General features: G+C 38.1%; 2 protein-coding genes and 1 pseudogene across 8 annotated transcripts; 1 reads left to right on the top strand and 2 right to left on the bottom strand.

Annotated features, from left to right (window-relative positions):
* Window positions 1–40,187: 40,187 nt before the first annotated feature.
* On the top strand, window positions 40,188–79,291 carry LOC104093959 (uncharacterized). 4 transcript variants are annotated; one of them, XM_070181629.1, is made up of 22 exons: window positions 40,188–40,371; window positions 40,450–40,522; window positions 40,811–40,933; window positions 41,693–41,862; window positions 43,016–43,165; window positions 44,942–45,091; window positions 46,120–46,177; window positions 50,298–50,617; window positions 54,728–54,859; window positions 57,235–57,381; window positions 57,692–57,778; window positions 58,054–58,176; window positions 58,289–58,406; window positions 58,511–58,636; window positions 73,541–73,675; window positions 75,935–76,083; window positions 76,189–76,329; window positions 76,700–77,023; window positions 77,864–77,982; window positions 78,276–78,384; window positions 78,461–78,558; window positions 78,809–79,291. In XM_070181629.1, exons 1-19 carry the CDS (start codon window positions 40,312–40,314, stop codon window positions 77,960–77,962), a joined length of 2,685 nt encoding a protein of 894 aa, XP_070037730.1. In that variant the 5' UTR covers window positions 40,188–40,311; the 3' UTR covers window positions 77,963–77,982; window positions 78,276–78,384; window positions 78,461–78,558; window positions 78,809–79,291. The 4 variants fall into 4 exon arrangements, with proteins under 4 accessions (XP_070037730.1, XP_070037729.1, XP_070037731.1 ...); XM_070181628.1 differs by lacking the exon at window positions 78,276–78,384; XM_070181630.1 differs by lacking the exons at window positions 40,188–40,371; window positions 40,450–40,522; window positions 40,811–40,933; ... (14 more) ...; window positions 78,461–78,558; window positions 78,809–79,291 and adding exons at window positions 68,624–70,356; window positions 70,445–70,563; window positions 70,662–71,134.
* Window positions 59,227–59,975, bottom strand: LOC138895053 (ethylene-responsive transcription factor RAP2-7-like; annotated as a pseudogene).
* An 18,238-nt stretch (window positions 79,292–97,529) lies between the features above and the next one.
* Window positions 97,530–107,018, bottom strand: LOC104091545 (coatomer subunit beta-1). 4 transcript variants are annotated; one of them, XM_009596911.4, is made up of 7 exons: window positions 106,807–107,018; window positions 103,842–105,952; window positions 101,945–102,454; window positions 101,382–101,467; window positions 100,279–100,371; window positions 99,182–99,425; window positions 97,530–97,894 (listed from the first exon to the last, which is right to left on the bottom strand). In XM_009596911.4, the coding sequence occupies exons 2-6, from the start codon at window positions 105,888–105,890 to the stop codon at window positions 99,221–99,223; spliced, it is 2,943 nt and encodes a 980-aa protein (XP_009595206.1). In that variant the 5' UTR covers window positions 105,891–105,952; window positions 106,807–107,018; the 3' UTR covers window positions 97,530–97,894; window positions 99,182–99,220. The 4 variants fall into 4 exon arrangements, with proteins under 4 accessions (XP_009595206.1, XP_009595204.1, XP_009595205.1 ...); XM_009596909.4 differs by having other exon boundaries at window positions 103,842–105,942; XM_009596910.4 differs by having other exon boundaries at window positions 103,842–105,909.
* Between the last annotated feature and the right edge of the window lie 37,161 nt (window positions 107,019–144,179).

The following is a 144,179-nucleotide window of genomic DNA, read 5'->3' as shown; positions in this document are numbered from 1 at the left end:
TTCAAAACATCATTGGAGGTAAGCACTTTATACTTGTATTTGACTTTATATCATGATTTTTCATGGATTTCTACACCTAAAAGCTTGGATTTTAAAGTAAAATTTGGGAGTTTTGGGCAAAAGTTTTGGAAAGTGAATAATTAAGATTTGAACCCCGATTTGGAGTCGCTTTTGGATGAAACCTATCTATTTGGACTCGTATTGGAATGGGTGTTCGGAATTTGTAAAAAATTTCGGGGTTCGGGAGGTGAGCCCGGGTTGACTTTATGGTTGACTTTGTTATTTAATTAAAGAATGTTTATTATTTTGGTTAGATTTCTATGGCTTTGTTTCACGTTATTGGATTGTACTTGACCAGATTCGAGCAGTTTGGAGTTGGATTTTTTAGGATTTGGCATTTTTGGTGATTTTAGGCCACCCAGTGGAGGTAAGTCTCTTGGATAACCTTGTTAAGAAAGAAACTCCTAGGACTTGACTTGATTGCTATGTGCTTAAGGTATCGGGTGGTGTATATACGTGGTGGCGAGCATATATGCAATTACCGAGTTTATAACATGACCATGATAGAATTTGAATATTGTATGTATTGTTTTTGGTTATGTGCTCGTTTAATTTATGATATTTTTGGCTTATGTGACTACGTTTGCTCTATATTCATGTTAGCAATCATGCCTAGGATTATAATTATTTACGAAGGCATGAGAACTTATCCTTGATATGTTGAATTGCTTAAATTGTTCATAGTCACATAGAGATTTCATGAGCACATATCTGTATGATTTTTACTAAGTCCTTATGCGCATTTTATCTGTAATTCTTGGGCATATTCATACATTTGGTATAAGGATACTCAATTTGGACTAAGGATTCTGGCACGAAAGGTAAAACAAGCAGATAAGATACAGTTATGGTACGCATGACATGATTATCGGATATTGATTTATGAATGATGCTATTATGCTCCTCTTTGCGCTTGAATTTGGATTCATCCCTTCGGAGTCAGGTGATAACCATATTACTTTGGGACTTATGAGCGTGGTCGGTACATGGATTTTGTACTTGGTCGATACATGGATTTTGTATCGGGTTATGTTGATACATGGATTATATGTCGGGATACATGGATCTTGTATCGGTTTGAGTATGTCTTCATATTATTGACTCATTTAGAAGTATTCTTTCAACTGTTAATTGATACTTGACATCATTATATGCTAGTCGGGAGTCTCGGTTTCGTTAATTGAGCATGCTATCTTTCATTACTATATCTAAGCAGTGTTATGTTTATTCATGTACTGGAAAAGCATGCTTAATACCTTTCAATTGTTGGTATTTGTGCTTCTCGCTATTCATGACATTATCTACTATTTCAGTTCTTAATTCTGTTATTATACCTGTGTGGTAAGTATTCGGAAGCATTTAGCCTCTCCACTACTTTTTCGAGGTTAGAATTGATACTTACTAGGTACCGATTGTGGTGTACTCATACTACACTTCTGCACATCTTTTTGTGTAGATCCTCAGGTGGGTCCTAGTAGAGCTTCCTGATTGAGCTTGGGCGACAACACGGAGACTTGGGTGTGCTGCACTTCATGGATCTACTTTGCATTTCCCGATTTCCTGTTCCTTTATTATTCCTGTCTATTTGTATTTCAGACAGCTTGTCATGTATATAGACTTGTTCTTATTTTCATAGTTTGCTCGTTTACTTGTACCACCTAGTCTTGGGGATCGTACTATATTGGTCGTGTTTAGGCTGTGGTTTGGTTATATCATATATTGTTACTGTTTGTGACTATTTCTATCTTTACTTGTTATATAACTTTGTTAATTAAAGGAAATGGACTTTATTTTGTATATTGTGAGTTGGCTTGCTTAGCAAGTTCAGCTCGGCACCATCATGGTCTTAGTTGAGAATTTGGGTTCATGACATGTCTTCAACACTCTAGAATGTAGTACCAACTTTTGTAATTTATCTGGGTAAATCCAATATGAATTAAGCCTTTATCTTTGGGATAGCTATAGTCATGAATTTTGGGTCCGTAAGAATCAAGTTTTTCTCTTTCGAAAGTTTTGATCTCTAGACGTGAATTTTTTAACGAGACTCTACTGAACTGAAAATTCAGTACAGGTGGATCAACATCAAGAAATAATTGTGGCCAACCTGCTCTGAGGTCAACACACCAGGCTTCTATGACAGATTCAAAAAATTAATTTTAGACGATCTAGAAAGAATTTTGCTTTGAAAATTTGATATGTTCTTACCTTCAAAATCTAATTCTTTGAAAACAAGCAGCTTACAATTTCGATGCTCCTAACTCAAGGTTTTTTCGGCTAGAATGCTCAAAGCTGAAAAGAAAGTGTGACTGACGTTAGAAGCAACTTCAAAATATTATTACATCCTTACAAGAATTCTTATGCAATATTTTCAAGTGTTGTAGGTCCGAATTTTTCTTTCTAATGGCACAGACGGCTCGTGATTTAGGCACGCATAACTCGAGAACTCAATCGTTTGGCAAGGTAGTGCAGTGTTGTAAAGTCGAAACGCCAAACATGTGTATCAGTTTCAAAAGATTATTGCAGCAAATCCCTTAAGAATTTGGCTTTCAATTTTTTGTATGTAATAAATAATAAAGGCTTTTTTGGCAGCCTCCGCGAATAATGCGGGCTCACCTCAACAACTGGATCAATCTTAGCTATCTCGTCAGCTACTAGCTTCGTCGTCGGCAATAGTATATGTATGGGAATGCAGGTAAGGAGTGAATTGTACATAAATATAACCCAATAAGATCCTAGACCCGCCACTTTGAATACCCTTAGAACAAGTGTTAGAAAATATAAACACACAACAAGCACAAAGATAACATGCATAGAAGTATTTAATAAAATAATACTCAATAAGATCCAAACAAACATTCAACAGGAATATATCTTACACATTCTACACTAAGGACTTGTCATAAAATGGCAGTGAAGGAAATTAACCCAACACCCCGACGAGTCCTTGACAGCATACACAATGCCCCAAAAGGATACTACAACAGTATGTATAAGCCCTAATATTTATGGCATCATATGTATTCCCCTAACATATTATAGCAGCATATGAATGCCCCTAGTATATATATCACAGCAGCGAAGGAATGATACCCAATGCCCCAACATGGCACGAGGCCACGTCACATCACACCAAAATATATTATTAAATAAGTTCAGCTATTTTATAAAATAATATATTTACGGCTAGTCAAAAACTACCGATTCTGCCAAACACACGCTTGTCCGAATACGTTAATCAGGCACACGAAATACATTTTCAAAATAAATTTTGGAAAAGCAAGCATCAAAGCGTAAAGTCTTACTCACCTCGATAGCGGCAAGTCCCCCAACCTTGTGAACGGCAGAACACTAATCAAATGGCCTCCAATGGCCTCAATCTATGTAAAATATTAATTAATGATGTCAATTATGGTAGTCGAGGTTATTTAACAATTTTTGGAATAATTAAATTAAAGTCAATTAAAAAGTCAATTTCCCATTAACACGATCAAACCCCTGAACCAATCAATATTTTTTGCGTTACATGTAAGTAGTAGAGTCCAAATCTATAAATTAAGTTTTAATCTTGAAGCCGATAGATGGGTCAAATCTCACTTAACCTATATTTTAATTTTAGGCCTAAGTCTTAATATTTTGCACCTCAAACATAAATTTAAAAGTTAAAATATGTCACAATTACATAATCTAACTTAGTTTTTAGTTTTTATTTCTTATGTATGAACATCTATGATCCAAGAATAATAATCACAAAAAGAAAAAGGAAAAGTCTCCATATTTTAATGTAACGACCCGATTGGTTATTTTATGTATTTGAGCTTTGTTTCCTCATTTGATGCTTCTTGTATTCGTAATTGTTATTTTATGACTTGTGGGGATGGTTGGTTTAGTTCCAATAAGGTTTTGGAATGAATGGGAAACTTAGTTCCTTTGTTGGAAGCTTAAGTTATAAGAGTTGACTAAGGTTTGACTTTTGTGTAAACGACTTCCGACTAGTAATTTGATGATTCCCATAAGTTCATACGATGATTTAGACTTAGGTGTACATTCAGATTTGGATTTGAAGGTTCATAGAGTGTTCTGATGTTATTTGACGAAAGTTGGTAATTTGAAGATTTGGAGAGTTCCTAAGTTTAACTGGGGATTGACTTTGGTGATATCGGATTCGCATTTTAGTTTCAAAAGATAGAAGAGCTTCATTTTGTCATTTAAAACTTGTGTGCCAAGTTTGGTTATGATCCGGATTTGTTAGGCTTGAATCGAATGATTAGTTTGAAGTTTGAAGGTTCTTAAACTTAAGAGAAGTTTAATTTGCATTTTGGCCTTTGATTCGTTGTTGTTATGTCATCGTATGCATTTGGAGGCTTTTGGATAGGTCTGTGTAGTATTTATGCACTTGTTGGTTTTATTGGATAGGATCCCGAGTGGCTCGGGTGAATTTCGAACCATCCCGAGCATTGTTGGAAATTGCAGATTTTGCTGGTATGATGTTTTTCTCTGCGATCACGGAGGGCATTTTGGTGTTGGGCAGGTTTTGTACTTTGCGTTGGCGACTGGGCTGTCGAAAACGTGATGTGTTGTGCCTGAGTGGTCTTTGCGTTTGCTATAGGGGGTCACGTTCGAGTAGAGAAGAGGCAGCTGGGGGATTGGTCAGGGCTTGGACTTGGCGTTCATGTGAGTGGGCCTGCATTTGCATAGGCCAGTGGAGCTTGTACATCTCGTTTGCGAACTGGAGGCCGCATTCGCGAATGGTTAATATGAGGCAGTGTATTTTTGTGCTTTCACGAACGCCAGGCAGTGGGCGCGTTCGCGAAGTGTATCGCTTGGTAGACCTATAATTGATATAATTGTGGGATTTTGCATTGAAGAATGGGCAATAGTGAAAATGCTCTCTAGAGGTATTAAACAATTTTCACTTGGATTTGGTTTTATATCTTGAATCCCTATGAATTTCTTCACCTAAAACTTGAAATTTCAGAAGAAAATTTGGGCATTTTGTCTACAACTTAAGAGAGTAAAAATTAGAAATTTGGAGTCGATTTGGACTCAGTTTTGGAATCTAGTCATATATTTGGACTCATGGGGTTATGGGTAATCGGGATCTACCCCTTGACTCGGATTTTGACGGTGTAGGCCCGAGTTAACTTTTATTGAATTTTGGAGATTTGATTAAAGATCGAAGCTTTATTGTTTGGGATTGTTTCCTATGGCTTTGTTTGATGTTATTGAGTTGATTTTGGCTAAATTCGAGCTGGTTGGAGGTGGTTTATAAAGAAAAGGCGATATAGGAAGGTTGATTTGGCCCGTTTGAGATAAGTATCTTACCTTATCTTGTGAGAGGGAATAACCCTTAGGCTTGAACTTTATTCGTCTAATTGTAATGTATGTGATGTGACGTATACGTGAGGTGACAAGTGTATATGCGGGGTGCTATTTGTGACAAATGACCAGATTAGACTCTAGGCTTCTATTACGCCTAGATTTGGTTGTGTGCTCTCTATGATACATGTGTAATTCTTTGTATGACTACGCAAGCTTATCCTTTCATGCTAGAGATTATGTTTTAGGAATATTATTTTTTAATTAGCCAAGATGAGCATTTGTGGAATCATTGCTTAATTGATTTAGCCATTGTGGAATCATGGAGTCATGCTTTATATGTTGAATACGCATCCGCATTTTACTATTATCATGTCCTTGTGCACCTTGTTGACAAATTATGCGCATATGTCTTTTGATGACAATTTGGAATATTACATTGTTATGAATATGGCACATGTGCACATGCTGGGCAGACTGATTGTGTGTTGGCACGAAGTTTTGTCGTGCTATATATTGTGATTATTATTATGCACATATGGTGGAATAAGGGTGCATTCTTGATTTTGCACATACGGTGAAATAAGGGTGGTATACTTGATTATGAAAAGTGGAATAAAGGTGGAATTTTTGTTGATGAAATGTGCAATAAGGGTGACATTTCCCGATTAAGCAAGTGAATTCTTTATGCTTGTTATGCACTTTAATGATTTCACATTTCTTTTAATATGCTATTCTATGACTCAGTTATTGACTGATAATTCTTTTATCGAACGTGATTTACCTGTGATGAATTGATAACTCTTGTTTCATTGTGTTGATAGTGCTTCATCTCGTTATATTCTTGTTGCCAGTTATTTGAGATACTGCACATGTTATCTGATTAGTGAGTATCACATGACTTGAACCTCATCACTACTTCACCGGGGTTAGTCTTGATACTTAATGGGTACATGATGTCACATACTCATACTATACTTTTGTATATTTTTTTGCAGATCCGGGTGCCAGAGGTAGAGGACCTCGTAAGTGAGCTTGTGACTGTTCGAGAGGATTCGAGATAGTGTTGCATGGACGTCGTAGACCTTTGGAGTTCCATTTACCTTATTTTTATACCATTGTATTACTTTCAGATAGTATTGTACCTTTTTTAGACTTGTTGTATATTCAGTTAGAGCTCATGACTCTGTATTATATAGTTTTGGAAAGTTTGGCTTGTGTACCTATATTTTGGCTTTATTGAGGCTCTATTCCGCATTTTATGTTATATTTAGACTTATTATATCTTATTTTGATGTTTTGAGAGGTAGAGGCCAAGGTGGGGCAGGCACCGCAGCTAGAGCCCCTGCTATAGCAGCAATGGTAGAGCCACCAAGCTCCAGTTCAGGAGAAGGAGCTTGATCATGTTGAGCGGGTGGGACCTGTTCGGGCACCTAAAGGGCATGTTGTTATCCCTGGACTTTAGGAGACCTTGGCTCATTTTAGGAGTATGTTTGAGAACTTGGCCTAGGCAGGTTTGATTCTGATTGCACTAGCTACTTCACAGGCTGGGCAAGGCACCCAAACTTCGGCCGCACGTACACCAAAGCAGCAGGCTCATATTTATCAGACACCGTGTTTTATGCCGGTACAGCCAGTAGTTGCAGTTCAGCCTGAGGTAGGACTTATTGTGTTTGCTGAGGAGCGAAAGTGGTTGGAGAGGTTTCAGTGACTTCATCCTCCCCAATTCAATGGAGAGGCTTCTGAGGATGCACAAGATTTCTTGGATCAGTGTTATCGGATTCTACATACTTTGGGTTTGGTAGAGTTGAACCGGGTCGACTTTACCAACCTTCAATTAATGGGGTAGGCATATAGATGGTGGAAGACTTATGAGATAAGTAGTCCAGTTAGTGCACTTATATGGTCCCGGTTCTTAGATCTTTTCTTGGGGGAGTTTATCCCACAAACCCGCAGGGATGATTTGTGCAGTGAGTTTGAGCATTTGTGCTAGGAAGGTATGATTGTGACCCAGTATGCTATGAGGTTTATAGATTTATCCCGCCATGTAGATACTTTGGTTTATACTAAGTGAGAGAAAGTTTGTAGATTTGTAGAGGGACTCACCTACAGCCTTAGATTTGGGATGCATGGGATATGGAGAATGAGACTGCAGTGCATTAGGCTATGGAGATTTCTCGAATGTTAAATCATATCCGCAGGCAGTAGAAGGAGGATAGGGAGGCTAAGAAGCCTCGCGGTTTTGGAGGATTTAGTGGCTCCTACTCTGGGGAAAGGTCCGTCATAGGAGAAGCTTTGTCAGTCGACCAGTTCAGTCTGCACTTCAGGTTTCACGTAGTGCTCCAACTATCCATGGATTTCAGAGCACTCGTATCGGACAGTCATCCTTCAGTGCACCTTCTGTATGTGGTTCCTACAACGGTTATTCCAATCGCCCAAGGCAAACTCAGTTCCAGTAGCCACGTCAATAAATAGGTTATAAGTGTGGTGTTACTAAGCACATAGTGAGAGATTGTTCCAGACTTCGGATGAGTGAACCTCAGTAGGGTACTCAGGCTATGATGTTCGCTCTAGATGTTACGACATCTGCACAGCCAGCTAGAGCTTGGGGATAGGCGGCTAGGGGCTGTCCTATAAGGGAGGCCAATCCCGTTGTTATGCTTTTCCTGGTAGGATTGAGGCAATCGCATCAGATGCAGTCATTACAGGTATTGTTTGGTTTGTTATAGAGATGCTTGAGTTTTATTTAATTCGGGTTCTACTTATCATTACAGGTATTGTTCTAGTTCGTTATAGAGATGCTTCAGTTTTATTTAATTTAGGTTCTACTTATCCGTATGTGTCATCCTACTTTGCTTTATATCGGATATGTCTAGTGATTCTTTGGCTACTCCTCTTTATGTGTCTACACCGGTTTAGGGATTCTATTATGGTGGATCGTGTTTATCATTCTTGTGTGGTGACTATCGGGGGCTATGAGATGAGGGTTGACCTTTTGCAGCTTAATATGGTGGACTTTGATGTGACTTTGGGTATGGATTGGTTATCTCTGTACCATGCTATTCTTGATTGTCATGCTAAGACCGTGACATTAGCTATACCAGGGTTGCCAAGGTTGGAATGGAGACGTTCGCTTGGTCACATTCCTAGTAGGGTGGTTTCTTTTCTGAAGGCTCAACAAATGGTTAAGAAGGGATGCTTAGCGTACTTACCTTTTGTTAGAGATGTCGTTGATACTCCTACGGTTGATTCGGTCCTCATGGTGAAAGAGTTTCCAAATGTGTTCCCAACAGACCTACCTAGCATGCCACCCGATAGGGATATTGAATTTGGTATTAATTTGGCATCGGGCGCCCAACCGATAACTATTCCACCGTATTATATGGCTCTAACGGAGTTGAAGCAATTAAAGGAACAGTTGTAGGAATTGCTAGATAAAGGTTTTATCAGGCTGAGTGTTTCACCTTGGGGTGCTCCAGTGCTACTTGTGAAGAAAAAAGATAGCTCCATGAGAATGTGCATTGACTATAGACAATTGAACAAGGTTACCATCAAGAATAAGTATCCATTGCTGACCATTGATGATTTATTTGACCAAATTCAAGGTGCTAGGGTGTTCTCCAAGTTTGAATTCAGATCGGGGTACCATCAGTTGAAGATCAGGGCTTTGGACATTCCTAAGACAGCTTTCAGGACTCGTTATAGGCATTATGAGTTTTTTATGATATCTTTTCGCTTAACTAATGCCCCAAAATCATTCATGCATTTGATGAACACTGCATTCTAGCCTTATTTGGGCTCTTTTGTCATTGTGTTCGTTGATGATATCCTGGAGTATTCCCGTACTAGGGAGGAGCACGAGCAGCATTTGAGGACAGTGCTCCAGGGTCTGAGGGAGAAGAAGTTATATGCTAAGTTCTCTAAGTGTGAGTTCTGGCTGGATTCAGTGGGATTCTTGGACCACGTGATGTCTAGTGAGGGAATTAAGTTAGATCCGAAGAAGATTAAGGCGGCTCATGGTTGGCCTAGACCTTCTACAGTAACAGAGATTAGGTGTTTTCTGGGATTGGCTGGTTACTATTGTGACTTCGTGGAGGGTTTCTCGTCTATTGCAGCTCCATTGACTAAGTTGAATCTAAAGGGTGTTCTATTCAGGTGGTCTGATGAGTGTGAGGAAAGCTTTCATAAGCTCAAGATTGTTTTGACCATAGCTCCAGTTTTGGTGTTGCCTTTAGGATCGGGGTCATATATAGTTTATTGTGATGCTTCACGTATTGGTGTAGGGTGTCTGTCGATACAGGATGGTAGGGTGATTCCCTATGCTTTGCGTCAGTTGAAGCCCCATGAGAAGAACTATCTGGTGCATGATTTGAAGTTAGCAGCTATTGTACACGCACTCAAGATTTGGAGGCATTACTTAAATGGCATGTCTTATGAGGTATATATAGATCATCGGAGTCTTCAGCATCTGCTTATACAAAAAGATTTTAACTTGAGGCAACGGAGATGGTTGGAGGTGTTGAAGGATTGTGATATCACTATTCTCTATCATCCGGGGAAAGCCAATGAGATTGCAGATGTTTTGAGTATGAAGGAGGAGATCATGGGGTTATTATAGCTTTGGAGAGACTTTAGCTATGGATGTACAGGTATTGGCCAATAGATTGGTGAGATCGGATATTTATGAGCCGAGAGTCTTTTCTCATATTGTATCTCGGTCATCCTTGTTTGCGCGCATTAAGGCTTGCTAATATGATGATCTCCACTTGCTTGTCCTTAAGAACACGGTGCAGCATGGTGATGCTAAAGAGGTGACTATTGGTGAGGATAGGGTATTGCGACTTTAGGTTCGAGTTTGTGTTCCTAATTTCAATGGCTTGAGGGAGTTAATTCTTGAAGAGGCTCATAGTTCATGATACTCTATTCACCCAGGTGCTACGAAGATGTATCGTGACTTGAAGTAGCAATATTGGTGGAGGAGGATGAAGAAGGACATTATTGGACATGTTTCTAGGTGTTTGAATAGCCAACAGGTCAGGTATAAGCATCAAAAATTGGATGGTTTGCTTCAAAAGATTGATATACCGGAGTGTAAGTGGGAGCGCATTACTATGGACTTTGTGGTAGGGTTTCCACTAACCTTGAGGAAGTTTGATTCTGCTTGGATCATTGTGGATGGTTGGCCAAGTCGGTGAATTTCATTTTGGTCATGACTTCCTACACTTCGGATCTATAACAGGAAGATTTTTTGCCTACATGGTATACCTGTTTCTATCATCTCAGACCACATCACCCAGTTTACTTCGCATTTTTGGAGGGTCATTCAGCATGAGTTGGGCACATAGTTTGAGTTGAATATTGGATTTCACCCTTAGATGGACAGGCAGTCCGAGCGGACCATTCAGATCTTAGAGGATATGTTAAGGGCATGTGCTATTGAGTATGGAGGTTAGTGGGACCAGTTTCTAACTTTAATAAAGTTTGCCTACAACAACAGCTACCAGTTGAGTATCCTGATGGCTCTGTGTAAGGCAAAATATGGGAGACGATGTCGTTCTCCGGTTGGTTAGCTCGAGCTTGATGAGGCTAGGTTATTGGGCACAAACTTGGTTTGTGATGCCTTGGAGAAAGTGAAGTTAATTTCGTAGAGGCTTCGCACGGCTCAGTCCATGCAGAAGAATTATGCTGATAAGAGAGTTCGTGATGTTGCATTTATAGAGGGTGAGTAGGTTCTTCTTTTGTTTCACATATTAAGGGTGTGATGAGGTTTGGGAAGAAGGGCAAGTTGAGCTCGAGGTTTATTGGTCCCATCGAGATAATGGAGAGAGTTGGTGAAGTTGCTTACACACTTTCTATGTCTCCTAGTCTTTCGAGATTTCATCTGGTATTTCTATGCTTTGTAAGTATCATGAAGATAAGTCACATGTCTTGGATTTCAGCACAGTGTAGTTAGATGAGAATCTGGCTTATGAGGAGGAGCCAATGGCTATTTTTGATAAGTAGGTTCAGAAGTTAAGGTTGAAAGATATTGCATCGGTGAAGGTCCAGTGGAGAGGTCATCCAGCCGAGGAGGTGACTTGGGAGACCGAGCATGATATGCAGAGCATATATCCTCATCTATTTGACACTCCGGGTATGATTCTAAACTCGTTTGAGGACGAACATTTATTTAAGAGGGGAAGAATGTAACGACTCGGCCGGTCATTTTGTGTATTTGAGTTTCGTTTCCCCATTTGATGCTTTTTGTATGCTTAGTTGGTGTTTTGTGAATTGCGGGGATGATTATTTTGGTTCCGAAAAGGTTTTGGAGTGAATGGGAATACTTAGTTCCTATGTTGGAAGCTTAAGTTATAAGAGTTTACCAAAGTTTAAATTTTGTGTAAACGACCTTGGATTAGTGATTTGATGACTCTGATAGGATCGTATGGTGATTTCGGACACAGGTGTATGTTCGAATTTGGATTTGGGGGTTCCTAGCGTGTTTTGGTGCTATTTACTAAAATTTGGCAATTTGAAGGTATGAAGAGTCTAAGGTTGACTAGGGGTTGACATTTGTGATATCGTATTTGCATTTTAGTTTCAGAAGTTGGAATAGGTTCGTTGTGTCACTTCAGACTTGTGTTCCAAGTTTGGTTGTAATCCGGATTGGTTAGGCTTAAATCAGATGCTTCGTTTGAAGTTTGAAGGTTCTTGAACTTAAGAGAAGTTCAATTTGCATTTGGCTTTTGATTTGTTGTTGTGATGTTATCGTACATGTTTGGAAGATTTGGATAGGTTCGAGTAGTGTTTATGGACTTGTTGGTGTTATTATAAAGGGTCTCGGGTGGCTCGAGTGAGTTTCGAACCACCCGGAGCATTGTTGGAAATTGCATATTTGGCCGATGTGAGGCCCTACTTCGTGATCGTGGAGGATGGATCGCGATCGCGGAGGGAATTTTGGTGTTGTGTAGGTTTTGTACTTCTCGTTCGCGACTGGGTTATTGCATGAAAGATGGGTTGTGGCTAGTGGTATTTGTGTTCGTGACAAGGGGTCGTGTTCGCGTAGAGATGAGGCAGCTGAGGGATTGGCTAGGGCTTGGCCTGGGCGTTCACATGAGTGGGCCCATGTTTATGTAGACCAGTTGTAACGGCCCGACAGGTCATTTTGTGTATTTGAGTCCCGTTTCAACTTTTGATACTTCACACATGTGTATTTGTGATTTTATAACTTACGGGGTTGGTTAATTTCGTTCCAGGAAGGTTTTGGATTGATTTGGACCCTATGATTCTTGGCTTAGAAGCCTAAGTTGATTATATAGACCAATGTTTGACTTTTGTAAAAATGAACCTGGAACAGTGTTTTGATGGCTCCTATAGGTTCGTATCTCGATTTTGGAATTGGGTGTATGCCCGGAATCGAATTTGGAGGTTCGTAGCTTGATTTGTGTTGTTTTGTCAAATATTTGGCAATTTGAGGTTTACAAGTTTGACCGTGGGTTGACTTTTGGCTATTGGGTTCGTAATTTGGTTTTGGGACTTATAATAGGTCTGTTATGCTATTTAGAACTTGTCTGCAAAATTTGGTGTCATTTGGAGTTGATTTGATAAGATTCGGATGCTTGGTTGCAATTCTGGAGATCCTTGAACTTTTCTTTGGAATTCATACGTTTTGATGTCCGATTCATGGTTCTATATGTTATTATTGCGTTTTGATCGCTCAAGCGAGTTTGTACGATATTTTTAGACTTGTGTGGATGTTTGATTTGGAGCCTCAGGGGCTCAGATGAGTTGCGGACGTGATTCAGAATGATTTGGACAGAATTAGGATTTTCTAGTGTGTTGGTGCTCTAATGTCGCAATTGCAAGCACCAGTCTCGCAATTGCGAGCATGGCAGGGGAGGCTAAGGTATTGTAATTGCGATACCTTGTTTGCAGTTGCGAAGTATGGGTTTGGGTAGGGCAGTTCACATTTGCGATGTTTTTCTCGCATTTGCAAGGAGAACAGACTTTGCAATTGCTAAGTTTGTGTCACAATTGCGACATCTCCTTGGTTGGTCAGTAGCCGCAATTGTGAGCTTTTCTTCACAATAGCGAAGGTTCGCAATTGCGAACCCAGTGTTGCAATTGCGACATCTGCAACGGAACAAAAGGTTAGAAAGTTGGGGTTTCATATCATATTTTAGAACCCTAGGCTTGGTAGGATGCGATTTGGAGAGGGGATTTTCATCTACAAACATTGGGTAAGTGATTCTAATTAATTTTTAACTATATTTCATAATTATATCTTAGATTTAACATCAAATTTATGAGAATCAAAGAGAAATTGGGGAGTTTTGTCAAAGTTTTAAAAAATAAAGATTTGAGTTTGGAGAGTTGATTTGGACTCGGATTTGAAAACAAAAACACATATATGAACTCATGGGGTGATGGGTAGTTGGAATCTACCCTTGGACCCGGGTTGTGACTGGGTGGGTCCGGGGTTGATTTTTGTTGACGTTTTGGGAATTGTGTAAAGATCAAAGCTTTATCTATTGTAATTATTTTTCCTTGCATTCTTTGATGATATTAAGTAACTTTTGGTTAGATTTGAGGCGTGTAGAGGCAAATTTTAGGGGAAAAGCTTTATTCAAGGGTTGATTTGGCCTAGTTAAGGTAAGCGTCTTGCCTAACTTTGTGGGGGGGGGGGGGACTACCCCTTAGGATTTGGGTTATTTTTTGCTAATTTTATTATGTGAAAGTCGTATACATAAGATGACGAGTTTGTACTCGGGCTATATGTGGTATTTTGACCATTTAGACTCTTGGACTTCTTCCATGCCTCTACTTGATCTTGATATAACATGTTACATATTTCTATTGTTAAGTTTAATCTCACATGCTCTAATTGATGTTGTTAGCATTTGTTACACTCTTTATTGTTGTAATTGCTCTTATATGCTTAGTTGAAGTTACTACCTCTCTTATTGTCTTATTGCTCCTTTATTGTTAAATTACTCTTACTTGAAGTTGTTATTTCGTGGAATATCTTCTTGTTGAGATATTGATTTTGAAGTTGTGGAAGTCATTATCACATTGAGGTTGAAGTTGTTAATCATTGAGTCTTCCTCATTCCTTTTATTGTTATTGAGATTCCTATACACATTGTGATTGATCCATGGGCTATATGTTGTGATAACATCGGTATTGTTGATTTTGGCAAGTGTTGTCGCATATGGGCATATGTGGTGCAAGTTGAATATTGTGTTGTTATATTGATACGCATGATGTGATATAATGATAGGGGTTGATATGAATATGATGAGATAAGGTGGGAATTTATACGCGTGTTGCTAGTAAGGAAATTACTTGAAGCCACGCGGTGAGATAAATGCAAGGCTCAAGCGGTGATATAAGGAAAGATCATAATTGAAATTATGAAATATGAATATGAGGCGGTACTTCAGTTGTGATTCTTGTTATACAATCTATGCTAAAAGACGCTTGTTGGTTGAACAGTTCTTGTTGTTTTCTTCATTGTCTCACTTGTATTTGTCTGTGTTTGACTACTTGTTGTTTTATCGTGTGTTCACTACTTGTTGCCTTTACCGCTTAAATTTCCATTGTTAGCTTATATTATTGAACTGCTTATCTGTCATTTACTTCCACGCTTTCCATTATTAGACTATCCTATATTCTGTTAGGCTTTCTTATCCTAGTAGGTGTCTTGACATGGCCTCGTCACTACTCTACCGAATTTAGGCTTGATACTTACTGGGTACCGCCGTGGTGTACTCATACTATGCTTATGAAATTTTTGTGTAGTTTCAGGTACATCTGCCCGTGTTGGATGCCAGTGATTAATTAGCCATTTTCGGAGACTTCAAGGTACACATGTTCGATGTTCGCAGGCCTCAAAGTCACCTTTTGCTTTTAGTTGTATTATTGTTTATGTCTTGTTCCGAAACAGTATTGTATTCGAGAATTAGTACATTCTTGTAGAGCTTATGACTCGGTTCCATCAGATTTTGGGGAGTTGTTGTCAGTTGTATTGTTGACTTTTCTTATGACAGTTTAATGGTTTAATTTGAGGTTCTATTATTACTTCTGCTATTTCTTAATGTATGTTACGATTACCTAGTCTCGGAGACTAGGTGCCATCACGATATCCTAAGGTGGAAAATTGGGGTCGTGACACCAGTGGAGCTTGTGCATCGCATTCGCAAGCTAGAGGCCGCGTTCGCGAAGGGTTAATTTGAGGCAGTGTATTTTTGTGCTTCGCTAGCGCCAAGCAGTGTCCGCGTTGGCAAAGTGTATCGCAGGGTAGACCTATAAGTGATATAATCGCGGGATTTTACTCATTCTCTCATATTTTGAAAACTAGAATTCAAAAGGTGGAGATTTTGGAGAGCATTCTCACTACTACGTTGGAGGTAAGCAATTTTTACTTAGATTTGGCTTTATATTTGGAGTTCCCATAGATTTCTATACCTAAAACATGGAAATTTAAAGAAAAAATTGGGGATTTTTTCTACAGCTTAAGAGAGTAAAAATTGGGGATTTGGGAGTGATTTGGACTCGGTTTTGGAATCTAATCATATATATGGACTCGTGGGGTTATGAGTAGTCGGGATCTACCCCTTGACTTGGGTTTTGACCATGTGGCCTCGGGTTGACTTTTATTGAATTTTGGAAATTTTATAAATGATCGAATCTTTATTGTGTAGGGTTATTTCCTATGGTTGTGTTTGACGTTATTGAGTTTTTTTTTTTTGCTTTATTCGAGCCGGTCAGAGATGATTTTTAAAGGAAAGGCAATTTTGGAGGATAGATTTGACCCGTTTGAGGTAAGAATCTTGGCTAATCTTGTACGAGGGAATAACCCTTAGGCTTGGGCATTATTTGTCTAATTGTAATGTATGTGAAGTGATGTATATGCGAGATGACAAGCATATATGTTGTCATGGGCTGCTTTCCATCATCGACCCATGACCCCTTGGACGCGCCCCATGGCATCCTGGCAAGCCTCCTAACGTGTAGCGCCACGGTCGGCCCCGTGGCCTCGACAGCGCCAAGTGACAAGCGTGCATGCGCCTATGTTGCCCCACCGATAATCAGTGCCACTGCCCAGCGGCTGGCGAATGCCAACAGTACCGCACGCACAGAAAATGCCGCGTGCACAAACCATCATGTTGCTAATAGTGTCACACGCACAGACAGTGTCGCGCGCCCACATCCAATGCCAAGCACTTGAGCCCAGCTGCAGGCAGATCCAAATAGTGTTGCGTGCGCCAGCAGCCCAATGCGCGCAAACCCTGATGCTCAAGACAAAGTTGCTGCCAACGAACTTGCTTCTACCTCGTAGAAGACTAAGTCCTTTTAATTGTAATTATAGAGTAGTTTTACTTCATTCATTTTCAGTGTGCTTCTACAGCTTTCATAGGTCTAGTCATGTAACTTTGGTTTATTCTTTTTAAGCATTATTAAGGGGGACCAAAGCATTCAAACATTCAAGCAATCAAACAATTCTTTGTACTAGTGTCTCTCCCCCTACCACTGCATAGCATTTTGTAATAGCTTTCATCCTCATCAATACAATCATCAACTTTCATCATTAATTGCTCATTGTCGCTGCTCAATTGCTCACGACATTGGTTTTCCCGTACGGCACTGACAATCTAGTCTAGCATACGGAGGGGACCTCAATTAGCGGACAGTAACCGCAATAACATCAGTTGTTTAGCCTTACGTCGCCCTTCCAAGGAACTTCAGGAAGGTGCCGCGTAACTGTTGGTATCAGAGCCTAGGCTCGACATCGGACGAGGGAACTCATTTCCATCATCACCATTTCTGACCATGGTGAATCACGGGGATCGCATCACGGCCCTTCAAGAGATGGTTGACGTATTACGGCCCATCATGGATACGGTGCCTGATCTAAAAACCAGCCTAGTACAAAGGTTAGAAGACTTGGACCGCAGAATGTGGCAGGCCGAAGTTGAATAGCAAACATCAGTCGCGACTCTGAGGAAGTCCAGCAAACGGCAGCCGTCAAGGCTACCGAAATTCATGGCAAATTTGAGGACCTCCAACAGGAGCGTGTCGAGGATTTAGCCCATCGGGAACTAGAGGCAGACTGACTGACATTCATGCAGCAAACCATAGACAACTTGACAGGCCAACTCAATGTTGTCAATGCTGTCCTTCAAAGCCTGCTCAAAGGAAACGAAAACCAAATCAGGGGTGCCATGAACATTGCCCCCATGTCACAAAAGCTGAAAATTCTGGAGCCAAAGCCATACAACGGAGCCCGGGATGCTAAAGAAGTGGAAAACTTCATCTTCGACATCGAACAATAATTCGATGTCGTAGGATAGTTGGAAGAATCCAAAAAGGTAGCAACTGCTACCATGTATCTTCAAGGCGATGCAAAACGGTTGTGGCGAGTGAAATACGAAGCCATCAGGGCCGGCTAAGATACTCTCCAGACATGGGCAGAACTGAAGGCAGCCATACGCCAGCAGTTCTTCCCCGAAAATGTGGAATACAATACACGGAGAAAGCTGCGTGAACTCCGCCACACCAGGTCAGTGCGGGATTACGTGGGAGAATTCTCCGCACTCATGCTAAACATACGGGATATGGGGGACAAAGACAAACTATTCGCATTCATAGAAGGTTTGAAACCTCATGCTCATATGGAGCTACAAAGACAAAGGGTAGATACCCTGCCCAAGGCCATTCAAGCTACAGAGTGCCTTGGGGATTATCATTTGGAAACTCAGAAGGATAGACCACAACCGCATGTTCGAGGGGGATATAACGGGAGTCAACCTAACAACAGTGGCCCTAACAGAAACGGAGGAGATCGAGGTGCATCCAAATCTAACATTCATTCCTCAAGAAGCAACAATGTTGCATTAGTCAACAATAATCAGGGGAGAAACCCCCTTCAGAATGTCGTCATTGCGGTGGGGAACGTTGGAATAATCAATGTCCCAATACACAGATCAATGCTCAACAGACTATTGAAGATGAGTCATATACTGACGACTCAGACGGCCCAGAACAAGTAGGTGCCTTCAACGCATTTGATGGCTCCATTCATAATACCTTGGCAGGAACCAATGCTGGTAACCCCAAGAAGAATGCATGTCCAATCGTCAAGAAAGGGAAAGAAAAGGCGGATGAGAGGCCTCCCACCACAAAAAAGAGGACCTTAATGTTCGTCGACAAGCAAGTAAACGGCAAACATATTCGGGCATTGATAGACATGGGTGCTACCCACAACAACCTGGCCTCAACTCAGGTGCAGAGCCTAGGTCTAGCGGTGAAAAAGAGTAGGGGTCGTGCCAAGGCTATCAACTCTCCATATCAACCAATGAGTGGAATAACTAAAGAAGTGCCAATGAAGCTTGGCCCATACAAGGGAATATTCGACCTACGCATAGCTATCATCGATGACTTCGAATTGATAGTGGGATTGGAATTCCCCAGGCAGATCAACACCATCCCGATACCATATGTCAACATGCTCCTAATTATGGGAGACAACAGGGCCAAACCCCGCACTATACCATGCATACCCATAATGATGGCCGATGAAAACATCTCGGTCATGCATTCAAAGAAGGGAATCAAAAGACCTGAACCTACGGTTTCGGCTGCCCTCAATATCACCAATCGAACATCAAATCATCGGCGTCCAAAAACTCATGGCGCCTCTCAGTTTATGAAGACTTGTCAAGCATGCCAAAAGGACAAGTCAGATCGCTCGGTACAAGTGGGACTCTTGGAGCCGCTACCTGTCCCACAGACACCTTGGGAAAATATTTCCCTTAATTTCATCACATGATTACCCAAGGTCAGAAATCTTGCAACCATCATGGTGGTAGTAGACCGGTTTTCCAAGTATGCTACCTTTATAGCAGCCCCACAAAACATATGGCAGAAGATACAACTCGACTCTTCTTCTCTTATATTGTCAAATATTGGGGCATGCCCAAAGACATCATTAGTGACTGCGACTCACGCTTCACTAGCAAATTTTGGACCCATATCTTCAGCTGCCTCGGATCCAAATTGAGTCATAACTCAAACTTCCATCAACAAGCAGATGGCTAGACAGACCGGTTCAATGACATGCTAGAGGAATATCTCCTCCACTTTGCGACCGGGTCACAAAACAAATTGGGTGAAGCTTCTGGATGCTGCTCAATTGTGTTTCAATTCTCAAAAGTGCTCCATTTCAAACAAAAACGCCTTTGAAATTATTACCGGACAGCAACCGCTACTCCCACAGATGGTGAATGCACCAAACATGCCAACATCGCCTCGCGCTACAAGCTTCTCACAAGAATGGGAGCAAACTTTAGATATAGTTTGGAGCTATCTTGTCAAATCCCAAGAGAGAGCAACGAAGTATGCCGAACAAAACCTTCGCTTTGTCTAACATCAAGCAGGAGACAAAGTGATGGTAAGAGTCCCAAAATGATACTTGTTTGCAGCGAGGACCCAGAACCCTCGCCTATTGCAAAACTACATCGGACCCATATCCATCGAAAGATGCATTGGGAAATCTACATATCAGGTGAACACTCCAGCCTGGTGGAAAATCCATCCAGTTTTCCATGTCAACCGCCTCAGGTCATTTCAGAAATACATGGAACATCATTCTAAAAGTCATCTCACAATACCGAGGGGAACAGACCTCCCAGCCAATAAGAGCCTGACCAATCATCATCATCCTGCAGGTAAGGCTTCGAGGACGTCGCCAACTCAGGTGGGGGAGAATGTCATGGGCTACTTTCCATCATCGACCCATGACTCCTTGGACGCGCCCCGTGGCGTCCTGACAAGCCTCCCAATGCCTAGCGCCATGGTAGGCCCTATGGCCTCAGCAGCGCCAAGTGATAAATGCGCATGCGCCTCTGTCACCCCACCGATAATCAGTGCCAGCGCCCAGCGGCTGGTGAATGCCAACAGTGCCGCACGCACAAACAATGCCGCGCGCATAAACCATCATGTTGCCAATAGTGTCACGCACGCAGACAGTTCCGCACGCCCATATCCAATGCCAAGCACCTGCGCCCAGCCGCAGGCAGATCCAAATAGTGTCGCGCGCGCCAGCAGCCCAACACGCGCAGACCCTGATGCTCAAGACAGAGTTGCTGCCAACGGACTTGCTTCTACCTCATAGAAGACTAAAGTCCTTTTCATTGTAATTATAGAGTATTTTTACCTCATTCATTTTCAGTGTGCTTCTACAGCTTTCATAGGTCTAGTCATGTAACTTTGGTTTAATATTTTTAACCATTATTAAGGGGGACGAAAGCATTCAAATATTTGAGCAATCAAACAATTATCTGTACTGGTATCTCTCCCCCCCGACACTGCATAGCATTTTGTAATAGCTTTCATCATCATCAATACAATCATCACCTTTCATCATCAATTGCTCATTTTCGTTGCTCAATTGCTCACGACATTGGTTTTCCCGTACGGTACTGACAATCTAGTCTAGCGTACGGAGGGGAACTCAATTGGCGGATAACAACCGCACTGACATCGGTTACTTAGCCTTACGTCGCCCTTCCAAGAAACTTCTAGAAGGCACCGCGTAACAATGCGGGTGCTATGTGTGACAAATGACCTGATTAGACTCTAGGCTTCTATTATGCTTTAATTTGTTTGTGTGCTCTCTATGATACATATGTAATTCTTTGTATGAATACGCGAGCTTATCCTTTCATGTTAGAGATCATATTTTAGGACTAATATTTTCTAATTAGCCAAGATGGTCATTTGTGGAGTTATTACTAAATCGATTTAGTCGTAGTCATGCTTTATATGTTGAATACTCATCCGCATTTTATTATTATCATGTCCTTATGCATGGGTGTTGGCACGGCGTTTTGCCGTGCGATTGTGATTATTATTATACACATATAGCGGAATAAGGGTGGCATTCTTGATTGTGCACATGTGATGGAATAAGAGTGGCATTCTTGTTGATGAAATGTGGAATAAGGGTGGCATTCTTGTTGATAAAATATAGAATAAGTGTGGCATTTCCCGATTAAGCAAGTGAATTCTTTATGTTTGTTATAGCTTTTAACATGCTACTGTATGCCTCTGTTATTGACTGATAATTCTTTTGTCAAACGTGATTTACCTATGATGAGATAACAATTCTTATTTTGTTGTGTTGGTAGTGCTTCATCTCATTATATTCTTGTTGCCAGTTATTTGACATATTGCACAGGGTCTCTGATTAGTGAGTATCACATGAAGTGAACCTCGTCACTACTTTACCGAGGTTAGTCTTGATACTTACTAATTACATGTTATCACATACTCATACTACACTTCTGCATATTCTTGTGCAGATCCGGGTGCTGGAGGTAGCGGATCTCGTGAGTGAGCTTGTGACTGTTCGAGAAGATTCAAGGTAATGCTACATGGACGCCGCAACCCTTTGGAGTTCCCTTTACCTTATTTTTATATTGTTGTATTACTTTCAGATAGTACTGTACCTTTTTTAGACTCGTCGTATATTTAGTTTAAAGCTCATGACTCTGTATTATCTAGCTTCGGGAAGTTTGGCTTATGTACCTATATTTTGGCTTTGTTGAGGCTTTTTTCTGCAGTTTATGTTAAATTCAAACTTATTATATCTTATTTTGATATTTCATATTATTATGTGATTAGTTTACTTGGTCTTAGAGGTTAGATGTCATCATGACTATTTGTGGGATTTTGGGTCGTGACACTTAAGGTCTGATATAGCAAAAACTGTAATATAATAGGAGCTTCTCTTGACTTCTTCTTTTTTTCTCGTTATTTTGGTTGTAACGCAATGTTGACCAAAAGTGTATTCACTGGTCTTTAATATTCATTGTTTACCCTTAAAATGAGTAACAATTAAATTTATACGCGGTTTAAAGGATATATGATTTAATTTAATATGAATGTTTTAAGAACATCAAATACTCAAATTAAATTGAAACAAGACAATCAAACCAAACATGATGGACAATTAAGCTTGGCTTTAAGATGAATACTGAAAACTGGTTCCAATCAAGCCCTTGAGATGGGCTCGGTTACAACAAAAGAAATGAGCAGCTCAAGAACACTTTGGACAATAGCTAGAAGACAAAAATGAACTTTATTGCTTTGATATGTATGCCAATTATGGTTTAAAAATAAAAAGGTTTTTCCCTTTATATAGTAGGGGAATTCAATCCTAGTACAAATTTAAATAAGGTAAAAATCCTTCTCTTCTAGTAAATCATGATCCGCAGTAAATATCGGGCGAGATTCGTGTTGTAATATCTGGTTGATGGCAGATTTTTCGGCCCCTCATTCGTTCTTTCTAACCGTCTTCCCTTTGGCCTCAATTCTTTATTCTGCTCGAGCTTGATTCCTCTCATGTTTGGCCATGTATGAATCTTGGTGCATCATTTGTCCCCCTCCCCCCCCCCCCCCATCTCTGATCTGGGGAGCCTTTGGCTTTACTCGAGACTACATCAAACCACGTCGTCTTCTAGTTTCTTCAACAGGAAATCGAGGGTAACTTTATCCCTAATTTTACCCGTACACAGATAGTCCCCTCACTTTTCAGAGAGTAGATTTATAGAAACGACGAGAAGTGATTAATTGACCCCGGTTCTTTCCTCCGTATGCCACAAGCGAGTTGACAAGTCGCTGAAAAATCTCATCAGTCACGTCGTTCTGACTTCGGATACGTGTCAGCCGCCGGTTGACCATCCTCGGTAGGCACCGAATGTGAAACGTCATGCAGTCATTATTTCTTCCCTATAAAAGCTCTTATTTCCCTTTCTCACTTTTTTACTTTCCGATTTTGAATCTTCTTGAGTTACGCTTGGAATTTCTATTTGTTCATCAATCTTATAAATCTTCATAAAATGTTCACCATATATTCATCTCTCGTCTTCAAACCTTCATATTTTGCCTTTAAATCTTTCAACTAGACTTTCAAATCTTCATATCAATTTTCAAACCTTCATATCAACCTTCATATCAACCTTCATAATCCTAGATCAAGATGGACAAAAACCTCAAAATCGGTACCTCAAAACACTACTCCTTCAACCTCTGCCTCGGCCGTAGACACCGAGGCAATCCTTTCGGTAGCAGCCCTGAAACCTCCGCCTACCAAATTTATCCCCGAAGGCTGCTCCATAGACAACGATTTTAAGGTCGAAAAGGCCTCCAAACAAGGAGATCGAGGTGATGAGGTATGGAGGTATCTCTGCTCCATCACCGAGGAGACGCTCCAAGCGGTCTGGGAGGACTGCAAATGGGAAGGCAAAAACGTGGTCATTCCCGATCCTTGACATTACTTGTGAAGATATTTGGAAATCGTGATCTATCTGAATGATGTAAATATTGTACAAATTCTTAGACTTCGAAACATATAGCCTGATTGGCCAAGTTTCTTTTGGGCCAAAAGTATTTTTTTTAGCCAAAAGTACTTTTTTCCAAAAATTGATGTGTTTGGCCAAGCTTTTGGAGGAAAAAAGTGCTTTTGAAGAGAAGTAGAAGCACAAAAAAGTAACTTCTCTCCAAAAATACTTTTTTGAAAAATACTTTTGAGAAAAATACACTTAGAAGCAGTTTTAAAAGTTTGGCCAAACACTAATTACTGCTCAAAAGTACTTTTCAAATAAATTAGCCAAACACAAATTGTTTCTCACCAAAAGTACTTTTGAGAAAAACACTTTTGAAAAAAAGCACTTCTCAAAATAAACTGAGGCTAATAGTCAACAACTCTTTTACGGTCCAACCGAATCAAAATTAAACTTAAAAATAAATTTAGTTCATGGAAAAATAAAGACATAATTGAAATGGTGGCCTAAAAAAAGGTAATTTATGTAGATACCCCTAAGCTAAATCCATCAGAATTGTGGCATATGGTTCTTTGCAGAAAAATTTATATTGTACTTTATTTTTAAAGAATTATTTATTTAAATAACCCAACTTTTGAAATATTTCAAATATAATAGTTTAAATACCAATGTAGCATGTTTAAGGGAATACTTACATACCTTGTCTACTCAAACCACATCCACCATACTAATTAACAAGCTCATATTATATAAAAACTTATAACTCCATTGAATTCCTAGGCCACCTTCCTTCTGCTTTATTTTTTAAAAATTGCCATCCCATCTCTCACAATCTCTCAAATTACCGCTTGATGATACTGTTTTTATTTTCTTTTCCTATTCAAAATGGGGAAGAAGAATGATGAAGAGGTGAGCTAGGGTGATTCTCGGGTATGGAGGTGGAAAAGGGTTTTTACTGCGTATGGATTTTGAAGAGAAATATATATATATATATATATATATATATATATATATATATAATGCTATGTATATACATCGTGTATACATACTATACAATGAAACCTAATTTCACCCTATTAGTTATTTGGGTGTGATATTTCTCAAGTCACACAAAACAGAATTAACAACTGAAATGAAAATTGCAAGAGTTTTGGGACGATATTCTGTATATTGATAAAACTGAAATTTAGTACAACGAACTAAACTAACTAGGAATTAGAAAAATAATTGGAGTCTCCATTTGTAGCTCGAATCTACAGAAGAAGAAGATAGAAGGGATCATAGAATAAGAGAATTGCAGAAGAGTGAGAGAGAAATTGAGAGAGGGAAGAGAGAGAAGATTGTTAGATTACCGGAATTTAGCATGCCTCTCTCCCTGTGAATTCTGTTACATATACTAGGCCGGATTAATCTCAAATATTGAGTCTCATTAAAATCTAATTGATCATGTCCCTCCATCTCTTTTGCCCTCCACTTCTATTATCTGAATTTAACCCCAATGGTCATGACATACCCAGCTCTTTTAAAAATTTCCTTGTCCTCAAGGATCAAAATTTAGGAAATTTGACTTTGAGAAAGTCATAGTCCTCCCAACTAGCATCTTCAGGAGGAAGATTGGACCACTGGACCAATACTTTAACAGCTGCAACATTACCTTTACGCATTATTTGACGTTGAAGTATGTTAATTGGAGTCACCAGAAACTGGCCATCTTCACTAGTATAGGGTAAGCAGGTCTGGACTACCACATTGGTACCCAACTTCTTCTTCAAAATAAATACATGAAACATTGGATGAACCTTACAGCTAGTAGTTCGAGTCTGTAAGCAACTGGACCCACCCACTCCAGAATGTTATAGGGACCATAGTATTTAGAACTCAATTTGAGGTTTCTTCTGATAGCAATTAAAGATTGTCTTTAGGGTTGTAGCTTCAAAAATACCATATCACTAACTTGAAGTTCTCTTTCAGTCCTTCTCTTATCAGCTTATAGCTTCATCCTCTCTTGAGCTTTTTTGAGATTGTTTTGAAGCAGTTGCTATATTTGTTGCCTTCTCATGTAGCATCCTCAACTGCAGGAACCTTAGTCTCAATGGTAGGGCCAAGGGACATGTGAGGTGGACTGAACTCATACAATGCCTCAAAAGGGGAACACTGTAAACTAGTGTAAAAGTTGGTATTGTACCACCACTTTGAAAGAGGTAACCATTGTTTCCATTGAATTGGTCGACTAAAAGTCATGCATCTCAAATAGTTCTCAATGCATTAGTTGACTCTTTCAGTTTGACCATCACTCTGAGGATGGTACGCAGTACTATAATGCTACTGAGTACCCAAAAGCCTGAATAATGCTTGCCAGAAAAAGCTAAAGAAGATTTTGTCTTTATCATTAACTATTGATTCTGGAATTCCATGTAAAGCATGCACTTGCTTAAGGAACTTGTGAGCCACAGTGACTGCTGTAAATGGATGAGCAAGAGCCATAAAATGAGCATACTTGGTTCTTCTATCTATAACCATCATAATGACCTCTTTTCATCTGGACTTGGGCAGTCCTTCAATAAAGTCCATGTTGATATGCCTCCACACTTGATTAGGTATAGGCAATGGTTGCAAGAGTCCCGGATATTGTATATTTTCCCCTTTATTTCTCTAACAAACCTCATAAGCAGTTATGTAGTTGATGACCAAGTGCTTCATCCCCGTCCAAGAGAACACCTAGGATAACCTTATGAGAGTCCCTAATTATCATGAATGACAAAATCATAAAAAGTAGAAATCAATTATTGTCTCAACCCTTCACTGCCCCCGGTATAAAGTTTGCCCTTTTTTTCAATATTCCGGCCGAATATGGATAGATGTGTGGTTCATGATGATCTGTAGTTACTTCTGCAATTATGGCCTAGGCTTGGGCATTACCTTCATAACTTTGATTGATATCAAGCATCCATTTAGGTTCTATTGTGCTAATAACGAGCAGGCTGACTGATTCTGGTTGATTGTGACTATTGCCTTCCCTTCCCTCAAACTGCCCATATAAGGCATCTGCTACTCTATATTCAGTCCCCGTTTTGTATTGCACCTCATAATCCAATCCTAACAACTTTGTAAAACCTTTTTGTTGGATAGCTATAGTCATCTTTTGTTCTAAAAGATACTTGAAAGAGTGATGGTATGTCCTCACAATGAAGTGTTTGTATTGAAGGTAGTGCCTCCGCTTGTCAATAGCACTCAAAAGATCCATATATTCCTTCTCATAAATTGACCTCCCTCTATGTATGGGGGCCAAAACCTTGCTGAAATAAGCAATTGGTTTTCCCCTTTGCATCAATACAACTCTTATCCCAGATTGATTGGCACTAATCTCAACAATGAACTCCTGTGAGTAGTCGGGTAAGGCTAATACAGGAGTATTAGTCATGGCAATTTTCAAGAATTCAAAGGCCTTCTTATCTTCTTCACTCCAATTAAAGGAATCCTCCCTGAGCAAATCAATGAGGGGTTTGTAGATGTCACAATAGTTCATCACATACTTTCTATAGTAACTAGTTAACCCAAGGAAGCCCCTGAGAGCCTTCACAGTACTGGGCCTAGGCCACTCTACCATAGCTTGTATTTTGTTGGGGTCTGTTGTCACCCCTTCAGCAGTAATCACATTCCCCAAATTCTTTATCATTGGTTGGCCAAATAAACACTTAGATCTTTTGGCAAATAAGGTTTGCTCTCTCAAAATTTCAAACACTCTCTTTAGGTGGCCAACATGCTCTTCTAAGGACTTTCTATACACAAGTATGTCATCAAAGACCACCAAAATAAACCTTCTGAGTAATGGTTGAAATACCTGGTTCATTAATTCTTGAAAGGTAGCAGGAGCATTGGTTATCCCAAAGGGCAAAACCTTGACCTCATAATGACCATGTGAGTTCTAAAAGCAATCTTATATACATCCTTCATCTTCATTCTGATCTGGTGGCATCCATCCCTTAAGTCTACTTTGGAAAAAATCATTGTGCCTTTTAATTCATCAAGCAGATCATCCACAATGGGAATGGGGTACTTATCTTTGATAGTGATCTCGTTAAGCCCCCTATAGTCCACACAAAGCCTCAATTTTCTATCATTTTTCTTCACAAGCAGTGCATGTAATGAGAATGGTGATTGACTGTGTTGTATTATCCCATTAGTGAGTATTTCCCTAACTTGCTTATCCAGCTCTTATTTTTGGAAATAGTTATATTTGTAAGGCCTTAAACTTATAGGAGAAACTCCAGGTTTGAGGGGAATGTTGTGGTTCAATGCTCTGCAAGGAGGTAAGGATTCCAATTCAGAGAATATATTTGAATAGCTAGCTAACAGATCTAGGATCGAAGCATCAATAGTCTCATGTTCCTGCACATTCTCAATTTCTATTAAGAACAAATGAGCCATGATAGTTTGCCCTTTCCTCAACAGTTTCCCCACGGTGCTTCCACTGATCAAGCTTAGTTGCTCATTTTCAGGAATAGCCTGCAGTACTACTTTGCTACCCTTTCTCCCAATGGTCGCACACCTTTTCTCATGATCAAATTTAGTGGGGTTAAACTTTTTCATCCAATCATTCCCTAACACGATGTAACACACTCCTAACTTAAGAATTCTGAGATCCTCTCTTAGAATTGGTGCAAGTTGTGTTGAAGAACATACAATTGCCATCAGCTACAGTTACTCTGATTGGAGTAGTGTAAGTTTCCTGATAGCCAGTTTCTTGCACCCTCGATTCATTGATAAAACTATATGTACTACCTGAGTCCATAAATACTAATAAGGTTCTCCTCTTAATGATCTCATTAACCAAAATGGTATTGACCATATTGTTATTCCCAGGGAGGGCACTTAAGCATATAGCTTCTTGTACATCCTCTCCTTTCACAAGCTCAATCTCAATGTCTGGAATCACCTCTTCTTGGCACTGAGGCAGCTCTCCAGGTTGGTCTTGAGGCAACTCTTCCATGGTACCAACTATGCATTGCAGCTACTTCATCTTACATCTATGACCTTGTGTGTACTTTTCTCCACACCTAAAACACATGTGGTTAGACTTATTGTATTCATAGTCTCTAGGTCTTAGTCTAAGTGGACTAGGCTCATAAGAAGTTACCCCTCCCACCTTTTGGACATTAACACTACTTGATACTCCAGTACCAATACAAGATTTAGGCATAGCCTTAATCTTCTTCTGAGCAGCTTTAATGGATTTTTCTAGCGTCATGTCCTGTTGTATGGCATAGCTCAGTGTGGTTATTTTGAACAGCTTCACAGAGAACCTAATCTCTTCTTTGAGAGCTCCAATAAAACTAGACAGGAAATGTGCTTCGTTCAATGCAGGGTTCCTAACTATTATCTATGCTTTCAGATCATCAAATTTTACTAGGAATTCCTCAACACTACCCATCTGTTCTAGTAAATTCCTCCACTACGTCTTCCATCAATACATCACCAAACCTATCACATACTTTCTCCTTAAAATCAGCCCATGACATTGCTCCTTTACTCAATACTAAAGAGTTAGACCAAGTCTCGCCATCTCCATTCATATATAGAGCAGCACATTCCACCTTCTGTTCCTCGGGAACTTTATACAAATTGAAAAACCTATCACATTTTTGAATCCATACCTTAGGGCATGTTCCATCAAAGCTTGGTAACTCTCATTTAGGGTTAGGAACAACTCCTTGTTGTGGTCTAGGTTGTCGAACATCATGAACTGGGAGTGGAAGCAATCTATCCCCAATTCCTTGCACCTGCTCAGGCCCTTTGTTAGGTATCCTCTCCATCGCATTCAACCGATCTAATAAATTCTCCAAGGTGCCTTGTATTCTATCTTGCTGCAATGTTTGTTGGCCATCTCGCAATTCACTTAATAGCTCATTGTGGTGAGTCAACTTTTCATCCATCAACTTCATTCACGCTCCTTCCGACATGATATGAGTTGAACAAGTCGCAGAATTAAAGGCTCTGATACTAATTGTTATGACCTTAGTCACACAAAATAGAATTAACAACTGAAATAGAAATTGCAAGTATTTTGGGACGATTTTCTGTATATTGATAAAACTGAAATACGATAATAAACTAAACTAACTATGAATTTGGAAATTAATTGGAGTCTCCATTTGTAGCTCGAGTTTGCAGAGAAGAAGAAGATAGAAGGGACCAGAGAAGAAGAGAATTTCATAAGAGTGAGAGAGAAATTGAGAGAAGGAAAAGAGAGAAGGTTGATAGATTGCCGGAATTTAGCATGCCTCTCTCCCTATGAATTATGTTATATATACTAGGCTGGATTAATCTCAGCTGCTGAGTCTCATTAAAAGCTAATTGATCTTGTCCCTTCATCTCTTTCGGTTATTACTGTTAACTCCCTCTATTCTATTATTTGATTTTAACTCCAATGGTCATGACAATTAGTAGGTGATATTTTGGACTAGGATGTGAGAATAGAGGTAAGATCTGACCAAGAGAGTTACAAATGTCTCTTCAAATGGTGGCTAGAGTTATTGATATGCAATGGAAATACTGAAGAATATTTGAGGTCGATTGAGAGACGATGTAGATCATTAGTAGGGATTTTTTAAATGTATCTCAATTATCGAGCTTCATTGACAAGTGTGGAGGTGGTTTACTATCCCAAAAGATCAAAGGGAAGATATTTAGGTCGTCGTTTCAGAGGGTGTTGGATCAAAGGAATTTTTAGCGAAGGAAGTTTTCGATGAGTTTTTGGTGGGGGTGGTTTGCTAGGTTTTGGCATTTCGGGGTGTCTATTGAAATTAGTTTTTAGCTACTAATTTGTAAATTGTTAATGAATTAGATGGGTATAATGTTTGTTCCCCTACTAGCTACTTATGCAAAGTTTCCTTCCTATATATTAATAAGCCGCAAATATTCCCTTATATAAAAGCTCGTTACTCATTTATGTTCTTAAGAAAAGAAATACTTTTCTTTTTATTGGAAAAAAGAAGAAGAATAAAACTAGGATTCGTTGACTCTATTAAACTGTGAGTAACTAAAAAGCATGATGTTTCCAGTTTTACCCCTAATCATTAGTGTTCCCAGTTTTACCCCTAATCATTAGCGTAATTAATTTTAAAGAACAAAATTGACATTTTAAAAAGTAATATCTTTCCTGAAACTCATAAAATAAAAATATAACAATAGCTATTTATTAAATTATGCAAAAATAGTATCAATTTATTTAGCTTTATTTTAATTTATTACATTATTTAAGGACAATTATGCTGAGATATAATGAGTATCTTTGTCACGATCTAAATTTCAACAAGTCGTGATGGCACTAACTTAACCCCTAGGTAAGCCAACAAATATACAACTCATTGAAATGAAGATCATCAAATAAATAATATAAAAATAATACGAAAGTTAATACACTTATCCTCAAAAACTGGTAATACAAGTCATGAATCACTAAGATTAAGAAGTACAATATTGATGTGAAGAAAATACATCATTTGTTTGAAATTTACATAAACATAAATATAAATCTTAAACTACTATGAGCAAAATGGTAGCTTGCAACTGGAACTCTGATATATCTGCAATGCTAGCTGCGAACTCCATAATAGCTCAACTCCAATATCTACACGTAAGGTGTGGAAGTGTAGTATGAGAAAATGATGTTGTGCTATAATTTCATATATTTTGACGTTATTTACCCTACTTGCTTGTTGTTTGGATGCTAATTTGTGCGAGAATTGAGCTTAATAAAGTTTATTTTACGTGTAGGAATGGTGGGACATGAAGTGGAGAAAAGTTGCACGAAATGGTACCTCAAAGCTACAAAATGGAGCAATAAAAGAAGACGTGCAAGGCAATAAAAAATCATGGCTATAGATAGTGCAAGGATTTGTCCAGGACATTGTCATTGGAGCCTCTGATAGTGCCTCGTGGGGAAATGTTGGCGTCTCTGACAGTGCCTCGCGGAGTAATATTGGTGCCTCTGACAATGCACTGCGCCGACGATTCTTATCTGAGCCACTTTTATTTCCTTATTATATTTGGACGTGTAGACCTCAACCCTACCTTATAAATACCTCCTAAACTTAGTTTTTAGACCGGGGGGTGTAACGACCCGGCTTGTTATTTTGATTAATTACTCTCCTCTCTACTATTTGAATTCTCGAATAGCTTCATATGATGTATTACGACTTGTATGCAAAATTGAGGTCAATCAGACTTGATTTGCTATATTTCGACATCGATTCTTCAAGAATACGTGGTATCCTATTAATCAAATGAGCTCCAAATTCAGTTTTGATTGAAGAATTAGATACGTATTGAAATTTTGGAGTCATAGAAAAAAGAATCGTCGAATTCGGACATCGTATGAGAGAGTTATGCCCATTTTCGTGTCGGAAAAGATTTTCCGTCGCCGCGAGCCCTGGCGCTGGGATGTTTAAGGGTACTGAAAATAGCGCCACAGGCAGCGCCCCACGCTATCTATGATGCCCGAAACAGCTGAGACCCTATAAACGAGGGTTTTCTACCATTTTTGACAAAAATAGAGTTGGGGAGCTCAATTTGGGCGATTTTCACGGGTAAACATTGGGATAAGTATTTATTATCCTATATTGATTATATTTCATGATTCCATACCCATTTACATCATAAATCCGTGAATTTATGGAAGAAAATTCAGATTTTTATAAAATCTTCCAAAAATGTAAAATGAAGATTTGAAGGTCAATCCGATATCGGTAAGTGTCTTGCTTAACCTCGAGTGGGGGAATTACCCCTTAGGCATCGAGTCTTATGTGCCATTTGTGAAATATAAAAAGCCATGTACGCGAGGTGACGAGTACGTACTCGGGCTTATATGTACAAATTTTATTGGTTTAAAGTCTTAGGCATTTTTATGTATTAAAGTGGATAATTTTTGGCATTTAGTAAATAATCAAATTGTCACGCCTCATTCCCTATTTGTCGAATTTATTTTTATATGATAATTTGGTGTTATTGTCACTTGGATTTTATGTGAAATCCGTATGTTTGTGGATTTGAAATTTTTATTGGAATTAAATTCATGATGGGATCCTTATCTGCAAATATTTATTAAATAAGTTTAAATTGAGGCGTTTATATATTTATCAAAAAGTTGGACTAAAGAAGACGTTGTCCTGTGATGAGTTATTTTCCCATTCTTGTGGTTGTTTTTGAGATTTTATATGCGCTGTGTGGAGCCTTGGTCTATTTGTTGAGAAATTTATTGATTCTGCTACATATTTAGAATTTGGTTGTGGTCAGTGGCAAATTATGATATGAATTGTTGTATTGTGTTGTGGTTTAAACACTCTCCTTGATGTTATTTATGCTTCCTACCTTGCTTGTCAATGATATACATGTGCTTGGTAAGGAAGAGTGTAAAGCACGAAGGGTGATGCCGTGCCATTTGAATTATGTTATCAAGCGAGGGAGAATGTAAAGCACGAAGGGTGATGTCGTATCATATTATGAGTGTAAAGCACGAAGAGTGATACCGTGCCATATTGTGAGTGTAAAGCACGAAGGGTGATGTCGTGCCATTATGAGTGTAAAAGCACGAAGGGTGATGCCGTGCCATTTCATTTATATCATCAGGTGAGGATGAGAGTAAAAGCACGAAGGGTGATGTCGTGCACTTATTTTTATAGTATTATATGTTCATGGCACGAAGGGTATTTCCGTGCAGATGGGGATAAGAGACATACATTATATTGTCATATCTTTTCGTTGTGTATTTATTCAGGCCTTTATTTTGAGATGTTATGGTGCACCTAGATTTTCTATGTGACTTGTAGTCGTTGTTGCTTACTGTATGCCTCCCACTTTATTTCTTTTATTGTTATTGACTTTTCTCCCACCTAGTTGGTATTGTCATATGTATGCACGGTGAGAAAGAGATAAATGCACGAAAGTTGTTGCCGTGCCAATTGATTTAATCTATGTTGAAATTGGGAGCTTGTGGCTATTGCCAGGCAGATTATGTTATATGGGATCGAGTTGCATGCCGCAACAGTATGATTAATGTTATATGAGATCGGGTTGCATGTCGCAACAGATATGAAATGTGGGCACGAGGTGTCGGAAAAAATATAATGATAATATTGGCACGTGAGTTATCCGTGCGGTTGTGATAGAGAAATTGGCACGAGGTGCCGTGGAAATATAAAAGGAGGCTGAGACCACTATTTTATGATTTTGAAATGTTGTGTCACAGGGTGGCTTTTATTTGAAAGAGATTTAGTCAAAAGAATTTTATTTGAAAAATATTTATTTGAAAGAGTTATATTCGAAAGATATTTATTTGAAAGACTTTTATTCGAAAGATATTATTTGAAAGAATTATATTCAAAATATTTATTTGGAAGGATTTTTATTCAAAAAGTATTATATGAAAGAATTATATTTGAAAGAGATTTAGTGAAAGAATTATATTTGAAAGATATTTATTTGAGAAAATTATATTTGAAAGAGAGTTATTCGGAAGAATTATATGTGAAAGACATTTATTTGGAGGACTTGATTTAATTGGGTGTACTTGTATTTATTATTTATTGAGCGATATTAATGGTGTTCTTGTTGTCCTGTTGTGCATATCACTGGTTGATTTATGTTACCCTTATTGTTATTGGTTTCCTATTATTTCGTATATCATATTGCACAGGTTATTAGACTAGTGAGTGTCTTGACTGTACCTCATCTCTACTCAACTGAGGTTAGTCTTGATACTTACTGTGTACCGACCGTGGTGTACTCATACTACACTTCTGCATATTTTTGTGCAGAGTTAGGTATTGGAGCTATCGGACTCAGACAGAGTTAAAGTGAGATCGCAAGGATTCAAGGTAGAGCTGCTCGATTGTCGCAGTCTGTTGGAGTCCTTCCATTTTATTGTACTGTCAACTCTTATTCGAATAATATTGTATATTCAATCCTTGAGATCATTTCATGTATTCAATAGAGTTCGTGACTCAGTATTGCCAGTCTTGGGAGGTCATTTGTGAATATTTCCGCTGTTGGTTTTGATTACCTATTTAATTAAAAAAAAAAATTGGCTTGAATTGTAATTATAATCGGCTTACTTAGTCTTAGAGACTAAGTGCCATCACGACGCCTGTGGTGAGATTTTGGATCGTGACAGGGGGGAACATCATTGGAGAGGCAAAAGACTACGGAACACTCTAGAGCACGAATCACAAGAGTTTTTTTCTCCATTCTTCTTTAATCTGTAGTTTAATGCTTTTGAATATTACTATGATTGTTTATACAATTATGAGTAGCTAAACTCTAATCTAGGGTTTGATGGAACCTTTTGGAGGATGAATTCTTGTTACGTTTTAATATAATTTTTCCTATGAATATCCCTACTTGTTCAACTACGTGTTTATTATTGTTGATTGAATGACCATCAATTGACTGTTCCTATTTATTATGTATTGCTTGAGAAAGAGTGCATATTTAGGTTATTTCCGAACAACATCATTCCCAAGGTATATGAGAGATCAATACGGTGAGTTTAAAAGTGGGATTAGAGATAAAGAAGCTTTGACGTGATCATAGTGAGTGGTAAAAAAGTGCAAGCTAGCGTAATTCGAGAGAATATGACTAGTACATTATTGTAATTGCCCGAGAGAGAATTACGATAAGTCGAGTGCTCATGATCAATAGAGAAAACTTAGGCGAAATTGTAGGAGATATAGCGGGAGGGATTCCGACAATTGGGAAAATCATAACTGCAATGCTTTTTCAATCTTGTCTCCAACCTTTAGTATCCCTAGTTGTTAATTTACTACTTTAATTTGTTAGTTAATTAGTTAAACATAAGAATCTTAATATTTATAACTTTGAAATTGTTCGAGCTTATCCTTTTAGTGATATTGAACAGTTATAGCGAAATCTTAGTTCTTTATGGGATTCGACTCCGGACTTTTAGACCGGATTATATTTGCAGCGATCGCTTATTCTTTTTAGGACTAGAGTTGGACGTGATTAGTAAACCAACTATATAGCAGCGAGGTTTAGTCAAAAGATACTCACTGTATATAACATGTGCAATTCATATGCATATAGAATAACAGAGAATCGGCCAAGAAACAACCGGTATTTTTAATAAGGTGCACTTTCTAGAGAAATAATATCAATGCTTCTCAAGTAGAATGATCAAATGCATAATTAGATGCACCAAGTCTGCATACAAGGGTGATATGCTTCAAAGAGCACGAGCCTATGCTCTGAATCTGCATATAAAAATGATATGCATCAGATAACATGAGTCTATAACGTCTATGCATGATCCACACTCAACCTTTACCATAATTCGGTAAAGATCCATGTACACACAACTACTATGTCTCATGCATACCATAATTCGGTAAAGATCATCATCATCATCATCATCATCATCGTCGTGTTTATACTTCAAAAAATATATATTACCCACTAGGATTGGTCTTTAGTCATTAGAATAGATAAAATAGTACACTGTTTAACTTGTGATGCAGCTCGACTCTACAAACATAATAAAAATATTTAATAGGGCTCCACCAAAATACAGTTGGATAGTATCATAGAAAAAAAATTCGCGAAAGGTGTTTAAACTTTGAACTAGTAATTAATTTTTCGATAAATAAGTGCGCCAATTTTCTTAAAATTAATTTGCGTAATATTTAGCTAAATCATAAAAATACATGTGATAAAAAGAGAGTTTTTTTTTATTGTAACTAAGACAAAGACCAAAAAAAAATATTTATTAATTAAATTTTAATTAAAATAAAAAATCAAACGGGCCAAACTTTGGGAAATGAGTATGTTTTATGAAATGTGGGAATAAGAGCCCGTTTGGATTGACTTATTTTAAGTGCTTTTAAGCCATTTTGTAGTGTTTGGATGTAATAAAAAAGTGCTTTTGAACCCTTGTTTTTAAGCTAAAATGAAAAAAATAAGCCAAAAGCCAAAAACTAGAATTCTTAACTTATGACTTTTGGCTTAAAAGTCACTTAAAACAAGTCCATCCAAACGGGCTCTAAGACTCATACTTGCATTGTTTATAAGGTTTTAAACACCCTTGGTTAGTGAGCTACATCTCTTAGTTGTGTTAAGTGCGTTCAAGATTTAATATATATTCATAAAAAATAATATTTATCCTAAATATACAATATAATTTTTTGGTGAAGGGTGTTCGTCTGAGTACCCTTTCCACTAGTGTAGCTATGCTACTGCAAGTGAAGCTCACCACTGCATATGAAGGCAGAAGGAGCTATTAGAAGCTTGACCTTAGAGCAACGTCTGTATTTATAAGAAAATATTAATAAATGATAGAGTGAGTGCAATAGGTATTTACTGAGCCTCATAGGCAACCCTCTAAAAGCTAGACAAGTCTTGTAAAAATATGGCATGAAATCCAAAATATAACATGATTCATTAATTTGAACAATTTATATTTGGAGGTATGTAAGCATGTTAATAGCATAAACTCATTTTCATAATACAATCAACATATTCACAAAATGAGATAAATATAGTAAATGTATTCAAAATATAATCAGCATAGCACATGTATACAAATCAACATATCACATGTATATAAATAATGATGCATAAAACCTGGAGGCTTTAACTATAAAGCTCCAAGGTGTCAAGTGTAAAGCCCAAAGACATCAAACTAAACCATTAAATAGATTTAAAAAAAATTAAGAGAGAAAAAGATACAAAATTAAATGTTGTTGGTTGCCAACCCTGCCTCGGGTTAGCTGCCTAATTTTCAAAAGGCTAGATACATAGATACTAAACTTCATAATCGCTAATGACATGGTAACATGATAAATCAAAAATATAATATATTTTGTTTTTGTGAAAAGGAAAGAAAAAGGCAGAGCACCTTTATTTTGTAAACCCCTATCAACCTTTCCTCATATTTTTTCCCACCAAAATCATTATCTAGCAATCCTTACTTCGACACCCTCCCTATAAAAAATACCATTCCCATATCCCCATCTCGCAATTCTAGCAATCAGCCACTCCAAATACTCCTTCACCATCTCTAACCTCTTTCCTTCAACCACTAAAAGCACCCACTAGTGGACGACCATCCATCGGTACTTAGTTCAATCTTCTACGCTCACAGAAAATTATAATGAATCCATCAAAGGACAAGATTACATTATCGATTAAATCTCATTATTTTTTTTTACTTCTAAATTTCAAATCACATTGCGAGATTTAAGAGAAAAATATTGAAGTAATTCGACCTTCAAGTCAATAAATCAATGTGAAAGTTGGAAGTAACCTTCAACAATGAATATTACAATAAAAGATGGACTTCCTAACTACCATTTTCATTCCTAAAAAAATGTACTATTTCACTTTAATTTATTTTGATAAATTTAATTTCATGGTAAAGTTACGTTGTTGACATAATTTTATATTATACATCCAAAATAATATAGTGAATATTTTATTTTTATGCGTTGGTGCTGGTGGATGGAAAATTGAAGAAGGTGGGGTGTTGATGAGAATAGTTAAAATGTTGGGGTTCCTAGAATTTTATTATTAAATTAAAAATAAAGAAGAAAAACCAATATTTAAAGGATTTTAAAGAAAAACACACATTTGGCCAGTCAATGTGAGGTATTCACGAGAAGAAAAGTCTAATTGTTCACTAGGAAAATTAAAGTGTCTATCAACTATGAGTGTGTATCTAATTACTAGTAAAGGATGGAGCATGGGCCCAAACACTATAGTGTATTTTTCTAAATTATACAAATATAGCCGATTGGATTTAAAATTTACTTTTTTACCCAGTATAAATAAATTATACAATCGATTATTTTTAATTTAATCGGTTGGATGGACTCATAAGAAAAAATGTTAAAGTTTTAAATAGCAAAATATTAAATAATAATCATCAAGTATTAAAAGATTTCAATGCTACACAAAAAAAATATTAAAAGTATTCAACAGCTGGAAAGATGCACGGCTCAATCTTACTCATTCTCATTTTATGGTGTTTTGGATTTTTAATTTCATTTATTTCTTTCCTTTATATTGTTTTGTCATTCTGCTTAAGCATATTTACATAGTTAGGAGTAGAGTATTGATGTGAGTTCAAAATTTCAATTACACACATTGAATTCATACATTTTAAGTTCAAAATGTATAATGTACTTCGAAGAACATTTTTTGACACATATCAAGTATCTTTAGAATAATTATTGTTAAACATGAAATGACATTTTTATGACTATAAAAATATATCACTAAAAGTATTATGAGAAGTTTAAAGTTAAATCATTTTCAAATTTATAAATATGTTATTTTTTTAATAAAGCAAAAAGAGAAAAAGAAGTCATATAAAATAAATCAGAGAGTAATAACTAATCAGTGTACATTTATTCCAGACTAAAAAAATAACATAATGGAGTCATATTCCCAACTACCGAAATACAACAAACTCGTAAACTTTTGTTTGCGGTTTCAGCAAACTAAAAAAGAAAAAAAAATTCTTTATTATTTCTTTTAAAAAAGGGATATAATTAGGAAGAGCTAATGTCTCTATGTATTGAAATGTTAAAGTTTAAATTTAGTTCGTGGTGTTCATGCTCTTATTAACATTTTCCTTTATAGTCTCTGTGGATTCTTCAGCTTTTCTCTTCACTGTATACCCGATTGCTTTCGTCTTGCGCATCGCCATTCAAACACACATAAAAAATAAGTATTAATTGATAATTACTTGAACATTGAAATAATTTATAAACTATCAGTAATACTTATAGTATAACAGGTTATACAATGATATCATTAAAATAGAAAAAGAGAGAGAAAATGTAATGGGTTGAAGATTTTACAAGAAAACGAAACTTCAAACTAACACCACATTTGTTGCTTTTCACTATTATATAATTGTGCTCAAACTTTCCCAAATTTACCAAAATACATGCAGGCAACTATGCAATAAAGAATGCAAACAGGGGCAAAACTGAAACTTCAAAAAGTGATCTGCTGATGGATGATCATATCATTAAAAATTTTGAATAGAAAAAGATTTTATTGGGAGAAAGAGAGAGGAAATGTAATGCGTTCAAGATTTCACAGAGAAAACGAAACTTCAAACTGAAACCACATTTGTTGCTTTTCACTACTATATAATTGTGCTCAAACTTTGCCAAATTTACCAAAATACATACAGGCAACTATGCAATAAAGAATGAAAACAGGGGCAAAAATGAAACTTCAAGAAGTGGTCTGCTGATGGATGATGAGATACGCGAGGGTAGTTTTGTCAAGTCACTAAAACATTTATGTAACAGCTGCAGTACAATTACTTTTCGGCCAATCATGTTGCTCTGTTTTAGGGAAATTACTACAATACCCCCAGTTGTGCCAAGCAGGCATGTTGACCTCCTGTGTGCTATTCCCCTTGTAATATTAGTTCAAATGTTGAAGTAGATCTTTTAAAATTATAAAAGGGCTTTATATGCAATTAACAAGCTCTCTTTTCTTCCTCCTTCCAAACGGGCAAAACCTTAGCTGAAAAACCCTACATACTTCAAACCTTCAATTATCCTTAACGTGCTTCCAAACAATGGTCAACAAGTCTAAAGCTCAATCCAAGAAGAAGCAAAAGCGTGGTGTTGATTTCAAAGTAAATATTTCATTCAATAATTTTTCAATCAATTCCTGTTTCTTTTTTCTTTTCACATGCTTAAGAATTGGTCTGCAGAAAATAAAAAGGAAAATTGGAAGAAAATTGCCTCCGGCCCAGAATGCTACCAACACTGAAATCAAATCCAAAGGTAAAGAAAAATGGTTAACTTGGTTAGTTATATTTTGCCTATGTGTGTATATACGATTTCTATTCTTGTAACAGGGTGAAAAGTGGTAAAATAGACTCCTTTTTTTTGCAATCGTCTGTTTGGACAGTAACAGCCATTTTTTTGTATTAAGTTAATGCCTTGAACCATTTTGGTTTCCATTTAGTGATGTAAATTTTGATCAAAATGGTCTAATATAAAGTTGTCTATGCAGTTGAGGAAGATTGACGGATTAAAGCATGTTTTTATTAATGTCTTAATTAATTGCAGCAATTATTCTACCTGAGCAAAGTGTAGCTTCAGAGAAGGCTGGTTTAGCTGTGAGCAAGAAAGGTTTAACGTTGAAAGAGCTTCTTCAGCAAACAAGTCATCACAATGCCAAAGTTCGTAAAGGTACTACCTTGTTAACATTACTGCGCAGTCTGTTACCATAAAGGGCAATTTTTTTTTTTTTTAAAATAAAAAATAAAATATAAACTGCATCATGTAATGTTATAGCTCTTTGCTACATATATGTTTTGTATTCATTTGGCACTTTCATTCTCTATCTTTTCTTCTTTTTGCTTTTTCTCTTCTCGTTTTTTTTGGGGTTTCTATTAGAAAAGAAACTTTCAAGTGGCTCTTTTTAATCAATAAAAGAGTAACATTTATATAAGAAACCAGCAACAGGAAGATGATGGGAAAGTCGAGGTGCGTGTAAGCTGGCCTAGACACTACGGTTATTAAAATAATAAAATAAGAAGATGCCGGGAAAGTTACCAAAAAAGAGCCTTACAGGTCATGTAATGAGCTAATAACATCCAATACGGTGCTAGGGTGAGAAGTATTTACATCAGCCATGTTACACCAAAAATGAAGCAAAAGAACACAAGTGACAGTGTTATGATTATAGAAGATGAAATTATGTCATTTGCTCGAGCTAATGTTTCACTAGTTTAAGTTTACTTTGTGTTTCTTCTTTAATTCATTTTGTTCTTTTGACTAAAAAAAAGATTAGGTTCTTACAAAACATCCTATATTGAGTATGGCAAGTGTTTTGAGATTGCAAAGCATTTGCTATCCTATTTTATTGCGTTTAGGCCTTATTTCTCATCTTTATAGTCAATGGCATAATGTGGTGGTTAACCATGCTCAATTTCTTTTGACTTCCAGATGCTTTAATCGGAATTAGAGATGTTCTTCTTAAATTCCCTGCTGAATTGAAACTGCATAAGCTAGCTGTTATTGAGAAATTACGTGAACGTATCAGTGACGATGATAAGTTGGTCCGTGAAACACTCTATCAGCTTCTCAAGTCAGTTATTTTTCCTGGCTGTAAAGAGGTAGTTTCTAAACCATTTTCTTCCAGTCCTCTCTTTAGCACCTGGCGTGGTTTCTATGAGTAAAAGTGCATTTGCTATCTATACGACAATACTTCCCAGAGCACGTATTCATCACCTGAAGTAGTTGCCAACTTGCTGTGCGCTATAATCCACTTAAGTGACCACTGTTTTTCTTGCTGCACTTATTTTACTTATTTTAAGTGGGTTTATTTAGTGACACTAACAACTAGTTTCCCCAACCCCGCACCTTTTTAACTCTAAGTGGAAGAAACATGCTTCAATGATCTGGTCAGATCGTCAAATTGACAAATCATAGCTGGTGTACGTCAAATGGTCATCTATCGAGAACTCATGTACCCCATTTCTCAAGGTTCAAGTTCTCATATGCATCGAGTTTCCTCTGACTATTTTGTTCCTCTTATAAATCATAGGCAGAAGGCTTGTAGTGCTTAGCATTTCGTAACACAATTTTTGCTTGTTTCACGAGCTGTCTTTTACTGAAGTTCTCTATAATTTCGTCAATGGAATAATGGCAACGAGTGTATGATGCTTTTTTCATACTACCTGGCCTTCACGTATAACTTCCTAGATAGTTTTCTTCTTATCTCAAATGGAAAAAAGGGAGAAGAGGAGTTGAGGCTTACCACAAGAAGTTTCAATATGTGAGAAGTCCCTACAAGATTTAGTCATTGGAAGAATAATGGTTACGTTCTATTTGGTTGTTTGGTTACTCAGTACTCTTACAAAGTCTGATAAGGCGAGGTTACCAGCTTGTTTGTTGTTTGGTCACTAGGTTCCTTTCAATGAAGCAATACAAAATGTATATTTCCTCTGCTGGTGATTTGGTATCCACGAGTGAAATGTTAAGAAAAGATAGAGTTTGTTTCAATTGCCTTCGGTTTTTACTGTTAGTTCCGTTCTTGCTTGTTAGTCTTGCGTTTTTAGATTAAGTTAAACCTTACCTTGCATGCCTTGTTCCTGCTTGTGATTTTGCGATATCGTCTTATATTCTCTTAATATTTGGGGAGCAGATGGCTGTATTTTTCTATTCTTCTGTCTGTGATTATAATGTTGGTTGTTCGAATTTTGCAGGACTTTGTACTACATTTCACCTATAAAAAGAGGGGGCTAACACTATTTGTTTGTGTTGCAGGATAATAAGGGACCAATTAATTCCTTGATGATGACATATATATTTAATGCGATGACAAACATGGCTATTGAAGTGCGGTTGATGGCTTTCAAATTTTTTGACCTCTTGATCCAGTATTTTCCGTCTTCCTTTTTATTGTACGCTGAAAAGGTAAATAAATAGATTTTTATATGTGGAAAGTTTTGACCATGTTTTAACCTGATTTTTAATTTGGCATTGTTTTCCGTTGTTGACGGTAATTCTCTAACTATATTTTGATTTATCAGAAAGAACAATGTTGAATTGTGTGACTATCTCATCTAAAAGCTTAAGCTGTCAGAGAGAGCACACTTTTATTTACTTAATTATGTCTTCAACATGCCCCCTCACGTACGGGCTTGATTCTTTTTAATGAGCCAAGCACGTGGGCGTGTTGAAGACATAATTAAGTAAATAAAAGTGTGTTCTCTTTTAATGAGCCAAGCACGTAAAAATTCTTTTTGATATTGATTGCGATGAGACTCGAACCCAGGACCTCTACCTGTTCTGATACCGTGTTTAATTGTGCGACCATCTCATCTAAAAACTTAAGCTGTTAGAGAGAGCACACTTTTATTTACTTAATTAGGTCTTCAACAAACAAAAAAAGAAACTTTATCTATATTTTCGTTGACCCACACATTCTAGAAAATGCAAGTCCAGTATGTTGCTCGGATTTGGGTGCTGGTATTCGATCCGGATGCGAATCTAGAGGTCGGATCCTTCATAATCTAAATTTTAAGATTCTGGGGTACGGATCGAGGTACGGATACAGGTGTGGGGATTCGGCTAAAAGTAATTCAGAATTCGAAAAATAGATCTATACAAATATCCAAAGTTATGAGAGATATTCTGTGGAAAAACTTATTGGTAATGAAGTGCAACCAATAATTCAATCTTTCATTTTGAGAATTTCTCAAGCTGTAGGCTCTAGTAGGCAACAACTAAAATTCAATCTTTCATTTTTTCATTTTTTTCATTTTTCGTCAAATTTATCCATGGATAGTGGTTAAAGCACTCGATCTCGATTGACCACACCCTGTATGAATCCCACACCCACCAGTACCAGTGTTGTCTCGACACGAGGGTGCGGCGGCTAAAATGAAGAGTCCGCGCAACATAGTGTGGGATGTAAACTTTGATAATGTGCTTAATAGAATTATACTTAGAATGTAACAGTCAAGGAAAATATACTTAGAATGTATCAGTCAAGGAAAATATAGTTAGAATGTATTTACATCACAAGCTGCGCTTTTACGAACCTTGGTATTGTGTTTTAACCCACATATTATAAGCTGCGGTCTTACTAGGGCTCGGTCATGGGCCCATTATCCACTGAGTTTAGACCGTGCACCACTGGCCCTCGGTGATTCCTGGGTTATCAAAAAATAAATAAATTATATTTAGGTCACTTATCAGATTGATAATAAATAAATTATATTTAGGTTACTTATCAGAGAAGAAGAGTTTTCCTTCTGTTTTTCTCAACCCATTGTCTTTAAAATGATGAAATTGCTATTGCTGTATAGTGCTGTTTTATTTTCTTCACGCACCATTTCATCTGATGTAAGATTTTTTCTTTTTGATAAGTAAAGGCTTTTATTAAAAAAAAAACCCCAAGATGGTACAGAAATCAGTACAAACTTTGAAACTACAACAGATTCCCCATCATGCTACATGTTTCTTCCCAAGAAATACAAAAAATCCAAGTAATGATCCATTGTATCTAGAGTTTACTAAAGCACCAGAAAAATAAGTTCTTGATACATTTGTTTTTAATTCTAGCAATCTGATGTAAGATTTTTATGTATCAGTGTATTGTATTTCATGTCTGTTTATTCTGTTATGGTTTATTGTCTTAAATGTCGTGATGGAGTTTTTTCTTAAAAAGCCTCTTATTTTATACAGATTCTCCAGAACTATGAGGACATTCTGCAGAAGAACAGATTTTACTTGCAAGACAAGGGCAGGCTAAAGAATGCTCTTGCTGGGTTGGTTCGCTGCTTGTCACTGTTACCGTGTAGTAATCAGAAAGAAGGCGACTCCTTAAGTGACAATGTACTATCTTGTTAATTATGCCATCAGCATGCTCAAGTGCATACTTTTCCGAAGTTTTATGGTTCTATGTGAATTGCAGGAAATTATTTTTTTGTATGTTACTCGTAGGAAATAATTTGTTTTGGTACTCAAGAATGTCTGCAATATATAATTTTGCAATAACTTATCAGAATTGACATGTCTGTCTCTAATTGCGCTATAATACATACTTATGTCTTATATCCTATTCAGTTTCTGTTAAATTTTATTTTCTTTGATCGAACAAATGCATGTTTTGTACTTTTCTAAGAACCCATGAGTAAGTTCTATGGAGGATTTAGCTAACTGTCCAGGTCAGTAATTTGACCTTCCTTTGAATAATCACTGGGATGATGCTTGAAAACAGAGAAGAGGGGAGAACGTACTGTCTTTGTTCCGTTTTATAGGTGAAAATATGTAGGGGGCACCAAGGTGTTGCCTCCTTGTACAGTAATGTCCGAACACTTCGTGTACAGTAGAGCTCCTAACCGCCATGATCTCATTGAAAAGCTTAGCCAGTATAAGATGCTACAACATGACTTCTTGTTTAGCCTCCAAATTAAATTATACTAAAAGGGGGGGACTTGATGTAGAATAAATTGGAATATAACTATGCAATGACCCTAATAAATTGGAAAGAATACTGTAACATTTGGAATGGATGTTCTTACTTGCCATCATGGTATACAATACAAGATTGATGAGTGGCCTATCCTTGTATTTGTACTCCTGCAAATTCAGATAAACCCTCTGCCTATGGAGTAAGTTTTCCTGTTCCAAATATCATGCAAAAGTGGACCCTTGTAGTTACCTTCCTTTGGCGTGCATGTTACATTTTTCGTCGGTATTTCCTTCTTTTTTAGGGGTGGGATGGTTAGATTGTTCTGTCAACTTGTGGTTGATGTACTGCAATTTGCCCTTAATTACTGCTAAACATGTTCTGTACTGTGCTTCCAGTTACTTTCTTTGTAAGCTTCTTCCATTCGGCACTTACTCTTTCGTTTGCATAGGATGCAGCTCGGGCTAGCTTGCATGCTTTTGACCTTGATGTCTCCAATAAATCTACTGGTAAGAATTTGCGTTGAATTGAACTTCCAGATCTGCTGCTTTCATTTCAAAGACCAGGGCTGCTTATGATAAATCCTTGCATTGGATATAAATATACTTCCTGTGTACTTAATTGCAACTTATACTTTGATGAACCTTTAAGTATTCTTACCGACCATTAGGCTATTGGTAACAACTTTATCTTCGAGATGCACAATCACATAATACCTGGTCCATGAAAGCTTCGATGATCTCCTCGATTGTGTTAAACATCTAATAAACATGGTATCAATTGTGGGGGTTATTGTTCCCCACATTTACCTAAACAAGCAAAGCATGCTCCAAATATTAACTCCATTCCCTAGTCCCAAGGGCTTTGGTCTAGTTGTAAGAGCGCAATTCGTGTTTTGTGGATTAGACACACGTCACGAGTTTGAACCCCGCAATAGACAAAAGCTTGATATTTAAATGGATAAGGGTAGAGTGGTAGACCCATATCCACTGAGTTTCGAACTTTGTACCACCTGGTACTCGGATTTCTCAGTATCAAAAAAATAAAAATAAAAATATTAACTCTCCTCCCTATGGTACAAGCAAAAAATAACCCACCATGGAGAGGTTGAAAAGCTTAACTTCACCAAGATTAATGGACTTGGCAACTACATGTACATATTTTTTCTGAAAAGCTGGAAATCCTTCTTAGGAGAAACATTAAAAAGGGAACTAGTTTTTGTTAGGTCTCCCATGATTTAGCAATCCTAAGGAATTGATGATAGACAGTCATTTAAAGAAGTTTTAAATATTATTATAAGGCAATTGTTATCGTTTTAGTAATGCTTGGATGTTGTTCCTGAGTCCTGAGTTCTAGCGTTGTAGTTTAATGATTTTCTAGGCCCATAGACTCTTATATTAGAACGATCTTATTGGTATAGTAGCAATGTGTGATCAAAGCACTCAACATATGTTACGTTTTTGGATGTAATGAATACGGTAAAAACTAGTAGTGTCAGCTGGACCGTAGGTAACTGTGGTTGATATTAAGATACTTTGCTTTCTGGACAAGCGTCGTTTTAAACTTTTTTTGCGGCACAGATTTTTGCAGCATAAATAAATCTGCAGATTTCCCTGGCAGTAACATCAGGAAAGGATTCCAGAATAGATCTGATTCTGTAGATTTTTCTTTTTTTCTTTTCTTTTAAAAGTGAGCAAAAGGTTTCATTCATACTTGAATCAACCAGTTGCTCTATTTACAGCATAAATTCCAGTCTCCCTTTTACGAGTCTGCAGGTAAAGGAGCTGATAAGTTCTTTAGTATCCTCTTCATCATTCAATAGATCCCATTTACGCGGAAAAGCTAAAATATTTCAAACAATTGGCTCTCAGAAAATGTAATGGAGTGGCCCTTCCTTCAAAGCGTCTCTGATCTTTCTCTCCTGATGCTCCAGCAAATGCACCATGGTGTAGTGATCCAAACTTTCTTGAACTTCTTTATCTTCACTGCTTTCTACCTCATTACTGCTTCCTTCACATTGCCTGGTACGATCCGCTAGACCTCCATAAGGGAAAAGAATGTTACAGACTCATGAGTCTTCCATATCTGCATAATACACATAGCATATGCTACATATAGTAGTTCCTTTTCTGATCTTGCATCAGGCTTTACTATCATGTAGGGCTATGCAGCCAAAACAACATGCTTTTATTGGTTATCTACAAGACACTTTTATTGGTTAGTTACCTTTGCAAACAGATAAGCTAGGCTTTCTGCTTTCAGTTTCTTGCTGGCTCCTTGTTCTGAAGAGATTGTCTCCACTTGATGGAGAACTTTCTGTACAGTCGCCCCTCCAGATTATTTAATCTTCCTTTGCTTCTTTCCACTCCACTCAATTCCAGCATTCCTAGCAGTTTGCCACATCATCTATCTCCCAGTCCCGACATTGGCCAAATTTGAGATTCAAATCAACCCTCTTCCTATACTGTGCAACAGTAACATCCTGTTGAGTAGCAATTCTGTTTAAGTTTAGAACTATTCCATTAAAGGCCATGTCCCAACCATGAATTCTCCCAAAATCTCAGCTTTTTCCCATCACCCAAGTCAAAGTTGAAATACTGCTTACCTTTAACTGCCTTCCATACTCCTGTGCTAGTTGAACTAACTGCAACTACGAAGCCATAGGCTCTTTCTTAGTGCCTGACTTGTATAGGGAGAGCAAAGTGATAAAACCTTGAGCATAAGCTGGCATCGGCCTACTACCAGCTAAAGGACAATTGTTGGGAGCTCTGATGCTAGGTCAGAAACAGTTTAAAACTCTTAAGGGTCGTTTAGTTACGGGGATTAGGTCCCGGTATTAAATTTCAGATTGCATCTATCCACAGTTTGGTTATTGGTATTAGTTAATACTGGTATAAATTTTATACCAAAATCTTGGTATTATCTATCCCATGTAGAAGGTGGGATTATAATCCCAGGATTACAATCCTGGGATAACCTTATTGTGAACCAAACGGCCCCTTACTTGACTAGATACTACACATTGTATAAGTAGAATATTTTAACACAACTAAACCAACACACATTGCTTATCTTGTCTGAACTGCCTTTTTTAGTTACATCATGTACTTTGTGAATCAATTACCAGGCTATTCTTTTGGGAGGTGGGAGGCAAAAGAATATGGAGTTAACTCTATGCTTTATATGATGGGGTAAAGTAGTCACATGACTCGGCAGTCTGGTTAAGCATGTTTGTCCTTTTAAAAGCAATGCTAAGAGATTAAAGAGATTGACTTGTGAGTTCCAAATTTAGCAATGCCTTTCACCTTTGATAAACAGCTTGAGACAAGAAATGCAGTTAGGGAAAAGATTCAATATATCTAAACCAGTGTTATTGAAATCCATCGTTTCGTCGCTTGCACAGCGAGGGTTATTGCTTCATATATGAAGTCATGCACTTCAAACAATGGCTGTAAAGTGATCCAAGCAAAAAGTGATCGGTTCTTTGAATCTTAACTTTGAAGAGTTGGATTGACATCGGCATTATTGTATATTGGATGTCGCAATGAGTTACTTTAATTGCAATTTGATTACCATAGTAATAAATTCACATGTGTTTGGTATTTTTTGATTTTCTGTAAATAGTGTGCTTCACATCTAGTCCTTCATTTCATGCCCCAAGGACCTTGTCCCTTTTTTGTGTATATCGCTATTAAACACACTGATCTGATCCCTGAGCATTGGAGGGCCAGAACGTATAGAAGACCTTGGTTGAGAATTGGATTCTTCATGAATGATTATTTTGGTTATCTCTTGCTTTCATTTCCCTTTCTCTTCTGTTAAGGGCTCACTTTCTGCTCCCTTTTCGCTTCTTTTTAGTGGAGTTACTCTTTTTCTTAGAAAAGGTAAAAGATGGCCGTCTATTTCATCAAATTGTTCTGTGAGGATGAAGGAGGGGCTGTTAACAGAACTTCTGATTTTGAACCTTCCTCAACACCGAAGCATATTTAACACATAAAATTACTACATTGAGATTTGGGCATTGGAGCAGAACTGAAATAATTTAAAGAGATTGTGATTGCTACTTACACATAATCACAGATGGTGGCTAGTAAGCGTTGAAGATTTTACACAACCAGACTAATTAAGTAGGATCTTTTATTTTTACGATTATATTCATCTATAGATGTAACCCGGGTGATGTTACTTCCTTTACACAAGTAACTCGCTGACAGGATCTTGCTCTTTTTTTTCTTAAATTTAAAAGTGTCTTTAGGATCACATGTGAGCTAGTGGGGAGACTGGCTATGAGGGTTTAAGTTAATTAACCTGAAAATAAATGTCTCCACAACATTAGTCTTGAGGTCCTCCCTGATGCTTAGATCGGATATCCATTATGAAGTGTATAAATAGGAGAATTTTTTTTTTTTTTTTTTTGAAAAGGTAAAGGTATAAATAGGAGAAAATTCTCATTGAAAGTAATGTTATTATTGTTGCTTAATGTTGGGATGTAACCATCATTTGCAGTTGCGTGATTATCTGTTGGAATATAATGAGATATAGCTCCCATCTGCATTCATTATGACTTTATTTGGCTTTGTTTTTGTCGAGAATTGCTAAATCTGAATCCTGATGTCATTTGTTTTGTAGGTCTTTCTGGTGTTGTCAACAAGTTGACAGATCTCTTACCCATTCTAGTTAGCTGCTTCCAGGACTTTAGTCCACTGATCCACTCCACAGCCCAGATAGATGCACAATCCTTCGATTGTATGTTGTCTTTACTTCAAAGCATTGATCTTGTGGTGAGGTTCTTTGTTCATGCGTCTGGCAAATGTCAACAAGACTCCCAAAATCTGCCACCTCACCAGAAAAACAACCTTAGCATATGTGACCAAAGTATATCAGTAGTGAATTTAAAGAAGTTATGGGATGAGTTCCCCTTGAGTCCAGTTCATTGCTTGTCAGAGAAGGTACAGTTTCCTTCAATTATTTTTCTTCATCCATGCCGCTCTCTGTTTATTTTTTGTATTTTTTTTTCTCGCTAGCTTAGCTTTTCTTCCCCCCCCCCCCCCAAGATTTGGTTCATTGCTTGTCAGAGAAGGTACAGTTTCCTTCATCCATGCCGCTCTCTGTTTATTTTTTGTGTTTTTTTTCTCTGCGTAACTGACTTTTCTTCCCCCCCCCCCCCTCCCTCCTTGGAAATAAGGGAAAGAAAGATATTGGAAGAGAAATGTACACTTCCCTTCCCTTGTAAGTTTTCAAGAGAAAGAAGAAAGGAAGTGGAGAGTAACGATCTTCTTGTGGGACCCACAAATTTTTTTCCCCTCTTTTTCTCTTCTATTTTCCTTGTACTTTTCCCTTACCTTCTCTAGTTGCCAATCGTAGGGTTCATTTTTACCCTTGAATTATCGCAGGCATTGGCTGGGCTATGTTTGTATGTCTTTTCCTACTGCTTTTAGCCTGACTAATATTACAAGTGTCCAGGTAATAGTGGCTGACGGAAAATAAAGAGGGTAATAGTGGCTCTAGCCTGAACATTCATGTAGAAAGGCGAAGCACTGTGAATGCTTCTTTTCTGATTGAAAACATTATCCGACTCCATACTTCATAAAAAAACATTATCTGACTCCGTTAGAAAATTTCAAATGTTATAATGCTCTGTTAGGTTAGCCAGAATGGTTACTCCTCCTATACTCTTTTCTTCGACACAAAATGAGAAAAATCACAAGTCTATTTGGAAATTAAAAACAGAGCAGAACGCTGATGATCTTACTCAACACATACATTGAAGGGATGGTTATTGTTTGCAAAATAATGTCTATGCATCTCATTGTTCAGCTTTAGTCGCTTGTGGTATTGTTGTTTGTTATTAGAGTAGGAAGCTACAGTGGAACACACTGTATATAAAGAAATCACATTTTTTGTTAAGTAAATAAGATTTGTATTGATTAGTTGCACTAAGATGCTGCATAACAGGATAAGTCAGGAGCCTTACAACGACCAAGCCCCTTGCTGCTCTTATCAGTGAGCTGACAGAGGAATTCCATTAAACTATCTACGTCATGTACATTTTGAAACTTACACGAAAAGGCCAGAAAAGAAAGACTACTGTACTAGTGTACTTTAGCTTGTCGATATTTTCCTTTCTGCCCTCAAACTTCTATGATATCTTTCCTTCCAAATTGACCACCATATACATGCAGGAATAGTTCTCCAAAACTTCTTCTTGCCTTCCCTAGTTCCTTTCCCTGTCCAGCAAAAAGGAGTTCTTTAGTTGTTCTTGGCATAACAAATTTGACTCCAAAAATAGTGAGGTGCATCTGCCATAGCTTTGTTGCAACTGCAACAGTGTAGAAATAGGTGATTCACATCTTCTGTGTCTCTTTCACACCCGAAGCATCTATTGCTCAGGGTTAAACCTCTGTGCTAGAGGTTAGATTGAGTGAATACAGCTTCATGTGCCATTGTGCAACCGACGTAAGAGACCTTGTAAGGTGCTTTACTTCCATATTTTCTTCATTCACCACCTCTGAAATTTTCTATTGAGCTGGGATAAAGTCTAGTAGCAGGTACTTGCTGTGAAGATGCCATCCTTCTGATGTGTTCAGTGCAAAAGATCCATCATGATGTATTGCATTTGATAGCTGTTCAGTGCTTGTTGGAGTTGAGTTAGTCTCTCTATTTCGATTCATCTAAAACAAAACTCATACACTGAGCCACTGTGGTTAGTGGGTCTTGAGCAGAGGTCTACAGATCATAGAGTTCTTCCTCCAAAGGTGATTGTCCTATCCATGTATCCTGTCAGTGCCAGAAAGAAGTATTCCTGCCATCTCCAACTGTTACCATGAAGTTGTTGGCAAAAAGACTCTATAGACCTCTGATATGCCTCCTGGATCCATTGCCATGTGGTCTGCTCACTTCCTTAGTACGCTAGTTCTGTTGCTGTCCATACTTTTCAGTAACAGTGTCTTCCAAAGAGCATCTCTGGGGAGGTTGTATCTCCAATGCAATATGTGGAGCAAACTCTTGTTGTATAGCTTTATATATATGACTCCCATGCCTCTATTTACTTTGCTTTTAATAACTGTTTCCCATTTTTCGAAATGAAAAGCTTTCCTTTCCTGTTGCCTCCTTCCCTCAAAGAGTCCCTTTTGATTTTGTCTAGCTTCTACATCACTGGTGATGGAATTGCGAAGAGTCACGGTGTATGTTCGCAGGACATCTCGAATACTGTTGATTGACACCATTATTTCCCGAGAGATATGAACTGTTTCTTCCAATTTGACAACTTTCTTTCATGTGTGTCCAAAATGCCTTGCCATGTCTCTGTAGCTTCGAATCTGGTTTCCATAGGGCATCCAAGATACGTGATCGGTAGAGTTCCTCAACTGGTCTCGTTTTCTTGATGTCAATGATTGAGGGAGTTGCCTGAGGCCTGGTGGCTGTTTAAAATCCACTAATCCAGTTCAAGTGTTTTGCCTACTTTAGCATTGCGCCCTATCCTTCCTTAACAATAATGAATAAGAAAGGTGATCAAGGGTCCCCTTGCTCCAATCCTCCATGCATAGGAGAAAAAACCTTCTGGGGACCCTTTAATGATGAATGAGAACCCGACTGTTGTTATATGAAATCCAATCCGACTTATCCATTTATCCTGTATGCCATCAGTTTCAACATGTTGAGAAAACCCAATTTGCAGTGTCAAAAGCTTTTTCCAGGTCTATTTTGCGCAGGAATACATTGATTCTCTTTTTTATCTTAGTATCCAGTAGGTGATTTGCAATTAGGATTGTGCTCGTTTTTGTCTGCCGTTGATGAATGCCATTTATGGCTCTGCCACCCGCTTCTTTATCACTTTTTTCAATCTTTCAGGAAGTAGCTTGACTAGGATCTTGTAGAAACTCTCCAATATGCTGTTTGGTCTGAAATCTTTTAGTCCCTCAGCCCCGCCCACTTGGGGATCAAAGCAATTGTGGGGCTTTTAGGCTCCTCTGAAAAGATTCATATTGATGAAAGTAGTTTATGGCACTCGTGAGATCTTCCTTGATTACTGTCTAGCACTTTGGTAGAATGTCAGAAAGAAATCATTATGGCTTAGGGCCTTGTCGCCAGCACATTCTTTTATTGTCTCTGCTACTTCTTTCTCCGCAAGGGCTTTGTATCCAATTACTCTGCTATGCTATGATTTGTTGGATGCTATGACCCCTAGAAGGTCTCCGTATCTCGACTTCTTTGTGCAAATTTGTATAGAATTCCAGGATACATGACTTTATCTCATGCTGCTCCTCTGTGACTCCTGTTTCTTTGGTTTTTTTAATCTTGTCAATGTTATATCTCCTTTGGATATTAGCCATTTTATGAAGGAACTTTGCATTTCTGTCCCTTGCTTGAGCCACATGCACCTTGACTTTTGTCTCCAGGAGATTTCTTCACATCTAGCAATCTCTTGTAATTCCAGTTCTAAGCAAGTCTTTGCATGAGTTCTTCTTCAGTCATTTCTCTTTCCTCTGCTTCTCTGTTCACTTCTATGATCTTCCGGAGTAACTTACCCTTTCTATTTTCAGATTCCCATATTTCATTCTTTCATATCTCTCTTTAGAGATGCTAGTTTATTAGCAAATATAAAATCAGGTCTCCCATCGAACAGGTAAGAATCCACCATTGCTTTACCATCTCCATAAAGCTATCTGCCTCAAGGCACATATTTTCAAACTTGAAATATGAGCTTCTTGCCTTCTTCTCTCCCACTCTCCACATTGTAGTAAGATAGAGCTGTGTGATTGAGGATCTCCTCCTGATAGGTAATATCTATGTCTTTATAAACAGGTCTTGAATGCTTGAACTTATTCTAAACAAAACATATTTTCAAGAGTAAAGGTACTGGAGATTACGAGTTACCTTGTTGAAAGCCTTATTTATTGCTAAAATTTTCATACATCTGCATCCTCGGCAATCAACATCATTGTGTCATGCATGGTATAACTTTTCTTCTTTCTTTTTTTCCTTTTGCTTTTCGTCCTTTTGTTCATTGAAAGTAATTTTTCTCTGATTGCTTATCTTTTTCCTTTTGCACATTGCAGGACGGTGACCGATATTTCACACTGAATATTGCGATTACAGAAATATTTTTGCAACTAAGTTATGGGTCCAAATTATCTCCTGCATTGTTGGAAAGATTTCTGGAGTTCATCGAGAGTTCTCTATCTGAAAAGGTTGGTGATGTAGAATTTATAAAAATTCAGCACAAAAACATTAAGTTCAGCTGGTTGTAATATTTGTGCCTTTGACTGAGAAGCAAGCCCTTTATTTAGTTTAGAGAAATAGAAAACCTGGGTGTTAAATTAGAGAACTAAAGGACAAAAGTGTTGATGTGGGGTTAATATAGGATATATTTTGAATGATAATGGTGTTCCAGGTTCTGTTAGAGTTTGGACAGCTCGTAGAACCCAGAGACAGGGCATATGAGCAGGGGATAAGAGAATCAAGACCGACAAAACACATGGCAAGAAGCAGAAGAACAATACAGGAAACAGATCACATAATATTTCTGAAATATTTTTTGGCTAAGGTCGACTGAAAAACAAAGCATTATATGCTTCATAAAGGAAAATTGAGGGAATAGTAGCTTGGAAATTAAAAGGGAATGGGGTAGATCTGAACTCACATGGAAGGGGGTTATCTCAAAGGACCTATAATAAAAGACCTACAATCTTAGCTTAAAAAAAGAAAGAAATATCAGGAAAAAAAAGGGAAGCTAAGAATCCATAAGAATGTCACCAACTAGTAGGGATTATGGCTTAGTGTTGTTGCATTGGAATTAGGTTCAGGTGGGTATAAGTGTGGGATTTAGAGTTTTTAGAGGATTCATAAATTGCTTTAAAGACAATTACTTTACCAATATTGGAATTAGTGGGCCTGAGTAGAGGAATATATAAAGGATTCGTATTGCCTACCTCAATTAGTTTGGAATTGAGGCCTAGTGGATTGACTCACTGATTGATTGATAGCTTGGTAATTAAAAGCTGTGAACCTATAAAAGATTAAGAATTTCAGTACTTCATAACTATATCATCTCGAGGAATAAAGACTCGTCCATAATTGTAATTTGAGTAAAATAAACAAAACGTTTAATGACGAGATACTGAGTGCAGTTCATAAAATAAAATCGTGAAGCATCACTTATCCAATCGAAGTAAAATCATAATATCCGTGTTGGAGTACTTTATGGCTTCACAGCGATTTATTTGCACTCTGAAACAGCTCTTTGCAATATGTAAACTAAGTTATGTACTAATATGAAAAAGATCAGATTGGTAAAATTGCACAAACAATGAAAATAACGGCAATGACAGCACCTGCATAGCCATAGTGAAATGTGAAGGAAACTAAACAGCAAAGACGAGTAAAGTTTAAAAGAGCGTAGGAGCTGTATAAATCCTCCACCCCATCTTTCCACTTCTTATGACTAAATACATGCTCTAAGAGACCGAATATTCATTGTGGATTGGATCCTTCTCATCCTCAAAGACCAGATGTCAGTTTGCCAGTAGTTGTATTTAAATCCATCCCACCCTGTGTCTTAAACTTGGCTGAGAGCAGAGTACAAGAACGGGTTTTCTCTTCCTAAAATTACAAATTTTTCCTTCTATCAGAAAAGGCATTTTCAATTTAATATTATTAAGAAGATGGTAGAAGAAGATCTTTTATATGCTCAGATTATATTACATGCACTTTTGAGTAAGAAAAATTGTAGGAGCTTTTTATCTTGCTGAGTGTGGTTTCTCCCTTAATTGCTCAATCAAGATCTGGTAGGTTTGGTTTCTAAAGACTAATAGGAGTGTTTACATGGTCAGAGCCAATCGTATAAGTAAGACCTTTACTCTGTATGCAGAGAACCATAGATAGATATCTTGCTTCAAGGTTAACAGGTGTAATTTTAGGTCTTTCAGGAAAAACTCAACGAGCTTAGAAGCAATTCCTGTTAAGAGCATGTTAGATGGAACTAATTAAGAAAAATTGTTCCCGACATTTTTCAATTATTGTCATTGTTTCTTCAATGTTTGCTAGGTTTGCAGCCTACCTGCATGACTGGTGAAAAGTTGTCTGCGCTCTGTTCTCCTTCGTTGCTGAATTCAGTGAGCTTGTTTTACTTGCCCCTGTCTATCAAAAAGAAAGAATAAAATGTTTACATGAAAGAATGATACTTAAGTCGCATTTTCTAACAATTTAGTAACGTAATGCAGGTAAATCCACTGACAATAGCCCTTCACAACAGGAATGAATAAATAAACTAGCTTTGGCCATAAAATTAATGCACAATGTGTAGAGCTTGAGATAAAAATCTGAACTTTAGTCATCATTACTGCTTACTTATTAAGCTCAAAGCTAAATTCTTAGAAAGCTCAAAGCTAGATTTTAGTAGTTAAGTGGTTTTACCCCAAAAAGCTTCTAATCTTTGAAAATTTATTCTTTGCTTTTTTCCAGTTTTCTCTCTCCTGTTTATTCAAGTTGTCTCTTTAGATGAGTATGTGTGTCTTAGCCCTAAATCCTGATGGTGTGCTGTAATAGAATGCCTACCACGCTGCAGATTTGCAATGGCAGAGAGGCCGGTAAAGTTCATCATGAGAAGCATTTAGTTCCACTGGTTGCTTTTACCCCAAAACTTATTATGCAAGTGTCTGGTACTTGGAAGTCTTTGATCAATGATGGTGCTTGGAAGTCTCGTATCCTTCAGGTTTGCGCAATAAACTGGAAACCTATTCTTCAACTCAAGTGTCTCTGTAGTAACTTCTTCAATTTGTTTTTCTTGATTTATGGTTCAGTCTTGTCAAATTTCGAAGAACTGTAATTTTCAGTTTTAGTGTCACATATTAGAGATATTGAAAAAAATGTTATGATGTGGAATATCTCTATATTCTGTAGGCATGTCCTCTATTATTATCTGTGTTTAGACCCTAGAATTATGATCCCCTTTTGATTTGTTTTTCATGTGTTAAATGCTGCCAGTTTTTTGTAGTTGTATCAAAATTTTCACTTGATTGCAGGCTTTCATGACAGTTTTGCAGAAATGCAGTCCAGAGTCCTCAATGAAATTGGCTTGCCTTTCTGCTGTTGAGGAAATGCTACTTCCTGTAAGATTCCTATCAAATGAATGCACATTTTTCATATTCCTAGCATGCCTTTGGAGTGTTCACATTTTTATTCATGATAACTCCTTGTTTTTAATTGAAGGGAGAACTCCGTTTGTCTGGTTGCTGTTATTTGTTTAATTGAAAGAAAAGCCCTGTATTAGCAGTCATCAGAATGAGTAACTGGATTAGCTTTTGTTGCTAGGCAATTAGCACAATGTTGATGTGCCTATATCCTTTCTTCGTTGAATCTAATGTCAAACTTCGTGTGATTGTAGGAGCAGGATTGGCTTTATCTGGATTCTAAGGATCTTGAAATATTTAATCATCAAATTGCATGGATAAGGGAGCTTCCAAAGCTGTTAGTCCTCTTAGGTGATAAACACCCATTACATGCAAAGGTACCTACTTAGCTATATGAAATTTATGGCATATGCATATCCATTTGTTCTACAAGTTTTCATATTTAGCTGAACCATCATCTTTTGCCTCCTCCATAATTGCCTCTTGTAGGCTGTGTTGCGTCTTCAACTTCGTCTTGGACAAGCTGCTAGTTTGAATGGTCCACTGGCAAAAGAATATGACAATATGCAGCACATAATACGAGATTTTTACTGCACCTGCCTCGATGGTACTTAAGATTCATTCTGATCTAATTCCATATTTTATTTCTTTCATATTTCTTAATCCACATTATTAATTCCTCACATGCTAACCCTTTTTCTTGCACTGTAGGAACTGTAAGCTATGGTCCGTTCATGAGGCTTCCTAGAGATATTCAGGAGCTCTCAATATGCTGCCTATATTACTTTTCTTTCTTGGACACTGTGCTACTTCAATCTTTAGTCTCATGTTGCATATGTAAGTTTAACTCCTCGACATCACTGATTTTATCTTCCTAACTAGATGAAAATACCAAGGTCTTTTACAGAACTAACTGGCGCTCAAATTGTGAATTGTTTGAAGTGTGTGACCATCTAATCTAAAAGTATACGTTTAAGCTGTTAGAGAGAGCACACTATACATAATTATCTCTTCAACACGCCCCCTCACTTGCGAGCCTGATTCTTTTTCGTGGGTCAAGCACGTGAAAAATCTTTTTGATAATGGGTGGCGGTGAGACTTGAATCCATGACCTTTACCTACTCTGGTACCATGTTAAAATAGAAAAAATAACTTCTCATTGACTTTGTATGGTTAGGTAAACCATTTGAGCCATGCTGGCACTGGGATTTTCCCATTTGGCTAGTGTTTCCATGTTGATTGTCAGCCCAATTTCAGATCAAGATTATGACCCGTGCCTCCAATATCAGCATCACAACTTAATACCCCTTCCTATGTTCTTAGCTCAAAATTGGTGACTGCGTCCCTCCCCTTGCATTTTATAGCAGCCTTATCGTATGCCTTGCAGCTTCTATCTTACTCTCAAGCTCAAGTTAGTCCAAGATAGATTACTTCTTCCCAAGAAGCTGCCCCTTCCATGCGTCCCATCATCCACATTTATGCAGTGCGACTCCCCCTGTATTCGAACTTCCTCTGGAGAAATCAATGCTCTGTCGACGAAGTATGTGCACAAACTCTTTTTTGGTGAAGATCTTCTTCATAATCACTGTTGTAAAATTGATATCTAAATCAAATACTTGGAATTTAATTGCAGCACGGTCAGATGCGCTAGCTGCAGCGTATGCAATGTTAAATCCTCTAAGTGAACTTGTTTTCCACAATCCTAGATGTGGAATTTCTATTTTCCAGTCCTTCGATAGAATGAAAAACTCCATGGTATTGAGAACTTCTTTCACCTGTAATCTCTGCTGCGGAGATATAGTGCTCACCTGCTCGTAGGAAGCATTGTAATTAGCCGAGAAATCCAACCACTGCTGCTGCCGAAGCTCAGTGTCTCCACTCACCAATGGAAACAACTCCTTTGTAACAAACCACCACGATTCCCAGTCCCTTCAATCCCTTGCCTATCGGCTTTCAGTATATCAAATACATAACCATCGCAACAATGATCCAAGCATGAATATTCATCGTCACCAGCAGTACTGGTCGTTTCAATGTTAATAATGGAGGAATCGGAGGTCCTAGAATTCTCCATTTGGGTGAGTGATAGTTCATTGAGCTTCTTTGACGCCATTTTCCCTGTAAGGGAGATGAATTTTACTGGAACATCTTGAAAACTAAGATTAAGGTCAAACATCTCAAATATCCACTAAAGTATGTCCAAATGGGCAACACAAAATGAAGGAATTATAGAATAAGAAAATCAAGAATGCAAAAGAGCAATTAAAGTATGGGGAATTTGAGTTGAGTATCAGGGGTATAGAAAAATGGCAAGTGGGTTGGGGGTGGGAGAAACAAGGAGGGTATCAAGAAAAAAGGAACGTTGTCATACGCGCTACACAAACACATTCCTTGTGTATGTCCACATCCAAATATATATAGTGAGAGGATAGTGATGAAATGAGAATTACATTAGTTTTTGTACGAAGAAGGATGAACGGAAAGGGGGTAGCCGGCTATGGAGGGAGGCAATCACCAAAAAGAAGAATTAAAAAAGAACATATTGGGCTTGCGGGCGGCACACATTGGCTGGTACTGCCCGCCGGTCGTGGAAGCTACTCGAGTCTCTACCAAGACGATAGAGGCTTCAATGGCATATTGAATTGTTTGAAGTATGTGAGTATCTCATCTAAAAGTTTAAGTTGCTAACAAAAACATACTTTTATATGTCCTCAACAAAAATATTGTATTGTTTTGCTTAGTTAAACAGTGAGAGGAGTGGCCCCGGAAACTTATTTGGAGAACTAATGTACCTACTAATGTAGCTTGTTTCAGTTGGCTGGCAGCTTTAAGAGCTTGCTTGACACAAGAAAATTTAATGAGAAAAGGAGTACCTTTGTGCAATAGATGTTATCTATGTAAAAATGAATGTGAGAGTACGGATCATCTATTTTTGCATTTTACAGTGGTTAAAGTTATATGGGATATGTTCTAGTACAATCTTGTTGGTGTAAGTTGGGTTATTCCAAGGACCTTGAAAGAAACATTTTGTCATTTGGAACAGTGCAAGAGTTAAGGAATCTATCAAGAAGTTCTGGAAAATGATCCCCCAATGTATTATTTGGAGTATTTGGAAGGAGAGGAACTCAGAGATGTTTTGATGGAAAAACAACTCCCCTACAAATCTCGAAATTTAGATGTTTGCTTAATTTTTTTGCTAGGTGGAACCATTTTGATGTAGATAATCCTATTTTATTTCTTGATTTTGTAAGCTCCCTGAGTAGTTAGGTGGATATGGTTGTATGTTCTGCAGATTTATCTCTTTGTGATCAGTTTCTGCATCCTCTAGATGCTTCTATTAATGAAATATTACTTTATCTGATAAAAAAAAGAGAGCACGGATGTGGGAACTAGAAACTACAAAATAGAAAAAGGCCCATTAAAGGTGAATGCTTGAAGCAGCACTCGTAGATGAAATGGTGATAGAGGAAGGGCTGGATAGTTGGTTGAGAAGTTAAAGTGTTGGCTAATACATAGACAACCCCTTAAAGTTGGCGCCAATTTTTATTTTGACACCTCAACTGACCCTTGTACCTATTAGGCAATCCAACACTCAATCAGATTGTGCCTATTGAACACTTGGTCTCAATCTCTCTTCAAAATGAAGCTCGTGTCTGACACGGGTGTGGATCTAGAGGTCGGTTCCTTCGAGATGTAAATTCTAAGATTCGGAGATACGGATCCTAGTACTGATACGGGTGCGGGGAACCTACTAAAAATAATTTAAAAAAATAAAAAAATAAAAAAATCTCTAAATTATGAGAAATTTTGTGGAATACTTACGTATAGCTTGTAAAGTGTGGATTTTTGTTTTTTATTCTCAAGTCGTAGATAAGAAAAAGATTGATTTCCTAGATAAGGTATGCTATTTTCTTCAAATTTAACCTAGTTTTGGTTCTGATTTCGGGAATCAAATTGTATCTCGTCTTGAATTTTTCCGTCCGTTGTGATCAAAGTGCCCAAAATTGTTTGACCAAATCCGGTACGGATCCTATATCCACACCCATACTAGTGTCATGTCGAGACGGGTGCGGCACCTAAACTGCCATGTCGGAGCAACTTAGATTTTAATAACTCATATAAAGACAAGCACATGACTTGGATACTAAGAGGGCACTTGAAAATTGAGTTATTTGCCTACAAAATATTCCCCGTACAAATTGGCCATTCTCCTGAGTTATGTTTTCGAACCACATGTATTTGCTCTAAAGCTCACTTTCTGGATATGAGGACCTATTAATCCGGTGTAAAGAATGTCATTGACTACAACTTGAATAAAATCATCTCTAGAATCAATAACCATGTACTATTCTTTTTAATTTAGGGAGAGTGCAACCTTGACGGCTCCCACATTTAGTTTTAGGCTTAATAAGTGGTTGTATCTTTTGTAGTGAAGCTGTAATTACTCCACTTCTCGAAATATATGGATAAAGAATATCTACAACATTTCCTCGTGCCTGAGAGGTTTCACAATATGTGTTTGCTGATGTTGATGTAATTTAACTTTCTACTATGAGCTATAACATGCAATCTAGTGGTTTCTCCAGAAGTGGAGTACTATAGCTTTATTTTTTTTTAATCGCAAGTTAGATGATTCTGGAGATAAGTTTTAGTAAAAATAAGGGATCAAATTGCTGATGGACAATTATAATAATGGTAATGATTTCTTCCCCTCTATCTAAGCGTTGGTGGGCAGAGTTACCAGGTACCTGTGCTGGTGGGAGGTAGAAGGTACCAATGAAATAGTGGAGGTGCACGCAAGCTGGACCGAATAACACCTTCGTCCCCAAAAAAAACCTTTCGTTTGGAGCAACATTCCTGTATGTTTTGGTTTTTTATTAGTTTGGGTTTTTTTTTGGTTAGCGTTGTTAAGTTGTAGTGCAAATCAAATTTTGGTACCAATGGAATAGTGGAGGTGCACGCAAGCTGGACCGAATAACACCTTCATCCCCAAAAAAAAACCTTTCGTCTGGAGCAACATTCCTGTATGTTTTGGTGTTTTATTAGTTTGGGTTTTTTTTGGTTAGCGTTGTTAAGTTGTAGTGCAAATCAAATTTTGGATCTAATGCAAGGGAATTAAATTTTGGCTTTGTACCACTTCAAGGCAAACCAGATCTCATATTCCATTGTATGAACATGTCATCCCATAACAGTTCACTTTTCCAGATAGATATCTATCTTTGTAACCTCAATGTAGGATTACAGATTGTATGGTATGTTATAGATGTATATTGTCTGGCATAAAATGGTAAATTGATGTGTATCATCTCAGTGCGCTATATATTAATGTGTGATGGCATCTAAGGATGACCTATGGGTCGATGAAGCTGGAATGAAGATCGTGTAGAATTCACTCTTCTAATTTTGGTCTTTAGGTTATGAAGGACTAATGGACTGCTTCATTATCCTTAGTATGCACTTTAACCATATCTGGAGCCTTTTATTTTTTTTTGATAAGGTAAATTGTATTAATCAAAAGGGAGAGAACTCCCGTATACACGAAGTATACCAAAGACGTAGAGAATTTACATCAGAACATGATTCTCTACAAAAAACGCCCAATCTTCTATACAAGTAGGGGCTAAATGAGTGCACCAAAAAGCGATCAAAGATAAAAGACTATTCTTAAAATGTGAAAAAGGAGACTCAATCTCCTCAAAAGCTCTCCTATTTCTCTCCTCCCATACTACCCACATGAGAGCTAACGGGGCGAACTTCCACGCCTTCTGCTTTCTTCTTCTCCGAAAACCGCCCCAGCTATGTAACATTTCCTTTACAGTGCTTGGCATCACCCATTGAACACCAAAAAGATTCAGGATTGCCTTCCACAAAGTAGAGGACACAGGGCAATGCAACATAAGGTGATCAACTTCTTCCCCTGAGCTTTTGCACATGTAGCACCAACTAACAAGTGTAATTCCCCTCTTTCGGAGATTTTCAGCAGTCAAGATCACTCCCTTTGCCGCTAGCCATGCAAAAAAGCACACCTTCGTGGGCGCCCTAGGAATCCAGATCGAGGAGTATGGAAAAGTGGTCTCCTCTCTCACCAACATAGTCTGGTAAAAGGAATTTACGGTGAACAAACCATCGCCACACAAGTCCCATCTCCAAGAGTCACAGGATGGCTGAAGCCTGTCTTGCCCGTATAGCAGCGCCAACAAAACTTGGAGCTCCGCAATCTCCCAATCTTGCATGTTCCTCCTGAATGAGAGGTCTCATACTACCCCTTCAAGCTCCTTGCGAATCTGTTGGACCATCGGTTCTTTCTGGTTTGAAACTCTGAAGACGTGGGGAAGGAGACCTTAAGAGTATTCTCTCCACACCACCTATGATTCCAAAAGTTGATTCTCTTTCCATCTCCCACCCTGTAAGTGATGTTGCCACTGAATGCTTCCCAATTCTTCATGATACTCCTCCACATGCCACACCCGAAAGGTGTTGTGATCGCCTTGGTCCTCCAAACCCTCCCATTGAGTCGTACTTTTCTACTATGACCTCCCTCCATAGAGCATGCTCTTCTACCCCGAATCTCCATAACCACTTCCCCATTAAAGCTCTGTTAAAAACCCTAAGATCTTTCACTCCAAGTCCACCCCACTTCTTTGGGGAAGTGACTGTCTGCCAATTCACTAGATGAAATTTTCTAGTTCCATCCGCCGCATCCCACAGGAAGTTCATTTAAAGTCGCTCCAGTTTTTCTGTGATGCTCACCGGTGCTTGCAACAGTGATAAGTAATAGGTGGGCATACTCGATAAAGTGCTTTTGATAAGCACTTCCTTACCTCCTTTTGACAAATGACGTTTCTGCCACCCTGCTAATCTTTTTTCAACCCGTTCGATCACTGGATTCCAAACCTTAGTATCCTTATATGAAGCGCCCAAAGGGAGGCCCAGGTAAGTAGTGGGAAGGGAACCCACCTTGCATCTGAGAACACCAGACAAGGCATCAATATTAGTAACCTCACCTACCGGAAAAATCTCACACTTGCTGATGTTGATTTTGAGTCCTGATACTAACTGAAACCACTGCAGGATCTGCTTCAGGTAGGTCAACTGATTCATGACGGCATCACAGAAAACCAGTGTGTCATCCACAAAAAGCAAATGTGAGACTCTTCGGGCATTGAGCACCCCAATCGGAGCTGAGAATCCTCTCAAGAAACCTCCGCCCGCCGCACGATCCATCATCTTGCTCAAAGCATCCATCACTAGAATGAATAACATGGGGGATAGGGGGTCACCTTGCCTGAGACCCCTGGAGCTGCCAAAGAAACCACACGGGCTACTATTAACCAGGACAGAGAATCTGACTGAGGAAATGCAGAACTTTATCCATCCCCTCCATCTTTCCCCAAACCCCATCCGCATCATAATGAAGTCCAGGAACTCCCAATTGACATGGTCGAAAGCCTTCTCAAGATCCAACTTGCATAGTAAGCCGGGTTTTCTATTTTTCTTTCTGGAGTCTACAAGTTCATTTGCCACCAAGGCATCATCCAGTATTTGCCTACCTTCCACAAACGCATTCTGGGAGGATGAAACAGTCGTGTCAAGTACCTTCTTAAATCTGTTGGAAAGCACTTTAGAAATAATCTTGTAAATGCTCCCCACGAGACTAATAGGCCTGTAGTCTCTGATACAAGATGCACCTTCTTTCTTAGGCACAATAGTAATAAAGGAAGCATTGATACTTCTCTCGAAAACACCATTCGCATGGAAGTATTCAATGGCTTCCATCAACTCCCCCTTGATGGTGTCCCAGAAGAACCGAAAGAAAGCCAAGGAGAAACCATCAGGCCCGGGGGCCTTATCACCAGCACAACACGACACAGCCTCGTGCACCTCCTCCTCCTCGAAAGCCCTTTCTAGCCACTCGTTGTCTCCCTCCCCTATATGGTTGAACTCTATTCCCCCCAAAGTCGGCCTCCAACTAACTTCCTCTTTATATAAGTTCTCATAAAACCCCGTTATCGCCCCTTTTGTCTCCTCCTCTCCCTCAATCCTCACCCCATCCACAACTAAAGACTTTATGAAGTTTCTCCTTCGATTTGCGACCGCCACCCTATGGAAAAACTTGGTATTCGAATCCCCCTCCTTTAACCAGAGCACCCTCGATTTTTGCCGCCAACTAGTCTCCTGAGCTATTGCTAACTCGACTATTTCCCTCTTAACCTCCCTCAATCTCTCTTTCTCAGATTCGTCTAACTCCCTCGCCCCTTCCCCTCTTTCTAAGTCCCCCAATTCATGCATAAGCTCCCTCATTTTAACCTCTACCCTCCCAAAAACCTCCTTATTCCACCTAATAATATCTCCCTTGAGCAATTTGAGTTTCTTCGAAAGACGGTATGAAGGTGACCCTGATACCCCGTAGCCTGTCCACCATTCTTTCACCTTGTCCCCGAATCCTGGCACTTTCAACCACATGTTTTCGAATCGGAAGGGAGCACGCACCCCCTCCCTCTGCATCCATCTAGCAAAATAGGCAAATGATCTGAAGTCAACCTGGGTAAAGGAATCTGCAGCACATTTGGCACCAGCTCATCCCATGAGGGAGATGTCAGGAATCTATCAAGTCTAGACCTTGTGTTGGAATCCTCCCTGGCCCAAGTAAACCTCTCCCTGGCCCAAGTAAACCTTTCCCCTAACAGAGGAAGGTCAATGAGAAAGTGATCATTGATGAAGTCAGAAAACTCCTCCATGGCCTTCGAAATCACACTACACCCTAATCTCTCCTCCGGGAATCTAATAGTGTTAAAGTCTCCCCCTAGAACCCATGGAATGTCCCATTCCCCCATAATATTGGCCAGTTCCTCCCAGAAATTCACCTTGGACCCTTCCCCTACCGGCCGATACACTCCCCCAAATCCCCACTCCACCCCACTCACTCTATCTTTGACGAGAGCTGCCAAAGAGAAAACTCCCTTCCTAATCTCCTTTACCTCCAAGCTTCTATCATCCCACATAAGTAGAATGCCTCTGGCACTTCCCGCTGCTGGGACCCAATCATATTTCACCCAACTACCTCCCCAGACACTTCTCACGATCGCATCCGACAAAACTTCCATTTTGGTCTCCTGAAAACAAACTAGGTTGGCACCCCACTCCCTAACTCCCACTTTGATGATGGCCCTTTTGTTTGGGTCATTCATACCCCTGACATTCCATGAAAGGATCTTAACTTCTATAAGCAACAATAGCCCCCATTTCTTTCCCCACCCCCCCAGCCGAGGTCCCTTTCTCCATGTCACACACTCGACCCCTTCTCTGATACACCACTACATCCCCTATTTTATTTTGATTAACACCTTTACCCAACTCCCTCCCCGCGCCTTCGTAACAAGGCTGTTTCTCAATCTCCCTCAACAGTTCTAGCACCCTATCTTCCTTCCCTTCAAAAGAAACACCTAAGAACTTCCCAAAATTTAATAGTTTATCCTCCATCCATAAGGACATATCCTCTTCTCCAATCCGTGACGAAATTGGACATGCGTCTTCTGTAATTACCTTTTCCTTGCCCCTACCGGAGGAATGCAAGACCATAGCATTGCTAGTAATAGGAACTCTGGGTGCCGGGTGGATCATGTCGTTTCTTTGAGAGGCACCAACCTCAGGAATTAATGCTTCTCTTGGAGGAGATTGTATTGTAACCTCAGCACATCTAAGCACAGTGGGAGATGATGGGGCGATGGAGTTGGGTCCATCAGAGGCGGGGGGCCGTGGAATAACACCGCCAGCTTTAGCCGGTGCTGCCCCTGGAACAGTAGCCGAAGAGGGGCACAAGCAGTGTTTAGAAAAGCGATCGCTTCGTCGCTTTAAGCGCGAAGCGACGCGACGCGACTCAGTGTCGCTTCTAGCTGCCTGAGGCGACTCGACCTAGGGAAGCGCACGCTTCAACGGAGGAAGCGACGAAGCGAGCAAAGCGACGAAGCGATCGCTTCTGTTAAAAAAGCGACATTGAGTCTGTTTTTTTAAAAAGATGGCCCTTTTTTAAAAAGAGGGCCCTTTTTTAAAAGAAAAAAACTTTAGGTCTATTTTTTTTATACAAAACAGACCCTAAATTGAAAAATTGGTCATTTCTTCTTCTCTCTTCTACGATCAAGGTCGACCAAAGCCTAGGGTTCTTCATCAACATTTCTGACCAGTCCAGGTAATTTTCTTCTTCTCCTTTCTTCTTCTCTTTTTTTTCTTTCTTCTTTCTTTCTTCTTCTTGGTCCCGTCAGAATCTGTTTTTTTTCTTTCTTTTTCCTTCTTTCTTCCTTCTTCTTTTTCGTTTATCTCTGAGACTCTGACAGTCCAGTACTCCAGTTTGCACTGTTCAGACTTCAGCGACTTCTTCTTCCCTTTATCTCTAACCCATTTTGTTTTTTCCCCCTTTTATTCTTCTTATTTATTACTTTTAATATGTATTTTAGTATATGTTATATTTTTCAGTTTATTTGATTTTTTTAATGTATATTTCAGCATATAAAATTAATTATTATTTATATATGTTATATTTTTCAGTTTATTTGATTAATTTTATATGTATTTCATTTTAGAAAATTAATTATTATTATTTGATTTTCTTAATGTATTTTTCAGTATATAAAATTAATTATTATATATATGTTATGTTTTCAGTTTATTTGATTAATTTTATATGTATTTCATTTTAGAAAATTATGTATGTTATATTTTAGTTTATTTGATTTTTTTAATGTGTATTTCGGTTTATAAAATTAATTATTATATATATTATACGTATTTTCAGTTTATTTGATTATGTATTTTCTTATATCTTAATAGGGATTTCAAAATGTCTCAAAGATCGAAAGATAAAGACCCGGCTTGGCGATATGGCGATAGAGTTAATGAGAAGAATACAAATATTGTATGCAAGTTTTGTAACAAGATTACAACGGGTGGAATTTATCGCTTTAAATTCCATCTTATTGGTGGCGATAGAAACGTCACAAGTTGTCCGAAATGTCCACCGGAGGTGAGGGATGAAATAAAGAATTTTGTTGAGAAGAAGAAGGAGCAAAAAAATCAAATGAGTCATCAACCATTGGTGACCAATCTTGATGATGATGGTGATGATGATATTGAAGAATTGTCACTTCCAACAAAACGGGGAAGAGATGCAATCTCTTCAAGCCATGGATCGACGGGTACGAGTAGGACTAAAGGTCCTATAGATTGCTATTTCCCAAAGAAGCCGGAAGGAAAGAGCGGTGGAAAAGATGTACAAAAAATTGCTAAGGACATTTTGAGGGATCGTGCAGTTAGAGCTTTTGCACGATGGGTCTATGATGCTGGGCTCCCCTTCAATTGTGTCAACTATACTGACACTTTTGGAGACTTTATTGAGGCCGTTGGTCAATACGGACCTGGAATGAAGCCTCCCACTTATCATGAAATCAGAGGTCCTTATCTAAATAAGGAAGTGGAGGAGACTAATAAAATTGTGGAGGAACATAAAGTTGCGTGGAACAAGTATGGCTGCTCCATTATGATGGATAAGTGGACGGCAAGAACTGGGAAAATGATTATTAACGTGTTGGTGAATTCTCCCAAGGGAAGTTTGTTTCTTGAGTCCATTGATGCTAGCGACTCATCCACTGACCACATCAAAATGTTCACCTTATTTCAGAACACCATTGAAAAGATTGGCCCAAGCAAAGTTGTTCAAGTGGTCACTGATAATGCGAGTGAAAATGTGAAAGCGGGTGGCATGGTGGAAGGAGCGTACAAGAATGTCTATTGGACTCCATGTGCGGCTCATTGTATCAACTTAATCTTCGGGGACATTTTCAAGGAAAAACCCTTCTCTACAGTTTTTGGCCAGGGCGTTAGGGTACATTCTTATATTTCTCAGCGGCCCTTGTTATTGAATATGATGAGAAGATTCACCGGACAAAAAAATTTGGTGAAACCGGGCAAGACAAGGTTCGCCACTGCTTTCTTGACTTTACATAGTATCCACTTGCAAAAATCCAATTTGAGAAAGTTGTTCACTTCAGAGGAATGGAGCAAGAGTAAATTTGCAAAGGAAAGTGCAGGGAAAGATGTTGCACGCATTATTCTTTCTTATTCTTTTTGGAATAATGTCCTTCATGCTCTTAAAATTGGTGGCCCTTTGGTTAAAGTACTCCGTTTGGTGGATGGGGAGCAAAAACCACCAATGGGCTACCTCTATGAAGCTATGGATAGGGCCAAGGAGGCTATTCAAGCATCATTCACTGATGAGCAGAAATATGCAAAGGTCTTTCAGATCATTGATGCAAGATGGAGTGAGCAACTTCATAGACCTTTGCATGCAGCTGGACTTATTCTGAACCCGTCACTCTTTTATGATCAGCATGAGAATAATTCATTGGCTAGAGAAGTGTGGACAGGATTCCATGAGGTTGTTATCAAGTTGACCCCAGATGAAGACATGCAAGAAAAGATAGTAGATCAGCTTGCTATTTACAAGGCAGCTGAGGGACTTTTTAAGCTCCGACTTGCTATTAAACAAAGAAAGACGAAATCGCCAGGTGACCAAGTGCTTCTATATTTTATAGCTCTAACTTTAATGTATTTTTTATACTTATTAACTCTTGAATTTTTTTTTCACTTCTATAGTTGAGTGGTGGGACCAATATGGTGTAGAGACTCCGAATTTACAGACTTTCGCCATCAGAGTTCTAAGTTTAACTTGTAGCTCATCCGGATGTGAAAGGAACTGGAGCGTTTTTGAACACGTGAGAAATAAAAAGAATTATTTCGTGTTTTGAGATAAAGTAAATTATATCTCAATTGTCCCAACTCCTACTAATCAGTTGACACATCTTGTTTGCAGATTCATACAAAGAAGAGGAATCGACTAACCTTGAAGCGCCTCCATAATCTAGTGTTCATAAAATACAATAGAGCATTGAGGCGTCGCTACAACCACCGCAATCTAATTGATCCAATTCTTTTGGACAATATTGATGAGGCTAATGAGTGGCTAACCGGAGTCCCCGAAAATTGTGAAGATGAAGAAGTATTTGAAGGCGATTCTAATTTCACTTGGGGTGATGTTGCGGTTGCTAGTGGAGTTGGGGAGAATCCTTATGGTTTAAGGGGGAATACTTCAAGTTCAAGCTCGATTAGGAAGGGAAAAAGTGTGGCTACCACAAGTCGATCCCTATCCCTAATTGATGAAGATGAAAGTGATCATGAAGAGGAAGAGGAGGGGGAGGAGGAAGATGACGAGCAATATGAAGATAATAGAGGAATTCAAGATTTTGACAATCTTGAAGAAGAACAAGAAGAGTAGAAGAATAAGAGGTTGATTCTAGTAATTTAGTAGCTTTGATTTTGACAATTTGAACTTTTTGATTATTTATAATTTTATATTGTGTCTTTGCAAGGTTTACATTATATTTTTTAAGAATTGCGCTTCACTTTAATAAAGCGTGCGTTTCGCTTTGCGCTTCGCTTTTGAAGCGAGGCGAGCCCTTGTCGCTTTTTTGCGCTTCTCGCTCTTAAAAACACTGGGCACAAGTCCCTAGTGCTTGGTGAAGAAATAACACTGTGTGAGGCATCATTGGCAGAAGAAGGAGGAGTGACTGCTCCCATATGTTTAGGAGCCTTATCGGACGCAGCTTGATATAAATTGGGGCCCTTTGGATCGATTCTAATAGAATTGGGAAAAGTTGCTGGGCCCATGTGTGGAGGCCCAGGGACTATGCTTGCTGAAATCTTTCCCGACCCTATGATTGTTAAAAGAGTACCGACCCATTCTACCTTTCCAGCCCGCATCACTAACCCATTCACGTCTTTTCCTCTGGAGCCTTTTATATATTGATTTGAAGGTTGTGATCTTTATAAAACCAGACTAAAGTATGGCCTTTGAAAATTCCTTCTGTAGGTTCTTAAGCATTTATTAGTTTGTTTTGCAGCTAGAACTTCAGATAGTTGAGGTTTATTTATTGCTGCATACTTTACATTTTGGTAGACTTGCAGTGGGGAGGGAAATATTTGTCCATGTGAGTTCCCTTTGCTGTAGAACGTGAAACTAGGAAAATGTAGTGCATACCTTATTTATTGATAAATCAGAAGTATTCATTAACGTACACCAAGTTGGTGTTATCTTTAAAAAAGGTGATATGATACAAGTTTGCATTAAGCCTCCTAAAGGTTAGCCTACTGTTTATAAAAGGCGATTCCTCTTACACAGTTCTCTTAACTCGCAAAAATAAATTCCTAACGCCTTCTCTGTCTCTCTCTCCATCTCCGTTTTAACAAAAATATATGAAGTTTGTCGTCTTGCATAACTTCTTTTTCCTAGCCTACCTGAATTTAACATTTCTGCCAAATGACGAACTCACTGAATGTTAAAACTAGAATTTATAGATGCCCATAACTTCATAACAGAAAATGTAATAGAAGGTGATAAGTTTCCTTTCCGTGTTGTTTACATGCAACAAGAATTAACAAAATTTCATGTTTCTATCCTTAAGTTGCGTACTGTCAAAGTAGCATCGCCACTGCACAGCACATGAAGAATGCTTCCTTTTCCTATACGCTAGATCTCCATGATGTTCAAAAGGGACTTGTGTTACCTGTGAACAGGTGAATGTGATATGATTTCACCATAAAACAAGTATGGAGAATTTCATCTGAAGATGCATTGATGAATCCATTTCTTCCGCTTTTCCCGAGTTATGTCTAGTTTACACATCATGCCTGGTACCCCACTCAATCTAGAATCCATATGACTGGTATCCAAGAATTGTTTCGCTCTGATGGAAGGGTTTCGTGAAGTGGATATAGTTCCCACCTCTGCAATGATCTTATAAAATCATCACCCACCAGACTAAGGCCAAAAGTTATTTGACATGTATTGCACCTCTTTTCTTCTAAATCAACACAATAAACATAAAGTAGAACTTAAACACTTCTCAAAAGTACCACTCTGATCAAACTGGTTCAAGCATGTCCATAACATCAATTTTCATCACTTTCCAGCAATGCTGAGAGAAAGCTAAATTGAGGCCATCAGTTTTGGTGCCTTTATCGAGAATAGTTCTTCACCACTATTTCCATCTCTTATCCTCAAATGGAAGCTCAAGCATTCCTTTTCAGTCAACCTAATCCGTCTATTTCCTACAGACTGTTGTCTCCAATCCACGTTCTCATCGCAAGTGTTGATAATATTGTATTATGTCATCGTGAGTTTCATCTTCTTCCTCCAGAATATGGTCATCGATTGTTAGCCTTTTTAATGGAGTTTGTTAGTGCATATAACCAGAAGATTTTTTTTAAGGTTTTCATTGATCTCCTCGTAATCTTATATTGGATTTTCATGGGTGTTACCAATGCGTCAGTGTGTTTGTATGTACTGTAAATTTGGACCTGAGTTGATAAGAGTTTGGTCCATGTTCTTTCAGGCTGTGGTGGTTCTAATGAAAGACCTTATGGTTTGATTTGGTTCAAACAAATTTTAAATAAACGTTATCTTGTATCAGGAGAAAATGATATACCTTTAATAAATAAATCTTATCAAAAGATATAACTGTAATAAATAAATGGAGTTCTCTTTGGTACTTATCTAAAAGTGTAGTTACAAAAGATGTTCTGTCAAGATATAATCGAGGAAGCACAAATAGATATCATTTTGCTTTTTCTCTCTTGTATGAGTACTAGCAGTCATCCTCATGATATTATTTTGTCTATGTGCTTTTAATGCAGGCCACGAGTTGGAACCATTTATCCTTTTCCGAATAATAGAAGTTCTGCAGTCATCCTACAAAGCTGGCCATATCCAGATTGCAGATTATATTAGCTTCTTCATCACTTTGCTTTCACGCTTTCAAGTTTATCCTGGTTTTTCTCTATTCTAGTACCTTAAACTTAAGTACATACATATACCACACTCCCCCCCCCCCCGGTTTCGGAATCATGTTACGTGTATCTCTTATATATATATATATATATATTATATACTGTGGAGCCAAAATTAAAGTCAGATGTGCTGTTTGATCTAACTACTGGTGCTCCTTACTATGGATGGAAGCACAAAGTTCTTAAAGGAATCAAGTTTTTCCGGAAATGATTTATTCTGTTGGACCAATTGAACATGTGATTTCTCTGTTGTAGGAAAAGAAGCATCCTCTTTCTTGCTTGCAACCAAAGTACCAAACTAAAGTGTAGAGGGTTTTCCTGTATTAATACATCTCCTCTAGTTTAATATAACATAGAAGTGACAAGCCTAGCTTCCCTTGTTAAATAGTTTTACAGTAAATAATGTTTCTATAATTACCATGTTATATTTCCCCCTAATGTTTAACATTATATGTGATCTGCATAATAACTACGGTTTTGACAAAAATTGCCAAATTAACTATTCCCTCTTTAATATTATAAAATGTACATATATCTTTAACACAGTATCTTTGAATTTGCTGTTGAAGATGATTGCAAGAATGAAAAGGGGTATATTCCTCCAGGATCAATACTTTTATTTTGCGATATGTAGTTGACGCTTATGGTGTTTATAGCTAATGGTTATTATTAACAACTGAATCATATATAAACAAAAATTATCGGAAAAGGGTCTGATTGCCCCTCTACTTTCATTTATGGTCTGATTGCCCCTCTACTTTCATTTATTGTTCAATCCTATCCCCGTTATACTTTCGGTTCAGATATACCCTTGTTCTATATTTGGCCCTATTTTAACGGCAAAGACACATGGCGCCTTCTGAGAAATTGAACCAACCCAACATTAAAAAAAACCAACTCGACTCGTTACCCATAGTCTGCGCGACCCTATTCCCCTCTTACTCTTCTTAAAAACAAATCCCCCGTAAAGAGGTTCCCTTATGTCATACCCCAATGCTTCCAGACCATATCAGTTCTTCCCCTTGGTGAGAAGGCTTCAATAATAGACCCTTTTTCACATTCCATAAACCAAGCAATGCATTTGAGCCGCATATCAGAAGGTGTTGCCCCCACTGAGTATAATATGGGATTCTAAAACTCACCTTCCTTGACTTCAAAGGCGTGTTCCCAGAAAACAACCCCAAATTCACCATCTTAAATTGAAGTGGAACTCCTCAAAATCTATCAAAACCAATTAATTAGCACGTGAAAATTCTACATATAATTCAAGAACAATGTCAACAGCTCTCAGAGTAGAGATTCAAATTTGCATAAATGGTAACCATATAGTGCTTTTCCAATCATATCTCCCCTGTTTTCACCTCAGCAAAACAGAGCTTTCTACTTCCAATCATTCACTCTCAGATTCTCCGTCATCGTACAAAACCAATTTCCCATTACTTCAGCGATTTCCCAGAATTCAAAACAAACTCAGACACTAATCTCAGCCCAACTTTCGACAGCTCTGTTAGTTCCACTCAACTATTTCAACAAATACAACTAGTAATAATTATGAAAATAAGAAGAATTACAGAGGAGTAAGGAGAAGGCCATGGGGTAAATTTGCAACAGAGATAAGAGATCCTAATAAAAAAGGGTCGAGGATTTGGTTAGGAATGTTTGATGCTGACGTGGATGCTGCTATGGCTTATGATTGTGCAGCGTTTAAGAGAAACAGGGGAATAGGGTCGGCCGGGTTCTGGGTAACGAGTCGGATTGTTTTTTTTTTTTTTAATGTTGGGTTGGTTCAATCTCTCAGAAGGCGTCATGTGTCTTGCCGTTAAAATAGGGGCAAATATAGAACTTTGACGCACGGAAGGGGTATATCTGAACGGAAAGTTTTAACGGGGGGACAGGATTGAACAATAAATGAAAGTAGAGGGGCAAATCAGGCCCTTTTTAGAGAAACAGAGCAAATGTTATGGTCAGTGTGTTACATTGCATATAATGATGTTATTAGACTAAAAGACAGAATGATTCCCTAGTTTATTGATTAGCAATTTAACATTCAATAAGAAGAGAAACTGATAGAAGGATTACTGCAAAGAAATTGACAGGTATTGAGATTTGAGTATAACTAAGAAGTCCTTTCACTTTTCTGATGCAAAAGTACTTTCTCTTTCAGACATCACATTACTTGTTCTTTTGCTATGACCGATAGTTTATAAAAATTAAATCAGGAACCTGGATGCTTTTCTGCAGAAAAAATCGATCCTACTAAGAAGCATGAAGGGAAGTCAAATCGCGGAACCTTCAAATCAGTTGTTAGGGTTGTTTGTTCTTGTTTGTCGCAGATTGGAGATGATGTGCTCGTTCTGCAGTTGCTGGAGAAAGTTGTTCTCGATGCGATAGTGAGTTAAGCAGCAAGAGTTACTGTATTGATAGTGCTTTATTTTGTGATAATTGAACGTAATATTTCTCCAGCCACTGAGCTCTTGGTTTTATTTGTTCTGCAGTCTCACAAACGACCAGTAGATAACATATATGGTTTTATAAGATTGCTTATCACACTGGATTCAAAACCTACAAGACTTTCCGAGCAGACAATAAATAGATTAAGCTATGTCCTTCCGGAGTACTTCTTAGATGTTATGACTGTAAGTATTTATCGCTGGTTAGTTTCCTGTAACTTCATAAACTGTTTGTTATAGATCAGTTGATTACTTGTTGCTTCATCTTTCTATGGTGCTTAGATAATTCTCTACCGTTGAATTGTGGTTTACAAGAATGACAACTTCTAACTCTGACTTTATTGAGATTGGCCCCCGCAACTCCCCCCCCCCCCAAAAAAAAAAAGCAAGAAAAAAACACAAAAATGAAAGAAAATCCATGCTATCAGAGCTGTGATTTTGTGTTGGTAGGAACTTGTTCTTAATTTGCATTCTTGGTGGGATTTCGCTCTTAATTTCATTTGCTTGTAGTATCTTCAACTCATGGCTTTTTGTTTGTTTTTTAACTTTGATGTAGCATATTCCAGAGGAAGATGATGAGTCTTCTAAGATATTGATTCGACAGACGAGGCATTATTACCTCCTTCCTGGTTTTTTCCTACTTGATAGGAGTAACATACTGTTAAATCAGATATTGAAAGTGATTGAATCATTCATCAGTGCCAGTGTTTCAGCGCTTTTGCCTCATCAGGATGGTGCTTTGGTGAAGGATCATTCAAGCAGAATTCTTTCTATAGCATCTGTTCTCTTGCTTATGCATGGGGATGTTAAGATGCAGAAACTTCTTCTGTCATGCAAGACAGAGATTACGAATATATTACAAAGCATGCTCACGCTAAAGGTATGACGTCAAACTCTGAGCTGAAAGCTTTTCAATTCTCAACCGAGCTAGCATATAGTACGACTCATTTTGTAATTTATACTATGAAGGTTACTGGTCCCTATGTTTTACTTTGCCAGAATCTTGGTTATAAATGTTTTTTTGGATGCATAATAACTTCAAGAGCTGCAAGTGTTGCTAGCTCTTGTCCCTTTTAAACCGTGTAAATTGATAAACCGAAACTTTTAAAAAGAGGGGCCTTTAGTGCTGCTTCAAGCTTTCAAGAGTGTTAAATAGTGTGTGACCATCTCATCTAAAAACTTAAACTATTTTAGAGAGTATAGTTTTATCTGCTTAATTATGTGTCAGCATGCCCCTTCACATGCGAGCCTGCTTCTTATTCATGGGCCAAGCACATGGAAATTCTTTTTGATAATAGGTGGCGGTAAGACTCGAATCCAGGACATCTGCCTACTCTATTCAATGTTGAATAATGTGTGACCATCTCATCTAAATGCTTAAGCTGTTAGAGGGAGTACACATTTATCTGCATAATTATGTCTTCAACAAAGAGTAAAAGTTTCTCTTTCAGGTTTAATAACCCCCCCCCCCCCCCCCCCCCCGGTGAAGGGAAGAAAGGATCATTTACTTTTTGTATTTGTGCAATGGTGCTTGCTATATGTTATGCTAAGAACTAATTCCAAAAAGATTGATGAACATAACTTTTTGTATTGGTTTTGGTCAGTGCAAAAGGGAAAAAGAGAGGAAATGGGGGGAATACTTTGCTGTTTCTATGTTAATTCGACCAGCATTAGGCTTCATTTTGATGTTCGTTGCATGTAATCAATTTTGTGTTTGCAGTCTTCTGGGGATATTACCATGTCAATTGAAGAAAGACATAAAATTCAAAGTGCTTATGATAGACTGGTTGCAGCCATTAGCACATTGGAATACGACTAACCTGGAATAGCATGTTCGAGGTAAGTCTGCTTTTCTGCTACCTAGAGTGTGTGCTTGTACAACCCATTTTGTTCTTGAGAAGGCCCTTAAGAGCATTAATTATGAGAGTAGAAAATTTGACTTGCACGAATCAAGAGTCTTAAGCATGTTTAGTAAAACCTTTGTGATGTTTTTCCACAAATGAGGCTCATAATTTAGGGTATGCTTTTCTGCTTTATGAATTATTGACCAGTACCAACCTTGCTATTACATGCACTTGTTTGAGGATAGATGTTGAAGATGACAAAAGTTTGAATATTCTGCAATTTGATAGGGAATGTGGATGCAGCATAGCGTGGTTCTATTTTACAGATAGTTTATTTACCCTCTGAGGATCCATGGGCATTTACTAAAAACCAGTCAAGCCTTTCTTTTTAAATAAAGTAATACAATCTGCAATACAGGACAGAATGTTTCACTTTCTTGATAATCATCGATTGACATCTTTACTTTCTGCAGACTCAATGGAGTTCATGGTAAAGAAAGAGTTCAGCAACACAATAGTCATTCAATTTTCTTTGATGACATCTAAAAGCTAACATCTGCCAATAGAGTGGGTAAGTTGGATATTTATAAGACAGTTCTCAATCTAACAATGGACATGAATCATATGTAATCCATTATCCATATCAATTTTCATATAAATGCCTAAATTTACCTAGGCAATGGTATGCTGTACACTACGTCATGCATTTTCATGTCGTATTGAGACTATTTTTGTCTGCTGAGATAGATTCTTATTAAGCAGTATTATATGCGTTTGTTCCTTGAGTTTTATTCCGTTCTGATATATCGTGGATTTGTCAGAGAAATTATGGGACGCATTTGGCAGTTTGACAAACGGCATTCAGCAAGTTGTGAGAACTCAAGAGACATCTCTGCCAACGGTGAACATCATAAGCCTTGTTAAGTCAACAGTGTAAGCTGTGTTGTCAGTGACTCATTCTGATGTCAACTCAAGTAATGATTCGGATGCTATTTTGGCAATTTGATTTTCCCATCTGCTGGTTTAGGATAAGTTGCAATCACAATCGAGTCTCATTTCGTAGGGTATTCCATTGTAGTCACCACCCTACATTTTATAGTCACATTTGTAATTTTGTGTTCTTGCCAATGAGAAAAGGCAGAGAGAGAATGAAGGCATATAGGTATAGGATCCAACAGTATATATCAGGGCTCTAACATTTCCTTCAAGCTGTGTTTTGCAATGAATTCTAATAACAAGTTATTTTCGAATGTAAAGCAACTCGAAGACTGATTTAAGGAGTAGTATTTGTATTATGTTCGTTAGTTTTTTCCATTTTCTTTCTCACCTCATTTACCTCACCTTAACTTCACAGGGTTTTCATTAGGTTCTCTACCCTACGTTTTAACTCCACTTCTGTGGTTTTGTACATTTTTAGTTATGGAAAGGGCAGAAGCGACAGCGATATGAAGCCACAAAGGTATATGATCCTACAAAATACCTATAATGAGCTCTAGTATATTTATAATTACTAGTTTTAGGGTACGCGTTTCACGTGTGTACCCCATATTAATGAATGTATATCATTTTAAAAGTTATATAACTAATATTTAAATAATATTTTTGAGTTATAAAAGGAAAAATAAAAACCGTGTAAGTTCTTGAAAATAATGAATGATGATTTAGCTAACTTAATAAAGGAAGAAATTCTTCTCCACATAAATCCTAAGATGCCTTATTATGACTTCTAAAGACTTCTGTAGAAATATCTTATGAAAGTTTATTATTTATGAGACCTAATGCTAAAGCCAATATTTATGCATAAATACTGTTATCAAAATTATTTAAAGATTTGTTAAATAATACATTTTTTAAAACTTAAATTTTTATTTCTTTAGAAGTTTGGGAATGAAGAGATTGCCCTATAGTTTTAAGTTTTTTTTAACGACAGTGTATAGTATAAAGATGACTAATATTGAGTTGATATTTTACAATAAATAACTTAGTAATATATAAAAAAGATATAGATTTGCTGGAATGAATGAAAAAGAAAGAAAAATAATTAATAAAAGCTCATTTAGAACACTGAAAAAATACATAGATTATAATGTAGTGATTAAATAATATCAAAATTATTTATTGGATATAATTATTTTGGTAAATGTTTGAGTCATTGGATTAAAAACAGAATATACAGAGTATGGTATAAAACTTTGTCTGGTCTTATTATATATAAACTTGAATAAATTTTTATTTTTAATTTTAACCTTGGATTTATTATCTCACATTATATCTCAAGATTTGTAATCCTTCAATATTGTCCACGTGATTTTTTTTACATTCTTTAATATTTTCTTATTTATTCTGTAAATTGTTGAGAGTAGTTTTCAAGTACTACACATATAATTGATTAAGAGAAAATACTTAGTTATTTGTTCATTTAGTATAGTTTCCAAATATTAGAATTTAGAAACGACGAAGAGAAAATATTACTATTTGAGCATGAAAGGAGGTCAAATATTAAATATATGAAAGTGTCGATAATGACTTCAAAGTTATTTATTGTCGAAAACTAAAAAGCTTTTGAAAGTCCAATAAAATTTTAAAGATGTATTTAATAGGATCGGTTTACTTTTTGGAGAAATTTTTATATTTGTTTTTTATTTATTCGCATAATATATTTTTCAATTCTAAATAATAGGACTTTCTACATAATTCAAATATAGAACAATTTAATAAGTAAAATTTTAATATATTTTAAAGTCCTAAATATTAGAAAAGTAAATTAAATTATAATTTTATCTATTGTGAAATAAATTTTTAAAGGGTAAAAAATGTGAACATTTATTATAATTTTCAAATATTATTAAAGAAATGATGAAGAAAAGTATTACTATTTGAATATGAAAGGAGGTCAAATATTAAATATATGAAAATGTCGATAATACTTCAAAGTTATTTATTGTCGAATACTAAAAAGTTTTTGAATGTCCAATACAATTTTAATAGGATTGGTTTGCTTTATTGGAGAAATTTTTATGTGTTTTTTTTATTTGCATAATATTTTTTTTAAATCCTAAATAATAGGACTTTCTACATAGTTCAAATATGAAACAATTTAATAAGTAAAATTTTAATAGATTTTCAATGTCCTAATATTGGGAAAATAAATTAAATTACTATTTTATCCAATATAAAATTAATTTTAAAAGGGTAAAAAAGACGAACGGTATTTCGCTAAGGGCTTTCGTGCTTTTAATATAGTACTAGTTTTTAGAGTGCGCGCGTTGCGCGAGTACCTCGTGTTAATGAGTACAAAATTTTTAAAAAAATTACATAATTTTTAAATTAAAAAATGTGTTTGAATTATTACAAAACAAAGTTAAAGAAAAAAGTATAACAACAACAACCTAGTATAATCCCACTAGTGGGGTTTGGGGAAGGTAGTGTGTACGCAGACCTTACCCCTACCCTGGGGTAGAGAGGCTGTTTCCGATAGACCCTCGGCTCCTTCCCTCGAAGAACTCCCACCTTACTCTTGGGGTGACTCGAACTCACAACCTCTTGATTGGAAGTGGATGATGCTCACCACTAGAACAACCCACTCTTGTAAAGAAAAAAGTATAAGTTTTTCAAAATAATGATAATTGTATCCTATTTATCTAATTACTTAATAAAGCAAAAAATGCTGCACTACGTATTTTCCTATAAATATGCGGTATTATGATTGTGGTTTTCCTTTAGGACTCCTATATTACATATATAGCTATAAGTTCTATATATATTACTTATTTTAATCATATAAGAATTAAGTGTCATTTAATGATTATTCGCCATTTCAATATTATATGTTTATTCCAATTGAGGTATTTACATTAGTGTTTAATTTTATATGTTTATTCCAATGAAGTGGTAGAATCTAAATAGAAATTAAAGTTTTAAATATTAGGACTTCCTATTTAATTCAAATAAGAAAGGTTCAATAAACAAAATTTTGTTGATTTTTAAGTCCTAAGAATTAAGAAAATAATTAAATGACTATTTTGTCTAGTGTAGAATAAGATGTTGAGTTAGTGGATATTGTAATTGTTAAGAGTTAATAGTGTTAATAGGTCCTTTATGTCCTCCTCTTTAGAATATCCACCAAAGTCCTTAGCTCCCATATTTGCTCAATCTGCGAAAAGATAAAATTACTTCGATAAAGTTTATTTATCATATCGAATATTATCACATACAATTATTTTCAGCTAGTGGTTGTGAATAAAAGCTTGAGGAAACACATATGCTCACTAGGGGCGGATGTAGTGTTGAACCAACAGGTTCAATTGAGCTTATAACTTAAAAATTTGTATATAAAATTTATTAAAATTGCAAAAATAGTAGATATGAATCCATAACAAAAACCTTGAATATTGAACCCATAAGATATAAATTCTGGATCCGTCTCTGATGCTCACGATATCCTTTTAAGTTGAAGTCAATAAATACATTTAATATTGTATAATAAAAATTTCCAAATTTATTAGCTAAAATTAAATGAAGCATCAGTGATCAGAGTGACAAACCATCCTACATAATCCACTAATCTACACAAATACAAGTATATACTTTAAGAAGTACATCCAAGCAATCCAATTAATACTTCAAAGTAAATAAGTACCAAACTACCAATACATCAATCTACACCCCATGAAGAATAAGTTAAGGTTAAAAAGATTAGAGAGGAAAAATAGCTCAAACCTTATCGTAAACAATGCAAATAGTCAGCTTTATTATATGTTTACACAAAATAGCCGTGAAGTTCTTTCTTTTATAGATGAGCAAAGAGGTTTTGAGAATTTCATTCAAACTGGAACCTATTTTGCTTGATAATGAGTAGGAAGGAGTCCTTGACTTACAATTGTAGTCACTACAGTAATACAATCTTAGAATTCACATTAAAAAATAATTTTAAAAATGATCTTTTTGTTATGAAAATATTATACTGTTGATGTCCATTCATTACTCCGCTATAGATAATCTTCCTGAAGAAGATTATCCATTTAGTAGTCTGTTGAAGTTTATTTACAAGCAGCTGATGCAGGCAGGTTGCAAGCAACTCAATGAAATGATTTGCAGCAGCTTCTTATTAAACAGGCAGGTTGCAAGCAGCTATGCAGACAGCTTACAAGCAGCTGATGCAGGCAGGTTGCAAGCAACTCAATGAAATGATTTGCAGCAACTTCTTATTAAACATGCAGGTTGTAAGCAGCTCATGCAGACAACTTACAAGCAGCTAAAGAAAAGCCTTGCAGCTGCTTCCTTTCTTCTATAAATAGAGGAGTTTTCAGTTCATTATGAACATAACTTTGAAAGTTAAATAAAATATCAATCTCCCTCTATACTTGTCTTCAGTTTATTTCTTTTATAGTCTTTATTTTATAACACATTATCAGCACGAGACTCTGTCATTTTGAGCACTTACATCGAATTTAATTTCTATTTTAGTGTTCATCTCCGATGTAAGGCGACACTCTTATGTCCGTGGTCAGATCTTGTTCATTCCGAGCATCATAAGGCAGATTATGTCTTTGAGGTGTGTTCATCTCCAATGTAAGGCGACACTCCTATGTCCGTGGTCAGATCTTGTTCATTCCGAGCATCATAAGGCAGATTATATCCTTGAGGTGGTGAGTTTTTCTTCTTGGCAGTAGTGATGTAGATATCACTTACATATTGAGTGGCCAAATTTGCGTAATTTAATTTGAGCCTTTTGCTTATATTTAATTATCTTTATCAACGCTTGTTTGGTTATATGTTACGTATACAGTACCTATTTTGGTATTTGTTTTCATCCTTATTATCTTAATAAAGGATTACAAAGTGGATAACATTGTTAGATCCACTTAAACTCCAGCAGAGTTTGGAAGAAATATACAACCACCAGAAGTAGTTATATTTCGTATATCTCATTGTAACTAAATTTTGTTAACCACCAGAAGTGGTATATGCCTATGACCACCAGAAGTGATAATGTAGGCTTTCTATGGTTACAATTAAAGATAATCTAGAGAAATATTTTCTATATTATATGCACGCCTCGATTTGCTCCTGAAGTAGTAAATATTTTAAAAGAGGTTGAAGCATCACAATTTGATATGATTAATGCGTGTTCAGATAATTATGTTCGATTTCCTGAAGGATGAGAATTTTTGATAAATATTAATCTATTCCCTGAAGTGAATGTGATAAGATTAATAAAGTCGTAAATATGAATGCGTTCTTGTTATAAATATATTACAATTCACCTCCAGAAGAGTTAATATGATTGAGAGAATATATACTCAATATTTCATATTTTAAATTTGCTCTTGAAGAAGTAACACAATTGAAATTTTCTCCTGAAGTAGGAAAATATTTTGAAGCAGTATCTTTATGTGCTTAAATAAAATAATGAGCTATTTCAAATTATTTTTGAAGCACATTTTTATTGAATGAAGAAATACCACAACTCACCTCCTGAAGAGGTAGAATAATAGAGGATATAAATATTATTTTTGTAGCATAAAGATCATTGCCACACGTACTTGTTCTACGTAAAACATCTTGGATAATTTTATTAAGTATCATTCTAAGGCAAAAGCATTCTTGTAGAATGCTTTCTACTACAACCACATTGATATATTATGGTTAGTTATTGAGTTTCCCGAAGGAAATAATAATTCGTGTATCTTTCCTTAAAAGATGCAATGACTATGTGGTTACCGTATTGATACAAAATATTCAGATGTTAATGATATTTCTCCTTGAAGGAGATATTTGTCACAAAGTTCGTGGTAGAATTATTAAAATTCTTAATTTTCGTCATTTATAAATTTAGAATTAGCTTTATATTGTTCATTTGATTATGATTTCCTCTCATGACACCAGAAGTGTCTGAGCAACATTTGATAGTACAACAAAAGTTCCTAAAAAGCTAACTGTTTGTCTAAAAGACACATGACACAAGTAGTGTCTGAATAATATTTGATTAGGGACAATAAATAGAAGGCTCCCGAAAAGCTTATTTGTTATTATTGTGGTCAAAACATATGTTATATGATAAGCCGAAATTTACTAATACATATGACTATTATACTGAGACCACAAATGATTGAAAGATTAAAAATCTTCATGTTTCCACAATCATATGGGGTAAATATGTATTTCAGAAGATACCTGCCTTATTCTTCCAATTTGTACTACATCATGTATCACAAAATACCAGAAGTTTACTAATGCAAAAGCAGTCACATTAAATCAGAAATTTACTGATACAAAAGTAGCCACAGTAAATCAGAAGTTTACTGATGCAAAAGTTTATGCCATAGTAAACCAGAAGTTTACTTAGAGATAGCACATGCCATGATAAACTTGAAGTTTTCATTTGTCATTTTTAAATGAGCTATTTGAGAATTCAGATAAGCATATACTGAAGAACTAGAAGATTCTTCAAGAATTCTCTTGTGTTGCTTGTTCTCGATAACTTGATTATACCAGCTAAAGTTGGGACTAAAATTCCCGAATTCTGAAATATATAAAAGGTAAATATGGGCCCATTAACCTTTCACGTGAACCACTTATAAATGCATATATAGGATGGTTATATGTATGTTTATTGTCAACCTGCAGTTTGGCATTTGAAATTATTTTTCTCAATTAAGAGCATAATTTTCAGATTATAAAATCAAGATAATTCATCTTGATTATGCTGGTTTATATCCAAGCTAGTTTAGTATTGAATACCTCCTATTAATGGCTAAACTATTGCTTATGAGAACAAAGCCTCATGTGTTGGTCTAAGATTTTTTAAATTGCATACAACAACACTTGTATGCATCAGACCAACAAAATATGATAAGTCCTCCTCATAATTGGTTTATGATCAAAAACCAAATATTTTTGCTATCTAATAACTTTTGATCTGTGGTATATGATTAATTTCTCTACCTCAATGCACAAAGATAAGTTTCCCAAAGAAGATTGGAGATATGAGTTAGTTTTTCTAACATTTGGGGGATGGAATAAAACAGATGGAAATTATGCTATATAAATCGAATTATCATTCATATGATCCTCGCTTAAAAGATAATTCAAGTCAAATGCCAGAAGCATTTGCTGATCCAAAATTAAATATCATATTTCAGCTGCAAATGCTCCTATTAAAATTAAAGTTCTTGAAGGATAGAGTTTACTGTACGCATGAAGCGTGATAGGCCAATCAGTTCCAAAAGTAACAATTCTTGAAAGAAATAGGAGCAAATAATCAAAATGATCATAATAAGGAGGAAATAAGCTCTGGAAGAGCCCACGACATAACATTTCATGAAACTCCAGAAGAAGTTCATGTACCTGAAAATAAAGAAAGTTATGAGATCTGAACAAGTTATGTCGTTTGCGAACTGATACGAAATGATCGTCGACGATATATTTGATACAATATAGTGCACAATATTGTAAAAGATTGTGAGGATCGGACATGTAGTCCAGACACCTGAAGATGTGATGCCATTTAAATGTAGGTCATAACCTATATGACTCATTTGATTTATTCTCTATGAAGATCCCTGAAGGATTTAAAATGCCTGAAGCAAATTCAAAATCTCAAAAAATGTATTCAATCAGATTACAAAGATCTTTGTACGGTTTAAAGCAATCTGGGCGCATGTGGTATAATCGCCTTAGTGAATATTTGTTGAAAGAAGGTTACATAAATGATGTTATTTGTCCATGTATTTTTATAAAGAAAATGACATCATAATTTGTTATACTTGCTGTTTATGTTGATGACATAAATCTTGTAGGAACTCCAAAAGAGCTCCAAAAGGCAATTGAATATCTTAAGAAAGAATTTGAGATGAAAGATCTTGGAAAGACAAAAATTTATCTTGGTCTGCAAATTCAACATTTAGCAGACGAGATCTTTATCCATCAATCTGCCTATACATAAAGGGTCTTAAAAATGCTTTTACATGAACAAAGCGCACCTATTGAGTACACCAATGATTGTTCGATCACTTGAAGTGAATAAGGACCCGTTCCGACCTCCAGAAGAGGATGAGAAACTCCTTGGTCCTGAAACACCCTATCTCAGTGCAATTGGTGCACTTATGTATCTTGCTAATGCTACAAGGCCTAACATAGCATTTTCTGTTAATTTACTAACAAGATATAGTTCTTCTCCTACACAGAGACATTGAAATGGGATTAAGCATATATTGTGATATTTAAAGGGAACTCTTGATATGAGTTTGTTTTATGCTAACAAAGGTAGTGCAGATTTTGTTGGTTATGCAGATGCAGGTTATTTATCTGATCCCATAAAGCTCGATCTCAAACCTGTACGTGCTTACATGTGGAGGTACTACCATATCATGGCGTTCCACAAAGCAATCTATTGTTGCTACTTCTTCAAATCATGCTAAGATAATAGCTAATCATGAAGCAAGTAGGGAATGCGTATGGTTGAGATCAGTGATTCATTTCATTCGAGAAAAATGTGGTTTGAAATGTGATAAAAGATCCACAATTTTATACGAAGACAATGCTGCATGCATAGCCAAATAAAAGGTAGGATTTATAAAAGGAGATAGAACGAAGCACATTTTACCAAAATTATTCTACACACATGATCTTCAAAAAAAATGGTGACATTGATGTGCAACAAATCTGTTCAGAAAATCCGGCAGATTTGTTCACTAAGTCTTTGCCAACTTCAACTTTTGAGAAGATGGTATACAAGATTGGAATGCGGAGACTCAAATATTTGAAACAAGGTTTTCATTAGGGGGAGTGAAATACGCACTGTACTCTTTTTTCCTTACAAAAGTTTTTCCCATGGGGTTTTTCTTATAAGGTTTTTAATGAGGCAGCTAGAAATACGTATTACTAAATATGTGTACTCTTTTTCCTTCACTAGATTTTTTCCCACTGGATGTTTCCTAATAAGATTTTAACGAGGTACATTATCTTTTAATGAACATCCAAAGGGGAGTGTTATGAAAATATTATATTGTGGATGTCCATTCATTACTCCGCTATAGATAATCTTCCTGAAGAAGATTATCCATTTAGTACTCTATTGAAGTTTATCTACAAGCAGCTGATGCAGGCAGGTTGCAAGCAACTCAATGAAATGATTTGCAGTAGCTTCTTATTAAACAGGCAGGTTGCAAGCAGCTCATGCAGACAGCTTACAAGCAGTGGATGCAAGCAATTCAATGAAATAATTTTCAGCAGCTTCTTATTAAACAGGCATATTGCAAGCAGCTCATGCAGACAACTTACAAGCAGCTAAATAAAAGCCTTGCAGCTGCTTCCTGAAAAGCCTCGCAGCTGCTTCCTTTCTTTTATAAATAGAGGAGTTTTCAGTTCATTATGAACATAACTTTGAAAGTTGAATAAAATATCAATCTCCCTCTATACTTTTCTTCAGTTTATTTCTTTTATAGTCTTTATTTTATAATACTTTTAGCTAATTCTACCGATGTAAGTGTTTTAGTTTGTATGTTTGTATACGGTCTCGTCCTTTTAAATTAGGACACCATGGGAATAATTTTAGTTAATTTAGGTAAGGTTTTCTACATAAATAAAGTTTTACTCGATTTAAATTCCTAAATATTCGGAGTTCTTACCTAATTATCTAGTTTAACAAGGAAAGATTAACTTTAGTTAATTTCAAATAAATATTAGAAAAATAATTAAATTACAGTTTTATCCAATGTGAAATCTAGTTTCAAATGGGAAAAAAGGCGAACGACATTTCGCTAAGGCTTTTAATATAGTATAGATATAGATATAGATAGATAAAGCAATAATTTGACAAACCATTATTAGTGAGTGTACTTTATTGTGCTTCAGTGTGCTTAGGGATTATAAAGTACACAACTAATATCTTGGATCAGTAAGCAAAAACTTATTAATGCATCAAAGGGCAAGCACTATGGAAGTGCTGCACACTCCAAAAACCATCCTTTTACATACAGAGATCCTCCTGCATTGAGCTACTCAAGTCTTACATAATTGTGGACTCTTATATAGTGATGGTGTTCGAACCATCTTGTGCGAGCTGTGACTACTTTTACCGTTACTTATGTCTCACCAATACATATATTGGATGAAATTATATATCTAATTTTAAAATATCTACAGAAAATTGAACTCTGTATATTAAAGATTTTAATTGTTACAATAAAACTATTAAAGACTATCCGCTGCTATATATATTTATACGGTTAAAACCGAGCCCACCCAATTTTTCTATCTGACAGGGACCAAGGAGCTGCATCGAAGGTCGGCCCCGTAGTGGATCAGACCAAGGTACAAGGACAAGGTACCAAGTTCGGGATTGGAGGTACCTGTTAAGATCGAGGCCAGCAGCGATCGAGACCGAATAAGACAGGCATCGAGCAAGATCGAAGATAACATAATAACGGAAAGGCGAAATATCTGTTACTAGTCGAAGATCATGGCGGAAATCTCGAAACATGTCAAATTAGGAACGATTAATTAGCTAATCATGGGATTTCCTTCTGTAATTAGAGTTATACCATAAGTAGAATTCATCTACTATATAAAGGGGAGTATTAACCATTTGTAAGGCATATATTGTTCACAGATATCAAAGCAATATAATTCTCTTTCTCGTTTATACTATTGTTCATCAGTTTGTTATATTTTAATTGTTTTTGCATCAACCAGTTCGAGGGTATCCAAACTCGAGAGTTGAGTTCCATTCTAACACTGGTTTGCTTTACTTTATAGTTCATTTATGTTAGTAATCTTCATATTTATCAATTGTTATTAAGTGAAATCACGTGTCCTTAGAACCGTATTATAAGTTTAATTGTTATCCAATTTTAAGGATAAACAGTTTGGCGCCCACCGTGGGGCTAAGGATAATAGTGATTGCTTAATACTGATTATGATAACACATACTGCTTTACACTTGTTCTCGTAAGAATCTTTGTTTTCAGAATAAACATGTCAAACTCACAAGCAACGCCTACACATGGTGACAACGACCTCAGATTTCACTAGGAAAATGACAATATAGCCGCCCCAGGGATCGAGGTGCCTCAGGCTGACCTCGAGGAAGCACCAATTGTAAATCCCGTCGATAGGGGTGGCATGTGGGTCGGGCCCGATCCTAAGTGGGCTTCGCGGGCCCGGTCTTAAGTGGGTCGGTCCTAAGCTGTCCCGGGATTCGCGGGCTTCTTGTTGGAACCGGCCCGGGACCGGGACCACGAACTAACTGTCCCGGGTTAAGTGGGTCGATCCCGGGCCTAAGGGGGCCCAACAGATACTTTCTATTTTTTTAATTTTTTTTATACAAGTTAGAGAAAAAAAATAGTAATAAAAATATCTAAGGCAATTTGTAAATTATATTATAGAATTGTCACATATATATATATATATATATAGAGAGAGAGAGAGAGAGAGAGAGAGAGAGAGAGAGAGAGTATAGTATAGTATAGTATAGTATAGTATAGTATAGTATAGTATAGTATAGTATAGTATATATTATACTATATATACAGCTTAAGATATATATAAAGACAAAAATATTTTAAAGAGATATTCAAAGAAATACATTATAATTTTATTATAGCATTAAAAAATTATGGCAATATATTTTTTAGTCTTCCTCCCCCTATGGAATGAGCACAACAAGGTGCTAATACCACCATTGAGAAGAAAAAGAAACTAATCAAGATGTGCCAAAATACAAGTTACATATTAATTTACATGGTATCTCTTACAAATTTCATAAATCCTTCAAGGTCCGGAGGAATTTCCGTTGGTGGTGGCGGAAATGAAGCTTGGTCATCACCGCTTCCAGGCGAAGCATCATAATATAAAATACCACCGGTAACAGTGTTAATTCCCGGTTGAAATTGATTTGACCCGGTACTAAGGTCAGCCTGACTAGGTGCACTTGTCCCCTCGGCCAAAGCTTTCATACGAAAATATCTAGCTTTATCTTGAGGGTGTAGCAATATGTGTCTAGTCAAACTTCCCGTCCCTCCCCCCCGACCCCCCAAACTTCCAACATATTAAAAAACTAACTCTTTGCCACAAGTTTTACACTTAGCCCTATTTTTTTCTCTTAGTTAAGTAAAAAATGGCCAAACAAGAGATGTTTTTGCCCGTTTAGAAGGTTGTCTAGAAAAAGTAGGGGTAGTAACAGGAGGGTCAGACGGGGCATCATTTGGATTATTATTAGTTGGGTTAACTTCAGGAGCAGGACTAGTGGGTGTATCGTCATCCGGTTGCGTTTCATCAAAATCTATTCCTTCATCATCATTTTCATCAATAGTTGGATTACCATAAAGAGCATTCATATATTCATGGTTTAATTATTCACCGGGTGCAATATTATGTCAAAATTGACTCTCGATAAATTATAATAAACTATTATCGCTATCAAGAATAGGAGGTGTAGGACGGGTAACGGGTTTGGGTCGGGGAGCCGGGGGAAGTGGAAGAGGAACAGATTGGCCACTAGATTCACCACTCTTGGATTTTTTCTTATTTTTACTAAATATTTTTTTAAGGAATAAGCCATCTTAATTAATCAAGCAAAGTAAATAAAACAAACAAAACTATAATATTAAAACTTAAGAGTTGGAACGAGTTTACCGAATTGACGAACAACTTGTTGAAAATTAATTATCGTTGAAGACTTGAAGACTTGAAGACTTGAATACTTCAATTCACCAACTTCACAATTTTGCACAAAATGTAACAATTAAGTAAGCAATTATAGAAGAATATTAGAGAGAGATTGAGATAGATTGATGATTTTGTAAGAAAAATGAAAGAATGAGGGGGTATTTATAGTTGAAAATAGGAAAAAAGTGTAATTATAAAACGTTTGGGGTTAAAACAAAGTTTGGGGGGTTAAATGGCTATTTCGCAAATATACAACGGCTATTTTGGCAGACCAAACGGCTAGTTTTTAAATGGCCAAACGGTCAAAAAAAATTTAAAAACAATTATCCGTTGGGCCCGGATAGACCCGTTTAGGACCGCTTGAACCGGCCTACTTCTCAGCCGGTCCCGGTCCCAAACGGTCCCGGTCTCGCGGGCCTCCCCTATAGGACCGGCCCACTACCCAGCCCACTTCCCCACGGTCTCGGTCCTATCCGGTTAGGACCGTTTAGGCCCACCGCCCATTTGGGCTTGTGGTCCTGGGCCGGTTTTGGTCCTAACCGGCCCACATGCCACCCCTACCCGTCGATGTCAGTTCACATGTCACCCTAAACGCAAATTTGGGTGTTGATCCCGAAGGTAGCATACGCAGGGAAGTTCGATCAGGTGGTCGAAGTATGTAGGGCGGAAAAGATGGTGGAGTTAGCCTCCAATTGATATTCGAAATGTTACAGGCTCAACAAGCCGTTATAGCACAACTACAAAATCAGCACCGAACACCGAGTAGGATCGAACCATAAGTCGTTGCCGAAAAGGTTGAACGCCAATGAATCGGGGACTGACCCCGCCATTATGAAAATGCTCGAGGAGCTCACTAAACGGATTGAATCGGGAGAAAGGAAAATCGAGGCAAATAACAATAAAGTAGAGATATACAATTTTCGGGTTGACCAAATACCGGGGGCACCGCCGATCTAATGGGTATGGATTCAAAGAAATTCGTACAGAAGCCTTTCCCTCCAAGTGCGGCACCGAAACCCATTCCGAAGAAGTTTCGAATACCAGAAATTCCTAAGTACAATGGGACCACCGACCCTAACGAGCATGTCACTTCTTATAAGTGCGTAATAAAAGGGAATGACTTGGAAGATGATGAGATCGAATCTGTTCTACTGAAGAAATTTGGAGAAACCTTGTCGAAAGGAGCAATGATATGGTACTACAATTTGCCGCCTAATTCCATCGATTCCTTTGCCATACTTGCAAACTCCTTCGTAAAGGCATATGCCGGAGCAATAAAGGCTGCGACTAGGAAGTCGGACCTCTTCAAGGTGAAATAAAAAGACAACGAAATATTGAGGGAATTCGTATCTCGGTTCCATATGGAATGTATGGAACTACCACCAGTCAGAGATGATTGGGCTGTTTAAGCCTTTACTCAAGGTTTCAACGAACGAAGTTCGGTGGCATCACGACAGCTAAAGTAGAATTTAATTGAATATCCAGCGTTAACCTGGGTCGATGTACATAATCAGTACCAATCAAAGATCAGGGTCGAGGATGATCAATTGGGGACCCCATCCGGTTCCGTTTATCCAAACAGGCCCGTCGGCAGAATTCAAAGGGATATTGATAGAGAACCCTGGTCGAACAGAGATCAGTATCAACCATACAAAGTAGATCATAGAAACAGCGGTCCAGGACACAATCCCATCAGAAATGATCGAAGGAACGATCGAGGACAGAGATCTCGAGGGCTTATGAGCAAAAGTGGCTTCGCTAAACATGACGATCCCGAGAAGCACCACGATTATCAGAATACAACTTCAGCATTGATGCATCGGGTATTGTGTCAGCCATTGAGAAAATCAAAGATACTAGATGGCCCAGACCCCTATAAACCACAATGCAATATGCAAATACCAAAGAAACCACAATCAAATATGCAAATACCATGGTACACATGGTCATAGAACCAAAGACTGCAGACAACTAAGGGAGAAGGTGGCCCGTCTATTTAACGAGGGTCACCTTCGAGAATTCTTGAGCGACCGAGCTAAAAACCATTTCAGAGACAGGTATGCAAACAGGAAAAATGAGCAGGAAGAACCACAACACGTGATTCACATGATCGTTGGCGGGGTCAATATTCCACAAGGGTCCGTGTTCAAACGCACTAAAGTATCAATCACCAGGGAAAAACGAACTCGAGACTATGTGCTAGAAGGCACTTTATCATTCAATGATGAGGAAGCAGAAGGGGTCTCACAACCCCACAATGATTCTTTGGTAATTTCTATCCTTATCAATAAAATTCAGGTTAAACGTGTTTTAATTAATCCAGGAAGCTCGACCAATATTATTCGATCGAGGGTCGTGGAGCAGCTTGGCCTACAAGATCGGATCGTACCCGCAGCTCGGATTCTCAATGGCTTCAACATGGCGAGTGAAACAACTAAAGGTAAAATAATCCTACTAGTAAATATAGCCGGAACTATTCAAGAAATAAAGTTCCATGTGTTCGAGGGTGATATGAGATACAATGCACCGCTTGGAAGACCTTGGATTCACAACATGATGGCGGTCCCCTCAACCCTTCACCAAATGCTGAAGTTCCCAACATCGGATGGAGTAAAAACGGTGTATGGGGAACAACATGCTGCCAAAGAAATGTTCATGGTAGACGAAGTAATACCGGTATCAGCGCTTTCGTCAACAAAGGGATCGGAGTCCAAAGGAAAACAGGAAGCTAAATAGCAACCACAACCACTAGTCTCGACTCAGTCGGAGAAGCAGGGAACGGACGAGGATGATGACTACTGGATCCCTCGATCCTTCATAATCCCCGAGGATTCCGACGCCACCAAATCGATAGTCGAAGAGCTGGAGCAAGTCATACTGATCGGGCATCTACCCGATCGAAAGGTATACCTGGGTACGGAGTTAACCCCCAAGCTCAGGGAAAAACTCATTAAATTTCTTACCAATAACATGGATTGTTTTGCTTGGTCCCACCTAGATATGACAGGGATCCCGCCGGATATCACTACACATCGACTGAGCTTGGACCCGAAGTTCCACCCGGTAAAACAAAAGAAAAGGCCTCAGTCCGAGGTAAAACTTGCATTCATCAAGGACGAGGTAGCCAAACTTCTCAAAATAGGATCCATTCGGGAAGTAAAATATATCAAATGGTTAGCAAACGTAGTCGTAGTCCCTAAAAAGGGAAATAAACTTAGAATGTGCATAAACTTTAAAGATTTAAACAAAGCATATCCTAAAGACTCTTTTCCTCTGCCGAATATCGATCGCATGATCGATGCCATGGCCGGCCACGAGATCCTTAGTTTTCTCGATGCTTATTCCGGGTACAATTAAATACAAATGAATCCGGAGGATCAGGAAAAAACTTCGTTCATCAATTACTAAGTACGGTACCTATTATTATAATGTAATGCCGTTTGGACTAAAAAATGTCGGTGCCACTTATCAATGCTTAGTAAATCGAATGTTCGAAGAACAAATAGGTAAATCAATGGAGGTTTATATTGACGATATGCTAGTTAAGTCCCTGCAAGAAGAGGACCATTTGACATATTTGCAAGAGACCTTCGATATACTAAGGAAATACAACATGAAAATCAACCCAGAGAAATGTGCATTCGGGGTCGGCTCGGGCTAGTTCCTCGGCTTTATGGTATCAAATCGAGGGATCAAAATCAACCCTGATAAGATCAAGGCAATCGAAGATATCACAGTCGCGGATAATGTTAAGGTCGTACAAAGATTAATAGGGCGCATAGCCGCCCTAGGCCGATTCATCTCGAGGTCTTCAGATAGAAGTCACAGGTTCTTCTCACAACTCAAAAAGAAGAACAGTTTTGCATGGACCCTGGAATGCCAACAAGCATTGGAAGAATTAAAGCGGTACCTCTCGAACCCGACACTGCTTCATACTCCGAAAGCAGATGAGCGACTCTACTTGTACTTAGCAGTCTCGAAAATCGCGGTAAGTGGGGTCCTAGTTCGAGAAGAGCAAGGTACGCAATTCCTGTTTACTATGTTAGTCGAACTTAGGTGAGACCGAAACCCGGTACCCACACTTATAAAAATTAGCGCTTGCCCTAATAAGCGCCTCTAGGAAATTAAAACCATATTTTCAGTGTCAACCGATTTGTGTGGTGACTACTTATCCCCTTCGCAATATTTTGCATAAGCCCAAACTTTTAGACCGACTGGCCAAATGGGCTATCGAGATTAGTGGGTACGATATCGAGTATCGATCCCGAACGGTCATCAAGTCTCAAATCTTAGCGGACTTCATGGCGCCAGCCCTCGTACCCGAGGTCGAAAAGGAACTATTATTAAAGTTGGGTACATCATCGGGGGTGTGGACCCTCTTCACAGACGGCGCTTCGAACGTGAAGGGGTCCGGGCTCGGCATCGTTTTGAAGCCGCCCACAGTTAATACAATTAGAGAAGCTATCAAAACTTTCAAGTTAACTAACAATGAGGCCGAGTATGAGGCCATGATTACAACTCTAAGTCCACTGGAAATTTCCCTTTTTTAACAAATCATGAAGGAGCCTAGCAATGGTTCCATAACCTTGAATGAATCTCATGTAATAACTAGTAAAACCAAGGAACCCCCTTAATTCCTTGATAGTAATTGGTTGAGGCCAGCTTAGGACAACTTTCGCCTTGAGTTTATCCATAGACACTCCCTCCTCAGAAATAACATGGCCTAAATAATCTATTCTCGTCACCCCAAAGTCACACTTGCTCTTCTTCACATATAGTGTATTGGCTCTCAAGATATCAAAAGTAACTTCTACGTGCTTTAAGTGATCAGACCAGGAAGAGCTGTAGATGATTATATCATCAAAGAAAACTAAAATAAACTTCCTAAGATGAATGTAAAATATTTGGTTCATGAGGCTTTGAAATGTGGAGGGTGCATTAGTTAAACCAAATGGCATAACTAGGAATTCATAATGGCCATGATGTGTTCTAAATATAGTTTTATGTATATTAGCTTCAAATTAATGGAAGAGATCATTGTGTGTGATTCTTAGAGAAAAAGAATCCTTATTTATTTGAGTTTTCAATTTTTGTATGTGGTTGGCTAGTTTTGATAAGTCTATGATTAATGGCTAGAGATTGGTAAGTTAGGACTTATTTGTGATATTTCCTTAAGATTCCCTTTATTGAACATGCATATTTAGATTTAATGCATCAACTTCACAGATCCATTCAAGAAATATTTTTCTCCCAAGTTAGATATATAAACTATTGTTATATGCGCCAATTTTGTATAATTATTTTCTTGTAAAATATACTTCTGTCATTAAACATGGAATTGATGTTTTAACTTATTTTTCTAAAACTATTCATTCATTAACTTGGGACTAGCGATTGAAAAATAGAACAACCGAGTAAAGGGCGGCTTAGTGCAATACTTAAATCTGTTAATGAGTTGTATAAATATCGCTCAATCTACTTCAGTTTTCACAAAAATGCCAGAGCTCATCCCTCTATTTCTCTATGCTTTTGCAAGTTCTAAATCTTATTTTTCCTAGGACTATTCAAGTAGCAAAATTAACCCAAGTAACGAATAATTTTATAGCAACTGTCTCTGGTCGCTTTGCCGACAAAAAGCCTGGATTTCATGTTTTTATACTATCCTTAACAAGAATTAGCAAAGTCCCTTGGTGATCGACTCACTAATTTTCAAATTTCACTTTGACAACAAAATATAAAAAATATGCTGCCCCACGAAGACTTCAAGAAACTCAAATTTTGCATGAGTAACGCATGGAATTTGAGCACAACTTTGCACAAATTGGAACAAAACAAGAGAAAGGAGAAAGGAGAAAGGATGAAGGGGGAGTCTGCTGAGGAAAATAACTAAATTCTAATATAATATGGCACCTGAAATTGAGGTGACCTTTGCTTTTACAAACAAGGGAAATCAAGAATAAGGGGTAAAGAAAGTAACAAGCAAAGAGTTACTTAGACCAAATTCTGACTGGGGTATTAATTCATTTAACTTACAGCAGAAAGATTAAGCAGTACTCCCTTCCAATTTCTCTACAAAAACATGTCCTCAAAGAAGAGTAAAATGCCCGAATTTCTCATATCTGAACCTAAAAAATAAGTGCAGCACCACAATTTCTACAGATTTTCTCAATAACCCCAGCACTCCTCCAAGCTGCAAATCGGAGATGTGGAGGAGTCTCAGATTCATGTCTAACAACCTGCAAATGGGAAAAACTGATGAGCGGTACTCAAAGAAGCCATCCAGATAAAAAGAAGCTGAACCGAAGCCTATGATGGAGTTAGAAGATGAAGAAAAGAGGGAAACAAAAAGTTGCTTGTCACACATTTAAGTTGCAAAAAATGAAGGGGATGTCATAATGAAGTGGAGTCAACTTTACTTCGGGGTAACTCTACAGGGGTCTCAAAGGTTTGAAGGCTACTCTCAGAAGTATGCCATGTCGATTGATGACTAATACTGATGGCTGTACCCAGAAATAAAGGATATTCAAGGCATTCCAAGTTGAACAATTTAGAATGTCAAAAGGATGGGCAGAAGTTGAACTAGGAAACTCTTCGATCTGGAAACTTGACGCAGAGAACCCATAACAGCTACAGAGCAAGATGTCATGCACTTGTGCCTAGTGAAATGATCATGATACGCATGATCACCCACCAACTCCCAAAGTTTTCTACAAAAGATGACACGCATTCACAGGTAATTTAGTAATTAATGCTTAAAACTATCGCCGATGCCAATGCATACATATGTACACACACATGCATAGACTTATTTATATGTATGTATATAATTATTTTACATATAATAATCTGATACTCCTGTATTCTGGTTGCCAGTGTGCTCATCATTTTGAATGTCTCGGGCTGTTTGAAAAAATTCAGTAAATAATAGTGCCACCCATACAAAACAAGTGTAATTTTGGCCCAAGATAGGTGTTGCTTTAGAAAACCAAGAAGGCATTAATTGTTTTTCTTAAAATCTACCTTACTCCAATAAATGATCTAAAAAGTCCGAGGAGACAAAGGTAATTAGCCAAATAACCCTTATGATTAATGCTGGTGTAATTAGCCAAATTGCTACTAAATGGTTTTCTTAATGGCATGCCAAAACCTTAAAACACTTATTTTGGACAGGAGGACGTAATATATTCTAGACAGATTTTCCAAGATCTCCAATTCCTTGAATAATTAACAATAATGTGATGTTTTCCAAGTCAACCTAACTTGTTCAACAGATTGTTAACCAATTACTTCGACTGATGGACTGAGACTGATACAATAAACAATACTGATTACCCCAAAGTCCGGGCTCTCACATAAAATGGTGCCCCGGGAGTAATATCTAAAACACACTTCTAATGTCTGTCTGTGTGTGTGTCCACAAACTGCAGAAAAGAAAAACCCACCTAAACTAATCATCCCCTGGAAACATACAAGACAAAAACAATTAAGCTGTAGAATCTCTTTAAAGACAGGGAGTAGGATACCGGCATTATCTAGGAGAGACTAATATCAACTTGGCAAGATCAACTGCCTCCCTTCTGCTTGAGTGTTATCTTGTCTCCCAAGCTAAGAGCAATTCCTTGTGTTTTGCTTCTTATCCGAATATAACCGCTCAGCTTACCATCTGATTGCTTTTCAATGCTCAGATTCACCAAAGCATCCTCTCCAAACGCACTTTTCGCATACAGATTAGCAGCAAGGAACCCACATTCATCTTCCAAAGCAGATCTGGAATGATGTATGAAAGCAGATACAGGAAAATTTTATACTGTCATCAGCAGCCATGCATCACAAAGAAACAAGACTCAAATGACTTAAGCAACGAACAAGTAACAAGTAACTCCTTTTCTCTTGACAAATCAAGTAACAGGTAACTCCTAAAAGGAATTTATCAGTACATCTTGATACAATTACACATGCGCACACGTACACGTGCAGAGCAATATATATTTAATACTGCCTAACATATCCAGCGAGTGAAAAAACAAAAAATGACCTTAATGATTGTGAAACTGAAACATCAATTTGACTATCTTCTTAATTTTGTGCAATTCAAGTACGTCCAACAAGAGTAAATAAAAAATGTTACAGAGAAGAAACTGATCTCGAGATGATAGAAAAAGAAACTACCTATTTCCCCTCAACTAGAAGTACTAGTGCAAATCCAATTTGAAAAAGATTCTCATTTCTTAGTTAAGACAAATTTGATTCTCACGGATAATGAAGTTCTATATTTTCTGATAGTAAAAACCTGAGTCTTATTCCAACAATTTGCAACATTGCCATAACGTTCAAAAAACTTGTCTCTGAAGAATTATATATTTGACAGGAAACACCATACTCTAGAATCTAGATTGTATTAATATCAATAATAACAAAATCATAAATTATGGGGCAGAATGCTGGCCAGTCAAGAACTCCCATATCCAGAAGATGAACGTAGCTGAAATGAGGATGTTGCGATGGATGTGCGGGCACACTAGGATGGATAAGATTAGGGCAGCCCGGTGCACTAAGCTCCCGCAATGCGCGGGGTCCGGGGAAGGGCAGGACTACAAGGGTATATTGTACGCAGCCTTACCCTGCATTTCTGCAAGAGGTTGTTTCCACGACTCGAACCCGTGACCTCCTGGTCACGACGCCCCACAGAGAACCCAACCTTTTTAAGTAGGGCCTGAAAGAAATCAATTAAGCCAATTTTCAGACAACGAAGATAAAAAAAGAAAAGTATAGTGGTTAGGATTACATGGCCTTGCCGCCCCGCCACTAGCAGAAGCTAAGCGTTTGAAAAGCGCGCTAAGAAAGGTTGCTTCTGTCGCCCTTTCTGTGCAACGGTCCACCAGTTACGCCAAGGCTCCTTTTCTAGGATGGATAAGATTAAGAATGAAAATATTCAGGAGAAAGTACGTGTGGCCCCCATGGAGGATAAGATGCGAGAAGCGAGGCTTAGATGGTTCGGGCATGTGAGACGGAAAAGCCTAGATGCCCCAGTGAGCAGGTGTGAACGGTTGGCGCTGGCAGGTAGGAGAAGAGGTAAAGGGCAGCCTAAGAAGTATTGGGGGAGGTGATCAGGCAGAACATGGAGGGACTTCAGCTTACCGAGGACATGGCCCTTGATAGGGGGTAATGAAAGTCGAAGATTAGAGTAGAAGAGTAATAGGTCGCAGTATGTTTTTCTGATCCGTTCCGGGTTTATTAGGACTAGCATGCTGGTACCTTGTTATTGATTATCAAAGTGCTAGTATTAGGGTTGTTTTTAGTACTATCTTCCGCTTCGATTTTCTAGTACCTTGTCGTTGTTACTGCTTGTTGCTATTACTATTGCTATTGCTATTGCTTTCTTCAATCCGTTTTTTCCAGTTCATTCATTGTTGCTATCATTTGCATGGTCTTGTTGTTGATATTTACTTGTTTTTATTCTTCCTCTCGAGCCGAGGGTCTTTCGGATACAACCTATCTACCTCCCCAGGGTAGGAGTAAGGTATGCGTACACATTATTCTCCCCATACCCCACTTGTGGGATTTTACTAGGTTGTTGTTGTTGATGTTGTACAGGAAACACCATACTCTAGAATCTAGATTGTATTAATATCAATAATAACAAAATCATAAATTAGAAAATGCGAATAAAATAATCAAGCATCAACTTCCATAATTAATTCAGTGTGTGACCAGAGAACTTACGGTGCAGTCAGGCACTTCATGTTGGTTGATTTGATAATATGGTCAAGAAATTCTTTTTCATCCTGAATTACAGTGTTGACAGCAACCTGCAATGTACAATATTAGCTGCGGTGCTCGTGGTTTTAATCAGACCACTTCAGTCTGGGGTATTCATCAGTGCATATAATTAAATATAATTCATGTGTTTGTTGCTCCGTTATTTTGATGGTAAGACACAGAACAGTACATACGAGAGTTCAAAAGCATCAAATGCTGTATTTATCAAATCAAAAAACTCTGTAAATCAAGATTCAAAAACACTTAAAAACATAAGTATTTGCTAGAGAATCGTATCACCTTCAGACCAATAATTTCCTTTAAAAAATTTGGTAAACCCAGTCGTAACACAAATTTTGAAGTAACCCAAAAAGAAACCAGGAATCACGGGACTTAATTCATCAAAATGAAGAGAACGACTTTATCTCTATCTCTATAACTCAACAGATTATTTATGATATCAAAAGGTTTAGAAAGTTAGAAGCAGCAACAACAAAAAAAATAACAATCAAAGAATGGCATTCTACCTTGTTTTCCCACTCGAATTCAGCCCACATAGTTCTAAAAGCAGCATCACTGCACACGGCAGGAGATATGTAATCCATGATGTCAATGTGGATATCATTGAGCACGACAACAGTCCGCTCAAGCACATTTGAAGTCTCATAGACAATGTTACCAAAAATTACTCCAGTCTCAGTAGAAGACACCTTGATATTAGCTTTTATCTGCTTGCTTGACTCAGGAGCTAGAGTATAATTCTGTGGACGCTCAACGAGCTTAAGATCACCCATTGTTGCCAATTCCAAACATAAATTCTGAAGTGTCTCTTTGGTTCGGTTTATAACAGTGACATCCAGGACAATATCATAATGATGAACTGTTACAAATGCTTCAGCGTAAACAGGATCACTAAATCCCGTGAGCTGCAGAACCCGGTTTAGCTTATTAGCATCATTTTCGTCCTTGACAAATTCTCCAGTGGCACGCTTCAAATCATCCTGGACAGCATCTTCCAACTCCAGCTGGCTCATGCCCTGGAGTACATATATTTAGTTAGGACATGGAGGAACAACTATTGCATTGATTCTGAGCACCAACAAGGGGGGAAATTGAACTATCTAGACAACCCTTGCATGTTTTAGAACCTACTGCACAAAATTAGTGTTTTAAGGAGAATGATGAAGATAACTGTGGAATGTGGATGAAATCGCGTGTGGTTTACACATGACCTTATTATCAGCCTTTTTGAGGCGCGAAGTCCACTCTCATTCATTCATCATTTTTGGAGAAAGAAGCCCAAATATTGGCACACAAAAGCACCCCAAACCTCTAATATGCATACAAATTTAAGACTTCTTAATATAGTAAAAACAGTTATTTCTCTACACAGCCATATTTATGACATTCATTTTCTATTCTATTTGTTATATAGAATGAAATTATAACTTAAAAGAAAAGTAGTTCATTTTCAAAATTAGAGATTAGAAACTCAAGAAACAGCAAAAAAAACGGTTCTTTGTAAATCTTTTCTCTATTTGATGGTATCACAATTAGCTAGAAAGGAAAAAATGATATGGTATCAATTGCTAATGAGATCTTACATAAGTATTTAAAGTGAAGTTTAGTCAATTAACATAAACTAAAACAGAGAACTCAAAAATTAGATTTAACGTGAATCATCAAATTTTCTTAGTTTCTACAGATAGGTAATGTGCAGGGCAAGTTACGTTATTCTACAAAAAGTAACGGCACTTATAGAATGTCCAGGTTTTGCACCATGTGTTTTTAAGTTATGATATAATGTTCACAATTCCAAAAAGAAAAAGGTACAGAAAGAACACAAAACCCTTACAAATTAGGTACAGGTTGCAATTTGCACTATTGTAAAATTGAAATATCACATTAAGACACATCTCACCTAAGCAACAAAGCATCAAACAAAATAACTTTGCAATTATTTTCACTCATGATTAGGACCGAAAAAATTACAGTCCCAGCACCAACATAATGAATTCTTCTTACTCCCCATGCTTAAAGAAACTCACCAAAACACATATGTATAACTCTAATTATGTGATTGAAATACCATCATGGAAAGGAAATGTCAAAACTAAACCATGAAATCCCTGGGAAATTAGAATAAACTATCTATTCCTTGATGACCAGAAATAGCACCAAGATCCAGAAGGGTATGTAATTCGGTAAGGTGGAAAGATAAGACACGATGACAATGACCCATGTAAGGCCTGAATGAAAAAAGAGTAGGGATTATGATCAAATACAATATGCTTGGACAGTCAACAAAAGTTTTACTAAGATACTATTATTTATTGATAACTAACAATTCAATAAGCACGGAACTAGAAAAGAGAATCTCCTGAGTCCTCCAACCACAAAATGTTTCAGGTAGAAGTGTCTTACCCTCCTACTCTTCAAATGGTAGAAATCAATGAGGTCATCTGGCTGGGAGAAAGAAGTTTGTGCCTTTGCTTTGATCTCCTCTGTCTCTCTTAGCTGTTTATCAGAAAGCATTTTGACAAAACTCTCTCGGCAAGAGCTCAACCATATCTGCCTAACCTCGTCACCTGTATTACAGAGCAATCTTATGCAAAGAACTATTCTGTCATAAGAATCATTGTCAATTGGGTGAGGAAGAACAGAAGACTGCCCTAGCTGTAGCATTGAGACCATGATTAGTAATGCATTTGTCGTTGCTTTGTTCACTTCAATTTTTGATGGTTGAACTTCTTCCAGCCTCAGAATGAGCTTAGTCAGTGTACAAGCAACAACTGCTCCCAGGAAGAAATCACCAGTGAGAAGAAGGGATCTCAGGTTTCCAGTGGTTAAAGATCCTTGAACAACTGTTGCAGGAGAGAAAACAGTTTCAGAGGCAGCACTTTGAGTAGCATATGTTCCATCAGCAAGGATAGCTGGTCTTCTAGACGACACAGTAGTAATGGAGTTTGCTTGCTGAGTCTTTTTTGAAGAATCAGTAGCTTCACTTTCTTCAGAAACTGAGTAAAATGGTAGGTCTCCAAGACACTGCTTGATAGTTGCAATGCCACTCTCAACTTCAGAGAGAGATAGACAATACTCTCCAATGATCCAAAGGGCACAGGAACAAACTCGTGCTGCTCGAATTTGGTAGAAAGTGTCTAGTAGCCTTGTCACAATGGAAACCCTTAATTTTGGGTTTGTTTCGATAATCTCCCGGACAAACACAACCACATCAATTGCAGAAGCAACATTGTTATCTCCCAAGAAGTCCATCAAAAGATGGACTACAGTGCTTGCCACTTCCGGAAACTTTATGGCACATGAATGAATGGCTTGGATGAGCATTTGGCGGTACTCGCCATTCTTCTCAAGCTCACCGCTTTGAGTTTTCACAACTTCTTTCTTCAGTGTGAGAACAACCTCATTGATATTCCTGGGAGTGATCAATTCAAGAACAATGTCGAGTGTTTTTCTTCTGATGTCAAGGTTCGGGCTGGAAAGTACTCTAAGGACATCCATTATCATATCAACCATGATATCTTTATGGGAAGATTTCAATTCATTCAGTCGATCGAGCACAATAAGCTTAACATTGTTGTCACTTTGAGATTGAAGAAGTTGACAGTAGGTGTTGGCTGCAGCTCTTATAGCAGTTGGGGCAGAAGACAAGGAAACAAGAGTCCCAGCACATTCATAGGTAACAGCAGCAGAAGGGGCAGTCAGCAATGATATAATAATCTTGATATACCTCCCTTTCTCCGCTTTGTTTGTCCTGCAAACTTTTCGAATCAAATCCAATACAACCATCTGAAGTAACTCGCCCCAATCAGAGACTCTATCAACATGAGTCAAGAGGTAATTGATAGCACGCTCCTGAGCACATTGGAATAGCATCAGAAATGCATTCCTCTTAGCCGATGGATCCTGCTCAGTGGTCAAAACATTCTCGATCTTCTCTGGTGCGTCTACCAGGAGCTGCTCACCCTGTGGGAGCTTGTAAATAGACATCACAGCAAGAATTGCATACCTCCTCACAAATGGATGACGATGCTCCAAGTTACTCATAATAGATGGAATTAGAGGTTCAATTATATCAACCTCATTCAGCCTGCAAAGAAATCTCAAAGTAACTCCACGAAGGTACTCATTCGGATGCTGCAAATTATTCCTCAAGTTCTGGCAGATTAGGATCATCTCAGGCAGCACACGCCCCTTAGAATCCGTCTTCTCAATAATCTCCAAATACAAAAGCAATAGTTTTTGAATTGTGTGATCCTCAGAAGGCAAGACATATCTAATAATAGTAATAAAGAGCTGAGGTAGGGTTTCTCCATTTAATAAAAGCATTACAGCTTTCTTCATAGCATCAATCTTGGCGGGGACATCATTTCCTTCAAGTGCTTCTTTGATCTCATTAGCAAGAGCTGGTGTACCCTTGTCAAAATGTATCAGCAGAGAGCAGGACTTCTCCATTTTATTCCACTCACTTTACCTGAAATTAGTATAGCTTGGCATATATCTCGACCTGACAATATCTTTAGTTTCAAAATAAGGAATAAAGACACAAGGATCAAAGAAAAGAATTCTTCTATTGAACAAGTTATTACTACAATTCATGTTATATGATTAACTAATGCTACACAAATGCGGATTCAGGATTTGATCTTTATAGATTCGAGTTCGAAATCCTACCATAGTCCATTTGATTCACTGGGTTCGAAATTTCTTATATGTACTAATTTATTAACACATAGAGGACCTAAGTTGAAGTTATTGGGTTCAAATGAACCTGTATCTATTACCCTACATCCATCTCTGATGCTACATCAATTCTGTGAATACATCTGTTTTACAAGAAGATCAAATATCACAAAACTATCAAGGGAAGAAAAAGCACTAAATGAAATGCAAGATAATTAGTAAACTCCTATCAATGCACGTTTGATTCAAAAGTGATATAAGGAACTGACAACCTAATACCAAATCCAATTCTTTTAATTGCAGATCAGTACTAAATTACAGTATTGGATCAGAAAACACGACAAAAATGTGATACTGAAGGAAAAAATAAACCTCAAATCATTAAGCTTAAACAAATAGGAGTAAAAAATTGGTCCACGAATTACTACTACATACAAGTCGAAAAGATCATGAAAAGACACACTTCACTTCTGATTCAACCACCAAATTCAGATCCATAAAATTGATCAAAATATAGCATTAATGAAAAACAAGACATTTAGCCCTAAACCATCAAATTCGTAAAGTTTGAAATCAACCCAATAAGCAAAGCATAGATAAAAGAGGACCCAGATAGAGAAATAGAGCAAAGAACAGAACTAGGATGAAAATCAATTGTACACAGAAGAGAAATTGATCAAAAACGTACTCGCCAGATCGAATGCCGAAAATATTACGATCAGAGTGAATCTTCAATAGGAGAAATTCGGTGGGGGCGTCGAATTGGCGAGTACTAGGGGTCTATTATACTCAGATCTGCGAGATCCGAAAATAGAGATAGAGAGAGAAGAGTAGAGTGTGTTGTTTCAAGTTGTAAGCTTTTTTTTTTCCTTCTTAAGTTGTACTCCTGTAGGAAAGCCTATAACAATATAATTCTCTAATAATAATAATAAATAAATGAAAGAGAAAAAACATGTTTCAATTTGACAAACAACGAAATTTGAGGAAAGTAACCAATTTTTCCCCAGGAATCCCAGCAATAAAGGGTGTATTTGGTACGAAGAGAAAATTTTTATCTACAAAAAATTTTCATGAAAAATGTCACTTTTCATGAGGTTGGGGTGCGTGGAGTGGGTGGGGTGTGGGATAGGGGTTGGGGTGGGTGAGCAGAGGTGGTTTGGGGTGGGGTGGGGTGAGTTGGTGGGGATGGGAATAAGGCGGAGAAAGTTGGAAAATATTTTTCAGAAAATATTTTCAATCATACCAACACACACCCTAAGTTAGTTAGCTAAATGGACTTTTAACTCGTTAGTGATGGATTGATGTTTCGCTAAAAATTCATGTTTTTGCATGTTGCATGTAAATTACCTTGCATTATGCTTCGATCTTATTAAATTTAGTACGAATATTTGTGACTCAAGCTTAATAATGATGTTTATATGTGTAGGGGTCAATCAGAGGTGATATGAAAAGATTGTACATAAATTAAAGCTAAAATAGAAGAATTTAGAGGGGTATGGTTTTTTGGCGTCTAGGTTTGAGCCAGACACAATTCAAAATGCAAAAGACAACACTACACAGAGTCGGGCCCCCAGCTTTGCACAAGGCGCAATTCAAAATGCCGAAGCGGGAAACTTTTTTTATTTCGGCTAGGACTTGGTAGCTTCGACCCTAGACGCCCCTAATATGTATAAAAGGGGTTCTAAACCTATTTTTTAGAGGGGAGACATTATTGGAGAGGCAAGAATGTTGCGGGAACACTTGGAAGCAAGGAATCACAAGAGTTTTCTCTCTGTTCTTCCTTAATATGTATTTGACTGCTTTCGAATGTTATCATGATTGTTAGCATGACTATGAGTAGATAAATTTCTTTCTAGAATTTTAATGGACCCTTTTGTAGGATGAATTCTTGATATTGAAGAGGCAAGAAGGCTACGGGAACACTTGGAAATACGGAATTATAAGAGTTTTCTCTTCGTTCTGCCTTAATCTGTATTTGAATGCTTTAGAATATTATCATGATTATTACCATGACTATGAGTAGCTACATTTCTTTCTAAGGTTTTGATTGACCCTTTTGTAGGATTCAAGTCAAGACATTCACTAATCAAATAACTTGTAAAAAATATCATGAACGGGGGAAAGAATAATAACAGAAAGCAATAATAAAAAAAATTGAAATCTCATCAGATTAAGCGATATCTGATTAGAATAAATCAAGGTCTCGTTCCGATAATAAATCATCAAATAGAATCACACACACGGTACCTTTTGCCCACTTTATCAATCACCCTCGCACGGCAAAGATCTCGTGCCACAATATAGGTCACACTCGCACGGCAAAGACTTCATGCCACAATGTATATCACAACCGCACAGCAAAGACCTCGTGCCACAATGTATATCACAACCGCACGACAAAAACCTCGTGCCATAATATATAGTACAACGGCACCGTAAAGACCTCGTGCCACAATGTATATCACAACCGATGTCAGTTATCAATAACACGTTCAAGAAAAATTTAACGAGAATCGAATAAAGTAATGCATGATAACAATTTTGTTTTTATTTCATTCTGTTATGTCACCAATAACTAGCAAAATATGAGATAACAACTCCATGTAGGTGAATTTACTTTGGCAACCAAATCATCAAGAAAATGATAGAGACACAGATTAACACATTGGAAACAACACAACAAAACATGTAGAAATGTATGGCACACACAAGAAGTCATACCACCACACAAACCTCATCAATAAAAATCCCCCAGAACATCACATGTTATCCCTACATAGCGCCCATTTCCTCGCCGCACGCGCAATAATAAAATAAAGGGCCGCCTTGTCTCATCACACGCGCATCAATAATTATCCTACCTTTGTTTCACCACTTGTGCAAATCCGCATCAATAGCACAACAGAAACCTCGTGCAAACACCCGAACAATCTATCCAACAAGTCCACATATGCCAAAATCATAACAACACAACATGCTGATAATTGTTATCAAGACATAAACTCACAATTTGCCAACACAGTGTACAAGAACAACTAACAAAGGAAATGCTAATGGGTGTTCAACATAAAAGCTAACTCAAATTAGCAAGAATCTCACAAACATCCAACTTGTCCAAATAAGGAATTAAAATTCTAAAACATGATATTATCATGGAATATAAACTCAAGTAAACGATCAAAGTGAAATCACATAAAATAAAGACTTCTCAATCAAGACAAAGCGATAAAAGCAACCTCGGGTCAAATCCGGTCGTAAACAACACATACGCCCGTGTACACACTCGTCACCTTATGTACACGTCGTTCACATATTGCAAATAATATAATTAAACCAAATTCTATGGGAAAGTCCCCCCCCCCCCCCCTTACACGCGCAAAATTAGGCAAGATACTTACCTCAAGTAAGCTAAATCAATTCACTAATAACCCTTTCCCGCACAAATCAACCTCCGGACGGCTCAAATCTAGCCAAAATAACTTAATATCATAAATAAAAGCCATAGGAAGCGATTCCGATAATAAAGCTTTGATCTTTAACTAAAATAAAAAAGTCAACCCCGGGCTCGCACCCTAGAACCCGACAAAACTCACAAAAAATGACACCAAATTTTGCAGACAAGTTCCAAATATCAAAACGCACCTATTCCAAGTCTCAAAACCAAATTTCGAATTCGATAGCCAAAAGTCAACCTACGGCCAGACTTGAGAAAAATTTCTAAACATCAAATTGCCAACTTTCGGTAAAACAATACAAATCAACCTACGGACCTCCGAATTTGATTCCGGGCATACGTAGAATTCCAAAATCACGATATGAACCTGTCGGAGCCATCAAAATATCGTTCCATGGTCATTTTCACAAAAGTCAAACTTTGGTCAATATTTCTAACTTATGCTTCTATGCCAAGAACCAAAGGGTCCAAATCAACCCAAAAATCCACCCAAAATGAAATTAACCAACCCCACAAGTCATAAAATCATAAATGCACATATGTGAAGCATAAAAAGGGGAAACGGTGTGCAAATACACAAAACGACCGGTCAGGTCGTTACAAAATAAAACTCTAGTTAACCACGGTCAACATTCCTGGTAAACGACCTCGGATCAGTGTTTTGATGATTTTGGTAAGTTCGTATAATATTTTTGGACTTGTACGCACTTTTGGTTGGGGTTCGGGATGACCCGAGCATATTTCGGCGCGTTATGTGAAAAATTGTGAAAATAAGTTTTCAAGTTGAAAATCATGAGTTTTGATAATCGATTAATGTTATTTGATGTTATTTTGATGATTTGAGATAGTGAGCAAGTTTATATGATGTTATTAAACTTGTGTGCATATTTAGTTTGGAGACTGAGAGACTCGGATAAGTTTCGGATATGTTACGGAAGAGTTTGAGCCATTGAGCAACTGCTGGTGCATTACCAGTTGCTGGTGTCTGATGCAGATCGTCTGGCTCACAACGCAATTGCGAGCCTCGCTTTTTGCGAACAAGAATTTACATTTGCGAGCAGAGGCCTGGGCTAGGTGACCTCGCATTTGCGAGCAGAGGCCTCGGCTAGGTGACCTCGCATTTGCGAGGAAAATGTTCGCATTTGCGAAGTTTGGGCAGCTGCTTTTGTGAACATCTTGGTCGCATTTGCGACCACTAGTAGCTATTGTCATCTTTGCATTTGCGAAGAATTTGGGCGCATTTGCGATGGGGGGTCTTTTGTATTTATGAACAAAGTGTCGCATTTGCGACTTCTGGGCACCTGATGCACTGATCGCATTTGCGATCCGTGTTTTGCATTAGCGGTATTCACAATTGCGAACAAGAGTTCGTAATTGCGATACCTGCATCTGGGTAAAAGAGGGGGTAAATGGGACTTAGCTCATTTTCTATTATTTCTCAACCCTAAACACTCTAGAGTTGATTTTATTGAGATTATTTCCTCCTAAAATCATTGGTAAGTAACTCTAATATACTTTCTTTCAATTTTCCATTACTTTTCATGAGTTTTTAACATCTAATCTAGGATTTTCATGGTAAAAATTAGGGATTTAGGTAGTATCACGACCCGGAATCCCAACCTCGAGGAGGTGATGGCGCCAAACATTTCACTTTCTACGCAAGCCGATGCTAGTTAATTACTTAACCAGTTTTATAAATTTAAATCAAAACATTAATAATAATAAACTGTGATAGCCTAAAATAGATATGATACGTGTAGTGTAAACTAAACATATCCCAGAAATCTGGAGTCACGAATACATGAGCATATAGAGTAGTACAGGTAAAGTCTGAATAAGAATACATCTGTTTGAAATAAGGTAAACAGTAAAGATAGAATGGAAGGGGACTTCAGGGACTGCGAACGCCAACAACTCTACCTCAAGTCTCCTACTCAAAGGCGGATCTAGAATTTGATGGTTACGGGTGGCACTCAGGGGGCGAATGCACATTTATCGAAGCAGTGTCAGGCGACACCGCTTCGCGAATTCTTTTGCTAAATATATGTATTAATACTGCAAGGAAGCGGATAAGTAGGAAAAAATGACATCATTTGACATAATTTGTCTCATGGTATATTGGTTATGTGGTTTGTTTTGCTCTAAGAGGTCAGAGGTTCAAACCTCAACTAGCACATCTTTTTTTCTTTTTTTTTTTGCAAATATTTGAGAGAATCTATGCGGTTAAAAATTGTGATGAAGTAGAATTTAATTCAGGACTTTTTTGACTTAAGACTCAACAAAACCAATAGACTAAAGTTATTTCTTGTCTAGAAGTATGATAATTAAAGTTATTATTCTCGTTCTTCTATAAATTTTGACACCGCTTTTAAAAAATCCGTGAATGCCCCTGATGCCACTGCTTTTAATGCAAACCGGCCATAGTGAAGAGATTGAACTTGGGTGTACATTTAGTCGGTTCGATCCATTTTTGATTAATTCGGTTCGGTTCGGTTCTGTCCATTTTGAATTAATTCAATTCAATTTAAAAGATTATTTTATGCATAAATGAATATGTAATCACAAAATCAAATAAGTTCTATCCAATTCGGTCTAATTCTCTGGGTTCAAATTCGATTAATATGATTTAAAAAAAATTAAATTAGGAAATACATCACTTCAATCTATATATAACTCGATTAATATTATGTCTTTGATGCATCACTCTAATTTCTAAAATTAATAAAATAACATTAGATGGATAAAAAGAGGAAATGATTAAAATCACATTCAAATAAAATGAAGACCTAGAAAAAGAAAAAGGAAGCAAATATACAATTTAAATAAATAATAAAAAGGAGATTGTACAAAATAGAGTAAATAACATAGGTGAAGAAATTAAAAGAAGGAGCATAAAGAAAGAAGATAACAACAAAACAACTAGGACCACAATAGAGTCTCGATCCTGGGCATTTTATGTGGAGTTTTAGTGCTTTAACCATGGCACCTGCAGTTATTTTGTAACTTGGGGTGCCACTCGTTATATATGTTCAATATTTTGAGGAAAATACTAGTACATATATACTATTTTACGCGAGCGACCGGATGGCATACCACCCCAAGCCCCTACATAGATCCGCCCCTGCTCCTACTGATAGCCGATCCAGGCAAGATCTCCTCTGCACGCTGTTGGGACCAACTCCGGTATCTGTACAAGAAGTGCAGAAGTGTAGTATGAGTAAAACCAACCCCGTGTACTCTGTAAGTGCCAAGCCTAACGTCGATGAAGTAGTGACGAGGCTATGACAAGACACTCACAATAGCCTGTACGAAACAATAATAACAGAAACATGAATAAAAAATAAAGCAGTACAGTTAAATAACCGGTCACGTAGGTCAACTATCAAAAGGCCCCCAGAATAACAAAAGCTCAAATCTCATATCACCATATCGAGAACAATCTCTACAACCACAAACAACTTACAACACATCAAATCCATTGCGGCACGCAACCCGATCTCACCATATCAGCATATGTTCATATCATATTCCCTCCTTATTTCTTCATATCATATCATATCATTTCAATACCGTTGCGGCATGCAACTCGATTCTACCATATCAATTTATTTTAATACCATTGCAGCGCGCAACCCGATCCCAACAATTTCAACTTATTAACATAAACAACTCAACACCAATATTTACGAAATATCAATACAAAGGAGAAATGAAACATACGGAACAACAAGGAACTATCAAACAAACGGAGAATAACCAATATTTCGAAATCCCAAACCTTGGCAGAACAATGGTACCCAAATAGTTAGATGGCTCACATGAACGGAATAACGAAATAACAAAATAAAGTACTTTAAGTAATATAAGAACGGTAAAAGCAAGTAGAACACGAGGCAACGAAAACATACAATTAATTCGATTAGAAGCATGTAGCAAGTGAACAAATATTAGGTGAGAAATGTACAATCGAAACAAGTAACAGATAAACAACAAATAACAAGTAAGACATGGATAAAAAGTAAGATCATGTAGCAACTAAAGCATGTAACAAGAAATAACATAGAGTAAAAAAAGACATTGAAGTAAATAACCCAATTTTGCATGCTTGTATCCCATGACAACGCATATATACTCGTCACCTCACATATATCAAATAGTCCAACAAGTCCTAATTCCTTCAAGTCAAGGTTAGACACAACATTTACCTATTTTCGCAATCAAATCAACGCGCAACCACGGCCTTTTCTTTAGAATTAGCCTCCAAACCAGTCAAATCCAGCCAATTATGGTTCAAAAAATTCAAAATAAGCTTTAGAAACTCCTTACGAGTGAAAAAGATTCAATTTTTAATAAATTTGGAAAATGACAACAAAAGTCAACCTCGAAAGAGCTTGGTCAAAAGCCGAGATTTGGACCAAAATCCGTTTATCCATTCATCCCAGAGCCCGGTTATGTGATTTGTTTCCAAGTCTGACCTCAATTTGAGGTCTAAATCTAAATTTTATAAGATCCCCAATTTTACCCAAATCCCTAATTTCTTCCATGAAAATCTTAGATGTGATGTTGAATACACATGAAAATTATTGGGTTATTAATAGGAAATGGATTAAAGTTTCTTACCAATATTTTTGGGAAGAAGAAACTCTTGGAAAATCGCCTCTAGAGTATTTAGGGTTGAGAAATGGTGTAAAATGAGCTAAGTTTCGATTTTTTCCTCTTTTACCCAGCTGCGGATGTCGCAATTGCGAAACATAGGTCGCAAATGCGAACTTTGCGTTAGAAGCCAGATACGTATATATGACAATTTGTTTGCAAATGCGAACTGTCCCCCCTTCGCAAATGCGTAAAACCACTTTGCAAATGCAAAGCTGTCCTAAGTTGCCAGGAGTCGCAAATGCGACCAAGATGCTCGCAAAAGCGGCCCTGGCCAGTTCGCAAATGCGAATAATTTCCTCGCAATTGCGAGGCCACCCAGCCCAGGTCCATGCTCGAAAATGCAAACTCATGTTCGCAAATGCGAGGCATGCATTTGCGAGCCAGATCTCGCAAATGCTAGATCTGCAGATCAACACCAGAACTGAAAGCACACCAGCTATTGCAATTCATCCAAAACTCATCTGATACACACTCGAAACTCACCCGAGCCCCTCGGACTCCAAATCAAATATGCACATAAGTGTAAAAATATCATATGAACTCGCTTACGCAATAAAAACATCAAAATAACATCTAAAATCACTAATCGGACATCAAAACGCATGAAATTCAATGAAAAACTCAAGAACCTCTAGAATTACAATCAAGCGTCCGAATCCTATCAAACCAACCCCGAATTGTACCAAATTTTGCAAACAAGTTTCAAATAGCAAAATTGACATATTCCAAATTCCAAAACCAAAATCTGAAACCAAAATTCAAACCCAACAACCATATAATCAACCTACGATCAAACATAGAAAATTTCCAAACATTCAAATTGCTAACTTTCGGCAAAACAAGTCAAATCCACCTAGGGACCTATGAATTCAATTATGAACATATACCCAAGTCCAAAATCACAATACGAACCTACCAAAACCGCCAAAAAATACTTCGGGGTCGTTTAACCAAAATGTTGACTGTGGTCAATTCTACCTTTAATTTTAGTCAAAGTTTTTATTTTATCACACTTTCATATAAAAACTTTTCAAAAAGTGACACAGACCATGAAAGAAAACTAAGAAACATCAAATGAAGCTAATAGAGGTCTCGAACACCGAAATAAGGGCTAGTACTCAAAATGACCTATCGTGTAATACCGATCATTTTGCTTTCTAGATCTCTATTCCCCTTTTTAAGACTTTTCGTATGTGATTTTACTATATTATGACTTGAGGGGATGATTGGTTTAATTTTGGAAGAGTTCGGGTTGAATTCGGAACACTTAGTTCCTTAAAAGTGGCCTAAGGTGGCCAAATTTTACTTGAGTCAATATTTTGAGTAAACGACCTTAGAACCGGGATTTGATGGTTCCAATAGGTTCTTATGATGATTTTGGATTTGGGCGTGTGTTCGGATCGAGTTTCGGGTGATCCGGGAGCATTTCGGCGCTTAATGTTAAAAGTTGGCGCCTTGAAGGTTTTAGAGTTTCTTAAATTTGGTTTGAAGTAGACTTTGGTGTTATCGATGTCCGTTTGGGATTACGGCCTAGGGATAGATTTGTATGGTGATTTTTGACTTGTGTGTAATATTTGGCGTCATTCAGAGTTATCTAAGTATGATTTGTCGCGTTCGGAGCTAGTTGAAGAAGTTTGAAGTTCATAAGTTAATTAATTTGGTTTTAGTGCGCGATTCTTGCTTTCGATGTTGTTTTACATGTTCTGAGACTTTGATTAGGTCCAGATTACATTTATGGACTTTTTGGTGCATTTGGATGGGGTCCCGGGTGTCTCGGGTGTATTTCAGACCACCTAGAGTTAAATCCAAAATTGTAGAAATTCTGCTACTAGTTTCCTTCTTTGCGAACGCGGGGAAAGCCTCGCATTCGCGGTGAAGGAATTGGGGCTAGAAGAATTTTGTTATACCCATTTGTGAAACTGGGATCATGATCGTGAAGCTTTGGGCCACTGTCCTTCGCGTTTGCGAACGATGAGTCGTGTTCGCGAACAAAGGGTCCTCTCGCGTTCGCGAAGGGTTAGCCACCTTGTGTATTGCGATCGTGATGGTCCCCTCGCGTTCGCGAATAAGATCTTCCTAAGCATTGGCTGGTTTGCCTTCGCGATCGCGAAGAAGGATCACTGGGCGGTAGCATTTTTAAAACATGGGACTTAGGCTCATTTTCTTCATTTCTGTCAACTCTTGGCCGATTTTAGAGCTCCTTGGAGAGGGATTTTCACCTAGCATTTCAAGGTAAGTAATTTCTACATAATGTGAGTTTAGTACATAGATTATTGGTAGATTTTAACATAGAAATTGTACAAAGTTTTGGATTTTCTTGAAAAACTTGGGGTTTGGTAAAGAAAATGAGATATGACCACGAAAATGATTATGGAATTGAGTAGAAATTATATATTTGAGTTCATAAGGTCATGGGTAATATTATTCTACGGATATTTTCGGAATCCGGGCACGTGGTCCGGGGGGTGGCTTTTAGGGACTTTCTAATAGATGATTTATGAACTTTTGAGCATATATTGATTAGTTTGTACGACCTTTGAATAGTTTCGGAAACCTTGGCATCAATTTGGGGCAATTAGTGAGGCTGACGGGCCGAATAGTAGACTTGAAAGCGAGGTAAGTCTCTTGCCTAACCTTGTATGAGGAAATTATCCTCGTAGGTGTTTAAATTATTATTTGTTAATAATTGTGGGAGCTACATATGCCCGAAGTGACGAGAGTCCGTACATAGCTAAAATCATATTTATGTCCAAGTAGATTTAGGACTTATCATGTTATATTTGCAGTATTTGTACCCATTGTTAGTTTAATTACTAGAATTTATAATTAAAATTTGATTAGAGGTTATGTTAGGCCGAGCTTCGTTACTTTGAGTTTTGGCATATTATTCGATTGTTGATAGAAAATTATGCATCTTGATGCACCTATTCTAGTGTTGTAATTTTGTGACCCGTAGTTTGAAGAGTTTCTCTATTCATGTGGATCGGGTTGAACGCCTCGACAATATATTTAAGATGCATCTATGGTTCACGCCGGTCGACCCTCGATAGTGTACACGATTATTCTGGATCGGGTCGTACGACCTCGACATAACCCGTGCGTAATATAGTTAGGAGTCCGATTAATATCGCTAGGAGTCCGATTATACTTGATATTTCCTTCATGAGTTGAGAATTTATACTTACTTGATGGATCTTATTTATTGAAATTGGCATGTGATAATTGGAGATTTTAAATTGATATTTTGTTAAAGAATCATTTTTTTATTGTTTGTTATTCCATTGTTACTGCTGTATTTCATGCCTATTAATAATTCCTACACTTTATTTATTGACCACTAGTAAGTGTCGATGTTGACCCCTCGTCACTACTTCTTCGAGATTAGACTAGATACTTACTGGGTACACGTTGTTTTACGTACTCATGCTACACTTCTGTACAAATTGTGCAGGTACTAAGGCAGGTACATCTGGTATCCGTCCGGGCACACTTCTACATTATCCGGAGACCTAGTGGTGATCTTCTTCCCATGCTCCGATATGTAGCACCCGAAGTCTACTCCTTGTTGTATTTATTATTTTTGTCTATTTTATTTCATACAGTAGTTATAGGGGTTTTGTATAACTACTAGATTGCTAGTGCACTTGTGACACCGGATTTTGAAAATTTCTTGTAGATGTTTATGGTTTTGCCTAACCTCATTACTATTTCACTTTTATGTCTTATTTATGTGTTATATCACCATAATATTTTATAATTAGTTCCTTATTAAATAAAATTTTTGATTTTAAAAGTAACAAAAACAAATAATTAAATGGATAGTTCTCTGTTGGCTTGCCTAGCGACGTTGTGAGCCATCACGACTTATAGCGGGAATTGGGTTGTGACATATCGGGTCGTCACATTCTCCACCTCTAAAGAAACGTTAGTCCTCGAACGAGCATAGAAAAGTACATGGACTAGTGAAAAGGTGTGGGTATCTACTCCGCATATCGGACTTAGACTCCCACATAGCTACTACCTCTATCTGCTGACCTCTCCACTGCACTTTCATATAAGGAAAACTCTTAGATCTCAACTTTCGAACCTGTAGTGCCAGAATAGCCACCAGCTCCTCCTCATAGGCTAAATTCTCATCAAGTTGAACCGTATTGAAGTCCAAAACATGCTAGTCGTCCTCATGGTACTTCCGAAGCATAGAAAACATGGAATACCGGATGTACTCCTAATAGGTTTGCAGGCAATGCAAGCCTGTAGGCAACCTCCCCAACTCTCCAAGATCTCAAATGGCCCAATAAACTTCGGGCTCAATTTACGCTTCTTCCTAAATTGCATCACGCCCTTCATAGGCGACACTCGGAGAAGAACTTTCTCACCCATCATATAAGCTAAATCCTGAACCTTCCAGTCCGCATAACGCTTTTGTTTAGAGTGAGCTGTACGAAGTCGTTCCTGAATCACCTTAACCCTCTCCATAGAATCACGGACCAAATCAGTGCCCAACAACCTAGCCTCTTCATGATCAAACCAACCAATCAGCGAACGACATCGCCTCCCATATAAGGCCTCATACATTGCCATCTGAATACTCGATTGGTAACTGTTGTTATAGGCGAACTTTCCTAGAGGTAAGAACTGATCCCATGAACCTCCAAAATCCATAACCTAAGCATGTAACATATCCTCCAAGATCTGAATAGTGTGCTCGGATTGTCCGTCCATCTCAGGATGAAACGCCGTGCCCAACTCACGTTGCACGGCTCTCCAAAAATGTGATTTGAACTGCGTGCCTTGGTTAGAAATAATAGAAATGGGCATTCCGTGCAAGTAAATAATCTCCTTAATGTAAACCTGAGCCTACCGCTCTGAAGAATAGGAAGTCACCACCGGAATGAAGTGCGCAAACTTAGTCAATCGGTCCATAATAATCCAGACTGCTTCACACTTCTTCAAGGTCCGTGGCTAGCCTACCATAAAATCCATAGTGATGCGCTCCCACTTACACTTCAATATATCCAATCTCTGAGTCAATCTACTTGGTTTCTGATGTTCATACTTCATCTGTTGACAATTCAAACACCGAGTTACATAAGCAACGATGTCTTTCATCATTTTTCACCACAAATAGTGCTGTTTCAAGTCACGATACATCTTCGTGACACCTAGGTGAATAGAATAACGTGAACTGTGCACCTCCTCAAGGATAAAATCTCTCAACCCATCAACATTTGGAACACAAATCCAGCGTTGAAGTCGTATAACACCATCATCATCAATCACAACCTCCTTAGCACCATCCGCTGCATTGTATACTTCAACACCAACAAGTGAGGGTCATCAAACTGGCGAGCCTTGATACGCTCCAATAACAAAGACTATGCCATAACAAAAACAAGAACCCGACTAGGCTCCGCAACATCCAATCTCATAAACCGGTTGGCTAAAGCCTGAATATCCATGGCTAGTGACCTTTCTGCTACCGGTAAATATGCCAAACTGCCCATGCTCTCCGCCTTTCTACTCAATGCATCGGCCGTCACATTGGCCTTTCCAAGATGATATAATATGGTGATATCATAGTCTTTCAGCAACTATAGCCATCTCCACTGCAGCAAATTAAGGTCCTTTTACTTGAACAAGTGCTGGAGACTCCGATGGACGGTATAGACCTCACAATGAATTTCGTACAGATAGTGCCTCCAAATCTTCAGTGCATGAACAATGGCTGCCAACTCAAAGTCGTGAATAGGGTAATTCTTGTCATGAACCTTCAACTTCTGAGAGGCATAGGAAATTACCCTACCATCCTACATCAATACCGCTCCAATCCCAATACGCGAAGCATCATAATACACGGTATAGGATCCTGAACCTGTAAGCAACACCAATACTGGGGCTGTAGTTAATGCAGTCTTGACCTTTTTGAAAGTTCAACTCACACCCGTCAAACCATCTGAAAAGAGCACCATTCTGGGTCAACTTGGTCAATGGGGCTGAGATAGATAAAAATCCCTCCACGAACTGGCGATAATAGCCCGCCAAACCCAAGAAGCTCTGAATCTCTATAGCTGAAGTAGGTCTAGGCCAGTTCTGAACTGCCTCAATCTTCTTAGGATCCACGTTAATGCCCTCGGAAGATACAACATGGCCTAAAAAAGAAACCGAATCCAACCAGAACTCACACTTTGAAAACTTGGCATATAACTGACAATCCTTTAAAGTCTGAAGTACGATCCAAAGATGTTGCTCATGCTCCTCTAGACTGTGGGAGTAAACAAAAATAGGATCAATGAAGACGATCATAATAGAATCTAAATAGGGCTTGAACACTCGGTTAAAAAACTCCATAAATGTTATTGGGGCATTATTCAAGCCAAATGACATCACTAAGAACTCATAGTGACCATACCGAGTCTCAAAAGCTATCTTAGGGACATCTAATGCCCTAATCTTCAACTGATGGTAGCCAGATCTCAAATCAATCTTGGAAAACACCTTGGCACCCTAATACTGATCAAATAAGTCATCAATATTTGGCAAAGGATACTTGTTCTTGATAGTGACCTTGCTTATGTACCGATAATCTATACATATCTTCATTGTTCCATCTTTCTTCTTCACAAACAATACCGGTGCACCCCAAGGCGAGATACTAGGTCTAATGAATCCCTTATCAAGCAAATCCTGCAACTGCTCCTTCAATTCCTTCAACTGAATTGGGGCCATGCGGCATGGTGGAATGAAAATGGGTTGCATGCTCAGAGCCAAGTCAATGAAAAATTCAATATCTCTATCGGGCATCATCCCCGACAAATTTGTAGGAAACACCTCTGGGAATTCGCCCACAACAGGTACTGAATTCATGGAAGGAACCTCTGCACTAGGATCACGAATATAGGCCAAATATGCTAGACATCCATTCTCGAACATATGCCAAGCCTTCACATAAGAAATAACCTTGCTAGTAGAATTCCAGGAGTCCCTCTCCACTTTAATTGAGGAACCTCCGGCATGTATAATGTCACAGTATTGGCGTGACAGTCCAAAATAGCGTGATAAGATGACAACCAATCCATACCCAAGATAACATCAAAGTCCACCATATCTAGAAGCATAAGGTCTACCCTAGTCTCATAGCTCCTAATAGAAATCACAAACGAGCTATAAACACGATCTACCATAATAGAAACTCCCATAGGCGTGGACACATAGATAGGAGCACTCAAAGAATCATGAGGCATAACCAGATATGAAGCAAAATAGGATGACATATATGAATAAGTAGAGCCCGGATCAAATAAAACTGAGGCATCTCTATGGCAAACCGGAACAATACTTGTGATGACAACGTCAGATGACTCTGCCTCAAGTCTAGCTGGAAATGCATAGAAACGTGTTTGGGCCCACCACTTTGACCTCCGCCTCTCGGACAACCTCTAACTGGCTGACCTCCATCTCTAACGGTTGAACCACCACCTCTAGCTTCCTAACCCCCGCCTCTAGCTGGCCGAGCTACCAGCGGAGCAACCGGTGCTGAAATCATGGCACGAGAACCCTACTGAGGCACATTACTCTAAAGTCTAGGACCGTACCTCCTGATATGACCTGTACCTCCACACCTAAAGCACTCTCTCTGCTGTTGCGGCTGCTGAAGCTCAAACTAACCGTGACAGCCTGGATAACCACTGTGATAGCTCTAAATTGGTGGTGCACTGATGGGAGCTGAAGGTGCACTATAGGACAACTGCTCAGGACGAGACCCATAAGAACCACAACTGCCCGAAGCGTCGAGTACTACCTGAAGAGCTGAGTGAATCAGCCTGTGAGGATGACCTTTACCAAACAAACCTTTGATTCCAGATGAGGCACCGCTGAAACCACTAAAATGAAGAGGCATCTTTTTAGATACCGCCTCTCTACCCTGACCACGAATCGTCTCAATCCATCTTGTAATCTCTACTACCCGCTAAAAAGAAATATCATCCCCAGTCTCCTTGGCAATCTGCAGCTTGATACCGAGAGCAAGACCATCAATGAATCTCCTCACTCTCTCCCTCTCAGTAGGAAGTAAGACAACTGTATGGCGAGCTAAATCCATGAATATAGTTCATACTGGGTAACAATCATTCTACCTTGCTGAAGGCGCTCAAGCTGACTGCGGTACTCCTCTCTCAGAGTAAAAGGAATGAACTTCTCCAAAAATAGCTGCGAAAACTGATCCCAAGTGAATAGCGGTGAGCCTGCTAGTCTGCCTCGCTCATAATCTTGCCTCCACCTATTGGTAGAACCGGTCATCTGAAACACTGCAAAGTCGACTCCATTGGACTCCAAAATACCCATGTTGCACAACACCTCGTGGAAAATGTCCAAATAATCTTGTGGGTCCTCAGAAGTAGTACCACCAAAATGAATAAGAAAGAGCTTTGTGAACTTATCGAACCTCATCAATCTCTTAGAGGACATCACGGGCCTCTCCATGGTCTGTGTAGCAATAACGGGTTAGACTACCCTAACTGCTGGAACCGTCGGAGTCTAATACAGGGGAGTCATCTGCTCCGGAGTGTGAGTGGCGGGAGTCTGAGTTCTCCCCCAGCCTGAGAGATAACTGGTGCCATAGGAAATACTCCGGCCTGGGCCACACTCTCCATAAGGCCCACTAAGCAGACTAGGGCGTCCTGAAGTACGAGAGTAGCAATAAATCCCTCGAGGACCTGAGCGGGCCCGATTGGTATGGTCTGAATAGGGATTTCCTTCCCATGCTCAATCTGAGGCTCTACAATGGGTGCTGCTGCACGTGCTTTAGGCTGAGCTCTACCTTTGCCTCGGCCCCGGCACCTACCCCTAGTAGTGGCTGCAACAGGGGGCTCTGGCTCCTGCCCCACTGTAAATATTGTACGTGTTCTCACCATCTATGAGAGAGCAAGAACATAATGGTTCAAACTTCAGTAATAGAATAAAGTTGCACGACAGGGAATGAAAGAAGTGAAATTTTTCTAATGCTCCGTAGCCTCTAGAAGATAAGTACAGACGTCTCTGTACCGATCCTCTAGACTCTACTAAGCTTGCTCATGACTCATGAGACCTAGGCAACCTAGTGCTCTGATACCATCTTGTCACGACCCAAAATCCTAACCTCAGGGACGTGATGGCGCCTAATATTTCACTAGCTAGGCAAGCCAATGTTAGCTAATTACTTAACCAGTTTTATCAATTTAAATTAAAACATTAATATTAATAAATTGTGATAGCCTGAAATATATATAATAAACAACTTGTAGCATAAAGTAAAAATATCCCATAAATCTAGAGTCACGAATACATGAGCATCTAGTGTACTACAAGTAAAGTCTGAACAAGAATACAATTGTTTGAAATAAGGTAAACAATAAAGACAGAATGGAAAGGGACTTTAGGGACTGCAAATGCCAGCAGCTCTACCTCAAGTCTGCTGCTGATAGCCGGTCCGGGAAATATCTCCTCTACACGCCATAGGGACTAACTTTGGTATCTGCACAAGAAGTACAGAAGTGTAGCATAAGTACAACTGACCCCATGTACTCTATAAGCGCCGAGCCTAACCTCGACGAAGTAGTGATGAGGCTATGACAAGACACTCACAATAACCTGTATGAAACAATAATAACAGAAACATAAATAAAAAATAAAGCAGTAAAGTCAAATAACCGCACCCGTATGACAACTACCAAAAGGCCCCCAGAATAACAAAAGCTCAAATTTCATATCACCATACTAAGAACAATCTCTGCAACCACTAACAACTTATAACACATCAAATTCGTTGTGGCGCGCAACCCGATCTCACCATATCATCATTTGTTCAGATCATATTTGTCCTTATTTTTTCATATCATATTATATCATTTCAATACCGTTACAGCGTGTAACCCGATCCCATCATATCAATTCATTTCAATACCACGCGGCGCACAACCAGATCCTAACAATTTCAACTTATTAACATAAACACCTCAACACCAATATTTACGAAATATCAATACAAAGAAGAAATGAAACATATAGAACAACAAGGAACTACCAAACAAATGGAGAATAACTAATATTTCGAAATCCCAAACCTTGGAAGAACAATGGTACCAAAATAGCTAGATGGCTTACATGAACGGAATAATGAAATAAAGTACTTTAAGTAATATAAGAATGGTAAAAGCAAATAGAACATGAGACAATGAAAACATACAATTAATTCAATTAGAAGCATGTAGCAAGTGAACAAATATTGGGTGAGAAATGTACAATCGAAACAAGTAATAGATAAACAACAAATAACAAGAAGACAAGGATAACAAGTAAGAACATGTAGAAACTAAAGCATGTAACAAGAGATAACATAGAGTAAAAGAAGACATAGAAGTAAATAACCCAATCCCGCGTGCTTGGATCCCATGACGGCTCATATACAATCATCACCTCTCATATAGAAAATAGTCTAACAAGTCCTAATTCCCTCAAGTCAAGGTTACACCCAACACTTACCTCTTTCCGCAATCAAATCAACACTCAACCACGACCTTTCCTTTAGAAGTAGCCTCCAAACCAGTCAAATCTAGCCAAATATGGTTCAAATAATTCAAAATAAGCTTTAGAAACTACTCACGAGTGAAAAAGATTCAATCTTTAATGAATTTGGAAAAATTCAACAAAAGTCAACCTCGGACCGGTTGGTCAAAAGCTGAGATTCGGACCAAAACCCGTTTATCTATTCATCCCCGATCCCGGTTATGTGATTTGTTTTGAAGTCCGACCTCAAGTTGAGGTCTAAACCTAAATTTTATAAGATCCCCAATTTTACCCAAATCCCTGATTTCTACCATGAAAATCTTAGATTTGATGTTGAAAACACATGAAAAGTATTGGGTAATTGAAAGGAAATGGAATAAAGTTTCATACCAATATTTTTGGGAAGAAGAAACTCTTGGAAAATCGCATTTAGAGTGTTTAGGGTTGAGAAATAATGTAAAATGAGCTAAGTCCCGATTTTACCCTCTTTTACCGAGTTGCAGAAGTCGCAATTGCGAACTCTCGACCATCGCAAATGCGAAACATAGGTCGCAAATGTGAACTGTGCATTAAGAAGCCAGATACGCATATGCGACAATTTGTTTGCAAATAGGAACTGTCCCCCCCTATGCAAATGTGAAAAACCACTTCGGAAATGCAAAGCTGTCCTAAGTTGCCAGGAGTCGCAAATGCGACCAAGATGCTCGCAAAAGCGGCCCTAGCCAGTTTGCAAATGCGAATAATTTCCTAGCAATTGTGAGGCCACCCAACCCAGGCCCATGCTCGCAAATGCGAATTCATGTTCGCAAATGCGAGGCTCAATTTGCGAGCCAAATCTCGCAAATGTAAACTCATGTTCGCAAATGCGAGGCTATCATTTGCGAGCCAGATCTCGCAAATGCTAGATCTGCAGATCAACACCAAAACTGAAAGCACACCAGCTATTGCAATTGATCCAAAACTCATCTGATACACACCTGAAACTCACCCGACCCCCTCGAGCTCCAAATCAAATATGTACACAAGTGTAAAAATATCATACGAACTCGCTTGCGTAATAAAAACATCAAAATAACATCTAAAACCACAAATCGGACATCAAAATGCATGAAATTCAAAGAAAAACTCAAGAACCTCTAGAATTACAATCAAGCATCCAAATCCTATCAAACCAACTTCGAATTCCAAAACCAAAATCCGAAACCAAAATTCGAACCCAACAACTATATAATCAACCTACGGTCAAACCTAGAAAATTTTCAAACATTCAAATTGATAACTTTTGGCAAAATAAGTCAAATCAACCTAGGGACCACTGAATTCAATTCCGACTATACGCCAAAGTCTAAAATCACAATACAAACCTACCAATATCGCCAAAAAACACTTCGAGGTCGTTTACCCAAAATATTGACCGTGGTCAATTCTAGATTTATTTTAAGTAAAAGTTTTTATTTTATCAAACTTTCATATAAAAACTTTTCAAAAAGTGAAACGGACCATGAATGCAAACCAAGAAACATCAAATGAAGCTAATAGAGGTCTCAAAACACCGAAATATGGGCTAGTACTCAAAATGACCTATCGTGTAATATCAGCCGTTTAGCTTTCTAGATCTTTGTTCCCCTAATTAAGACTTTTCATATGTGATTTTACTATTTTATGACTTGAGGGTATGATTGGTTTGATTTTGGAAGGGTTCGGGTTGAATTTAGAACACTTAGTTCCTTAAAAGTGGCCTAAGGTGGCCAAGTTTGACTTGAGTCAATATTTTGAGTAAACGGCCTTAGAATCGGGATTTGATGGTTTCAATAGGTTTGTATGATGATTTTGGATTTGGGTGTATGTTCGGATCGAGTTTCGGGTGATCCGGGAGCATTTCAATGCTTAATGTTGAAAGTTGGCGCCTTGAAGGTTAAAGAGTTTCTTAAATTTGGTTTGAAGTAGACTTTGGTGTTATCGATGTCCGTTTGCGATTCTGGCCTAGGGATAGGTTTGTATGGTAATTTTTGACTTGTGTGTAAAATTTGGCATCATTCAAAGTTGTCTAAGTATGATTAGTCGCGTTCGGAGCTAGTTGAAGAAGTTTGAAGTTCATAAGTTAATTAATTTGGTTTTAGGGCGCGATTCTTGGTTTCGATTTTTTTTACGTGTTCTGAGACTTTGATTATGTCCATATTACATTTATGGACTTCTTGGTGCATTTGGAAGGGGTCCCGGGTGTCTCGGGTGAGTTTCGGACCACCCGGAGTTAAATCCAAAATTGTAGAAATTCTGTTGCTAGTTTCCTTCTTTGCGAACGCCGAGAAAGCCTTGTGTTTGCGGTGAAGGAATTGGGTCTGGAAGACTTTTTTTATATGCGTTTGTGAAACTGGAATTACGATCGTGAAGCTTTGGGGTCACTGTCCTTCGCGTTTGCGAACGATGGGTCGTGTTTGCGAACAAAGGGTCTTGTTCGCGTAGAGGGAGGCCAGCTGGGGGAGACGCAGGTTGTAGCCTACGCGTTCATAGATATCCTCTCGCGTTCGCGAAGGGTTATCCACCTTGTGTATCGCGATCATGATGGTCCCCTCGCATTCGCGAATAAGACCTTCCTAGGCGTTGGCTGGTTTGCCTTCGCGATCGCGAAGAAGGATCACTGGGCATTAGCATTTTTAAAACATGGAACTTAGGCTCATTTTCTTCATTTCTGTCAACTCTTGGCCGATTTTAGAGCTCCTTGGAGAGGGATTTTCACCTAGCATCTCAAGATAAGTAATTTCTACATAATGTGAGTTTAGTACATAGATTATTGGTAGATTTTAACATAGAAATTATAGAAATTTTGGGATTTTGTTGAAAAACTTAGGGTTTGGTAAAAAAATGATATTAGAATATGAAAATGATTATGGAATTGAGTAGAAATTATATATTTGAGTTCATAAGGTCATGGGTAATATTATTCTACGAATATTTTCGGAATCCGGGCACGTTGTCCCAGGGATGGCTTTTAGGGACTTTCCAATTTGTGTTGGGTAATTACTCTAATAGATGAATTATGAACTTTTGAGCATATATTGATTAGTTTGTACGACATTTGAATAGTTTTGGAAATCCAGGCATCGATTGGGGGCAATTAGTGAGGTTGAAGGGTCGAGTAGTAGTCTTGGAAGCGAAGTAAGTATCTTGCCTAACCTTGTAAGAGGAAATTATTCTCGTAGGTGTTTAAATTATTATTTGTTAATAATTGTGGGAGCTATGTATGCACGAAGTAACGAGAGTCCGTACGTAGCTAAAATCATGTTTATGTCCGGGTAGATTTAGTGCTTATCAATTATCATGCTATATTTGCAGTATTTGTACCCATTGTTAGTTTAATTACTAGAATTTATAATTGAAATTTGATTCGAGGTTATGTTAGGCTGAGCTTCGTTACTTTGAGTGTTGGGAGATTATTCGATTGTTGATAGAAAATTATGCATCTTGATGCACCTATTTTGGTGTTGTAATTTTGTGACTTGTAGTTCGAAGAGTTTCTCTATTCCTGTGGATCAGGCCGAACGCCTCGGCAGTATATTTAAGATGCATCTATGGTTCACGTCGGTCGACCCTCGACAGTGTACACAATTATTCTGGATCGGGTTGTATGACCTCGGCATAACTCGCGCGTAATATAGTTAGGAGTCCGATTAATATCGCTAGGAGTCCGATTATACTTGATATTTCCTTCATGAGTTGAGAATTTATAATTACTTGATGGCTCTTATTTGTTGAAATTGGCATGTGATAATTGGAGATTTTAAATTGATATTTTGTTAAAGAATCATTTTTTTATTGTTTGTTATTCCATTGTTACCGTTGTAGTTCATGCCTATTTATAATTCCTACACTTTATTTATTGACCACTAGTAAGTGTCGATGTCGACCCCTCGTCACTACTTCTTCGAGGTTAGACTAGATACTTACTGGGTACATCTAATATCCGTTCGGGCGCACATCCACATTATCCGGAGACATAGTGGTGATCTGCTTCCCATGCTCCGATATGCAGCACTCGGAGTCTACTCCTTGTTGTATTTATTATTTCTGTCTATTTTATTTCAGACAGTAGTTATAGGGGTTTTGTATATCTACTAGATTGCTCGTGCACTTGTGACACCGAGTTTTGAAATTTTTTAGTAGATGTTTATGGTTTTGCCTGAATCACCTTAACCCTCTCCATAGAATCACGGACCAAATTAGTGCCCAAAAACCTAGCCTCTCCGGGATCAAACCAACCAATCAGCGAACGCCATCGCCACCCATATAAGGCCTCATACAGCGCTATCTAAATACTAGACCGATAACTGTTGTGGTAGGCGAACTCTGCTAGAGATAAGAACTGATCCCATGAACCTCCGAACCCGTATCCTTCAACACCTACAAGTGAAGGTCATCAAATTGGCGAGCCTTGATACGCTCCAATAACAAAGACTGTGCCATAAGAAAAACAAGAACCCGAGTAGGTTCCGCAACATCCAATCTCACAAACCGGTTGGCTAAAGCCTGAATATCCATGGCTAGTGGCCTTTCTGCTACCGGTAAATATGCCAAACTACCCATGCTCTCCGCCTTTCTACTCAATGCATCGGCCGTCACATTGGCCTTTCCCAGATCATATAATATGGTGATATCATAGTCTTTCAGCAACTATAGCCATCTCCCCTGCAGCAAATTAAGGTCCTTCTACTTGAACAAGTGCTGGAGACTCCGATGGTTGGTATATACCTCACAATGAATGTCGTACAGATAGTGCCTCCAAATCTTCAGTGTGTGAACTATGGCTGCCAACTCAAAGTCGTGAATAGGAAAATTCTTCTCATGAATCTTCAATTGCCGATACGCGTAGAAAATCGCCCTACCATCCTACATCAATACCGCTCCAAGCCCAATATGTGATGCATCATAATACACGGTATAGGATCCCGAACCTGTAGGCAACACCAACACTGGGGCTGTAGTCAATGCAGTTTTGAGCTTTTTGAAAGCTCAACTCACACTCGTCAAACCATCTGAAAAGAGCACCCTTCTGGGTCAACTTGGTCAATGGGGTTGAGATAGATAAAAAAAACCCTCCACGAACCAACGATAATAGCCCGCCAAACCCAAGAAGCTCCGAATCTTTATAGCTGAAGTAGGTCTAGGCCAGTTCTGAACTGCCTCAATCTTCTTAGGATCCACTTTAATGCCCTCGAAAGATACAACATGGCCCAAAAAAGAAACTGAATCCAACCAGAACACACACTTTGAAAAATTGGCATATAACTGACGATCCCTCAAAGTCTGAAGTACGATCCAAAGATGTTGCTCATACTCCTTTCGACTATGGGAGTAAACCAAAATATCATCAATGAAGACGATCACAAAAGAATCCAAACTCGGTTAATCAAATCCATAAATGTGGTTGAGGCATTAGTCAAGCCAAATGACATCACTAAGAACTCATAGTGACTATACTGAGTCCGAAAAGCTATCTTAGGGACATCTAATGCCCTAATCTTCAACTGATGGTAGCCAGATCTCAAATCAATCTTGGAAAGCACCTTGGCACCCTGAAACTGATCAAATAAGTCATCAATCCTTGGCAAAGGATACTTGTTCTTGATAGTGACCTTCTTTAACTACCGATAATCTATACACATCCTCATTGTTCCATATTTCTTCTTCACAAACAACAATAGTACACCCCAAGGCGAGATACTAGGTCTAATGAATCTCTTATCAAGCAAATCCTGCAACTGCCCCTTCAATTCCTTAAACTCCATTGGGGCCATACGGTATGGTGGAATGGAAATGGGTTGCGTGCTCGGAGCCAAGTCAATGAAAAATTCAATATCTCTATCGGGCAGCATACCCGTCATATTTGTAGGAAATACCTCTAGGAATTCGCGCAATACTGGTACTAAATTCTTGGAAGGAACCTCTGCACTAGGATCACGAATATAGGCCAAATATGCTAGACATCCGTTCTCGAACATATGCCAAGCCTTCACATAAGAAATAACCTTGCTAGTAGAATGGCCAGGAGTCCCTCTCCACTTTAATCGAGGAAACTCCGGCATGGATAATGTCGCAGTATTAGCGTGACAGTCCAAAATAGATAAGGTGACAACCAATCCATGCCCAAGATAACATCAAAGTCCACCATATCTAGAAGTAGAAGGTCTACCCTAGTCTCACAGCTCCTAATAGAAATCACACACGAGCGATAAACACGATCTACCACAATAGAAACTCCCACAAACGTGGACATATAGATAGGAGTGCTCAAAGAATCACGAGGCATAACCATATATGAAGCAAAATAGGATGACATATATAAATAAGTAGAGCCCGAATAAAATAAAACTGAGGCATCTTTATGGCAAACAGGAACAATACATGTGATGACAACATCAGATGACTCTGCCTCAGGTCTAGCTAGAAATACATAGAAATGAGTATAGGCCCACCACTATGACCTCTGCCTCCCGGACAACCTCTAATTGGTTGACCTCCACGTCTAATGGCTGAACCACCACCTCTAGCTTCCTGACCCCCACCTCTAGCTGGCCGAGTTGGCGGTGGAGCAACCATTGCTGAAATCGTGGCACGAGAACCCTGCTGAGGCACACTACTCTAAAGTATGGGATAGTACCTTCTGATATGACCCGTACCTCCATAGTTAAAGCACTCTTTCGGCTGTTGTGGCTGCTGAAGCTGAGACTGACCTTGACGGCCTGGATAACCACTGTGATAGCTCTAAATCGGTGGTGCACTAATGGGAGCTGAAGGTGCACTATAGGACAACTAATCATGATGAGACTCATAAGAACCATGGCTGCCCGAAGCGTCGTGTGCTGGCTGAACCGCTGAGTGATTTAACTTGTGAGGATGACCTCTACCAAATGAACCTTTGATTCTAGATGAGGCACCGCTGAAACCACTAAAATGAAGAGGTCTCTTTTCAGATACCGCGTCTCTACCCTGACCACGAATCATCTCGATCCTTTTAGCAATCTCTACTACCCACTGAAAAGAAATATCATCCCCAGTCTCCTTGGCCATCTACAACTTGATACCGAGAGCAAGACCATCAATGAATCTCCTCACTCTTTCCCTCTCAGTAGGAAGTAAGGCAACTGCATGGTGAGCTAAATCCATGAGTCTAGTCTCATACTGGGTAACAGTCATGCTACCCTGCTGAAGGCGCTCAAGCTGATTGTGGTACTCCTCTCTCAGAGTGAAAGGAATGAACTTCTCCTAAAATAGCTGCGAAACCTTATCCCAAGTGAATGGCGGTGATCCTGCTATTCTGCCTCGCTCAAAATCCTGCCACCACCTCTTGGTAGAACCGGTCATCTGAAACACTACAAAGTCGACTCCATTGGTCTCCATAATACCCATGTTGCACAACACCTCGTGGCAAATATCCAAATAATCTTGTGGGTCCTCAGAAGGGGTACCACCAAATTGAATAAGAAAGGGCTTTGTGAACTTATCCAACCTCATCAATCCCTTAGAGGACATCACAGGCCTCTCCCTAGTGTAGCAATAACTTGTTGGACTACCCTAACTGCTGGAACCGCCGGAGTCTAATACAGGGGAGCCATCCACTCCAGAGTGTGAGTGGCGGGAGTCTGAGCTCCTCCCCCATCCTGAGAGACAACTAGTGCCATAGGAAATACTCCGTCCTGGGCCACACTCTACATAAGGCCCACTAAGAAGACTAGGGCATCCTGAAGTATGGGAGTAGTAATAAATCCCTCCAAGACCTAAGCGGGTCTGACTGGTGCGGTCTGAGTTGGGATCTCCTCCTCATGCTCAATCTGAGGCTCTGCAGTGGGTGCTTCTGCACGTGTTTTAGGCTGAGCTCTACCTCTGCCTCGGCCTCGGCACCTACCCCTAGTAGTGGATGCAACAGGGGGCTCTGGCGCCTGCCCCACTGTAAATACTGTACGTGTTCTAACCATCTATGAGAGAACAAGAATAGAATGATTCAAACTTCAGTAATAGAATAAAGTTGCACGACACTGAATGAAAGAAGTGAGAATTTTCCTAAAGCTCTGTAGCCTATAGAAGATAAGTATAGACATCTCTGTACCGATCCTCCAGACTCTACTAAGCTTGCTCATGACTCGTGAGACCTAGGCAACCTAGTGCTCTGATACCATCTTGTCACGACCTGAAATCCTAACCTCGGGGACGTGATGGCGCCTAACATTTCACTAGCTACGCAAGCCAACGTTAGCTAATTACTTAACCAGTTTTATCAATTTAAATCAAAACATTAATAATAATAATAAACTATGATAGCCTGAAATATATATAATAAACAACGTGTAGCATAAAGTAAAAATATCCCAGAAATCTGGAGTCACGAATACATGAGCATCTAGAGTACTACAAGTAAAGTCTGAACAAGAATACAATTGTTTGAAATAAGGTAAACAATAAAGACAGAATGGAAGGGGACTTTAGGGATTGCGAATGCTAGCAGCTCTACCTCAAGTCTCTTGCTGATAGCCGGTCCGGGCAAGATCTCCTCTACACGTCGCAGGGACCAAAACTCAAGAACCTCTAGAATTGCAACCAGGCATCAGAATCATATCAAACCAACTCTGAATTGCACCAAATTTGGAAAACAAGTTTCAAATAGAATAACGAACCTATTCCAAGTCCCAAAATAAAAATTCGAATCTAATAACCATAAAATCAACCTATGGTCAAATCTAGGAAATTTCCAAACATTCAAATTGCTAATTTCGGCAAAACAAGTCAAATCAACATAGGGACTTTTGAATTCAATTCCGGGCATACGCCCAAGTCCAAAATCACAATATGAACTTAATGAAATCATCAAAACACCGATCTGGAGTCGTTTATCCAAAATGTTGACTGTGGTCAACTCTAGCCTCATTTTTAGTCAAAAGTTTCATTTTAATCAAAATTTCATATAAACGTTTTTCGAAAAGCAACACGGATCATGCACGCAAACCAAAAAATATCAAATGAATCTAATAGAAGTCCCAGAACACAGAAATAAGGGCTAGTACTCAAAATGAACTATTGGGTCGTCATAGATATAATTTAAGAATTTTTCAAAATTGATATTTAGACCTCAAATTAAGGTCGGATTTAGAAATAAATCACATAACCGGGCTCGGGGGTGAATGGGTAATTATATTTTTGTCCACTTCTCGGATTTGGACCAAGCGAGCCCGGGGTTGACTTTTGTTGACTTTTTCAAATTCATCAAAGATTGAACCTTTTTCATTTGTGGGATGTTTCTAAAGCTTAATGTGAATTATTTGAACGATATTTGGCTAGATTTGGTTGGTTTGGAGGCTTGTTCGAAAGGCAAAGATGTGGTTAGTTATTGAGTTGATTGCGCAAAGAGGTAAGTATTGTGTCTAACCTTGACTTAAAGGAATTAGGACTTGTTGTTCTATTTGTTATGTGAATTATGTGGGAAAATGACGTATATGCGAGGTGACGAGTGTATATGCGTCGTCATGGGGATTAAAGCATGCGGGATTGGGCTATTTACTTCTATGTCTTTATTTATTCTATGTTATCTACTATTACATGCTTAAATTGCTACATATTCTTACTTATTATCTATGCTTTACTTGTTATTTGTTATTTAATTGTTAATTGTTTCGTTTTTCTAATTTCTCACTCAATATTTCCTTACCTGCTACATGTTCCTACTTGTCGTAATTGTATATTTTCATTGTCACATGTCTTTACTTGCTTTTATTGTCCTTATATTACTTGATGCACTCCATTATGTTATTTCGATTACATGAGTCATTTAGCTATTCTTGTATTGATGAATTGTCAAAGTTTAGGATTACGAGGTGTTGGATATTCTCTGTTTGTGTTGGTAGTTCTTTAATGTTCCGCACGTTTCATTTCTCTTGTGTGTTGAGATTATGTAATTGGTTGTGTTGAGTTATTTATGTTAATAAGTTGATGTTGGAGTGGGTTGCGCGCCACAACGGTTATTGTGTTGTAGTTGTTTGTTGTTGGAGCATTTTATTTCGGTATTGTGATATGAGATTGAGATCATGTTATTCTGGGGTCCTATGGTATTTAACCTTCAGGTCTGTTTATATGAGTTTACTACTTTATTTCTATTCCTGTATTCTGTTATTATTATTTCGTACAAGTTTATTGTGAGTGACTTGCCATAGCCTCATCGCTACTTCATCGAGGTTAGGCTCGGCACTTACAGAGTACATGAGGTCGGTTGTACACATGCTATACTTCTGCACTTCTTTTATAGATCCCAGTGTTAGTCCTAGCGGCGCGTAGCGGAGACTGCTCGGATTGAACTGCTTTAGGAGACTTGAGGTAGATCTTATGGCATTCATAGTCCCTGAAGTCCCATTCTATTATGTTTTACTGTTTTAGTTTCAAACAATTGTACTTTATTTCATACCGTATTTGTAGTATTCTAGTTGCTCATGTGCTTATGACTCCGGATTTCTAGGAGTAGATTTAGTATTGTATTGTATTTTATATATATATATATATATATATATATATATATATATATATATATATATATATATAATAGCTAATGTTTTCGGATTTAGTACTCTTTTCTTGAATATATATAGATTTAGTACTCTTTTCTTGAATATTATTCAAAAAAAATTCGGATTGCCCAGTATTCCACCAATTAGTAACCCAAGATTCCAGACATTTATTAACTGAGAAAGAAATCCACCAGGGCAAAAATACTATAGATGCAAGATAGAAAAGGGGAGTGAATGCTTTCTTTTTTGCCATTTTTTCATATATATATATATATATATATATATATATATATATAGCTAATGTTTTCGGATTTAGTACTCTTTTCTTGAATATATATAGATTTAGTACTCTTTTCTTGAATATTATTCAAAAAAAATTCGGATTGCCCAGTATTCCACCAATTAGTAACCCAAGATTCCAGACATTTATTAACTGAGAAAGAAATCCACCAGGGCAAAAATACTATAGATGCAAGATAGAAAAGGGGAGTGAATGCTTTCTTTTTTGCCATTTTTTCATATATATATATATATATATATATATATATATATATATATACTTTGTTCATTTATGAGTTTATTTGTTGTTAATTATCATTACTCTGTTATAATTTGTTAAAACTGGTTAAGTAAATAGCTAATGTTGGCTTGCCTAGCAAGTGGATGTTAGGCGCCATCACGACCCCACGATTGGGATTTTGGGTCATGACAAGTTGGTATCAGAACATTAGGTTGGATAGGTCACATGAGTCATGAGCATATTTAGTAGAGTCTGGAGGATTGGTACGAAGACGTCTGTACTTATCTTCTAGAGATTGTAGGGCTTTAGGAACATTTCACTTCATTCTTTCTCTATTGTGTGATTTTATTCTGTCATTAAAGTTTGAATCATTCTATTCTAGTTTCCCCGCAAATGGTGAGGACACGCACAACATCCATAGTCGGGCAGTAGCCGAAACCCCAGGTTGTAGCCACTACCAGGGGTAGGGGCCAGGGTCGAGGTAGGGGCTGAGGCAGAGCTCAGCCTAGAGCATGCGCATCAGCACTTATTGCAGAGCCTCAGATCGAGAAGAAGGAGGAGATACCTGTCCAGACTACACCAGTTGGAGCCGCTCAGGTCCCAGAAGGATTCATAGCCACTCCCATACTTCAGAATGCCCTAGTCCGCTTAGTGGGCCTTATGGAGAGTGTGGCTCAGGCTGGATTATTTTCTATGGCACTAGCTATCTCTCAGGCTGGGGGAGGAGCCCAGACTTCTGCTACTTACACTCCGAAGCAGATGGATCAAGTATATCACATTCTGGTGATTCTAGCAGTTGGAGTAGTTCAGCCCGCTATTATTACTCTTTCCGGGGAGAGGCTCACGGTGTCTTTTGAGGGATTGAAGAGGTTGGATAAGTTCACCAAGCTCTTCCTAATTTATTTTGGTGGTACACTTTCTATGGAACCACAAGATTACTTGGGCCATTGCCATGAGGTGTTGCGCAACATGGGTATTGTGGAGTCTAATGAAGTCAACTTCGCAGTGTTTCAGATGACCAGCTATGCCAAGAGATTATGGTAGGACTATTTTCGAGGCAGACCAGCAGGTTCACCTCTACTTACTTCGGATCAGTTATCATAGCAATTCTTGGAGAAGTTCATTCCTTTTACTCTAAGAGAGGAGTATCGCAGCTAGTTCAAGCGTCTACAGTAGGGTAGCATGACTATTACCCAGTACGAGACCAGATTTGTGGACCTATCTTGCCAAGCACTTATCTTGATCCCTAATGAGAGGGAGAGGGTGAGGAGATTCATAGATGTCCTTACTTTTGGTATCAGGCTATAGATGGCCAATGAGACTGGGGATGATATTTCTTTTCAGCAGATTGTAGAGATTGCTAGACGGATCGAGAGGATTCATGGTTAGGGTAGAGAGGCGGTATCTAAGAAAATGCCTCGTTATTTTGGTGGTTTCAGTGGTGCCTCATATAGAGACAGAAGTTAATAAGGGGCAGTTGTAGGATTTGCTTGTTAAGGGGTTCATTAGACCGAGTGTTTCGCCTTGGGGTTCACCGGTGTTGTTTTTGAAGAAGAAGGATGGAACGATGAGGATGTGTATAGACTATCGGCAGTTGAACAAAGTCACTATAAAGAACAAGTATCTATTGTCGAGGATTGATGACTTATTTGATCACCTTCAGGGTGCCAAGGTGTTTTCCAAGATTGACTTGAGATCTGGCTACCATCAATTGAAGATTAGGGCATCAGATGTCCCAATGACAGTTTTTCGGACTCGGTATGGTCACTATGAGTTCTTAGTGATGTCATTTGGCTTGACTAATGCCCCAGTAGAATTTATGGATTTAATAAACCGGGTGTTCAAGCCCTATATAAATTCTTTTGTGATCATCTTCGTTGAAGATATTTTGATTTACTCCCGCAGTCGAGAGGAGCATGAGCAGTATTAGCAGATCGTACGTCAATCTCTGAGAGATCAACAGTCATATGCCAAATTTTCAAAGTGTGAGTTCTGGTTGGACTCGGTTGCCTTTTAGGGCCATGTTGTATCTTCCGAGGGCATTAAGGTGGATCCTAAGAATATTGAGGCAGTTTAGAACTGGCCTAGGCCTGCTTTAGCAGCGCTGGTTCATGGAGAGGTTTTCATATATCTCAGCCCTATTGACTAAGCTGACCTAGAAGGGTGCTCTTTTCAGATGGTCCGATGAGGGTGAGTTGAGCTTTTAGAAGCTCAATACTGCATTGACTACAACCTAAGGTTGGTATGGCCTATAGGTTCGGGATCTTACATTGTGTATTGCGATGTATCACATATTGGCCTTGGCATAGTGATGATGCAGGACGGTAGGGTCATTGCCTACGCGTCTCGGCATTTGAAGGTTCATGAGAAGAATTACCCTATGAATGAACGATCACGTCCAAGTCCATACTCAATATTAAGTGGGAAACAGTCATTGCAATTATAATACCCAACTAGAGTCGGGGTCGAATTCCTCAGGGAGTTTACAATGGGTGTTGAGGTAAATACTTAAAGAGAGAACGTGAAATAACTAAATTATACTTGCAAACAAAAAGGTGAATGTTGTCCAGTTTTAACACTAAAAAATTAAACTAAGTGAAAGCAACTAGAGAGAGTAAATTATTTTTGGTGTTTTTATCAATTAAGGAAAAGCCTAGGGATGTAACCTCTACCTAGGTATAAACCTAACGGGTATACTAAGTTAATGCTTGTTCAATAGATCGGGGTGTATTATGACTCTCAATTCGCAAGTACCCACTCAATACCTCTCAGTCATAGAGCGATTATGCCCAAATTAGCTTTCTCAAGTCCAAATGGGTATCAATCTAAGCAATTGATATGAGTCCAAGTTAGGTTTTCCCTTTCTCTACTTCAAACACTTTAATCAAACTAGTCAAAACCTTAACTAGCTCAATTTCTTATTAGCCAAGTTTTTCTAGACTAGGTTCCTCTTTCTCAAGTAAGAACTAAGTCAAATATGCATGATTCAATGGTTGTAACCATTAATTCTAGATAAATGCATAAACAAAGCTAAATAAACAACATTCAATCATAAACAAGCATTAGAATTAACAACCCATAAGATTTACACACTAGGGTTGGGTCACAACCCTAGATAAAATCTAGCTACTCATACTAGAAGACATAGCAAACAAAGTAGAAGAAGTAACTAAAGCCATAAACTACAATTAAAAGATAAAATTAATGGATCTTCTCCAATATTGGTCACAAATTTCCCAAAAAGGTAAAATATAACTGCTACAGTTGTTAGGAATACAAAACTTGCCCTAAAAGGTGTTTCCCATCTATTTATAGTGTCCAAAACTTCGCTGATAAAAAATGCCCTTCGGGAGATTCTGCGGCCGTACAATTCCATGTGCAGTCCGCACTTTTCTTCTTCTCTGGCAATGGGAGGAAGTCTGCAGCCGCATAATTATCTTTGCGACTGCACTTCAGCTTCAGCAGCCACATAATTTGGTTGCGGACCACACTTTCACGAGGCTTCACACTTGGTCTTTTGCACCTTCTCTAAACTTGTCAAACTTTGTCAGTGCGACCAGCTTTTACGACCGCACAATTTGGTGTGCGGACCGTGCTTTTCAAAAACTCCTTAGAGGCTTCAAGGTTTGTTCTGTGGCTGCACTTCAAATTCTGCGGACCTCATAATCATCTGCGTTCGTAAAATTACTTTTGCGGACCACAGTTCTGCCTGCAGTTATCCTTCTTGCCTTTTTGAGATGGAATACTTCTTTTTTAGTTAGATTTTTTCATTAAGCTCAAAACCTCCAACATGCGTGCAATTCACACAAGTTCATTAGTTTTGGAAATAAAAAACTCTACTTTCAGACTAAAACTAAAGCAAGAAGGTACTAATAAGTGGTTAAATCCACACTTATCAATGACTTAGAGTTGGCAGCCATAGTTCACGCGCTGAAGATTTGGAGTCACTATATATACGACATTCCATGTGAGATCTATATCGACCATTGGAGTCTTCTGCACCTATTCAAGCAGAAAGACCTTAATTTATGGTAGCGGAGATTGTTAGAGTTGTTGAAAGACTATGATATCACCATATTATATCATCGGGGGAAGGCCCATGTAGTGGCCGATGCATTGAGCCGGAAGGCAGAAAGCATGGGTAATTTGGCATATTTACTGGTAGCAGAGAATACATTAGCCATGAATGTTCAGGCTTTGGCTAATTGGTTTGTGAGATTGGATGTTTCGGAGCCTAGCCGGATTCTTGCTTGTATTATGGCACAGTCTTCATTGTTGGAGCGTATCAAGGATTTCCAGTTTGATGATCCGAACTTGTTAGTGTTGAAGGATACGGTGCAGTGGGGAGTACTAAGGAGGTTGTGATTGGTGATGATGGTGTTATGCAGCTTCAGGGCCGGATTTGTGTTCCAAGTGTTGATGGGCTGAGAGAGTTGGTCCTTTAGGAGGCTCACAGTTCGTGCTATTCCATTCACCCAGGTGTCACAAAATATATACCATGACTTGAAACAACACTATTGGTGGCGAAGGATGAAGAAATACATCGCTGCTTATGTATCTCGGTGTTTGAATTGTCAACAGGTGAAGTATGAACATTAGAAACCAGGTGGATTGACTAAGAGATTGGATATACCAGAGTGGAACTGGGAGCGCATCACTATGTCTTTTGTGGTAGGCTTACCACGGACCTTGAGAAAAATTGATGCAGTCTAGGTTATTGTGGACCGGTTGCCTAAGTCCGCACACTTCATTCCGGTGGAGACTTCCTATTCTTCAGAGCGGTTAGCTCAGATTTACATCTAGGAGATTATCGCCTGCTCGACATGCCCATTTCCATCATTTTTAATCGAGGCACGCAGTTCACATCATATTTTTGGAAAGTCGTGCAGTGTGAGTTGGGCACGCGGGTTGAGCTGAGTACAATATTTCATACTCAGATGGACAGACAGTCCGGGCACACTATTCAGATCTTGGCGGATATGTTACTCGCCTGTGTTATGGATTTCAAAGGTTCATGGGACCAGTTCTTACTTCTAGCAGAGTTCTCCTACAACAAAAGGTACAAGTCGAGTATTTAGATGTCGTCGCGCGAGGCATTATATGGGAGGCGTGTCGTTTGCTGATTGGTTGGCTTGCGCCCGAAGAGTCTAGATTTTTAGGCATTGATTTGGTTTGTGATGCTATGGAGAAGGTTAAGGTGATCCAGAAGTGACTTCGTACAACTCAGTCTAGATAGAAGAGTTATGCGAACCAGAAGGTCCAAGATGTAGCTTACATGGTGGATGAGAAGGTTCTTCTCCGAGTGTCTCCTATGAAGGGCATGATGCGGTTTGGTAAGAAGGGCAAGTTGAGCCCGAGGTTTATTGGCTCGTTCGAGATCCTACAGAGAGTTGGGAAGGTTGCTAATAGGCTTGCATTGCCTCCTAGCCTAGCAGGGGTACATCCGGTATTTATGTTTCCATGCTTCAGAAGTATCATAAGGATAGCTCAAATATTTTGGACTTCAGCACGGTGCAGCTTGATGAAAATCTGGCCTATGAGGACGAGTCGGTAGCTATTCTAGACTGGCAGCTTCGTAAATTGAGATTCAAGAGTTTCCTTCTGCGAAAGTGTAATGGAAGGGTCATTTGATCGAGGATGCTACATGGGAGTCCGAGTCTGACATACGGAGTAGTTACCCCCACCTTTTTACCAGTCCAAGTACTTTTTTATGTCCGTTCGAGGACGAGCATTTCTTTTAGAGGTGGAGAATGTGACGATCCGATAGGTCGTTTTGAGTACTAGCATTAATTTCCGTGTTACGTGATCTCCATTATATTCATTTGATGTTTCTTGATTTGTGTGCGTGGTTCGTATCGTTTTCCAAAAAGTTTTTACATAAAAATTCGAAGAAAAAGTAATTTTAGGCTTAAAATAGAACTTTAGTTAACACGGTCAACATTCTTGGTATACGACCTCGGATCGGTATTTTGACGATTCAGGTAGGTTCGTATGATATTTTTGGACCTTTACGCACTTTTGGTTGGGGTCCAGGATGACCCGAGCGCATTCCGGTGCGTTATGTGAAAATATGTTTTCAAGTTGAAAATCATGAGTTTTGATGATCGATTCATGTTATTTGATGTTATTTTGATGATTTGAGGTAGTGATCAAGTTTATATAATATTATTACACTTGTGTGCATATTTGGTTTGGAGCCCGAGGGGCTCGATTTCGGATGCGTTACGGAAGTGTTTGAGCCATTGAGAAACTACTGATGCATTACCAGTTGCTGGTGTCTGATGTAGATCTCGCAGTTGTGAGGTTTGGCTCGTAATTGCTAGCCTCGCTTTTGCAAATAAGAATTCATATTTGCGAGCAAGGCCCTAGGCTGAGTGACCTCGCATTTGCGAAGTTTGGGCATCCGCTTTTGCGAACATCCTTGTCGCATTTGTGACCACTGGTAGCTATTGTCATCTTCGCATTTGCGAAGAATTTGGGCACATTTAAGATGGGGGACCTTTCGCATTTGCGAACAAAGTGTCGCATTTGAGAACAAAGTGTCGCATTTGCCACTTCTGGGCACCTGATTCACTGATCGCATTTGCGATCCGTGTTTTGCATTTGGGCTGTTCGCAATCGCGATACTTGTGGCTAGGTAAAATAGGGAAAAAATGGGACTTAGCTCATTTTACACCATTTCTAAACCTTAAACGCTCTAGAGGCGATTTTCTTGAGAACTTTTCCTCTTAAAATCATTGTTAAGTAACTCTAATCCACTTTCTTTCAATTCCCTATTACTTTTCATGAGTTTTTTAAACATCAAATCTAGGATTTTCATGATAGAAATTAGGGATTTGGGTAGAATTTAGGGATTTTACAAAATTGAGGTCGGATTTCGAAACAAATCACATAGCCGGACTCGAGGGTGAATGTGTAATCAGATTTTGGTCCAGATATCGGATTTTGACCAAGCGAGCCCGGAGTTGACTTTTGTTGACCTTTTCAAATTCATCAAAGATTGAACCTTTTCATTTGTGGGTAGTTTTTAAAGCTTAATTTGAATTGTTGGAATGATATTTGGTTAGATTTGGTTGGTTTGGAGGCTTGATCGAAAGGCAACGCCGTGGTTGATTATTGAGTTGGTTGAGCAAAGAGGTAAGTGTTGTATCTAACCTTGACTTGAGGGAATTAGGACTTGTTGGTCTATTTGTTGTGTGACTTATGTGGGGAAACGGCGTATATACGAGGTGACGAGTGTATATGCGTCGTCATGGGATTAAATCATGCGAAATTGGGCTATATACTTTCATGTTGTCACGACCCAATTCTCGCTATAGGTCGTGATGGCACCCAACGTCGCCGTTAGGCAAACCAACGATAAACTATCAACTTACTTATTCATTTTGCCTTTGAAATCATGCATTTTATTAAATATAAAATTAAAGCATTGAAAATTATGGGTACATACAATATTAGTAAGATATCAAATTAAAAGGTGACAATATTAAGCTAAACCATTATCATCTACTAGAATATCCCAAAACCCAGTGTCACAAGTGCATGAGCATCTACTAGAAAGTACAATACCAATACAACATTTGTCTGGAATGCAAAATAGACAGGATAATATAAATGGAAATGATGGAGACTCCATGTGTTGCGGATCGTATCATGGGATGCAGCTCACCGTAAAGTCCCCTAAATAGTTGTGCCTTTGCGCCCAAATGACCATCGGAAATATACCTGCACAATAAGTGCATAAGTGTAGCATTAGTATGTAAATTAACATGTACCCAGTAAGTATCTAACCTAACCCCGGAGAAATAGTGACGAGGAGTCGACATCAATACTTACTAGTGGTCCAATAAATCAATATATTAAATTATAAATGAATATGAAACACAACAACAATAATGAGGTAAGAACTCTAACTACAAAATTCTCCAACATTATGACAATATGAATTTCTCAAATCTCATATACTATCTCAACAGATAAGAAATATAAAGTGCTATCTCAAACAGTTAAGGAATATCATATGAATGCCAAGTCTCAGTCAAAAGGGAAATCTCATGAATATCTGGACTCCTAGTGGTATTATGCACGAGTTATGCCGGGATCGTACGGCCCGATCCAAAATTATGTGTACACTGCCGAGGGTCGACCGGCGCGAACCATAGATGCATCTCAAATATACTGCCGAGGCATTCGACCCCGATCCCCAGGAAGAGAAGAAACTTATCAAATTACGACCACGTATTTGCAATGCACGAATAGGAACACAAAGTAATCATTTTTTTTTACCAACAATCAAATATCCCGCTAATCAACTCAAGGTAATGATATTCGACCTAACATGATCTCTA

Source organism: Nicotiana tomentosiformis, chromosome 7, assembly GCF_000390325.3.
Source record: "Nicotiana tomentosiformis chromosome 7, ASM39032v3, whole genome shotgun sequence".
In the NCBI taxonomy this organism is placed as follows: domain Eukaryota; kingdom Viridiplantae; phylum Streptophyta; class Magnoliopsida; order Solanales; family Solanaceae; genus Nicotiana; species Nicotiana tomentosiformis.
Note: the sequence above shows the minus strand (reverse complement) of the source record. Positions and strands in the feature narration are given on the sequence as shown.

Coding starts and splice junctions, on each gene's coding strand:
- LOC104093959 (XM_070181628.1), top strand. CDS start 40,312: ATGGTCAACAAGTCTAAAGCTCAATCCAAGAAGAAGCAAAAGCGTGGT. Junction 57,779..58,053: donor TTGAGGAAATGCTACTTCCT/GTAAGATTCCTA, acceptor GTGTGATTGTAG/GAGCAGGATTGGCTTTATCT. Junction 76,330..76,699: donor ACTTCTTAGATGTTATGACT/GTAAGTATTTAT, acceptor ACTTTGATGTAG/CATATTCCAGAGGAAGATGA.
- LOC104091545 (XM_009596911.4), bottom strand. CDS start 105,890: ATGGAGAAGTCCTGCTCTCTGCTGATACATTTTGACAAGGGTACACCA. Junction 100,372..101,381: donor ATGAAGTGCCTGACTGCACC/GTAAGTTCTCTG, acceptor GATTTCTTTCAG/GCCCTACTTAAAAAGGTTGG. Junction 99,426..100,278: donor ACCTCTTGCAGAAATGCAGG/GTAAGGCTGCGT, acceptor ACATCATTCCAG/ATCTGCTTTGGAAGATGAAT.